Genomic DNA, 144,179 nt, shown 5'->3' on the forward strand with positions numbered 1-144,179 from the left:
TTACAGATGATTTCTGCTATGCAATTGAAGCGAAGTTTTCAGAAGGGATGTCAGATATTTGTTGTTATGGTAAATGATCTTGATGAAGACGATCCCATGAGGGAGACTTTAGATCACCTGATTTTGCAAGAGTATGCAGATGTTTTTCCAAGTGAGATTCCAGGCATGCCTCCAAAGAGGGACATTGACTTTAGTATTGATCTAATTTTTGGAGTCGAGCCTATCTCTAAAGCTCCTTATCGCATGATGACACATGAATTGGGTGAGCTACATCTTTAGCTAGAGGAACTTCTTGCCAAAGGGAGCATTCGACCTAGTGTATCACCATGGGGAGCTCCAGTGCTCTTTGTGAAAAAGAAAGATGGTTCTTTGTGCCTTTGTATTGACTATAGACAGTTGAATAAGGTGACTATTAAGAACAGGTATCCTTTACCTAGGATTGATGACTTATTTGATCAGATCAAGGGAGCTACATATTCTCCAAGATTGATCTTAAGTCAGGATACCGCCAGCTTTGCATTAAAGAAGCAGATATTCACAAGACTACTTTGCAAACTTGTTACGGGCATTATGAGTTCATAGTGGTACCTTTTGGATTGACTAATGCTCCATCGATTTTTATGAGTTTGATGAATGGTGTATTTCGATCTTATCTGGATAGGTTTGTACTCGTGTTTCTTGATGACATATTGATATATTCTAAGACTCAGAAGGAGTATGAGGAACACCTACGGTTGGTTTTGCAGTGTTTAAGGGACAATAAACTTTATGCCAATGCAGCTAAGTGTGAATTCTTCAAAATGGAGATTTAGTATATAGGGCATGTTATTTCAAGTGATGGTATTTTAGTGGATCCTGCAAAGATTTAGGCGATAACAGATTGGCCAACACTGACTAATGTGTCAGAGATTCGTAGTTTCATGGGGTTAGCTGGTTATTATCGTAGATTTTTCCAAAAATTCTCTCGAATAACACATCCTATCACTTCTCTTCAAAGGAAAGGAAAGAAGTTCGTATGGATAGAGAAATGTGAGGAAGCTTTCCAGAAGCTCAAGGAGCTTTTGACTAGTGCATTGATTCTAGTTGTACCTGATCCAAAAGGTGATTTCATGGTATGTATAGATGCTTCTCTTGAAGGGATTGGAGCAGTGTTGATGCAGAGTGGATGGGTCATTGTGTATGAATCACGCAAGCTCAAGGATCATGAGTTAAATTATTCTACACATGATCTTGAGTTAGCGGTAGTAGTTCATGCTCTAACAAGGTGGAGACATTTCTTGTTGGGGTACAAATTTGAGCAACATAGCAATCATCGTAGTCTTCAATACATTTTTACTTAGCCTAATTTGAATGCTTGCCAGAGGCGATGGATGGAGTTTCTATGCGAATATGATTTTGAGGTTAAGTACATTCAAGGTAAGGAGAATGTGGTGGCATATGCTTTGAGTCGCAGGAGACATGTGTTATCATCGATGACTCTTAGTGTGGATTTGAGGAGTCGGATTCTTCAGGCACTTCCTATGGATTCATGGTATCAAGAAGTGTGTAGAGAGATTGATTCAGGAAGATCTTTGGAAGGTAAATTTGCAGGTTACGTTCAAGAATCAGATGGTCTTTTAAGACATTTGGGGAGGATTTATGTGCCATTTTCGGATGAGCTTCGCACCTTGATTCTGGTAGAAGCCCATCGTACACCTTACTCAACACATCTAGGTGTCAAGAAGATGCATGCTAATTTGAGATATTTGTTCTTTTGGTCTGGGATGAAGCGAGATATTGCTGATTTTGTGGCTAGGTGCCTTGAGTGTCAGAGAGTTAAGGCAGAACATCAGCACCCGACTGGACTTTTGCAGCCTAACATTATTCCTTGTTGGAAGTGGAATATCATCTCCATGGATTTCATAGTAGGACTACCTATGACAGTTCCACGTCATGATGCTATCATGGTCATCGTTGATCGGTTGACTAAGGTGGCACATTTTTCACCGATTAGGTCTTCCAACACAGCAACTTCTGTAGCTAATATCTTTATGTGTGATATTGTGAGATTACATGGTATTGCTAGAAAGATCATTTCTAATAGGGATCCTCTATTCACATCCGCATTTTGGACATCACTGCAGCATGAGCTTGGAGCACAATTAAACTTTAGTTTGACATATCATCCAGAGACTGATGGTCAGACAGAGAGGGTGAATCAGATTTTGAAGGATATGTTACGGATGTATGTGATGGATAGGCAAACACATTGGGAGGATTACCTCTACTTAGTGGAGTTTTCTTACAACAACGGATATCATAGTTCTATTGGTATGGCACCATTTTAGGCATTATATGGGCATCCTTGTCGTACACCATTGAGTTGGGACAGTCTTGAGGATCGCATCCTGTTGGGACCTGAGATGCTTCGTGATATGGAGCAATAGGTAGTGCGTATCCATGAGCATTTGACTACGGCACAAGATAGGCAGAAGAAGTATGCCGATGCTCATAGGATTGATAAGAAATTTGCTGTGGGTGATAAGGTTTTTTTGAGAGTGTGATCGCGAAAGAGTTCGATCCAATATGGAAAGGGTTCTAAGCTAGCACCTCGCTTTGTGGGACTGTTTGAGATTTTGGAGAGGATTGGCCCAGTTGCTTACCACCTTGCTCTACTGCCCAACCTAGCTCGCATTCATGATGTTTTCCATGTTTTAGTGCTTTGGTAGTATATACCTGATATTGTACATGTTCTTGATTGGAATGCATTGCAGGTAGAGGATGGGCAGCTAGCTTTGGAGCCGGTTCATATTCTGGAGCAGCGGAGGTTGACCCTTAGGGGTCGAACCATCGAGCAGGTAAGGTTCCAATGGGACCCTACTGATGATTCTTCAGCTACTTGGGAGGATGCAGCTAGATTGAGGGAGTTATATCCCTACTTGTTTGTAGGCTTCCAGGAGTAAGCCTAACCCAAGGGGGGGTGGATGTAGTGCCTACCCTCGTTCAAATCTTTTCTGGACATAGTTAATATTATCAAACTATGATAGACTAGTTTTATGTTGATAGATTAGTGGTATTGTTTTGACATTATCAGACATTATGTTATGGATTCAGTGGTTATAAGATGAGATCATTTGGACTTTACATTTCATGCATACATGATGATCATTATATTGTTTTCAGTTATTATTGATGATTAGATGGATGGTTTATTATCTTATGTGTTTTATTATGGATACTTACCCCATACTTGCATGTGTATGGTGTGCGTGTTTTCTCATTGTATGGCATTTTTGATGTAGTTAAGGAAGGGAGTCGTAGTCACCTGCTTAGTCGAGATCTACATGATGCACCACTTCTTGCCATTGTCTGTTTAGCTTAGCATTATATATATTATATGTACATGCATGGTTTTCTTGTAGGTTGCAGGTACCGGGTATCGACTTCCTTGAATTGCCAGGATGAGCGTACCCTATTATACTATCTCAATGATAAGAGAAGGGAGATAAATTCTCAAGTCCAAATCTCAAACTCTTAAACCAATTGTCCTAGTGAGGTAGGACAAGTATCTGGATATTTTACCCACCGAATGTGTTGGATGACATAATTTGTGATTTTTAACCCTTTAGACTGATTTTGAGTGATTTGCTCTATGATGGGTTTTAATATTCTATCTTGGAGGTCTATGGTGAATTATCTATTAATTAAGTCTTAATAAATAGATTTAATTAATAAATTAATGATTTGAGAAAATTAATATAAAATATCATGTTATTTGATATTGTGATTATAATTAATTAAATGTGAATTATTGAGGAAAAATGAATTAAATAGAAGAAAATTAGAAATTAAAATTAATAATAATTATAAAATAATAATAAAGTAACAAATAAATAATAATAATAAAGTTATAAAGTTAAAATGAAAGTTATAAATATTTAAATAGAAATTATATAAAAAGTAAATTGGAGTTATAAGCTTGCATGGGAATTAATGCACTTCTCTATTTCTCATGTGTCAACAACACGGGAGTTAGTGCATCAGTTAAGCACATAGTGTCTACAACCCTATGGCTCATCTTAAAGGTTGGAAAAAACCCATGCTTAGTTGGTGACACCTTCTAGTTGTTTTTAGAAGCATTCTAGATGTTTCCTGAAAGCTCCTTATATTCAGGCATTCATAGAAGCTTAGACACAGTGTTGGGAGAGCAATTGGAGCATTGGAGGACTCGAGAATTTTGAAGAAGGGAGGAGTTTGCTCTGCGGGTTTTGTGAGGAAGAGTGATTTAGCATCAGAATTATGAGAGCATATCTCATTTTATTAAATTAAATATCTCAACAAAATCTCTCTTCAGTTCAAAAAGGGAAATTTCCAGTTCACTATTGATAAAAAATGAGTTAAATCAGTTAACTCCTTTTTCTACTCAAATTGAATCAGTTAACTCCTTATTTTACTCAAATTAAATCTCTTAACTTCCTTTAATTTGGAAATCTCCCTTTATGACTGAACTTCACCTTTAATCCTGACCGTTGATTGAAATCGATCTCAACCGTTGATGAATTCCAGGAAAGTCTATTTAAGAGACTCTCGTCTCTTCATTTTGAAAGGTTGAATGAGAATTTGCATCGAATTGTTGCTGGAATTCATACTCACATTTGCTCATACTCACATATGCAAAGATCAGGTTTGACCAAAAGTTGATTAGATTTAGCCACGATTGACTTGAGTTAACTACTTTCGAAAAGAATTTTGAAATAATTAAATGAAATTATTTAATTAAATGGAGTACTTCTAATTGATTAAACAAAGTTATTTAATTAAATGAGAAGCCATGCCTAATTAATTAAATGAAGTTATTTAATTAAATAAGAAAAGTGTCTCTAATTAATTAAAGATTATTTAATTAAATAGAAAAAATAATTATGAGAGCATATCTCATTCTATTAAATTAAATATCTCAACAAAATCTATATTCAGTTCAAAAAGGGAAATTTCCAGTTCACTATTGATCAAAAATGAGTTAAATCAGTTGACTCCTTTTTTTACTCAAATTGAAATAGTTAACTCCTTATTTTACTCAAATTAAATCTGTTAACTCCCTTTAATTTGGAAATCTCTCTTTATGACTGAACTTCACCTTTAATCGTGACCGTTGATTGAAATCGATCTCAACCGTTGATAAATTCTAGGAAAGTCTATTTAAGAGACCCTCATCTCTTCATTTTGAAAGGTTGAATGAGAATTTGCATCGAATTGTTGCTGAAATTCATACTCACATATGCAAAGATCAAGTTTGACAAAAAGTTGATAAAATTTAACCACAGTTGACTTGAGTTGACTAGTTTTGAAAAAAAAATTAAAGTAATTAAACGAAATTATTTAATTAAATGGAGTACTTACTTCTAATTAATTAAACAAAGTTATTTAATTAAATGAGAAGCCATTCCTAATTAATTAAATGAAGTTATTTAATTAAATAAGAAAAGTGTCTCTAATTAATTAAAGATTATTTAATTAAATAGAAAAAGTAATTATGAGGGAATATCTGATTTTATTAAATTAAATAATTCAACAAAATCTCTCTTTAGTTCAAAAAGGGAAATTTTCAGTTCACTATTGATCAAAAATGATTTAAATCAGTTAACTTTTTTTTCTACTCAAATTGAATTAGTTAACTCCTTATTTCACTCAAATTAAATCTGTTAACTCCCTTTAATTTGGAAATCTCCCTTTATGACTGAACTTCACCTTTAATCCTGACCGTTGATTGAAATCGATCTCAACCGTTGATGAATTCTAAGAAAGTCTATTTAAGAGACCCTCATCTTTTTATTTTGAAAGGTTGAATGAGAATTTGCATCGAATTATTTTTGGAACTCATACTCACATTTTCTCATATTCACATACGCAATGATCAAGTTTGACCAAAAGTTGACCAGATTTAACCATGGTTTATTTGAGTTGACTAGTTTTGAAAAGAATTTTGAAATAATTAAATAAAATTATTTAATTAAATGGAGTACTTACTTCTAATTAATTAAACAAAGTTATTTAATTAAATGAGAAGCCATTCCTAATTAATTAAATGAAGTTATTTAATTAAATAAGAAGAGTGTCTCTAATTAATTAAAGATTATTTAATTAAATAGGAAAAGTAATTATAAGAGCATATCTCATTTTATTAAATTAAATATCTCAACAAAATCTCTCTTCAATTCAAAAAGAGATATTTCCAGTTCACTATTGATAAAAATTGAGTTAAATTAGTTAACTCCTTTTTCTACTCAAATTCAATCATTTAACTCTTTATTTTGCTAAAATTAAATCTGTTAACTCCCTTTAATTTGGAAATCTCCCTTTATGACTAAACTTCACCTTTAATCCTGACCGTTGATTGAAATCAATCTCAACAGTTGATGAATTCCAAGAAAGTCTATTTAAGAGACCCTCATCTCTTCATTTTGAAAGGTTGAATGAGAATTTGCATCGAATTGTTGCTAAAATTCATACTGACATTTCCTCATATTCACATACGCAAAGATCAAGTTTGACCAAAACTTGACCAGATTTAATCACGGTTGACCTGAGTTGAATGGTTTCGAAAAGAATTTTAAAATAATTAAACAAAATTATTTAATTAAATGGAGTACTTACTTCTAATTAATTAAACAAAGTTATTTAATTAAATGAGAAGCAATTCATAATTAATTAAATGAAGTTATTTAATTGAACAAGAAAAGTGTCTCTAATTAATGAAAGATTATTTAATTAAATAAAAAAAGTAATTATGAGAGCATATCTCATTTTATTAAATTAAATATCTCAACAAAACCTCTCTTTAGTTCAAAAAGGGAAATTCCCAGTTCAGTATTGATCAAAAATGAGTTAAATGAGTTAACTCTTTTTTCTGCTCAAATTGAATCAGTTACCTCCTTATTTTACTCAAATTAAATCTATTAACTCGCTTTAATTTGGAAATCTCCCTTTATGACTGAATTTCACCTTTAATCCTGACTGTTGATTGAAATCGATCTCAACCATTGATGAATTTTAGAAAAGTCTATTTAAGAGACCCTCATCTCTTCATTTTGAAAGGTTGAATGAGAATTTGCATCAAATTGTTGCTAGAATTCATACTCACATTTGCTCATATTCACATATGCAAAGATCAAGTTTAACCAAATGTTGACCAAATTTAACCATGGTTGACTTGAGTTGACTAGTTTTGAAAATAATTTTGAAATAATTAAATGAAATTATTTAATTAAATGGAGTAGTTACTTCTAATTAATTAAACAAAGTTATTTAATTAAATGACAAGCCATTCCTAATTAATTAATTGAAGTTATTTAACTAAATAAGAAAAGTGTCTCTAATAAATTAAAGATTATTTAATTAAATAAAAAAATATTTATGAGAGCATATCTCATTTTATTAAATTAAATATCTCAACAAAATCTCTCTTCAGTTTAAAAAGAGAAATTTCCAGTTCACTATTGATTAAAAATGAGTTAAATGAGTTAACTCCTTTTTCTACTCAAATTGAATCAGTTAACTCTTTATTTTTCTCAAATTAAATCTGTTAACTCCCTTTAATTTGGAAATCTCCCTTTATGACTGAACTTCACCTTTAATCCTGACTTTTGATTGAAATCGATCTCAACCATTGATGAATTCCAAGAAAGTCTATTTAAGAGACCCTCATATCTTCATTTTGAAAGGTTGAATGAGAATTTGCATCGAATTGTTGCTAGAATTCATACTCACATTTGCTCATATTCACATATGCAAAGATCAAGTTTGACCAAAAGTTGACCATATTTAACTATGGTTGACTTGATGTCATGCCCAAACTATGAGGGCAAAAACACACAATTTTTTTTTGTTTTAAATTATAATTATTAATTAAAGTGCTCTATGTTGAAATGAGTGATATAACATTTCAAGTACAGGTTCTCTACATTATGTCTTAAGCTCAATATCCTGAGGAAGAAAATATATAAAAATTTGCTAAGCATTTTAAATTTATAATCATTACTAACTAAAATTTAAGGAAAGACATATAAACTTAATTACTCATCCAAACACTTAACTAAATTTTTTTTTAAAACTAAATACACTTAATCAAATAAATAACCACTAGCTAAATATAAATCAATAATACATTTAAACTAGTTTAAAATCATATTTGTATAGAACTAAAGTTACACAAATTTAAATGATGATAGAACCTATGAATTTATATTAATTTAACATGATACTAAATTCATAACAAATCTAAACTTATTGTTATAATTATATTACAATCACAAATCAAATACCAAATTTAATTAACACTAAATTTGAACTATATTCGCAACTAAATTATATTACCATTAATATTTAAAAATACTAACAAATTCAAAATTTGAACTATAATACATTTAATTTTAATTTAACACTAAACTAACTTAATTTATAACTAACTTTAAAACAAAAACTTTAAAGTAACACAAATATTCTAACATACTTTTAATACTGCTAATATTATCAAATAAATTTTTAAAAAAACATTAAACTAAAATCTTATTAATCTAAAGCTAAAATAAAACCTTATTACAATCTAATTGAAACTACCACAAATTCTAATGCTAACCCTACATAAAATATACTCACAACTTAAATATTAAATTAACTTAATCCCTATACTAAACTAAAACTAATCCTAACACTAATACTAATACAAAATTTAAATCTATAAATAACAATTTAAACAAAAAAACTATCATTACTAACACCTAAACTAACCTAAACCTACCACTAACCCTTAACACTGCTAACTTAACTCTTAACCCCCCCCCCTTAACAACTATTTCCCATCCCTAACCCAACGTGCCCCACCCCACTTCCCAAGACCTGCACACTGCTCAAGGTCTACGCGATGCAGGCCTTGTCTCCCCCTTCACGTCCCCCTGCGTGAGTGAAGGTAGCGAAACCCCAAGTGGAAACATGGGGAAAGGGAAAAAGGTGGGTGGCGAGCAATGAAGGAAAGATTAGATTTTTTTTTTAAAAATAACTATACTTGCTCTCCCAAGACATGAAGTGCCTTATGTGGCATGCTGACCATAGTACCTTGCCCATGCCTAGCCCTTAGGGTTAGAGGAAAAATGTAAGAGAAAAGTTAATTAAGTGGGTAGAGTTTGAATTTCATAATGGTTTAGAATTTGAAAATAACATAAGGTCCCAGGCTAGCTTTGCCTCCTAGCTTCTAAGGATTAATTCAAAAGTTTTGTGGTTGAAGATTAACAACAACCATGTATTGAATTACTTTCAATTTTTAAAGGTAATTGATTTATATTCTTTTTATATGAATTAATATTATATTTCAATTGCAAGTCAAAGGAATAATACAGAGAATATTCTCTTTGGTCCAAGAAGGAATTTAATTTTTCTCCATGTATTTTCCAAAGAGGTTTTTCACTCCTGGAGATGCAATTTTTTTTGAAGCCCATTTTAGACTAAGTGTTGGCATATTACTTTGCTATATTTATATTATCTTAAGAGTACACTCTTCCCTAAGGATTACATGAATCCTAACAAACATACTAACAAGGATGAAAACAAGGTTTATAATTTCTCCTTCTCTCCAATAATCTAAGTTTTATCAATCATACTATATTCAAGGTGTGTGTTCATGCTTTAAAAATTCAAGGAGATCCATAATCTCTTAGTCCAAATGATTTTTTCATAGGGAAATTTAACAAAGAAGAGATAATTTGAGTTCCCAAATTAGGAATCCTAATTCATCCAATACTTATACATCAACTTGGAAGTTTCATTATATCAAATTTCTCTTCATTAACAAATTAAAAACTTGAAATATCACAGTTCAAGACATTATCTATGATTCTAATTTCTCACCTATATATACAAATTTTTTTTTTTTTAAATCACATGAAAACAATACAAGGAGATTCCCATAATCTTTTCCTTTATCTATTATTCATCCTATTTTGATGAGCATCCATACAACTGAACATTATTAAATCTTATGAGAAGAAAATATACTCAACCATTATTTTATTGGCTAACCTGATTCAAAGGCTCAACCGGGAAAGAATCAGGAAGAAAACTCGGCTTTGTTGCCAATCCAACAAAGTTTTGAGATACAATTTACATAGGATTTCAATCATGAATTACAACACTTAAATGAAATTTCCTTCATGACCTTCAAAAAGGGTTCTATATCTAATTTTGCAACACATTTCTACAAATTGAGGAGGAAACAAAATCTGATCAGGTGATAACAAGCATGACCAAAAAAAAAATTAAACATGCATAATCGTACAAGGTTTACACAATGGGATTCACAATGAATCAAAACTATGGAAAGGTAGAATCTTTCAACTAGGAGAAGTCAAGCACAACACCAAACAGATGCCCAATCGAGGCTATATACCAAGAACTTCCATTCTTCCATTTCAACATACCATAATCATACAAAGTTTGTGCTGATAGGTAGGGGCCCATAACACCCTACCCTTTCTCCCTCTTCTCATCCTGAGAAGAGACTCTACACTGGTTGGAGTCCAACTAAAGAGACATTTCCGAAAATTGGTCACTTTTGCCCTCTCCAAGGGTGAGTAATACCAAAACACCCATGTAAGAAAAAAATCTCAAAATTGCAACAAAATCATGAAAAGAAATCATCCAAAATAACATGGTTTTCAAATCTTCCCAACATACCCACAAACATACAAACATTGAAACAACAACTAGGTAGCATAAGCATGAAACTAGAAAGAAATCTAAACAAGGGAGTTGAGAATTCCAACCTTCACAAAGAGGTAATGGCAATGAACAAGTTTGAGTAGATTTTCTCTTTCCTTGCTTCAATCTTCAAGAACTCCTCTCTAAATGTAGAGATTGGGTAACAACCTCCACAAGTACAAGAAGGACCTCTAAATAGGCCTCCAACTCAACCACCCAAGGGCTCAATAATTACCCCCAACCACTAGCAATTCTAGAAACTCCTAACTCAACCTACACTATGGTTAAACCCTAAGTGGAGATGAGGTGAGGTAACTCAAGATAACCATGGTCAATTTTCGCACAAAGGATAAAAGAGACTTTTTGAGTGACCTCAAAACTAAATAAAAGGGGCTTAGAGGTTGGAAAAGACCCCTAACCCATACCCATACCCTTTGGGTATAATTATATCAAGTTTTAAGCCTTAGAAAAGAGGTTTAGAGACACACAAAATCTAGGAATAAAATAGGACCATCTAACTACTCTAACATTGCAGATTAAACACTAATTCGGATTAAGGGATGACTAACCTCGATTAAGAATCCAATTAGCAAACTGACACCAACTAAACCAACTTGGGTTCAAAGGTTAAACAACTAACCCTAAACAACACACTGAAGCACATAAACAGTTTACAAGTGTCCAGCGACACTAACAGAACATAATTACGAACATTAACATTCACTAAACAATGAAGATACATACATACATCTCACAGTACAATATGTGAATTATGAACAACAAAGTTTGAAAAATTAGCACATAGAGATCAGTTCTGTTCCTCCATCGGTTTCCTCGACTAAAATATCTGCACACTCATTGCACACATCAGTAGTCCCAAAAATCACATGTACATATATACGTATTAGAAATTCACATAAATTGAAACATACGTCAATCAGGGTTTCTTTCATCTTACTTAATTCTCAACCATTAAAAAAAAATCTCTTAAATCAAAGTATCAATCATACATTTACCGATTTCATCAACATACATATACATAAAACATTAGATGACAAACATCAATATATCTGAAAGTAACATCACATAACATGAAATAATATAATATGTTCTAAGTATCAAATAATGTCTCGACATCTCGAGTCGTGAGTGTCAAAATAATAAAATAAAAACTAAGGCTATGAAGGGTCAGGGTGAGGCCTCACACTTGAGTTGACTAGTTTCGAAAAGAATTTTGAAATAATTAAATGAAATTATTTAATTAAATGAAGTACTTACTTCTAATTAATTAAACAAAGTTATTTAATTAAATGAGAAGCCATTCCTAATTAATTAAATGAAGTTATTTAATTAAATAAGAAAAGTGTCTCTAATTAATTAAAGATTATTTAATTAAATAGAAAAAATAATTATAAGAGCATATCTCATTTTATTAAATTAAATAACTCAAAAAAATCTCTCTTCAGTTCAAAAAGGAAAATTTTCAGTTCACTATTGATCAAAAATGAGTTAAATGAGTTAACTCTTTTTTCTACTCAAATTGAATCAGTTAACTCCTTATTTTACTCAAATTAAATATGTTAACTCCCTTTAATTTGGAAATCTCCCTTTATGACTGAACTTCACCTATAATCTTGACCATTGATTGAAATCGATCTCGACCGTTGATGAATTCCAAGAAAGTCTATTTAAGAGACCCTCATCTGTTCATTTTGGAAGGTTGAATGAGAATTTGCATCGAATTGTTGTTGGAATTCATACTCATATTTGCTCATATTCACATACGCAAAGATCAAGTTTGACCAAAAGTTGACCAGATTTAACCACGGTTCACTTAAGTTGACTAGTTTCGAAAAGAATTTTGAAATAATTAAACGAAATTATTTACTTCTAATTAATTAAACAAAGTTATTTAATTAACTGAGAAGCCATTCCTAATTAATTAAATGAAGTTATTTAATTAAATAAGAAAAGTGTCTCTAATTAATTAAAGATTATTTAATTAAATAGAAAAAGTAATTATCACAGCATATCTCATTTTATTAAATTAAATATGGCAACAAAATCTCTCTTCAGTTCAAAAAGGGAAATTTCCAGTTCACTATTGATAAAAAATAAGTTAAATTATTTAACTCGTTTTTCTACTCAAATTGAATCAGTTAACTCCTTGTTCTACTCAAATTAAATCTGTTAACTCCCTTTAATTTGAAAATCTCCCTTTATGACTGAACTTCACCTTTAATCCTGACCGTTGATTGAAATCGATCTCAACCGTTGATGAATTCTAGGAAAGTCTATTTAAGAGACCCTCATCTCTTCATTTTGAAAGGTTGAACGAGAATTTGCATCGAATTGTTGCTAGAATTCATACTCACATTTGCTCATATTTGCATACGCATAGATCAAGTTTGACCAAATGTTGACTAGATTTAAGCACGTTCGACTTGAGTTGACTATTTTTGAAAAGAATTTTGAAATAATTAGACAAAATTATTTAATTAAATGGAGTACTTACTTCTAATTATTTAATCAATGTTATTTAATTAAATTAGAAGCCATTCCTAATTAATTAAATGAAGTTATTTAATTAAATAAGAAAAGTGTCTCTAATTAATTAAAGATTATTTAATTAAGTAGAAAAAGTAATTATGAGAGCATATCTCATTTTATTAAATTAAATATCTCAACAAAATCTCTCTTCAGTTCAAAAAGGGAAATTTTCAGTTCACTATTGATAAAAAATGAGTTAAATCAGTTAACTCCTTTTTCTACTCAAATTGAATTAGTTAACTCCTTATTTTACTCAAATTAAATCTGTTAACTCCTTTTAATTTGGACATCTCCCTTTATGACTGAAATTCACCTTTAATCCTGACCGTTGATTGAAATTGATCTCAACCGTTGATGAATTCCAGGAATGTCTATTTAAGAGACCCTCATCTCTTCATTTTGAAAGGTTGAATGAGAATTTGCATCGAATTGTTGTTGGAATTCATACTCACATTTGCTCATATTCACATACGCAAAGAGCAAGTGTGACCAAAAGTTGACCAGATTTAACCACGTTTGACTTGAGTTGACTAGTTTCGAAAACAATTTTAAAATAATTAAATGAAATTATTTAATTAAATGGAGTAAGTACTTCTAATTAATTAAATAAAGTTATTTAATTAAGTGAGAAGTCATTCCAAATTAATTAAATGAAGTTATTTAATTAAATAAGAAAAGTGTCTCTAATTAATTAAAGATTATTTAATTAAATAGAAAAAGTAATTATGAGAGCATATCTCATTTTATTAAATTAAATATCTCAACAAAATCTTTCTTAAGTTCAAAAAGGGAAATTTTCAGTTCACTATTGATAAAAAATGAGTTAAATCAGTTAACTCCTTTTTCTACTCAAATTGAATCAGTTAACTCCTTATTTTACTCAAATTAAATCTGTTAACTCACTTTAATTTAGAAATCTCCCTTTATGACTGAACTTCACCTTTAATCCTGATCGTTGATTGAAATTGATCTCAATCGTTGATGAATTCCAAGAAAGTCTTTTTAAGAGACCCTCATCTCTTCAATTTGAAAAGTTGAATGAGAATTTGCATCAAATTAATGCTGGAATTGATACTCACATTTGCTCATATTCACATCGGCAAAGATCAAGATTGACCAAATGTTGACCAGATTTAAGCACGTTTGACTTGAGTTGACTATTTTTGAAAAGAATCTTGAAATAATTAAAAGAAATTATTTAATTAAATGGAGTACTTACTTCTAATTATTTAACCAATGTTATTTAATTAAATAAGAAGCCATTCCTAATTAATTAAATGAAGTTATTTAATTAAATAAGAAAAGTGTCTCGAGGTAATTAAAGATTATTTAATTAAATAGAAAAAGTAATTATGACAGCATATCTCATTTTATTAAATTAAATATCTCAACAAAATCTCTCTTCAGTTCAAAAAGAGAAATTTCCAGTTCACTATTGATAAAAAATGAGTTAAATCAGTTAACTCCTTTTTCTACTCAAATTGAATCAGTTAACTCCTTATTTTACTCAAATTAAATCCGTTAACTCCCTTTAATTTGGACATCTCCCTTTATGACTGAACTTCACCTTTAATCCTGACCGTTGATTGAAATTGATCTCAACCATTGATGAATTCCAAGAATGTCTATTTAAGAGACCCTCATCTCTTGATTTTGAAAGGTTGAATGAGAATTCGCATCAAATTGTTGCTGAAATTTATACTCACATTTGCTCATATTCACATATGTAATGATCAAGTTTGACCAAAAGTGGACCAGATTTAACCACGTTTGACTTGAGTTGACTAGTTTCGTAAAGAATTTTGAAATAATTAAATGAAATTATTTAATTAAATGGAATACGTACTTCTAATTAATTAAATAAAGTTATTTAATTAAATGAGAAGTCATTCCAAATTAATTAAATGAAGTTATTTAATTAAATAAGAAAAGTGTCTTTAATTAATTAAAGATTATTTAATTAAATAGAAAAAGTAATTATGAGAGCATATCTCATTTTATTAAATTAAATATCTCAACAAAATCTCTCTTCAGTTCAAAAAGGGAAATTTCCACTTCACTATTGATAAAAAATGAGTTAAATTAGTTAACTCCTTTTTCTACTCAAATTGAATCAGTTAACTCTTTATTTTACTCAAATTAAATCCATTAACTCCCTTTAATTTGGAAATCTCCCTTTATGACTGAACTTCACCTTTAATCCTGACCGTTGATTGAAATTAATCTCAACCGTTGATGAATTCCAAGAAAGTCTATTTAAGAGACCCTCATGTCTTCATTTTGAAAAGTTAAATGAGAATTTGCATCGAATTGTTGCTAGAATTGATACTCACATTTGCTCATATTCACATACGCAAAGATCAAGTTTGACCAAATGTTGATCAGATTTAAGCACGTTTGACTTGAGTTAACTATTTTTGAAAAGAATTTTAAAATAATTAAACGAAATTATTTAATTAAATGGAGTACTTACTTCTAATTAATTAAAAAAAGTTATTTATTTAAATGAGAAGCCATTCCTAATTAATTAAATGAAGTTATTTAATTAAATAAGAAAAGTGTCTATAAATAATTAAAGATTATTTAATTAAATAGAAAAAACTAATTATGAGAGCATATCTCATTTTATTAAATTAAATATCTCAACAAAATCTCTGTTCGGATCAAAAAGGGAAATTTCCAGTTCAGTAATTATAAAAAATGAGTTAAATCAGTTGACTCCTTTTTCTACTCAAATTGAATCAGTTAACTCCTTATTTTACTCAAATTAAATATGTTAACTCCCTTTAATTTGGAAATCTCCCTTTATGACTGAACTTCACCTTTAATCCTGACCGTTGATTGAAATCGATCTCGACCATTGATGAATTCTAGGAAAGTCTATTTAAGAGACTCTCATCTCTTCATTTTGAAAGGTTCAATGAGAATTTGCATCGAATTGTTGTTAGAATTCATACTCACATTTGCTCATATTCACATACACAAAGATCAAGTTTGATCAAAAGTTGACCAGATTTAACCACAGTTGGCTTGAGTTCACTAGTTTTGAAAAGAATTTTGAAATAATTAAACAAAATTATTTAATTAAATGGAGTACTTACTTCTAATTAATTAAACAAAGCTATTTAATTAAATGAGAAACCATTCCTAATTAATTAAATAAAGTTATTTAATTAAATAAAAAAAGTGCCTCTAATTAATTAAAGATTATTAAATTAAATAGAAAAAGTAATTATGAGAGCATATCTCATTTTAGTAACATAAATATCTCAACAAAATCTCTCTTCAGTTCAAAAAGGGAAATTTTCAATTCACTATTGATAAAAAATGAGTTAAATGAGTTAACTCTTTTTTCTACTCAAATTGAATTAGTTAACTCCTTATTTTACTCAAATTAAATCTGTTAACTCCCTTTAATTTGAAAATCTCCTTTTATGACTGAACTTCACATTTAATCCTGACCGTTGATTGAAATCGATCTCAACCCTTGATGAATTCCAGGAAAGTCTATTTAAGAGACCCTCATCTCTTCATTTTGAAAGGTTGAATAATGATTTGCATCGAATTGTTGCTGGAATTCATACTCATATTTACTCATCTTCACATACGCAAAGATCAAGTTTGACCAAAAGTTGACTCGGATTTAACCACGGTTGACTTGAGTTAACTAGTTTTGAAAAGGATTTTGAATTACACAAAATTATTTAATTTAATGGAGTACTTAGTTCTAATTAATTAAACAAAGTCATTTAATTAAATGAGAAGCCATTCCTAATTAATTAAATGAAGTTATTTAATTAAATAAGAAAAGTGTCTATAATTAATTAAAGATTATTTAATTAAATAGAAAAAGTAATTATGAGAGCATATCACATTTTATTAAATTAAATATCTCAACAACATTTGCTCATATTCATACTTACATTTGCTCATATTCACATACACAAAGATCAAGTTTGACCAAAAGTTGACCAGATCTAACCATGGTTGACTTGAGTTGACTAGTTTCAAAAAGAATTTTGAAATAATTAAATAAAATTATTGAATTAAATGGAGTACATACTTCTAATTAATTAAACAATGTTATTTAATTAAATGAGAAGCCATTCCTAATTAATTAAATGAAGTGATTTAATTAAATAAAAAAAGTGTCTCTAATTAATTAAAGATTATTCAATTAAATAGAAAAAGTAATTATGAAAGCATATCTCATTTTATTAATTTAAACATCTCAACAAAATCTCTCTTCATTTTATTAATTAGAGGCACTTTTCTTATTTAATTAAATAACTTCATTTAATTAATTAGGAATCGCTTCTCATTTAATTAAATAACTTTGTTGAATTAATTAGAAGTAAGTACTGCATTTAATTAAATAATTTCATTTAATTATTTCAAAATTCTTTTCGAAACTAGTCAACTCAAGTAAATCATGGTCAAATCTGGTCAACTTTTGGTTAAACTTGATCTTTACGTATGCGAATATGAGCAAATGTGAATATGAATTCCAGCAACAATTCGATGCAAATTCTCAGTCAACCTTTCAAAATGAAGAGATGAGGGTCTCTTAAATAGACTTTTCTAGAATTCATGAACGGTTGAAATCGATTTCAATCAATGGTCAGGACTAAAGGTGAAGTTCAATCATAAAGGGAGATTTCCAAATTAAAGGGAGTTAATAGATTTAATTTGAGTAAAATAAGAAGATAACTGATTTAATTTGAGTAGAAAAAGAAGTTAACTGATTCTACTCATTTTTTATCAATAGTGAACTGGAAATTTCCCTTTTTGAACTTGTAGTGCCTGCCCCTAGTTCACATTTTTTTTAAAATGCCAAACACTTTTAGGCCAGTTTTATTTTTGATGTTTAGTAGCATTACTTTTAGATTATCAGATGTTTTTTTACACTCAATTTATTATATGATGAGATTACTTGGTACTCTATATTTCATGCATGTATGATGATTATTCAATGTTTTCAATTATTGATGATGATTAGTTAGATGATTTATTATCACATGTGCTTTCCTATGGATACTTACCCCATACTGCATGTGTATGGTGTGCATGCTTGTTTTCTTTATGTATGGTGTTTTTGATGTGGTTAAGCAGGGAGTTGTAGTTTCCTGCTAGTCGGGATCTACACGATGCACCACTTCCTGCCATTGTCTGTTTAGCTTAGAATATTGTGTCTATACATGCATGAATTTTATGCAGGTTGCAGGTATCGGGTATCGACTTCCCTGAATTGCCAGGATGATCATACCCTATCGCATTATCTCAATGGTAAGAAAGGAGAGATAAAATCTTAAGTCCAATTCTTAAACCCTTTAGCCAATTGTCCTAATTGATAATTAGGACAAGTATCTGAGTTAAGTACCCTCTGAATGCATCAAATGATGTTATTTCGTGATTATAACCCTTTTGTTGGATTTAGTATGTGTTCTTTTATGATGAGTTTTCATATGTTGTCTTTATGAGTCTTTGGCGTATTTTTCTATTAATTAAGTTTAATTTAAAAGATTAATTAATATGAGTTTTCATATGTTGTCTTTATGAGTCTTAGGCATATTTTTCTATTAATTAAGTTTAATTAAAAAGATTAATTAATGATTTAATTTAATAGAAGATTATTATGATATTTTAATATTTGATTATATTTAATTAATTGAAAAATTAATTAAATAAAAAGAATTAAATTTGGAGATAAAAGTTTAAAGATAATTTTAGAATGTGATAATATTTATTTAATTTAATAATAATATATTTAAAGTTCATTTTTAAATAAATGCTAAATATTATTATTAATTGAATTAATAAATATTTTATCAATTAAAGTTTCTTAAATAAATTAAAAGTTGAAAGAAATTAAATTATTAAAAGTTTTAAGATTGCATAATACGTGCATGAGATTAAATTAAATAAATTAACTTAAAAGAGGTCAAGTAAAGATTAAATAAATTAATCTTAATGGATTATTGTATGTGCATGGAAAAGATAAAAGAAAGATAAATGAAAGTTAACAAAGAGTTAAAAAGGTGTGAGCAAAGATTTCTCTGAGGGGAATTTTGAAGAAAGGAAGGAAAATTTCAGAGAAGAAAAGGTTCTGAAAAGGGGAATTGTTTTCTACAAATTTTTGGAGCGTAGTAGATTAGCATCAGTGTCTAGGTAGACACTTGTGAAGATTTGCATAATTCAATTACATTCTTTTAATTCCTGTCTTCTTCGTGTTTGCTAAATAATTGTCTGGATAATTCTGGTAAAGAATCCATGTCATGCTTGTGAATTCTGGATATTGGAAAATTATTCTGTATTTGGGATATTTTTTATCTATATAATTTATTTCCAATTGAGGGTAAATTGTGAAAACGTATCAGAAAGGGTAGAAATCTTATTGGAAAATCTTCTTTAAGTATTGTTAAGAAAATAAGAAATGGGGATCTAGATTTTTGTCTATCAAATTTAATTTTGAATTATCGGTAAATGAATACATATATATTTACACAGTAAATATATATACATATTCATTTAAAAATAAGTTTTTTTACAATCGAATTCATTATGTACGAAATTCTATTGTTAAAACATTTTTTTATTAAAAACGCATTTTCTTTATAAAAAACGTCATTTTTCAGGAAGTTTGTATCATATATATTAAAAAAAATTATATAAAAAAAATTTGAAATGGCTTTGGGAGGGGAGGTCTTACCCTACCCCATCCCCACTTGTTGCCTACGACAACTACCGCCGCTGCCCGTAGTACAGACTGCGGTAGCAACAACAATACGTAGTACTGTTGTTGCGGCCGATAGCTTTGTTTATAGGAAGCCGTGCGAGCTATAAACATTTTCAATGTTTAAAAAACATTGTTTTATATTTTTTTATATCATTTTTTAAATTATTAAAATTTATTAATAGTTTTTATGATATGTATAGCTTTTAATTATTAAATTTATTAATAATAATTATTAATTTTATTAATAATTGTTATTAATAAGATTAGTATTAATAATACAATTATTATATATATATACAAAATATTACTTATTAATATTTTGTTTATAATATATATATTGTGTACAATTAATTAAAAATATTAATTAATTATTTTAAATTAGGCATTTAGTTAATTTAAGTCTAGATTAATGAAAATCAATAAAAAATTTATCATCATCATCTTAGAGTCAATATAATAATATTTATCTTAGTAAAATTAAGAAATTGATCGTGGGGTAAATATTTGTTTTATACTTAAGCTATTATTTAAATTTTACTATAAGGAAAACGATGAAAATATTCTATCACTTATTAGTAAAATTTGAAATGGAAACTAAAACCCCACATTCAACTTAAAATTGAAAACATGTGCTTGTACCTTATTTTTCCTTATACTTTATATGTTTGGAGTTTTGGGTGGTCCTAGAGTGCTGACCAGTTTTAGGTTGTTACCAGAGGCTCAGGGGTTTTGTGAATGTGATGATATGATGATTTGATCTTGATTTTTTTTACCCAACCATGATAATGTGATTGTATGCTCTATGATACAGATGTTTTACTGTTGGTTGTTGCTTTCTAGTTCCTGGTATGAAGATGAGGTGTATGTATTGAGATACCTGACTTAACCATTTTTGAGTCATCGATCAGTTATATTTGATAACCATTTTTGAGTCATCGATCAGTTATATTTGATAACCATTTTTGAGTCTCGATCATTTATACTTGGATTACCTTCTAGTCGCTTTGAGAGGACTGAAGTGTTTGTTTTGCTCTTGATGATGTCATGTTGTGACATGTGTGACTTGACCATTTTGGAGTTTTCGATCAGTTTTGTGTTCTATTATTGAGATTCTTTCTGGTTACTTGTTGGAGAACCATTGGATATTGTGATTTATCATTGATGCCTTCATGTGCTGATAGAGATTTGTTGTGATTATTATGATTATTATTTGATGCTTTCTAGTTGCTCATGGAGAACTGATGTGATTATTGTGAATTATATTTATGATGTTTTTCAGTTGCTTGTACAGGATTGAGGTGATTTTATTATGATTCTTTGATTTCATGAGCCTAGGGTAGGTTATCTATGTGTAGTGTCGGGAAGTGGCTTGCAATGGGGATCGGGGCCCTAAGAGGCTGCCTAGAGTAACCCATTGTAAGTTTTTTTAACAAGTGAAAATATCTCACCTAAATATTGACTTAAATAAACCTAGTAAGATAATTGTATGTTCTCTCCCATGCCTTGAGTGCTAGTACAGGCTAGGATGGGGTAGAGAGAATGCTTGGTTACGACCTTGCATTTCGTAGTATGCCTCATTAATATGAGAGGATACTAGTGGCCGCAGGGATCACTAGGAACCCAAGATTCCTAAGGGATTTCTCAAGTAACTTCCACGTGACTTTTGCGATGACATTTTCTCGCTTGCATAGCAAGTTTCCTACGTGTCTTTGTGATGCCTCTGGGTCTAGATGTCTATCTATGTTGGAACCTTTGAGTTAGTGTACTTTTAGGATTTCCTAGATTTAGAGAGTACTTGTGTTTTGTGTTTGATACCTTGTTAGGGACTTGAGACTATCTCCTCAGCGTGGTGGGAGTGAACCATTTAGGTTCCACGTGGTCGGGTGGTAGTGCTTTTACTCTTACCATTTGAGATCCGACTGGTGGTACCATGGCTGGAGCTTCTTGGGATGCTTGTTCATAATGTTTAAGTGATGTGTTCTACTTTGGAGGATCATCTTATGCTTTATTCTTGCATGTTAAAATTCTTTATGCATATGTGGTAGCATGTTAGATTTCTTTATGCATATAATGTTGTATGTTTTAGGAGTAATGTCCCTATTACTATACTACCGATGATCTCTTTGGTGACTTGGGATGTTATGCGTGGGGGATGACTAGAGCCCATGATGGTCTAATGATGTTATTGATGGTTGGGAGGAACCACGCACTTAGATTAGTTGTGTTTTATGATGGATGGATAGTTGTATTTCATGTTGGATGTTTATATCTTTTATGATGGATGGATGTATCAAGTATGGTATATAATTTCATTTATTTTACTGTACTTTGCATCATGGATTTGAGGATGATGTATTTCTATTTTTACATATGTATATTCTTTTAGGCATTTCATACCTTGTGACATGTACAGTGGATGATTGAGCATTCTGAATTAATTTGTCAAGAGGCATTCGGAGCAAATGTATATTATGGACATAGGAATTCCTGATTATTCTTTCATATGTATTTGGTAGTCGTTAGACTTAGAATTAATTAAATTTAAATGTGACTCAAGGTCTTGGGATCTTTAAGGAATGTAACTTGTGATGTATGTTTGTTGATGATTACATGTTATTGATTCTGCTACTATGTGTTTGATGTGTATGTTATACATTCTTACATTAAAAAAAAATGTTTAGCAAACTTAGTAAAACTTTAGGTTAATTCTTTTGGATCTCTTGGCGGGGTGTTATAGAACTGAAGAGAGATTTTGTTGAGATATTTAATTTAATAAAATGAGATATGCTCTCATAATTAATTTTTCTATTTAAGTAAATAATCTTAAATTAATTAGAGACACTTTTCTTATTTAATTAAATAACTTTATTTAATTAATAATGAATGCTTGCTCATTTAATTAAATAACCTTGTTTAATTAATTAGAAGTAAGTACTCCATTTAAGTAAATAATTTTGTTTAATTATTTCAAAATTCTTTTCAAAACTAGTCAACTCAAGTCAACCGTAGTTAAATCTGGTCAACTTTTGGTCAAACTTGATCTTTGCGTATGTGAATATGAGCAAATGTGAGTATGAATTCCAGCAACAATTCGATGCAAATTCTCATTCAACCTTTCAAAATGAAGAGATGAGGGTCTCTTAAATAGACTTTCCGGAAATTCATCAGCGGTTGAGATCGATTTCAATCAGTGGTCAGGATTAAAGGTGAAGTTCAGTCATAAAGGGAGATTTTGAAATTAAAGGGAATTAACAGATTTAATTTGAGTAAAATAAGGTGTTAACTGATTCAATTTGAGTAGAAAAAGGAGTTAAATGATTTAACTCATTTTTGATCAATAGTGAACTGGAAATTTTCCTTTTTGAAATGAAGAGAGATTTTGTTGAGATATTCAATTTACTAAAATGAGATATGCTCTCATAATTACTTTTTCTATTTAATTAAATAATCTTTAATCAATTAGAGACACTTTTCTTATTTAATTAAATAACTTCATTTAATTAATTAGGAATGGCATCTCGTTTAATTAAATAACTTTGTCTAATTAATTAAAAGTAAGTACTCCATTTAATTAAATAATTTTGTTTAATTATTTCAAAAAAAAATTTGAAAAGAGTCAACTCAAGTCAATCGTGGTTAAATTTGGTCAACTTTTGGTCATAATTGATCTTTGCATAAGTGAATATGAGCAAATGTGAGTATGAATTTCAGCAACAATTCGATGCAAATTCTCATTCAACCTTTCAAAATGAAGAGATGAGGGTCTCTTAAATAGACTTTCCAGGAATTCATCAACGGTTGAGATCAATTTCAATCAACGGTCAAGATTAAAGGTGAAGTTCAGTCATAAAGGGAGATTTCCAAATTAAAGGCAGTTAACCAATTTATTTTGAGTAAAATAAAGAGTTAACTGATTCAATTTGAGTAGAAAAAAGAGTTAACTAATTTAACTCATTTTTTATCAATAGTGAATTGGAAATTTCCCTTTTTGAATTGAAGAGAGATTTTGTTGAGATATTTAATTTAATAAAATGAGATATGATCTCATAATTACTTTTTCTATTTAATTAAATAATCTTTAATTAATTAGAGACACATTTCTTATTAAATTAAATAACTTCATTTAATTAATTAGGAATGGCTTCTTATTTAATTAAATAACTTTGTTTAACTAATTAGAAGTAACTACTCCATTTAATTAAATAATTTCGTTGAATTATTTAGAAATTCTTTTTGAAACTAGTCAACTCAAGTCAATCGTGGTTAAATCTGGTCAACTTTTGTTCAAACTTGATCTTTGAGAATGTGAATATGAGCAAATGTGAGTATGAATTCTGGCAACAATTCGATGCAAATTCTCATTCAAACTTTCAAAATGAAGAGATTAGGGTCTCTTAAATAGACTTTCCTGGAATTCATCAATAGTTGAGATCGATTTCAATCAACGATCAGGATTAAAGGTGAAGTTCAGTCATAAAGGGAGATTTCCAAATTAAAAGGAGTTAACAAATTTAATTTGAGTAATATAAGGAGTTAACTGATTCAATTTGAGTAGAAAAAGGAGTCAACTGATTTAACTCATTTTTCATCAATAGTGAACTGAAAATTTCCCTTTTTGAACTGAAGAGAGATTTTGTTGAGATATTTAATTTAGTAAAATGAGATATGCTCTCATAATTACTTTTTCTATTTAATTAAATAATTTTGTTTAATTATTTCAAAAAAAAATTTGAAACTAGTCAACTCAAGTCAACCATGGTTAAATCTGGTCAACTTTTGGTCAAACTTGATGTTTGCGTATGTGAATATGAGCAAATGTGAGTATGAATTCCAGCAACAATTCGATGCAAATTCTCATTCAACCTTTCAAAATGAAGAGATGAGGGTCTCTTAAATAGAGTTTCTTAGAATTCATCAACGGTTGAGATCTATTTCAATCAACGGTCAGGATTAAAGGTGAAGTTCAGTCATAAAGGGAGATTTCCAAATTAAATGGAGTTAACAGATTTAATTTGAGTAAAATAAGGACTTAACTAATTCAATTTGAGTAGAAAAAAGAGTCAACTGATTCAACTCATTTTTTATCAATAGTGAATTGGAAATTTCCCTTCTTGAACTGAAGAGATATTTTGTTGAAATATTTAATTTAATAAAATGAGATATGCTCTCATAATTACTTCTTCTATTTAGTTAAATAATCTTTAATTAATTTGTGTCACTTTTCTTATTTAATTAAATAACTTCATTTAATTAATTAGGAATGGCTTCTCACTTAATTAAATAACTTTGTTTAATTAATTAGAAGTAAGTACTTTATTTAATTAAATAATTTTATTTAATTATTTAAAAATTCTTTTCGAAACTAGTCAACTCAAGTCAACCATGGTTAAATCTGGTCAACTTTTGGTCAAACTTGATCTTTGCGTATGTGAATATGAGCAAATGTGAGTATCAATTCCAGCAACAATTCGATGCAAATTCTCATTCAACCTTTCAAAATGAAGAGATGAGGGTCTCTTAAATAGACTTTCTTAGAATTCATCAACAGTTGAGGTTTATTTCAATCAACAGTGAGGATTAAAGGTGAAGTTCAGTCATCAAGAAGATTTCCAAATTAAAGGGAGTAAATATATTTAATTTGAGTAAAATAAGGAGTTGACTAGCTCAATTTTAGTAGAAAAAGGAGTTAACTCATTTAACTCATTTTTGAGGAATGGTGAACTGGAAATTTCCCTTTTTGAACTTAAGAGAGATTTTGTTGAGATATTTAATTTAATAAAATGAGATATGCTCTCATAATTACTTTTTCTATTTAATTAAATAATCTTTAATTAATCAGAGTCACTTTTCTTATTTAATTAAATAACTTCATTTAATTAATTAGGAATGGCTTCTCATTTAATTAAATAACTTTGTTTAATTAATTAAAAGTAAGTACTCCATTTAATTAAATAATTTCGTGTAATTATTTCAAAATTCTTTTCGAAACTAGTCAACTCAAGTCAACCGTGGTTAAATCTGGTCAACTTTTGGTCAAACTTGATCTTTGCATATGTGAATATGAGCAAATGTGAGTATGAATTCTAGCAACAATTCGATGCAAATTCTCATTCAACCTTTCAAAATGAAGAGATGAGGGTCTCTTAAAAATACTTTCCTGAAATTCATCAACGGTTGAGATCAATTTCAATCAACGGTCAGGATTAAAGGTGAAGTTCAGTCATAAAGGGAGATTTCCAAATTAAATGGAGTTAACAGATTTAATTTGAGTAAAATAAGGACTTAACTAATTCAATTTGAGTAGAAAAAAGAGTCAACTGATTTAACTCATTTTTGATCAATAGTGAACTGAAAATTTCCGTTTTTGAACTGAAGAGAGATTTTGTTGAGATATTTAATTTAATAAAATGAGATATGCTCTGATAATTACTTTTTCTATTTAATTAAATAATATTTAATTAATTAGAGGCACTTTTCTTATTTAATTAAATAACTTAATTTAATTAATTAGGAATGGCTTCTTATTTAATTAAATAACTTTGTTGAAATAATTAGAATTAAGTACTCCATTTAATTAAATAATTTCATTTAATTATTTTAAAATTCTTTTCGAAACTAGTCAACTCAAGTCAACTGTGGTTAAATCTGGTCAACTTTTGGTCAAACTCGATGTTTGCGTATGTGAATATGAGCAAATGTGAGTATGAATTCCAGCAACAATTTGATGCAAATTCTATTTCAATCTTTCAAAATGAAGAGATGAGGGTCTCTTTAATAGACTTTCTTGGAAGTCATCAATAGTTGAGATCAATTTCAATCAACGGTCAGGATTAAAAGTGAAGTTCAGTCATAAAGGGAGATTTTCAAATTAAAGCGAGTTAATAGATTTAATTTGAGTAAAATAAAGAGTTAACTGATTCAATTTGAGTAGAAAAAGGAGTCAACTGATTTAACTCATTTTTTCTCAATAGTGAACTAGAAATTTCCGTTGTTTAATTGAAGAGAGATTTTGTTGAGACATTTAATTTAATAAAATAAGATATGCTCTCATAATTACTTTTTCTATTTAATTAAATAATCTTTAATTAATTAGAGACACTTTTCTTATTTAATTAAATAACTTCATTTAATTAATTAGAAATGGCTTCTCATTTAATTAAATAACTTTGTTTAATTAATTATAAGTAAGTACACCATTTAATTAAATAATTTCATTTAATTATTTCAAATTTTTTTCGAAACTAGTCAACTCAAGTCAACCGTGGTTATATCTAGTCAACTTTTGGGCAATCTTGAACTTTGCGTATGTGAATATGAGGAAATGTGAGTATGAATTCCAGCAACAATTTGATGCAAATTCTCATTCAACCCTTCAAAATGAAGAGATGAGGGTCTCTTAAATAGACTTTCCTGAAAATCATCAACGGTTGAGATAGATTTCAATCAACGATCAGGATTAAAGGTGAAGTTCAGTCAAAAAGCGAGATTTCCAAATTCAATGGAGTTAACAGATTTAGTTTGTGTAAAATAAGAAGTTAACTGATTTAATTTGAGTAGAAAAAGGAGTCAACTGATTTAACTCATTTTTTATCAATAGTGAACTGGAAATTTCCCTTTTTTAACTGAAGAGAGAGTTTTTGCAGATATTTAAGTTAATAAAATGAGATATGCTCTCATAATTAATTTTTCTATTTAATTAAATAATTTTTAATTAATTAGAGACACTTTTCTTATTTAATTAAATAACTTCATTTAATTAATTAGGAATGTCTTCTCATTTAATTAAATATCTTTGTTTAATTAATTAGAAGTAAGTACTATATTTAATTAAATAATTTCATTTAATTATTTCAATTTTTTTTTTGAAACTAGTCAACTCTAGTCAACCTTGGTTAAATCTCGTGAACTTTTGGTCAAACTTGATCTTTGCATATGTGAATTTGAGCAAATGTGAGTTTGAATTTTAGCAACAATTTGATGCAAATTTTCATTCATCGTTTCAAAATGAAAAGATGAGTGTCTCTTAAATAGACTTTCCTGGAATTTATCAACGGTTGAGATCGATTTCAATCAACGATCAGGATTAAAGGTGAAGTTCAGTCATAAAGGGAGATTTCTAACTTAAAGGGAGTTAACAGATTTAATTTGAGTAAAAAAAGGAGTTAATTGATTCAATTTGAGTAGGAAAAGGAGTCACTTGATTTAACTCATTTTTGATCAATAGTGAACTGAAAATTTCGCTTTTTGAACTGAAGAGAGTTTTTGTTGAGATATTTAATTTAATAAAATGAGATATGCTCTCATAATTATTTTTTCTATTTAATTAAATAATCTTTAATCAATTAGAGACACTTTTCTTATTTAATTAAATAACTTCATTTAATTAATTAAGAATGGCTTCTCGTTTAATTAAATAACTTTGTTTAATTAATTAGAAGTAAGTACTCCATTTAATTAAATAATTTCGTTTAATTATTTCAAAATTCTTTTCAAAACTAATCAACTTAAGTAAACCGTGGTTAAATCTGGTCAACTTTTGGTCAAACTTGATCTTTGCGTAAGTGAATATGAGCAAATGTGAGTATGAATTCCAGCAACAATTCGATGCAAATTCTCATTCAACCTTTCAAAATGAAGAGATAAGGGTCTCTTAAATAGACATTCCTAAAATTCATCAACGGTTGAAATCGATTTCAATGGACGGTCAGGATTAAAGGTGAAGTTCAGTCATAAAGGGAGATTTTCAAATTAAAGGGAGTTAACATATTTAATTTTAGTAAAATAAGGAGTTAACTGATTCACTTTGAGTAGATACAGGAGTCAACTGATTTAACTCATTTTTCATCAATAGTAAACTGAAAATTTCTCTTTTTGAACTGAAGAGAGATTTTGTTGAGATATTTAATTTTTAAAAATGAGATATGCTCTCATAATTAATTTTTTTATTTAACTAAATAATATTTAATTAATTAGAGGCACTTTTCTCATTCAATTAAATAACTTCATTTAATTAATTAGGAATGGCTTCTCATTTAATTAAATAACTTTTTTTAATTAATTACAAGTAAGTACTCTATTTAATTAAATAATTTCTTTTAATTATTTCAAAATTCTTTTCGAAACTAGTCAACTAAAGTCAACCGTGGTTAAATCTGGTCAGCTTTTGGTCAAACTTGATGTTTGCATATGTGAATATGAGCAAATGTGAGTATGAATTCCAGCAATAATTCGATGCAAATTCTATTTCAATCTTTCAAAATGAAGAGATGAGGGTCTCTTAAATAGACTTTCTTGGAAGTCATCAACAGTTGAGATCAATTTCAATCAACGGTCAGGATTAAAGGTGAAGTTCAGTCATAAAGGGAGATTTCTAAATTAAAGTGACTTAATAGATTTAATTTGGGTAAGATAAAGAGTTGACTGATTCAATTTGAGAAGAAGAAGGAGTCAACTAATTTAACTCATTTTTTCTCAATAGTGAACTGGAAATTTCCGTTTTTCAACTGAAGAGAGATTTTGTTAAGACATTTAATTTAATAAAATAAGATATGCTCTCATAATTACTTTTTCTATTTAATTAAATAATCTTTAATTAATTAGAGAGACTTTTCTTATTTAATTAAATAATTTCATTTAATTAATTAGGAATGGCTTCTCATTTAATTAAATAACTTTGTTTAATTAATTAGAAGTAAGTACACCATTTAATTAAATAATTTCATTTAATTATTTCAAAATTCTTTTCGAAACTAGTCAACTCAAGTCAACTGTCGTTAAATCAGGATTAAAGGTGAAGTTCAGTCAAAAAAGGAGATTTCCAAATTCAAGGGAGTCAACAGATTTAGTTTGAGTAAAATAAGGAGTTAATTGATTTAATTTGAGTAGAAAAAGGAGTCAACTAATTTAACTATTTTTTTATCAATAGTGAATTGAAATTAATTAGGAATGGCTTCTTGTTTAATTAAATAACTCTGTTTAATTAATTAGAAGTAAGTACTCCATTTAATTAAATAATTTCGTTTAATTATTTCAAAATTCTTTTCAAAACAAGTCAACTGAAGTCAACCATGGTTAAATCTGGTCAACTTTGGGTCAAACTTGATCTTTGCGTAAGTGAATATGAGCAAATGTGAGTATGAATTCCAGCAACAATTCGATACAAATTCTTATTCAACTTTTCAAAATGAAGAGATGAGGGTCTCTTAAATAGACATTCCTAAAATTCATCAATGGTTGAAATCGATTTCAATCAACGGTCAGGATTAAACGTGAAGTTCAGTCATAAAGGGAGATTTTCAAATTAAAGGGAGTTAACAGATTTAATTTGAGTAAAATAAGGAGTTAACTGATTCAATTTGAGTAGAAACATGAGTCAACTGATTTAACTCATTTTTCATTAATAGTGAACTGGAAATTTCCCTTTTTGATCTGAAGAGAGATTTTGTTGAGATATTTAATTTAATAAAATGAGATATGCTCTCATAATTACTTTTTATATTTAACTAAATAATTTTTAATTAATTAAAGACACTTTTCTCATTTAATTAATTAGGAATGGCTTCTCATTTAATTAAATAACTTTTTTTAATTAATTACATGTAAGTACTACATTTAATTAAATAATTTCATTTAATTATTTCAAAATTCTTTTCGAAACTAGTCAACTAAAGTCAACCGTGGTTAAATCTGGTCAACTTTTGGTCAAACTTGATGTTTGCGTATGTGACTATGAGCAAATGTGAGTATGAATTTCAGCAACAATTCGATGCAAATTCTCATTCAACCTTTCAAAATAAAGAGATGAGGGTCTCTTAAATAGACTTTCCTACAATTCATCAATGGTTGAGATCGATTTGAATCAACGGTCAGGATTAAAGGTGAAGTTCAATAATCAAGGAAGATTTCCAAATTAAAGAGAGTTAACAGATTTAATTTGAGTAAAATAAGGAGTTAACTGATTCAATTTGAGTAGAAAAAAGAGTTAACTAATTTAACTCATTTTTGATCAATAGTGAACTGGAAATTTCCCTTTTTGAACTGAAGAGAGATTTTGTTGAGATATTTAATTTAATAAAATGAGACATACTCTCATAATTACTTTTTCTATTTAATTAAATAATCTTTAATTAATTAGAGACACTTTTTTAATTTAATTAAATAACTTCATTTAATTAATTAGGAATGACTTCTCATTTAATTAAATAACTTTGTTTAACTAATTAGAAGTAAGTTCTCCATTTAATTAAATAATTTCGTTTAATTATTTCAAAATTCTTTTTGAAACTAGTCAACTCAAGTCAACCGTGGTTAAATTTGGTCAACTTTTGGTCAAAATTGATCTTTGCGTATGTGAATATGAGAAAATATGAGTATTAATTCCAGCAACAATTTGATGCAAATTCTCATTCAACCTTTCAAAATGAAGAGACGAGGGTCTCTTAAATAGACTTTCCTGAAATTCATCAACGGTTGAGATCGATTTCAATCAACGATCAGGATTTAAGGTGAAGTTCACTCATAAAGGGAGATTTTCAAATTAAAGGGAGTTAACAGATTTAATTTGAGTAAAATAAGGAGTTAACTGATTCAATTTGAGTAGAAAAAAGAGTTAACTGATTTAACTCATTTTTGATCAATAGTGAACTAGAAATTTACCGTTTTCAACTAAAGAGAGATTTTGTTGAGATATTTAATTTAATAAAATGAGATATGCTCTCATAATTACATTTTCTATTTAATTAAATAATCTTTAATTAATTATAGGCACTTTTCTTATTTAATTAAATAACTTCATTAAATTAATTAAGAATGGCTTCTCATTTAATTAAATAACTTTGTTTAATTAATAATAAGTAAGTACTCCATTTAATTAAATAATTTCATTTAATTATTGCAAAAAAAATTTTTGAAACTAGTCAACTCAAGTAAATCTTGGTCAAATCTAGTCAACTTTTGGTCAAACTTGATTTTTACGTATGTGGATATGAGCAAATGTGAGTATGAATTTTAGCAACAATTCAATGCAAATTTTCATTCAACCTTTCAAAATGAAGAGATGAGGGTCTCTTAAATAGACTTTCCTAAAATTCATCAACGGTTGAAATCGATTCTAATCAATGGTCAGGATTAAAGGTGAAGTTGAGTCTTAAAGGGAGATTTTCAAATTAAAGATTGTTAACGGATTTTATTTGAGTAAAATAGGGAGTTAATTGATTCAATTTCAGTAGAAAATGGAGTCAACTGATTTAACTCATTTTTTATCAATAGTGAACAGGAAATTTCCCTTTTTGAACTGAAGAGAGATTTTGTTGAGATATTAAATTTAATAAAGTGAGATGTGCTCTCATAATTACCTTTTCTATTTAATTTAATAATCTTTAATTAATTAGAGGCACTTTTCTTATTTAATTAAATAACTTCATTTAATTAATTAGGAATGGCTTCTCATTTAATTAAATAACTTTGTTTAATTAAACAGAAGTAAGTACTCCATTTAATTAAATAATTTCGTTTAATTATTTAAAAATTCTTTTCAAAACTAGTCAACTCAAGTCATCCATGGTTAAATTTGGTCAACTTTTTGTCAAACTTGATCTTTGCATATGTGAATATGAGCAAATGTGAGTATAAATTTCAGCAATAATTCTATGCAAATTCTCATTCAATCTTTCAAAATGAAGAGATGAGGGTCTCTTAAATAGACTTTCTTGGAATTTATCAACGGTTGAGATCGATTTCAATTAATGGTCAGGATTAATGGTGAAGTTCAGTCATAAAGGGAGATTTCTAAATTAAAGGTAGTTAACAGATTTAATTTGAGTAAAATAAGGAGTTAACTGATTCAATTTTATTAGAAAAAAGGAGTCAACTGATTTAACTCATTTTTGATCAATAGTGAACTGGAAATTTCCCTTTTTTGAATTGAAGAGAGATTTTTTTGAGATATTTAATTTACTAAAATGAGATATGCTCTCATAATTACTTTTTCTATTGAATTAAATAATCTTTAATTAATTAGAGAAACTTTTCTTATTTAATTAAATAACTTCATTTAATTAATTAGGAATGACTTCTCTTTTAATTAAATAACTTTTTTTAATTAATTAGAAGTAAGTACTCTATTTAATTAAATAATTTCATTTAATTATTTCAAAATTCTTTTCGAAACTAGTCAACTCAAGTCACCCGTGGTTAAATTTGGTCAACTTTTGGTCAAACTTGATATTTCTGTATGTGGATATGAGCAAATGTGAGTATGAATTCCAAAAAAAATTTGATGCAAATTCTCATTCAACTTTTCTAAACGAAGAGATGAGGGTCTCTTAAATAGACTTTCCTGAAATTCATCAACAGTTGAGATCAATTTCAATCAACGGTCAGGATTAAAGGTGAAGTTTAGTCATAAAGGGAGATTTCTAAATTAAAGGGAGTTAACATATTTAATTTGAGTAAAATAAAGAGTTAACTGATTCAATTTTAGTAGAAAAAGGAGTTACCTAATTTAGCTCATTTTTTATCAATAGTGAACTAGAAATTTCCCTTTTTGAACTGAAGAGAGATGTTGTTAAGATGTTGAATTAAATAACTTCATTTAATTAATTAAGAATGGCTTCTCATTTAATTAAATAACTTTGATTAATTAATTAGAGTTAACTACTCTATTTAATTAAATAATTTTGTTGAATTATTTCAAAATTCTTTTCAAAACTAGTCAACTCAAGTCAATCATGGTTAAATTTGGTCAACTTTTGGTCAAACTTGATCTTTGCGAATGTGAATATGAGCAAATGTGAGTATAAATTTCAGCAACAATTCGATGCAAATTCTCATTCAAACTTTCAAAATGAAGAGATGAGGGTCTCTTAAATAGACTTTCTTGAAATTCATCAAATGTTGAGATCGATTTCAATCAAAGGTCAGGATTAAAGGTGAAGTTCAGTCATAAAGGGAGCTTTCCAAATTACAAGGAGTTAACAGATTTAATTTGAGTAAAATAAGGAGTTAACTGATTCAATTTGAGTAGAAAAAGGAGTTAACTCATTTAACTCATTTTTTATCAATAGTGAATTGAAAATTTCCCTTTTTGAACTGAAGAGAGATTTTGTTGAGATATTTAATTTAATAAAATGAGATATGCTATCATAATTAATTTTTCTATTTAATTAAATAATCTTTAATTAATTAGAAGTAAGTACTCCATTTAATTAAATAATTAAGTTTAATTATTTCAAAATTCTTTTCAAAACTAGTCAACTCAAGTCAATCGTGATTAAATCTAGTCAACTTTTGGTCAAAATTGATATTTGCGTATTTGAATATGAGTAAATGTGAGGATGAATTCCAGCAACAGTTCGATGCAAATTCTCATTCAAACTTTCAAAATGAAGAGATGAGGGTTTCTTAAATAGACTTTCCTAAAATTCATCAACGGTTGAGATTGATTTCAATCAACGGTTAGGATTAAACGTGAAGTTCAGTCATAAAGGAAGATTTTGAAATTAAAGGTAGTTAATAGATGTAATTTGAGTAAAATAAAGAGTTAACTGATTTATGATGGGGACACAACCCAATAACAGAATAGACACAATAGAAAGGGGGAATTATATTAACTGAGAAAATATGCTAGTACAAACAGTGCAGAGAAAATAAACTTCAAAACATGCCCTACGGGCTTACAATAGCATAAATCTGGAGAATATTTCTCCTTTTAGCACCTCCTCTCAAGCTCCAATCCTAACTGCCTTTTACAATGCCAGAAATCTCCTTAAATAGATCCCGGAGGGTTAAGGACTAGGAGTACATTCTAGAAAGTGCTAGTAGGCATCCACCGACAAAATGGAAGGTTCCAGAAGCTGCGTTAGAAGTTGGTGCAAATTTGGAAGAATCCAAAAATGGTAGCCGAACTTCTGGGAGGCATAACTTTTGAACCATAGCTCTGATTGACGAACCGTTTACATTTTCGAAAAGCTCTTGAAGCGCTCTATAGCCCTATGGACCAGCTTTGCTCGTCCCCCATTTTTGACCCTTTTTGAGGTCATTTAATGCCCCAAACCTGACTTTGAAGCATTCTTAGGGGGTCTCCAAAACTCGAAAAACTTCAATAACTTTCAAACCGTGGGGCCTTTTGACCTGATTCTTTTTCTGGAATGCTGTAAATCTCAATTACATTCATCTGGCCAAGTCGCACCTTCTAGGTCACCAAAATGATGGTCAAATTGCATGCTCCTATTTTTTTGAGATTTTCAAATGCACTGATAGTTGAACTATGGGAGTTGGAACCTTTATTTGAGCCAAATGGGTATCCAAAAATGTAAAGACATAAAACAGAAACTAAGTCTAAGTACATTTTTTGGGTGACACAAGATTGCCCTTATACCTCTGGATGCTCCTGCATCAGACACCCAGGGTAGATTGAAAAGTGACCCTGTCACTTTATGGATGGTAGAGGAAATCCCAAATGGAAAACCTCAGCTGCTGAAATCCAAGTTGAGTTCTCGATCGGTCGTTCTTTCCATTTTACCAAATACTCTTCATACTGCCTATTTCTGGTACTCCTACCCACACGATGATCTAGAATGTCTTCTATCTCCTCCTTCTTAGAAGTAGGAATTGGACATGGCTCTAAAATCAGCTCCTCATCTGCACCATCATCATGATACTCCATTAAATCTGCAATGTTGAAAATGGGAGAAATGTGAATACCATCTGGCAGCTCCACCTCATATGCATTTCCTGAGTTATGTTTCTTCAAAATTTTGCAGGGGCCAAATTTCTTCATTTTTAGCTTGTTGTAAGTACCAACTGGAAATCTTTCTTTTCGTAAATGCACCATGACAAGATCCCCTACTTGGAATTCCTTATGTCTCCTCCTTGCATCAGCCCTAGCTTTATACTCTTGATTCATCTTGATAATGTGTTTTGTGCCATGGAATGAAATGTGCCATTTTGAAGAACCTATCAACCACCACGAATACTGAGTCATTACCCCTTTGTGTCCTTGGCAATCCAAGAACAAAATCCATACTTATGTCCTCCCATGGCCTTGATGGAACAGGCAATGGCTGATATAGGCCAGTATTTTGACTAAACCCCTTGGCAACTTGACAAACCTGGAAACTCTGTACAAACTTCTTCACATCCTGTGTAATTTGAGGCCAAAAATAATGTTCTCTAAGAATGGAAATGGTCTTATCCTGACCAAAATGTCCTGCCATCCCTCCACCGTGTTTCTCCTTAATCAGATTTTCCCTCATGGAACTCTTTGGAATGCACAATTGACTACCTTTGAACAACATGCCATCCTGAATCAAATAGTCTAACCACTTGGTTCTATCTATAGCCATAGGTTCTTTACAAGCTTTCCATGCTTCAGCAAAATCAGGATCCTCGGGGTACAAATTCTTGAGTTCATCAAACCCAACTACTTCAACCTGCATTGTTGTAAGCAACAACTGTCTCCTACTTAATGCATCTACAACCCTGTTAGATTTTCCACTTCTATGCTTCAACACAAATGTATAACTCTGCAAGAATTCTACCCACTTCATATGCCTCTGATTCAATTTACCTTGGCTATTTAGGTACTGTAATGCCTGATGATCAGTATACAAAAAAAATTCCTTTGGTAATAAATAATGCCTCCATTTCTTTAAGGCCTGAACTATTGCATAGAACTCTTGATCATAAACAAAATACTTTTTCTTTGCATCATTCAATTTTTCACTAAAATATGCAATAGGCTTACCTTCTTGGCTTAATACAACCCCAATAGCACTAGCACTAGCATCACAATCCACCTGGAATACTTTTCTAAAATTTGGAAGTGCCAACACAGGTTGTTCAGTCACCTTCTTCTTCAGCAATTCAAAACTTCTCGTAGCTACTGCAATCCATTTGAACTCTTTTCTGTCCCCTCTTATTGTATCAGTTAGAGGTGCACATATGCCACTGAAATTCTTAATAAACTTCTTGTAAAAACTAACCAGACCATGAAATGATCTTACCTCAGTAGCAGACCTTGGAGTAGGCCATTCCAAGATGGCTTTTACCTTCTCTGGATCCATTTTGAGACCTTCAGGTGATATAACAAATCCCAAATAGACTAACTCCCTTTTTGCAAAGACACACTTCTTTAGATTAATTAACAGTTTCTCTTCCCTTAGCCTTTCAAGGACACTACGAATATGCAGTAAATGTTCTTCCAAAGTCTTGCTGAAAATTAAAATATCATCCAAATAGACAATAACAAATTTTCCCAAGAACTTCTTAAGTACCTCATTCATGAGCCGCATGAAGGTGCTTGGGGCGTTCGTCAATCCAAAGGGCATGACTAACCACTCATAAAGACCCTCCTTGGTCTTGAAGGCTATTTTCCACTCATCTCCTTCTCAAATCCGTATCTGATGATAGCCACTCTTCAGATCTATCTTTGTGAAGTACTGAGCTCCACTCAAGCAGTCCATAAGATCATTCATCTTTGGTAAAGGAAACCGGTACTTGATGGTTATCCTATTTATAGCTCGAGAATCTGTACACACCCTCCACTCTCCATCCTTCTTTGGTGCAAGTACTGCAGGTACTGCACATGGACTCAGGCTCTCTCGAATCAAGCCCTTCCTCAACAGCTCCTGAACCTGTCTATTTAGCTCCTTTGTTTCAGTAGGAGTCATCCTGTGAGCAGCCTTGTTAGGCAAACTAGCTCCTGGAATCAGATCTATTTGATGACTGATTTGCCTTACTGGTGGTAATCCATCTAGAACATTATCAGAGATAATATCTCCAAATTCTCCTAGTAAATTTGAAACTTCAAATGGTATTTCACTACTACCTTCTTTATCTTTCCTAGGAATCAAAGCATAGCACATACGCTGATGTTTCATGCCATCTAAAAACTTCCTCCCATCAACAAGACAAATCCTAGCACTGCTACATACCTTTTCACCTTCTTTTTTCATGGGCTTCAATTTGTGGTGAACTCCATCCTTTGTCAGAGAGTATGTGTTTGCATGTCTATCAAACTACCATGGTCTACCCAACAATAGATGGCAAACATCCATTGAAATAACATCACAGAGAACTTCATCATGGTAACTCCCAATTTTGAATTTTACTAAACATTGTTCACTTACCAGGACCTTATGATCATCTTTTACCCAAGAAATTCAATAGGGCTGGGGATGTTTCTCCCTCTTAAGCTTCAGCTTAGAGACCATCTCTTCGGATACCAAGTTATCAGTACTACCACCATCAATGATCACATCACAACATTTATCCTCACACTTGCATCTGGTACGAAACAAACTCCTCCGTTGTCCTGGTTCATTTTCACCACTTAGTAGGACTCTTTCATTTACCAAGGTCTCTCCTCTTTCTGCATCCTCTAAATGTGATAATTGTGCATCCTCATCCACATGAGCAACCCTAGCTTGGCCCTCAGCTCTCCTATCTGTCCTTCCTTGTCGTTGAGGGCATTCAAAGGCACGATGACCTTCTTCATTGCAATGGAAACAGGTACCACGGAAGCCTCCTCTTCCTTGTCCACGTCCTCTACCTCTTCCTCTTTGATTTCCAAAGTCTTGATCATGGGAGCGGTTGAAACCCTCATTCCTCTGGTTCCTGCTAGTACCCTCATCTTCATTTTTCTTTTGAGTTTTATTGCGGCCTCCAGATGATCTACCGCTTCCCCTTCCTCCTTGACCGCGCCCTCTTTGTCTTCCTTCAAACCTTTTACTCATCTTCTCTTCAACTCGTAGGGCAAACTGGTATGCTTCTTCAACACTGGTCATTCTTACCAGACTTAGTTCCTCCTGGATGCTAGGTCGTAACCCACTGATATTACGAGCAACCTTCTCCTTATTTGCTTCTGCATGCCCCGCTCTAATCAGGATTCGGTATAACTCCTCTGTATATTCTTGGACTGACCTTCCTGCTTGCTTTAACCCATGCATCTTTTTAAACAGATCAAGCTCGTAGTCCACAGGAATAAACTGCTTCTTCAATTTGTCCACCATGTGATCCCATCTTGTGATCTTCTCCTTTCCTCTTCTAAGTCTTTCCAGTTGAATCTCTTGCCACCAGATTTTGGCATGGCCTTTTAGTTTGGCCTTCGCAAACTTAACCCTATCTGGGTCCCTTATATCCTCATACTCAAAGTATTCATCCAGTTCATTGATCCAATCGATCAACTCATCTGGTTTCAAATTTCTCGAAAATATACCCACTTCAATTGTAGGTCTTTTCCCAAACCTAGAAATGGCCCTAAAAAGCCTTTCCTCTACAGGATTCAGAACTTCCTTGTCAACTTCCATTACTTCCTCTTCATTGTCATCCTCACTATTGTCATCTGCGGCAATATTTGCTCCTCTATGAAGCTCCTCTTGCAATGCTTGTACCTATCTCTAGAGGGCTCTAACCTACTCTGGATCAATAGCTCTAGCCCTTCTACCACGCTCTCTTCGTGGAGGCATCTTCTAACTCAAACCCACAACCACACAGTCCTGGTGCAAATTGCCTCGCAGTCGGCGCTCTGTCTACGCACTCAGGAAAACCTGCTCTGATACCACTTGATGGGGACACAACCCAACAACAGAATAGACACAATAGAAAGAGGGAATTATATTAACTAAGAAAATATGCTAGTACAAACAGTGCAGAGAAAATAAACTTCAAAACATGCCCTACGGGCTTACAATAGCATAAATCTGGAGAATATTTCTCCTTTTAGCACTTCCTCTCAAGCTCCAATCCTAACTGCCTTTTACAATGCCAGAAATCTCCTTAAATAGATCCCGGAGGGTTAAGGACTAGGAGTACATTCTAGAAAGTGCTAGTAGGCATCCACCGACAAAATGGAAGGTTCCAGAAGCTGCGTTAGAAGTCGGTGCAAATCTAGAAGAATGCAAAAACAGTAGCCGAACTTCTGGGAGGCATAACTTTTGAACCGTAGCTCCGATTGACGAACCGTTTAAATTTTTGAAAAGCTCTCGAAGCGCTCTATAGCCCTATGGACTAGCTTCACTCATCCCCCATTTTTCGACCCTTTTTGAGGTCATTTAATGCCCCAAACCTGACTTTGAAGCATTCTTAGGGGGTCTCCAAAACCCGAAAAACTGCAATAACTTTCAAACCGTGGGGCCTTTTGACCTGATTCTTTTTCTGGAATGCTGTAAATCTCAATTACATTCATCTGGCCAAGTCGCACCTTCTAGGTCACCAAAATGATGGTCAAATTGCATGCTCCTTTTTTTTTGAGATTTTCAAATGCACTGATAGTTGAACTATGAGAGTTGGAACCTTTATTTGAGCCAAATGGGTATCCAAAAATGTAAAGACATAAAACAGAAACTAAGTCTAAGTACATTTTTTGGGTGACAAAGGATTGCCCTTACACCTCTGGATGCTCCTGCATCAATTTAATTTAATAAAATGAGATATTCTCTCATAATTACTTTTTTTATTTAATTAAATAATCTTTAATTAATTAGAGTCACTTTTCTTATTTAATTAAATAACTTCATTTCACTAAATAGGAATGGCTTCTCATTTAATTAAATAACTTTGTTGAATTAATTAGAAGTAAGTACTCCATTTAATTAAATAATTTCATTTAATTATATCAAAATTCTTTTCAAAACTAGTCAACTCAAGTCAATCGTATTTAAATTTGGTCAACTTTTGGTCAAACTTGATATTTGCGTATGTGAATATGAACAAATGTGAGTATGAATTCTACCAACAATTCGATGCAAATTCTCATTCAACCTTTCAAAATGAAGAGATGAGGGTCTCTAAAATAGACTTTCTTAGAATTCATCAATGGTTGAGATCTATTTCAATCAACGGTCAGGATTAAAGGTGAAGTTTAGTCATAAAGGGAGATTTCCAAATTAAAGGGAGTTAACAGATTTAATTTGAGTAAAATAAGGAGTTAACTGATTCAATTTGAGTAGAAAGAGGAGTTAACTGATTTAACTCATTTTTTATCAATAGTGAACAGGAAATTTCCCTTTTTGAACTGAAGGGAGATTTTGTTGAGATATTTAATTTAATAAAATGAGATATGCTCTCATGATTACTTTTTCTATTTAATTAAATAATTTTTAATTAATTAGAGACACTTTTCTTATTTAATTAAATAACTTCATTTAATTAATTAGGAATGGCTTCTCATTTAATTAAATAACTTTGTTTAATTAATTAGAAGTAAGTACTCGATTTAATTAAATAATTTCATTTAATTATTTCAAAAAAAAAAATCGAAACTAGTCAAATCAAGTCAACCGTGGTTAAATCTGGTCAACTTTTCATCAAACTTGCTCTTTTCGTATGTGAATATGAGCAAATATGAGTATGAATTCCAGCAACAATTCGATGCAAATTCTCATTCAACCTTTCAAAATGAAGGTATGAGGGTCTCTTAAATAGTCCTTCCTGGAATTCATGAACGGTTGACATCGATTTCAATCAACGGTCAGGATTAAATGTGAAGTTCAGTCATAAAGGGAGGTTTCCAAATTAAAGGGAGTTAACAAATTTAATTTGAGTAAAATAAAGAGTAAACTGATTCAATTTGAGTAGAAAAAAGAGTCAACTAATTTAACTCATTTTTTATCAATAGTGAACTGAAATTTTCCCTTTTTGAACTGAAGAGAGATTTTATTGAGATATTTAACTTAATAAAATGAGATATTCTCTCATAATTACTTTTTCTATTTAATTAAATAATCTTTAATTATTTAGAGGCACTTTTCTTATTTAATTAAATAACTCCATTTTATTAATTAGGAATGGCTTCTCATTTAATTAAATAACTTTGTTTAATTATTTAGAAGTAAGTACTCCATTGAATTAAATAATTCTGTTTAATTATTTCAAAATTATTTTCGAAACTAGTCAACTCAATTAAACTATGGTTAAATCTAGTCAACTTTTGGTCAAATGTGATCTTTGTGTATGTGAATATGAGCAAATGTGAGTATGAATTCCAGCAACAATTCGATGCAAATTCTCATTCAACGTTTCAAAATGAAAAGATGAGGGTGCCTTAAATAAACTTTCTTGGAATTCATCAATGGTTGAGATCAATTTAAATAAACAGTCAGGATTAAATGTGAAGTTTAGTCATAAAGGGAGATTTCCAAATTATATGGAATTAACAGATTTAATTTGAGTAAATTAAAGAGTTAACTGATTCAATTTGAGTATAAAAAAGAGTTAATTGATTTAACTCATTTTTTATCAATAGTGAACAGGAAATTTCTGTTTTTGAACTGAAGAGAGATTTTGTTGAGATATTTAATTTAATAAAATGATATATGCTCTCATACTTACTTTTTTTATTTAATTAAATAATCTTTAATTAATTAGAGGCACTTTTATTATTTAATTAATTAACTTCATTTAATTAATTAGGAATGGCTTCTCATTTAATTAAATAACTTTGTTTAATTAATTAGAAGTAAGTACTTCATTTAATTAAATAATTCCGTTTAATTATTTCAAAATTATTTTCGAAACTAGTCAACTCAATTAAACTATGGTTAAATCTAGTCAACTTTTGGTCAAACGTGATCTTTGTGTATGTGAATATGAGCAAATGTGAGTATGAATTCCAGCAACAATTCGATGCAAATTCTCATTCAACGTTTCAAAATGAAAAGATGAGGGTGCCTTAAATAAACTTTCTTGGAATTCATCAACGGTTGAGATCAATTTCAATAAACAGTCAGGATTAAATGTGAAGTTTAGTCATAAAGGGAGATTTCCAAATTATATGGAATTAACAGATTTAATTTGAGTAAAATAAGGATTTAACTGATTCAATTTGAGTAGAAAAAGGACTTAACTGATTTAACTCATTTTTGATCAATAGTGAACTAAAAATTTTCCTTTTTGAACTAAAGAGAGATTTTGTTGAGAAATTTAATTTAATAAAATGGAATATGCTCTCGTAATTACTTTTTCTATTTAATTAAATAATCTTTAATTAATTAGAGGAACTTTACTTATTTAATTACATAATTTAATTTAATTAATTATGAATGGCTTCTCATTTGATTAAATAACTTTGTTTAATTAATTAGAAGTAAGTACTCCATTTAATTAAATAATTTCAATTAATTATTTCAAAATTATTTTTGAAACTAGTCAACTCAAGTGAACCGTAGTTAAATCTGGTCAACTTTTGGTCAAAATTGATCTTTGCGTATGTGAATATGAGCAAATGTGAGTATGAATTCTAGCAACAATTCGATGCAAATTGTCATTCAACCTTTCAAAATGAAGAGATCAGGGTCTCTTAAATTTACATTCTTAGAATTCATCAATGATTGAGATCTATTTCAATCAACGGTCACGATTAAAGGTGAAGTTCAGTCATAAAGGGAGATTTTCAAATTATAGGGAGTTATCAGATTTAATTTGAGTAAAATAAGGAGTTAGCTGATTCAATTTGAGTAGAAAAAAGAGTGAACTGATTTAACTCATTTTTGATCAATAGTGAACTGAAAATTTCCCTTTTTGAACTGAAGAAAGATTTTGTTGAGATATTTAATATAATAAAATGAGATATGCTCTCATATTTACTTTTTCTGTTTAATTAAATAAACTTTAATTAATTAGATACACTTTTCTTATTTTATTAAATAATTTCATTTAATTAATTAGGAATGGCTTCTCATTTAATTAAATAACATTGTTTAATTAATTAGAAGTAAGTACTCCATTTAATTAAATAATTTCAATTAATTATTTCAAAATTCCTTTCGAAACTAGTCAACTAAAGTCAACCGCAGTTAAATATGGTCAACTTTTGGCCAAACTTGATCTTTGCATATGTGAATATGAGCAAATGTGAGTATGGATTCTAGTAACAATTCAATACAAATTCTCATTCAACCTTTCAAAATAAAGAGATGAGTGTCTCTTAAATAGACTTTTTTAGAATTCATCAACTGTTGAGATCTATTTCAATCAACGGTCGGGATTAAAAGTGAAGTTCAGTCATAAAGGGAGATTTTCAAATTGAAGGGAGTTAACAAATTTAATTTGAGTAAAATAAGGAGTTAACTGATTCGATTTGAGTAGAAAAAGGAGTTAACTGATTTAACTCATTTTTGATCAATAGTGAACTAAAAATTTCCACTGAAGAGAGATTTTGTTGAGATATTTAATTTAATAAAATGATATATGCTCTCATACTTACTTTTTCTATTTAATTAAATAATCTTTAATTAATTAGAGGCACTTTTCTTATTTAATTAATTAACTTCATTTAATTAATTAGGAATGGCTTCTCATTTAATTAAATAACTTTGTTTAATTAATTAGAAGTAAGTACTTCATTTAATTAAATAATTTCGTTTAATTATTTCAAAATTATTTTCGAAACTAGTCAACTCAATTAAACTGTGGTTAAATCTAGTCAACTTTTGGTCAAACGTGATCTTTGTGTATGTGAATATGAGTAAATGTGAGTATGAATTCCAGCAACAATTCGATGCAAATTCTCATTCAACGTTTCAAACTGAAAAGATGAGGGTGCCTTAAATAAACTTTCTTGGAATTCATCAACGGTTGAGATCAATTTCAATAAACAGTCAGGATTAAATGGGAAGTTTAGTCATAAAGGGAGATTTCCAAATTATAGGGAATTAACAGATTTAATTTGAGTAAAATAAGGAGTTAACTGATTCAATTTGAGTAGAAAAAGGACTTAACTTATTTAACTCATTTTAGATCAATAGTGAACTAAAAATTTCCCTTTTTGAACTAAAGAGAGATTTTGTTGAGAAATTTAATTTAATAAAATGGAATATGCTCTCGTAATTACTTTTTCTATTTAATTAAATAATCTTTAATTAATTAGAGGAACTTTACTTATTTAATTACATAATTTAATTTAATTAATTATGAATGGCTTCTCATTTGATTAAATAACTTTGTTCAATTAATTAGAAGTAAGTACTCCATTTAATTAAATAATTCCATTTAATTATTTCAAAATTATTTTCGAAACTAGTCAACTAAAGTGAACCGTAGTTAAATCTGGTCAACTTTTGGTCAAAATTGATCTTTGCGTATGTGAATATGAGCAAATGTGAGTATGAATTCTAGCAACAATTCGATGCAAATTGTCATTCAATCTTTCAAAATGAAGAGATCAAGGTCTCTTAAATTTACTTTCTTAGAATTCATCAATGATTGAGATCTATTTCAATCAACGGTCACGATTAAAGGTGAAGTTCATTCATAAAAGGAGATTTTCAAATTATAGGAAGTTATCAGATTTAATTTGAGTAAAATAAGGAGTTAGCTGATTCAATTTGAGTAGAAAAAAGAGTGAACTGATTTAACTCATTTTTGATCAATAGTGAACTGAAAATTTCCCTTTTTGAACTGAAGAAAGATTTTGTTGAGATATTTAATATAATAAAATGAGATATGCTCTCATATTTACTTTTTCTGTTTAATTAAATAAACTTTAATTAATTAGATACACTTTTCTTATTTTATTAAATAATTTCATTTAATTAATTAGGAATGGCTTCTCATTTAATTAAATAACATTGTTTAATTAATTAGAAGTAAGTACTCCATTTAATTAAATAATTTCAATTAATTATTTCAAAATTCCTTTTGAAACTAGTCAACTAAAGTCAACCACAGTTAAATATGGTCAACTTTTGGCCAAACTTGATCTTTGCATATGTGAATATGAGCAAATGTGAGTATGGATTCTAGTAACAATTCAATACAAATTCTCATTCAACCTTTCAAAATAAAGAGATGAGTGTCTCTTAAATAGACTTTTTTAGAATTCATCAACTGTTGAGATCTATTTCAATCAACGGTCGGGATTAAAAGTGAAGTTCAGTCATAAAGGGAGATTTTCAAATTGAAGGGAGTTAACAAATTTAATTTGAGTAAAATAAGGAGTTAACTGATTCGATTTGAGTAGAAAAAGGAGTTAACTGATTTAACTCATTTTTGATCAATAGTGAACTGAAAATTTCCCTTACTGAACTGAAGAGAGATTTTGTTGAGATATTTAATTTAATAAAATGAGATATGCTCTCATAATTACTTTTTCTATTTAATTAAATAATATTTAATTAATTAGAGGCACTTTTCTTATTTAATTAATTAACTTCATTTAATTAATTAGGAATGGCTTCTCATTTAATTAAATAACTTTGTTTAATTAATTAGAAGTAAGTACTTCATTTAATTAAATAATTTCGTTTAATTATTTCAAAATTATTTTCGAAACTAGTCAACTCAATTAAACTGTGGTTAAATCTAGTCAACTTTTGGTCAAACGTGATCTTTGTGTATGTGAATATGAGCAAATGTGAGTATGAATTCCAGCAACAATTCGATGCAAATTCTCATTCAACGTTTCAAAATGAAAAGATGAGGGTGCCTTAAATAAACTTTTTTGGAATTCATCAACGGTTGAGATAAATTTCAATCAACAATCAGGATTAAATGTGAAGTTTAGTCATAAAGGGAGATTTCCAAATTATAGAAAATTAACAGATTTAATTTGAGTAAAATAAGGAGTTAACTGATTCAATTTGAGTAGAAAAAGGACTTAACTGATTTAACTCATTTTTGATCAATAGTGAACTAAAAATTTCCCTTTTTGATTTAAAGAGAGATTTTGTTGAGAAATTTAATTTAATAAAATGGAATATGCTATCGTAATTACTTTTTCTATTTAATTAAATAATCTTTAATTAATTAGAGGAACTTTGCTTATTTAATTACATAATTTAATTTAATTAATTATGAATGGCTTCTCATTTGATTAAATAACTTTGTTCAATTAATTAGAAGTAAGTACTCCATTTAATTAAATAATTCCATTTAATTATTTCAAAATTATTTTCGAAACTAGTCAACTAAAGTGAACCGTAGTTAAATCTGGTCAACTTTTGGTCAAAATTGATCTTTGCGTATGTGAATATGAGCAAATGTGAGTATGAATTCTAACAACAATTCGATGCAAATTGTCATTCAAGCTTTCAAAATGAAGAGATCAGGGTCTCTTAAATTTACTTTCTTAGAATTCATCAATGATTGAGATCTATTTCAATCAACGGTCACGATTAAAGGTGAAGTTCAGTCATAAAAGGAGATTTTCAAATTATAGGGAGTTATCAGATTTAATTTGAGTAAAATAAGGAGTTAGCTGATTCAATTTGAGTAGAAAAAAGAGTGAACTGATTTAACTCATTTTTGATCAATAGTGAACTGAAAATTTCCCTTTTTGAACTGAAGAAAGATTTTGTTGAGATATTTAATATAATAAAATGAGATATGCTCTCATATTTACTTTTTCTGTTTAATTAAATAAACTTTAATTAATTAGATACACTTTTCTTATTTTATTAAATAATTTCATTTAATTAATTAGGAATGGCTTCTCATTTAATTAAATAACATTGTTTAATTAATTAGAAGTACGTACTCCATTTAATTAAATAATTTTAATTAATTATTTCAAAATTCCTTTCGAAACTAGTCAACTAAAGTCAACCACAGTTAAATATGGTCAACTTTTGGCCAAACTTGATCTTTGCATATGTGAATATGAGCAAATATGAGTATGGATTCTAGTAACAATTCAATACAAATTCTCATTCAACCTTTCAAAATAAAGAGATGAGTGTCTCTTAAATAGACTTTTTTAGAATTCATCAACTGTTGAGATCTATTTCAATCAACGGTTAGGATTAAAAGTGAAGTTCAGTCATAAAGGGAGATTTTCAAATTGAAGGGAGTTAACAAATTTAATTTGAGTAAAATAAGGAGTTAACTGATTCGATTTGAGTAGAAAAAGGAGTTAACTGGTTTAACTCATTTTTTATCAATAGTGAACTGAAAATTTCCCTTACTGAACTGAAAAGAGATTTTGTTGAGATATTTAATTTAATAAAATGAGATATGCTCTCATAATTACTTTTTCTATTTAATTAAATAATCTTTAATTAATTAGAGACACTTTTCTTATTTAATTAAATAACTTCATTTACTTAATTAGGAATGGCTTCTCATTTAATTAAATAACTTTGTTTAACTAATTAGAAGTATGTACTCCATTTAATTAAATAATTTCATTTAATTATTTCAAAATTCTTTTCGAAACTAGTCAACTCAAGTCAACCGTGGTTAAATATGATCAACTTTTTGCCAAACTTGATCTTTGCGTATGTGAATATAGCAAATGTGAGTATGAATTCCAGCAATAATTCGATGCAAATTCTCATTCAACCTTTCAAAATGAATAGATAAGGGTCTCTTAAATAGACTTTTCTGGAATTCATCAATAGTTGAGATCGATTTCAATCACCAGTCAGGATTAAAGGTGAAGTTTATTCATAAAGAGAGATTTCCAAATTAAAGGGAGTTAACTTATTTAATTTGAGTAAAATAATGAGTTAACTGATTCAATTTGAGTAGAAAAAGGAGTTAACTAATTTAACTCATATCTGATCAATAGTAAACAAGAAATTTCCCTTTTTGAACTGAAGAGAGATTTTGTTGAGATATTTAATTTAATAAAATGAGATATGCTCTGATAATTACTTTTTCTATTTAATTAAATAATGTTTAATTAATTAAAGACACTTTTCTTATTTAATTAAATAACTTCATTTAATTAATTAGGAATGGCTTCTCATTTAATTAAATAAATTTGTTTAATTAATTAGAAGTAAGTACTGCATTTAATTAAATAATTTCGTTTAATTATTTCAAAATTCCTTTCGAAACTAGTCAACTTAAGTCAACCGAGGTTAAATCTGGTCAACTTTTGGTCAAACTTGATCTTTGCGTATGTGAATATGAGCAAATGTGAGTATGAATTCCAGCAACAATTCGATGCAAATTCTTATTCAACCTTTCAAAATGAAGAGATGAGGGTCTCTTAAATAGACTTTCTTGGAATTCATCAATGGTTGAGATTGATTTCAATCAACGGTCAGGATTAAAGGTGAGGTTCAGCCATAAAAGGAGATTTCCAAATTAAAGGGAGTTAACAGATTTAATTTGAGTAAAATAAATAGTTAACTGATTCAATTTGAGTAGAAAAAGGAGTTAATTGATTTAACTCATTTTTGATCAATATTGAAATGAAAATTTCCCTTTTTGAAATGAAGAGAGATTTTATTGAGATATTTAATTTAATACAATAAGATATGCTCTCATAATTACTTTTTCTATTTAATTAAATAATCTTTAATTAATTAGAGACACTTTTCTTATTTAATTAAATAACTTCATTTAATTAATTAGACATGTCTTCTCATTTAATTAAATAACTTTGTTTAACTAATTAGAAGTAAGTACTCCATTTAATTAAATAATTTCATTTAATTATTTCAAAATTCTTTTCTAAACTAATCAACTCAAGTCAACCGTGGTTAAATATGATCAACTTTTGGCCAAACTTGATCTTTGCGTATGTGAAAATGAGCAAATGTGAGTATGAATTCTAGCAATAATTCGATGCAAATTCTCATTCAACCTTTCAAAATGAACAAATAAGGGTCTCTTAAATAGACTTTCCTGGAATTCATCAACGGTTGACATTGATTTCAATCACCAGTCAGGATTAAAGGTGAAGTTTATTCATAAAGAGAGATTTCCAAATTAAATAAAGTTAACTTATTTAATTTGAGTAAAATAATGAGTTAACTGATTCAATTTGAGTAGAAAAAGGAGTTAACTAATTTAACTCATATTTGATCAATAGTAAACAAGAAATTTTCCTTTTTGAACTGAAGAGACATTTTGCTGAGATATTTAATTTAGTAAAATGAGATATGCTCTGATAATTACATTTTCTATTTAATTAAATAATCTTTAATTAATAAGATAAACTTTTCTTATTTAATTAAATAACTTCATTTAATTAATTAGGAATGGCTTCTCATTTAATTAAATAGCTTTGTTTAATTAATTAGAAGTAAGTACTCCATTTAATTAAATAATTTCATTTAATTATTTCAAAAAAAATTTCAAAACTAGTCAACTCAAGTCAACCGTGGTTAAATCTGGTCAACTTTTGATCAAATTTGATCTTTGCATATGTCCATATGAGCAAATGTTGAGTATGAATTCCAGCAACAATTCGATGCAAATTATCATTCAACCTTTCAAAATGAAGAGATGAGGGTCTCTTAAATAGACTCTCTTGGAATTCATCAACAGTTGACATTGATTTCAATCAACGGTCAGGATTAAATGTGAAGTTCAATCATAAAGGAAGATTTTCAAATTAAAGGGAGTTAACAGATTTAATTTGAGTCAAATAAGGAGTTAACTGATTCAATTTGAGTAGAAAACGGAGTCAACCGATTTAACTCATTTTTGATGAATAGTCAACTGGAAATTTCCCTTTTTGAACTAAAGAGAGATTTTGTTGAGATATTTAATTTAATAAAATGAGATATGCTCTCATAATTACTCTTTCTATTTAATTAAAAAATCTTTAATTAATTAGAGAAACTTTTCTTATTTAATTAAATATCTTCATTTAATTAATTAGGAATGGCTTGTCATTTAATTAAATAACTTTGTTTAATTAATTAGAAGTAAGTACTTCATTTACTTAAATAATTTTGTTTAATTATTTAAAAATTCTTTTCAAAACTAGTCAACTGAAGTCAACCGTGCTTAAATATGGTAACTTTTGGTCAAACTTGATCTTTGCGTATGTGAATATGAGCAAATGTGAGTATGAATTCTAGCAAGAATTCAATGCAAATTCTCATTCAACCTTTCAAAATGAAGAGATGAGGGTCTCTTAAATAGACTTTCCTATAATTCATCAACGGTTGAGATCGATTTCAATCAATGGTCAGGATTAAAGGTGAAGTTCAGTCATAAAGGGAGATTTCCAAATTAAAAAGAGTTAACAGATTTAATTTGGGTAAAATAAGGAGTTAACTGATTCAATTTGAGTAGAAAAAGGAGTCCATTGATTTAACTCATTTTTTATCAGTAGTGAACAGAAAATTTCCCTTTTTGAACTGAAGAGAGATTTTTTTGAGATATTTAATTTAATAAAATAAGATATGCTCTCATAATTACTTTTTCTATTTAATTAGATAATCTTAAATTAATTAGAGACACTTTTCTTATTTAATTAAATAACTTCATTTAATTAATTAGGAATGACTTCTCATTTAATTAAATAACATTGTTTAATTAATTAGAAGTAAGTACTCCATTTAATTAAATAATTTTGTTTAATTATTTTGAAATTCTTTTCAAAACTAGTCAACTCAAGTCAACCATTGTTAAATTTGGTCAACATTTGGACAAACTTGATCTTTGCGTATGTGAATATGAGCAAATGTGAGTATGAATTTCAGCAACAATTCGACGCAAATTTTCATTCAACCTTTCAAAATGAAGAGATGAGGGTCTCTTAAATAGACTTTCCTAGAATTCATCAATAGTTGAGATCGATTTCAATCAACAGTCAGGATTAAAGGTGAAGTTCAGTCATAAATGAAGATTTCTAAATTAAAGGGAGTTGACAGATTTAATTTGAGTAAAATAAAGAGTTAACTGATTTAATTTGAATAGAAAATGGAGTTAACTGATTGAACTCATTTTTGACCAATAGTGAACAAGAAATTTCCCTTTTTGAACTGAAGAGAGATTTTGCTGAGATATTTAAAATAGAAAAATGAGATATGCTCTGATAATTAATTTTTCTATTTAATTAAATAATTTTTAATTAATTAGAGACACTTTTCTTATTTAATTAAATAACTTCATTTAATTAATTACGAATGGCTTCCCATTTGATTAAATAACTTTGTTTAATTAATTAGAAGTAAGTAATCTATTTAGTTAAATAATTTCTATTAATTATTTCAAAATTCTTTTCGAAACTAGTCAAGTCAAGTCAATCATGATTAAATATCATCAACTTTTGGTCAAATTTGATCTTTGTGTATGTGAATATGAGCAACAATTCGATGCAAATTGTCATTCAACTTTTTAAAATGAAGAGATGAGGGTTTCTTAAATAGACTTTCTTGGAATTCATCAATAGTTGAGATCGATTTCAATCAACGGTCAGGATTAAAGGTGAAGTTCATTCATAAAGGGAGATTTCAAAATTAAAAGGAGTTAACAGATTTAATTTGAGTAAAATAAGGAGTTAACTGATTCAATTTGTGTAGAAAACGGAGTCAACTGATTTAACTCATTTTTTATCAATAGTGGACTAAAAATTTCCCTTTTTGAACTGAAGAGAGATTTTGTTGAGATATTTAATCTAATAAAATGAGATATGCTCTTATAATTACTTTTTCTATTTAATTAAATAACTTCATTTAATTAATTTGTAATGGTTTCTCATTTAATTAAATAACTTTGTTTAATTAATTAGAAGTAAGTATTGGATTTAATTAAATAATTTCGTTTAATTATTTGAAAATTCTTTTCGAAACTAGTCAAGTCAACCATAGTTAAATCTTGTCAACTTTCGATCAAACTTGATCTTTGCATATGTGAATACGAGCAAATGTGAGTATGAATTCCAGCAACAATTCGATTTGAATTCTCATTAAACCTTTCAAAATAAAGAGATGAGGGTCTCTTAAATAGACTTTCCTGGAATTCATCAACGGTTGAGATCGATTTCAATCAACAGTCAGGGTTAAAGGTAAAGCTCAGTCATAAAGGGAGATTTCCAAATTAAAGAGACTTAACAGATTTAATTTGAGTAAAATAAGGAGATAACTGATTCAATTTGAGTAGAAAAAGTAGTCAACTGATTTAACTCATTTTTGATCAATAGTGAACTAAAAATTTCCTTTTTTGAACTGAAGAGAGATTTTGTTGAGATATTTAATTTAATAAACTGAGATATGCTCTCATAATTACTTTTTCTATTTAATTAAATAATCTTTAATTAATTAGAGGCACTTTTGTTGTTGAATTAAATAACGTCATTTAATTAATTAGGAATGGCTTCTCATTTAATTAATTAGAAGTAAGTATTCCATTTAATTAAATAATTTCATTTAATTATGTCAAAATTCTTTTCAAAACTAGTCAACTCAAGTCAACCGTGGTTAAATCTGATCAACTTTTGGTCAAACTTGATCTTTGCGTATGTGAATATGAGCAAATGTGAGTATGAATTCCAACAACAATTCAATGCAAATTCTCATTCAACCTTTCAAAATGAAGAGATGAGGGTCTCTTAAATAGACTTTCCTAGAATTCATCAATGGTTGAGATCGATTTCAATCAATGGTCCGGATTAAAGTTGAAGTTCATTCATAAAGGAAGATTTCCAAATTAAACGGAGTTAACAGATTTAATTTGAGTAAAATAAGGAGTTAACTGATTCAATTTGAGTAGAAAACGGAATCAACTGATTTAACACATTTTTGATCAATAGTGAACTGAAATTTTTCCTTTTTGAACTGAAGAGAGATTTTGTTGAGATATTTAATTTAATAAAATGAGATATGCTCTCATAATTACTCTTTCCATTTAATTAAATAATATTTACTTAATTAGAGACACTTTTCTTATTTAATTAAATAATTTCATTTAATTAATTAGGAATGGCTTCTCATTTAATTAAATAACTTTGTTTAATTAATGAGAAGTAAGTACTGCATTTAATTAAATAATTTTGTTTGATTATTTCAATAAAAAATTTGAAACTAGTCCACTCAAGTCAACCATGGTTAAATCTGGTCAACTTTTGGTCAAGCTTGATCTTTGCATATATGAATATGAGCAAATGTGAGTATGAATTCCAGCAAAAATTCGATGCAAATTCTCATTCAACTTTTCAGAATGAAAAGATGAGGGTCTCTTAAATAGACATTCTTGGAATTCATCAACGGTTGAGATCAATTTCAATCAACGGTCAGGATTAAATGTGAAGTTCAGTCATAAAGGGAGATTTCCAAATTAAAGGGAGTTAACAGATTTAATTTGAGTAAAATAAGGAGTTAACTGATTCAATTTGAGTAGAAAAAGGAGTCAAATGATTTAACTCATTTTTTATCGATAGTGAACTGGAAATTTTTGTTTTTGAACTAAAGAGAGATTTTGTAGAAAACTTTAATTTAATAAAATAAGATATGCTCTCATAATTACTTTTTCTATTTAATTAAATAATCTTTAATTAATTAGAGACTCTTTTCTTATTTAATTAAATATCTTCATTTAATTAATTACGAATGGCTACTCATTTAATTAAATAGCTTTGTTTAATTAATTAGAAGCAAGTACTCCATTTAATTAAATAATTTTGTTTAATTATTTCAAAATTCTTTTCAAAACTAGTCAACTCAACTCAACCATAGTTAAATCTGGTCAACTTTTGGTCAAACTTGATCTTTGGGTATGTAAATATGAGCAAATGTGAGTATGAATTCTACCAACAATTCGATGCAAATTCTCATTCAACCTTTCAAAATGAAGAGATGAGGGTCTCTTAAATAGACTTTCCTAGAATTCATCAATGACTGAGATCGATTTCAATGAATGGTCAGGATTAAAGGTGAATTTCAGTCATAAAGGGAGATTTCCAAATTAAAGGGAGTTAACAGATTTAATTTGAGTAAAATAAGGAGTTAACTGATTCAATTTGAGTAAAAAAAGGAGTTAACTGATTTAACTCATTTTTGATCAATAGTGAACTGGAAATTTCCCTTTTTGAAATGAAGAGAGATTTTGTTGAGATATTTAATTTAATAAAATGAGATATGCTCTTATAATTACTTTTTTTATTTGATTAAATAATCTTTAATTAATTAGAGGCACTTTTTTTATTTAATTAGATAACTTCATTTAATTAATTAGGAATGGCTTCTCGTTTAATTAAATAATTTTGTTTAATTAATTAGAAGTAAGTACTCCATTTAATTAAATAATTTTGTTTACTTATTTCAAAAAATGTTTCAAAACTAGTTAGCTCAAGTCAACTGTGGTTAAATCTGGTCAACTTTTGGTCAAACTTGATCTTTGCGTATGTGAATATGAGCAGATGTGAGTATGAATTCCATCAACAATTCGATGCCAATTCTCATTCAACCTTTCAAAATGAAGAGATCAGGGTTTCTTAAATAGACTTTCTTGGAATTCATCAACGGTTTAGATCAATTTCAATCAACAGTCAAGATTAAAGGTGCAGTTTAGTCATAAAGGGAGATTTCCAAATTAAAGGGAGTTAACAGATTTAATTTGAGTAAAATAATGAGTTAACTAATTCAATTTGAGTAGAAAAAGGAGTTAACTGATTTAACTCATTTTTTATCAATAGTGAACTGGAAATTTCTCTTTTTGAACTGAAGAGAGATTTTGTTGAGATATTTAATTTAATAAAATGAGATATGCTCTCATAATTACTTTTTCTATTTAATTAAATAATCTTTAATTAATTAAAGGCACTTTTGTTATTTAATTAAATGTCATGCCCAAACTACGAGAGCAAAAAATACACACACAATTTTTTTTTTTAATAATAATCAAATTGCTCTATGTTTGAAATGATTGAGATAGAAGTTTTAGTAAAGGTTCTCTCCATTATGTCTTAAAATTATAAACATGAGTACGATTACATCGTTAAGATATTGAAGCTTTTGTTATAAGATTGATATCGATCAAATGGTACGTTATATAATTAACTTACAACGATATGAAACCATTATTTAGATGATAATGTAAATGTATTCGAGTTTAGATTAATTGAAAGTATCTAATCAACAACAACTATAAATCTCTTGGACAATTATCGATTGATAATCTTAATCGATATAGGAAAGTCACTCTAAGAAAACAATTAACTAAAATTAAAACTGAATATATATATATATATATATATATATATATATATATATATATCTAAAATTTATTAACTTAAACATTTTGACTATTTTAACATAAAGATTAGCTATCATAAACTTGTGATGTGAATATCAGGATTTAACTGTGTGATTTTGAGTCAAACTCGATGACCCATGTCATCGAGTTTGACTCAAAATCACACAGTTAAATCCTGAAATTCACATCACAATTTGACTAGCTATGGAAATCATCTCCTACTTATCTATCATAAACTTACTAATTTTAAATTTAATCCACTAACAACTAAATAAATTCTAACTAATTATGAAATTTAAAGCTTCCTAAAAAAATTAACCAATTAAAACAAATCTAAAAACCTAAACTATCTAAATCTAATATCTATACTTAAATAAATTAAAACTGACTTCTCTTAAATTCATTCGAATTATCAAAACAAGAACTGATTAAGAGACATATCGCATCTACCCATACACCTATATAAACTATACTTAATTTTATTCCAATCGTAATTTTATAAAAAATCAAATAAAACATTTCTAATATAATGACCATATGAATTTAAATTAAGATAATAAAAATATTTCATGAAACATTATCTACAATTTTTAACAATACTTTATCAAAACTAAAACATTATTAGTTCTAATTTTAAAGCAATCATTCTGATTATCATTTTAATAAAGTCTATTAATTAACCAATCATTAATTTAAAACTTTCTAAAATAGTAAAACAACTAAATTGCTTTAAAACTAAACTAACTCCAATTGAATTTTATCTTAATTTTTGATAAAAAACTAAGCTAAACTATATTTAACTAATATATCATCAATATAAAAACTAACATTACTAAGAAAATTATATATTAAAATTTTGAATAATGGATTACACCAATAACACAAGTAATAACTAACTAAAACTTACTTAATTTACGTTTACAACTTAACTAATTAAAATAAATAACAATTAGCAAAAACATAAATAAAGTAACTATAAAATTGAATATATGCTACTAACTAAAAACAAAAATAATTTAAATTAACAAAACAAACAACTAACTTAATCTTTAAATAGTTAACTATCTACTAATATCAACTAACACATTAATTTACATTTAAAATTTGCTTAATTAAAAAATATATGAAAAGACAATAATAAAAATAAATACTTACTAAAACATATTTTACACTAATCTAATATTAAACAAAATAACTAACAAAAAAACAAAACTTAATACTAACTTACACCTAACCATCTAACCTAACCCTCACCCCCCCCTACACCCCCTACCAACATACTTGGGTGGATACCAAAGCCGCCCCATGTAGCCCAAGGTCTGCAAGGCGCAGTCCAACCTTGGGTCAAGTACGTGGGCAGTACGATGGCAGGCCCCAGCAAAGGAAACAGTGCCCAAGCAAACTTTAAACATAGCAACAACAACTTTCATAAATGAGAAGGCAATTGAGTGCTCAGATAGAGGGGATGGGACATGGGAAAAAGAATAAGGATTTAAATATATGTTGCCACTTCATCCCAAGGCCTCACATTTCCTCATGAGCTAAGACAAGCACAAAGTCAAGGTGGGGTGCAGAATAGGGGTGACGTCATCATTATGATGATACAAAGAGTAAGTAAATAAAACATTTTTATATAAATATTTTGAAACCTTCTTCCAACTGATGTCCAAGTAGAGGTGAGGAAACATTAATGACAATAAAGTTTATATGGTAGGAAAGGATATAAGAAGCTAGGATATTTAGATGTTTATAAAGTATTTTTTTTAAATCATTGAGGGACTATTATTATATTAAACTGTAATAGTATGAACTTCTTTTTTTTTTTGCCATACAATTTCCAGAATGATATATGTGCTCCTATAGGCCTTTTTTTTTTTTACATGCATTTGCAAACTTACTTGTAGGTTTAAGTCTTACTATGGAGTTTTATAGGATTGGTGTTTTAATTCATAATGATATTAACTTATCACCTTATTATGTTTCATGCTCAACAAAATCAACTATATATTCATTTAACTATCTACTATAACTGATGGAGCAAAATTTGAATAACATAGAGATTAACTAATCTTAGGGCAATTGAGAAAATAAAGAGATCAAAAAAAGATAATGCTCTATTCATGTGAAGGGAGTATCAAAACACACTGAGTTCTTTCCTCTATCGTGTTTCAAATTTAAGTTTGGATATCTTGACATAATTCTTTCCTACATGTTCTTGCAAATTTACTTTCAACACAAACAACCATGAACTAAATCATATCAAACTCAAAAGAGATACCATACATTTACAAATTGAATCTTGTATAATTGAACATCATTGATTCATCTCATCTTTAATATACATTCAAGTGATGAAATAAAACCAAGGATTACTCAATCACTTATTTTATTAACAACTTGATTCAAGGGCTCAGCCGAGAAAGAATCGGGAAGAAAACCCAGCTTCGTTGCCATTACAACATAGTTTTGAGATACAAATTACATAGGATTTCAATTCTGAATACAACACTTAAATGAAATTTCCTTCATGACCCTCAACAAGGGTTCCATATCCAATTCTGCAACACATTTCTACGAACTGTGGAGGAAACAAAATCTGAACAGGTGATAACAAGCATGACCAAGAAACAAGACAAACATGCATATTCATACAAGGTTTTCACTATAAGATTCATAATGAATCAACACTAGGAAAAGGTGGATTCTTCCAACTAGGAGAAGTCAAGCACAACGCCAACAGATGCCCAATCAAGGCTATATACCAAGAACTTTCGTTCTTCCATTTCAACATACCATAATCATACAAGATTTTTGCTGACAGGTAGGGGCCCATAACACCCTACCCTTTCTCCCTCTTCTCATCCTGAGAAGAGACTCTACACTGATTGGATTTCGACTAAACAGACCTTTCCCAAAATTGGTCACTTCTGCCCTCTCCAAGGGTGAGTAATACCAAAACACCCATGCAAGAAAAATCTCAAAATTACAAACATGAACATGAAAGGAAATCATCCAAAAATAACATGATTTTCAAAGCTTCCCAACATACCCACAAAACATACAAACATTGAAACAACCTTCCTTCCTTCAATCTTCAAAACTCCTCTCTAAATGTAGAGATTTGGTAACCACCTCCACAAGTCCAAGAAGGGCCTCTAAATAAGTCTCAAACTCAACCACCCAAAAGGACCAATAACTTCACCCACCCACTTACAATTCTAGAAACTCCTAACTCAACCCATACCATGGTTAAACACTAAGTGGAGGTGGGGTGAGACAACTCATGGTAACCACTTGAAATTTTCGCACATAGGCAAAAAGAGACTTTTTGAGTGGCCTCAAAAGTCAATAAAGGGGGCTTAGGGGTTGGAAAAGACCCCTACCCCATACCTATACCCCTGGGGTATAAATATTCCATTTTTTGAAGTCTTAGGAATAGGTTTAGAGAGAAACAAATACTAAGAAATAATTAGGATCAAACTAACAACTCTAAAATGTAGATTAAACACTAATCCGAATTAAGGGAAGACTAACCTCGATTAAGAACTCAAAAGAAAACTGACACCAACTAAACCAACCTGGGTCCAAAGTTTAAACAACTAACCCTAAATAGCACACTGAAGCACATAAAAAATTTACAAGTGTCAAGCGACACTAAAAGAACATAATTACAACATTAACATTCACTGAACACAGAAATAGAATACATACATCTCATAGTACAATACTTGAATTACGAACAACAAGGTTTCCAAAATTAGCACATAGAGATCAGTTCTGTTCCTCCATCGGTTTCCTCGACTAAAATATCTGCACACTCATTGCATACATCAGTAGTCTCAAAAATCACATGTATACGTATCAAAAATTCACATAAATTGAACCATACATCAATCAGGGTTTCTTTCATCCTACTTAATTCTTAACCATAAAAAAAAACTCTTAAATCAAAGTATCAATCGTACATTTACTGATTTCATCAACATAAATATACATAAAACATTAAATGACAAACATCAATATATCTGAAAACATCACATAACATGAAATAATATAATATGTTCTAAGTATCAGATAATGTCTCGACATCTCGAGTCGTGAGTAACAAAAAGATAAAGCAACAACTAAGGCTATGAAGGGTCGGGGTGAGGCCTAACATTAAATAACTTCATTTAATTAATCAGGAATGGCTTCTCATTTAATTAAATAACTTTCTTTAATTAATTAGAAGTAAGTACTCCATTTAATTAAATAATTTTGTTTAATTATTTCAAAATTCTTTTTGAAACTAGTTAACTCAAGTCAACCGTGGTTAAATCTGGTCAACTTTTAGTTAAATTTGATCTTTGTGTATGTGAATATGAGCAAATGTAAGTACGAATTCTAGAAACAATTCGATGCAAATTCTATTTCAACTTTTCAAAATGAAGAGATGAGGGTCTCTTCAATAGATTTTTCTGAAATTCATCAACGGTTGAGATCGATTTCAATCAACGATCAGAATTAAAGGTGAAGTTCAGTCATAAATGGAGATTTCTAAATTAAAGGGAGTTAACAGATTTAATTTGAGTAAAATAAGGAGTTAACTAATTCAATTTGAGTAGAAAAAGGAGTTAACTCATTTAACTCATTTTTGATCAATAGTGAACTAAAAATTTCCCTTTTTGAACTGAAGAGAGATTTTATTGAGATATTTCATTTAATAAAATGAGATATGCTCTGATAATTAATTTTTCTATTTAATTAAATAATCTTTAATTAATTAGAAGCACTATTCTTATTTAATTAAATAACTTTGTTTAATTAATTAGAAGTAAATAATCCATTTAATTAAATAATTTCGTTTAATTATTTCAAAATTCTTTTCGAAACTAGTAAACTTAAGTCAACCATGGTTAAATCTAGTCAACTTTTGGTCAAACTTGATCTTTGCATATGTGAATATGAGCAAATGTGAGTATGAATTCCAGCAATAATTCGATGCAAATTCTCATTCAACCTGTCAAAATGAAGAGATGAGGGTTTCTTAAATAGACTTTTGTGAAATTCATCAACGGTTGAGATCAATTTCAATCAACGGTCAGGATTAAATGTGAAGTTCAATCATAAAGGGAGATTTCCAAATTAAAGGGAGTTAACAAATTTAATTTGAGTAAAATAAGGAGTTAACTAATTCAATTTGAGTAGAAAAAGGAGTTAATTGATTTAACTCATTTTTTATCAATAGTGACCTGGAAATTTCCATTTTTTAATTGAAGAGAGAATTTGTTGAGATATTTAATTTAATAAAATGAGATATGCTCTCATAATTACTTTTTCTATTTAATTATACAATCTTTAACTAAATAGAGGCACTTTTCTTATTTAATTAAATAACTTCATTTAATTAATTAGGAATGGCTTCTCATTTAATTAAATAACTTTGTTTAATTAATTAGAAGTAAGTACTCCATTTAATTAAATACTTTCATTTAATCATTTCAAAATTCTTTTCAAAATTAGTCAACTCAAATCAACCATAGTTAAATCTGGTTAACTTTTGATCAAACTTGATCTTTGCGTATGTGAATATGAGCAAATGTGAGTATGAATTCCAACAACATTTTGATTCAAATTCTCATTCAACCTTTCAAAATGAAGAGATGAGGGTCTCTTAAATAGACTTTCCTTGAATTCATCAACGGTTGAGATCGATTTCAATCAACAGTCAGGATTAAAGCTGAAGCTCAATCATAAAGGGAGATTTCTAAATTAAAGGGAGTTAACAGATTTAATTTGAGTAAAATAAGGAGTTGACTGATTCAATTTGAGTAGAAAAAGGAGTCAACTAATTTAACTCATTTTTTATCAATAGTGAACTAGAAATTTCTCTTTTTGAACTGAAGAGAGATTTTGTTGAGATATTTAATTTAATAAAATGATATATGCTCTCATAATTACTTTTTCTATTTAATTAAATAATCTTTAATTAACTAGACGTACTTTTCTTATTTAATTAAATAACTTCATTTAATTAATTACGAATGGCTACTCATTTAATTAAATAGCTTTGTTTAATTAATTAGAAGCAAGTACTCCATTTAATTAAATAATTTTGTTTAATTATTTCAAAATTCTTTTCAAAACTAGTCAACTCAACTCAACCATAGTTAAATCTGGTCAACTTTTGGTCAAACTTGATCTTTGGGTATGTAAATATGAGCAAATGTGAGTATGAATTCTACCAACAATTCGATGCAAATTCTCATTCAACCTTTCAAAATGAAGAGATGAGGGTCTCTTAAATAGACTTTCCTGGAATTCATTAACGGTTGAGATCGATTTCAATCAACGATCAGGATTAAAGGTGAAGTTCAGTCATAAAGGGACATTTCAAAATTAAAGGGAGTTAACAAATTTAATTAGAGTAAAATAAGGAGTTAACTGATTGAATTTGAGTAGAAAACAGAGTCAACTGATTTAACTAATTTTTTATCAGTAGTGAACTGGAAAATTCCCTTTTTGAACTGAAGAGAGATTTTTTTGAGATATTTAATTTAATAAAATGAGATAAGCTCTCATAATTACTCTTCCTATTTAATTAAATAATCTTTAATTAATTAGACAAACTTTTCTTATTTAATTAAATAACTTCATTTATTTAATTAGGAATGGCTTCTCATTTAATTAAATAACATTGTTTAATTAATTAGAAGTAAGTACTCCATTTAATTTAAATATTTTGTTTAATTATTTCAAAATTCTTTTAGAAAATAGTCAACTCAAGTCAACCTTGGTTAAATCTGGTCAACTTTTGGTCAAACTTGGTCTTTGCATATATGAATATGAGCAAATGTGAGTATGAATTTCAGCAACAATTCGATGCAAATTCTCATTCAACCTTTCAAAATGAAGAGATGAGGGTCTCTTAAATAGACTTTCCTGGAATTCATTAACGATTGAGATCGATTTCAATCCACGGTCACGATTAAAGATGAAGTTAAGTCATAAAGAGAGATTTCTAAATTAAAGGGAGTTAGCAGACTTTATTTGAGTAAAATAAGGAGTTAACTAATTCAATTTGAGTAGAAAAAGGAGTCAACTGATTTAACTCATTTTTTATCAATAGTGAACTAGAAATTTCCCTTTTTGAACTGAAGAGAGATTTTGTTGAGATATTTAATTTAATAAAATAAGATATTCTCTCATAATTACTTTTTCTATTTAATTAAGTAATCTTTAATTAATTAAAGGCACTTTTCTTATTTAATTAAATAACTTCATTTAATTAATTAGGAATGGCTTCTCATTTAATTAAATAACTTTGTTTAATTAATTAGAAGTAAGTACTTCATTTAATTAAATAATTTCGTTTAATCATTTCAAAATTCTTTTCGAAATTAGTCAACTCAAGTCAACCATAGTTAAATTTGGTCAACTTTAGGTCAAATTTGAAAATTGCGTATGTGAATATGAGCAAATGTGAGTATGAATTCCAACAACAATTCGATGCAAATTCTCATTCAATCTTTCAAAATGAAGAGATGAGGGTCTCTTAAATAGACTTTCTTGAAATTCATCAACGGTTGAGCTCAATTTACATCAACGGTCAGAATTAAACGTGAAGTTCAGTCATAAAGAGAGATTTTCAAATTAAATAGAGTTAACAGATCTAATTTGAGTAAAATAAAGAGTTAACTGATTCAATTTGTGTAGAAAAAGGAGTCAACTAATATAACTCATTTTTTATCAATAGTGAACTGGAAATTTCCCTTTTTGAAGTGAAGAGAGATTTTGTTGAGATATTTAATTTAATAAAATGAGATATGCTCTCATAATTACTTTTTCCATTTAATTAAATAATCTTTAATTAATTAGAGGCACTTTTCTTATTTAATTAAATAACTCCATTTAATTAATTAGGAATGGCTTTTCATTTAATTAAATAACCTTGTTTAATTAATTAGTAGTAAGTACTCCATTTAAATAAATAATTTCGTTTACTTATTTCAAAATTCTTTTCGAAACTAGTCAACTAAAGTCAACTGTGGTTAAATCTTATCAACTTTTGGTCAAACTTAATTTTTGCGTATGTGAATATCAGCAAATTTGAGTATGAATTCCAGCAACAATTCGATGCAAATTCTAATTCAACCTTTCAAAATGAATAGATGAGGGTCTCTTAAATAGACTTTCGTAAAATTCATCAACGGTTGAGATCGATTTCAATCAACGGTCAGGATTAAAGGTGAAGTTCAGTCATAAAGGGAGATTTCTAAATTAAAGAGAGTTAAGAGATTTAATTTGAGTAAAATAAAGAGTTAACTGATTCAATTTGAGTAGAAAAAATTGTCAACTCATTTAACTGATTTTTGATCAATAGTCAACTGAAAAATTTTCCTTTTTGAACTGAAGAGAGATTTTGTTGAATTATTTAATTTAATAAAGCGAGATATGCTCTGATAATTACTCTTTCTATTTAATTAAGTAATCTTTAAGTAATTAGAGAAACTTTTTTTACTTAATTAAATAACTTCAACTAATTAATTAGGAATGGCTTCTCATTTAATTAAATAACGTTGTTTAATTAATTAAAAGTAAGTACTCCATTTAATTAAAATATTTCGTTTAACTATTTCAAAATTCTTTTCGACTAGTCAACTCAAGTCAACTGTGGTTAAATCTGATCAACTTTTGGTCAAACTTAATTTTTGCGTATGTGAATATGAGAAAATGTGAGTATGAATTCCAACAACAATATGATGCAAATTCTCATTCAACCTTTGAAAATGAAGAGATGAGGGTCTCTTAAATAGACTTTCGTGAAATTCATCAACGGTTGAGATCAATTTCAATCAACGATCAAGATTAAAGGTGAAGTTCAGTTATAAAGGGAGATTTCCAAATTAAAGAGAGTTAACATATTTAATTTGAGTAAAATAAAGAGTTAACTGATTCAATTTGAGTAGAAAAAGGAGTCAACTGATTTAACTCATTTTTTATCAATAGTGAACAGGAAATTTCTCTTTTTGAACTGAAGGGAAATTTTGTTGAGATATTTAATTTAATAAAATGAGATATGCTCTGATTATTACTTTTTCTATTTAATTAAACAATCTTTAATTAATTAGAGACACTTTTCTTATTTAATTAAATAACTTCATTTAACTAATTAGGAATGGCTTCTTATTTAATTAAATAACTTTGTTTAATTAATTAGAAGTAGGTACTGCATTTAATTAAATAATTTCTTTTAATTATTTCAATATTCTTTTCAAAACTAGTCAACTCAAATCAACCGTGGTTAAATCTGATCAATTTTTTGTCAAACTTAATTTTTGCATATGTGAATATGAGCAAATGTGAGTATGAATTCCAACAACAATTCGATGCAAATTCTTATTCAACTTTTCAAAATGAAGAGATGAGGGTCTCCTAAATAGACTTTCTTAGAATTTATCAACGGTTGAGATCGATTTCAATCAACGGTCAGGATTAAAGGTGAAGTTCAGTCATAAAGGAAGATTTCCAAATTAAAAGGAGTTAACAGATTTAATTTGAGTAAAATAAGGAGTTAACTGATTCAATTTGAGTAGAAAAAGGAGTTAACTCATTTAACTCATTTTTGATCAATAGTGAACTGAAAATTTCTCTTTTTGAAATGAAGAGAGATTTTGTTGAGATATTTAATTTAATAAAATGAGATATGCTCTCATAATTACTTTTTCTATGTAAATAAATAATTTTTAATTAATTAGAGACACTTTTCTTATTTAATTAAATAACTTCATTTAATTAATTAGGAATGGCTTCTCATTTAATTAAATAACCTTGTTTAATTAATTAGAAGTAAGTACTCCATTTAATTAAATAATTTTGTTTAATTATTTCAAAATTACTTTCGAAACTATTCAACTTATGTCAACCGTGGTTAAATCTGGTCAACTTTTGGTCAAACTTCATCTTTGGGTATGTGAATATGAGCAAATATGAGTATGAATTTCAGCAACAATTCGATGCAAATTCTCATTCAACCTTTCAAAATGAAGAGATGAGTCTCTTAAATAGACTTTTCTAAAATTCATCAACGGTTGAGATCGATTTCAATCAACGGTCAAGATTAAAGGTGAAGTTTATTCATAAAGGGAGATTTCAAAATTAAAGGGAGTTAACAGATTTAATTTGAGTAAAATAAAGAGTTAACTAATTCAATTCGAATAGAAAAAGGAGTCAACTAATTTAACTCATTTTTGATCAATAGTGAATTGGAAATTTTCCTTTTTGAACTGAAGAGACATTTTGCTGAGATATTTAATTTAAACAAATGAGATATGCTCTCATAATTACTTTTTCTATTTAATTAAATAATCTTTAATTAATTAGAGACACTTTTCTTATTTAATTAAATAACTTCATTTAATTAATTAGGAATGGCTTCTCACTTAATTGAATAACCTTTTTTAATTAATTAGAAGTAAGTATTCTATTTCATTAAATAGTTTCATTTAATTATTTCAAAATTTATTTCGAAACTAGTCAGCTGAAGTCAACCGTGGTTAAATCTGGTCAACTTTTGGTCAAACTTGATATTTGCATATGTGAATATGAGCAAATGTGAGTATGAATTCCAACAACAATTCGATGCAAATTCTCATTCAACCTTTCAAAATGAAGAGATGAGAGTCTCTTAAATAAACTTTCTTGGAATTCATCAACGGTTGAGATCACTTTCAATCAACGGTCAAGATTAAAGGTGAAGTTCAGTCATAGAAGGAGATTTTCAAAAAAGGGAGTTAACATATATAATTTGATTAAAATAAAGAGTTAACTGATTGAATTTGAGTAGAAAAAGGAGTCAACTGATTTAACTCATTTTTTATCAATAGTGAACTGGAAATTTCCCTTTTTGAAGTGAAGAGAGATTTTGTTGAGATATTTAATTTAATAAAATGAGATATGCTCTCACAATTACTTTTTCCATTTAATTAAATAATTTTTAATTAATAAGAGACACTTTTTTTATTTAATTAAATAACTCCATTTAATTAATTAGGAATGGCTTCTCATTTAATTAAATAAACTTGTTTAATTAATTAGAAGTATGTACTCCATTTAATTAAATAATTTCGTTTAATTATTTCAAAATTCTTTTCGAAACTGGTCAACTAAAATCAACCGTGGTTAAATTTGGTCAACTTTTGGTCAAACTTAATTTTTGCATATGTGAATATGAGAAAATGTGAGTATGAATTTCATCAACAATACAATGCAAATTCTCATTCAACCTTTCAAAATGAAGAGATGAGGGTCTCTTAAATAGACTTTTGTGAAATTCATCAACGGTTGGGATCGATTTCAATCAACGGTCAGGATTAAAGGTGAAATTCAGTTATAAAGGGAGATTTCCAAATTAAAGAGAGTTAACAGATTTAATTTGAGTAAAATAAAGAGTTAACTGATTCAATTTGAATAGAAAAAGGAGTCAACTGATTTAACTCATTTTTTATCAATAGTGAATAGGAAATTTCCCTTTTTGAACTGAAGGGAGATTTTGTTGAGATATTTAATTTAATAAAATGAGATATGCTCTCATAATTACTTTTTCTATTTAATTAAACAATCTTTAATTAATTAGAGACACTTTTCTTATTTAATTAAATAACTTTATTTAATTAATAAAGAATGGCTTCTCATTTAATTAAATAACTTTGTTTTATTAATTAGAAGTAAGTACTGCATTTAATTAAATAATTTCATTTAATTATTTCAAAATTCTTTTCGAAACTAGTCAACTCAAGTCAACCGTGGTTAAATCTGATCAATTTTTTGTCAAACTTAATTTTTGCATATGTGAATATGAGCAAATGTGAGTATGAATTCCAACAACAATTCGATGCAAATTCTCATTCAACTTTTCAAAATGAAGAGATGAGGGTCTCCTAAATAGACTTTCTTAGAATTTATCAACGGTTGAGATCGATTTCAATTAACGATCAGGATTAAAGGTGAAGTTCAGTCATAAAGGGAGATTTCCCTTTTTGAAATGAAGAGAGATTTTGTTGAGATATTTAATTTCATAAAATGAGATATGCTCTCATAATTACTTTTTCTATTTAAATAAATAATTTTTAATTAATTAGAGACACTTTTTTTATTTAATTAAATAACTTCATTTAATTAATTAGGAATGGCTTCTCGTTTAATTAAATAACCTTGTTTAATTAATTAGAAGTAAGTACTCCATTTAATTAAATCACTTCGTTTATTTATTTCAAAATTCCTTTCGAAACTATTCAACTCAAGTCAACCATGGTTAAATCTAGACAACTTTTGATCAAACTTGATCTTTGGGTATGTGAATATGAGCAAATGTGAGTATGAATTCCAGCAACAATTCGATGCAAATTCTCATTCAACCTTTCAAAATGAAGAGATGAGAGTCTCTTAAATAGACTTTCCAAAAATTAATCAACGGTTGAGATCGATTTCAATCAACAGTCAAGATTAAAGGTGAAGTTTAGTCATAAAAGGAGATTTTGAAATTAAAGGGAGTTAACAGATTTAATTTGAGTAAAATAAGGAGTTAACTAATTAAATTTGAATAGAAAAAAGAGTCAACTAATTTAACTCATTTTTTATCAATAGTGAACTGGAAATTTTCGTTTTTGAACTGAAGAGAGATTTTGTTGAGATATTTAATTTAAACAAATGTGATATGCTCTCATAATTACTTTTTCTATTTAATTAAATAATCTTTAATTAATTAGAGACACTTTTTTTATTTAATTAAATAACTTCATTTAATTAATTAGGAATGGCTTCTCATTTAATTAAATAACTTTGTTTAATAAATTAGAAGTAAGTATTCCATTTCATTAAATAATTTCATTTAATTTTTTTAAAATTCTTTTCGAAATTAGTCAACTCATGTCAACCGTGGTTAAATCTTGTCAACTTTTGGTCAAACTTGATATTTGCATATGTGAATATGAGCAAATGTGAGTATGAATTTCAACAACAATTCAATGCAAATTCTCATTCAACCTTTCAAAATGAAGAGATGAGGGTCTCTTAAATAAACTTTCGTGGAATTCATCAACGGTCAAGATTAAAGGTGAAGTTTAGTCATAAAAGGAGATTTCCAAAAAAGAGAGTTAACAGATATAATTTGAGTAAAATAAGGAGTTAAATGATTCAATTAGAGTAGAAAAAGGAGTTAACTGATTTAACTCATTTTTTATCAATAATGAACTGAAAATTTCCCTTTTTCAACTGAAGAGAGATTTTATTGAGATATTTTATTTAATAAAATGAGATATGCTCTCATAATTAATTTTTCTATTTAATTAAATAATCTTTAATTAATTAGAGACAATTTTCTTATTTAATTAAATAACTTCATTTAATTAATTAAGAATGGCTTGTCATTTAGTTAAATAACTTTGTTTAATTAAATAGAAGTAAGTACTCCATTTAATTAAATAATTTTGTTTAATTATTTGAAAAAAAAATTTGAAACTAGTCAACTCAAGTCAACCGTGGTTAAATTTGGTCAACTCTTGGTCAAACTTGATCTTTGCATATGTGAATATGAGCAAATGTGAGTATGAATTCCAGCAACAACTCGATGCAAATTTTCATTCAACCTTTCAAAATGAATAGATGAGAGTCTCTTAAATAGACTTTCTTGAAATTCATCAATGGTTGAGATCGATTTAAATCAATGGTCAGGATTAAACGTGAAGTTCAGTCATAAAGGGAGATTTCCAAATTAAAGGGAGTTAACAGATTTAATTTGAGTAAAATAAAGAGTTAACTGATTCAATATGATTAAAAAAAAGAGTTAACTGATTTAACTCAATTTTTATCAATAGAGAAATGAAAATTTCCCATTTTGAACTGAAGAGAGATTTTTGTGAGATATTTAATTTAATAAAATGAGATATGGTCTCATAATTACTTTTTCTATTTAATTAAAAAATCTTTAATTAATTAGAGACACTTTTCTTATTTAATTAAATAACTTCATTTAATTAATTAAGAATGGCTTCTCATTTAATTAAATAACTTTTTTTAATTAATTAGAAGTAAGTACTGCATTTAATTAAATAATTTCATTTAATTATTTCAAAATTCTTTTTGAAACTAGTCAACTCAAGTCAACTGTGGTTAAATCTGATCAATTTTTTGTCAAACTTAATTTTTGCATATGTGAATATGAGCAAATGTGAGTATGAATTCCAACAACAATTCGATGCAAATTCTCATTCAACTTTTCAAAATGAAGAGATGAGTGTCTCCAAAATAGACTTTCTTAGAATTTATCAACGGTTGAGATCAATTTCAATCAACGGTCAGGATTAAAGGTGAAGTTCAGTTATAAAAGGGAGATTTCCAAATTAAAGGGAGTTAACAGATTTAATTTGAGTAAAATAAGGAGTTAACTGATTCAATTTGAGTAAAAATAAAAATTAACTGATTTAACTCAATTTTTATCAATAGTGAAATGAAAATTTTCGATTTTGAACTGAAGAGAGATTTTTTTGAGATATTTAATTTAATAAAATGAGATATGCTCTCATTATTACTTTTTCTATTTAATTAAACAATCTTCATTTAATTAATTAGGAATGGCTTCTCATTTAATTAAATAACTTTGTTTAATTAATTAGAAGTAAGTACTACATTTAATTAAATAATTTCAATTAATTATTTAAAAATTCTTTTCAAAACTAGTCAACTCAAGTCAACCATGGTTAAATTTGGTCAACTTTTGGTCAAATTTGATCTTTGCATATGTAAATATGAGCAAATGTGAGTATGAATTCCAACAACAATTCGATGTAAATTCTCATTCGACGTTTCAAAATGAAGAGATGAGGGTCTCTTAAGTAGAGTTTCTTGAAATTTATCAACGGTTGAGATCGATTTCAATCAACGGTCAGGATTAAGGGTTAAGTTCAGTCATAAAGGAAGATTTCCAAATTAAAGTGAGTTAACAGATTTAATTTGAGTAAAATAAGGAGTCAACTGATTCAATTTGATTAAAAAAAGGAGTTAACTGATTTAACTCATTTTTTATCAATAGTGAACTAGACATTTCCCTTTTTGAACTGAAGAGAGATTTTGTTGAGATATTTAATTTAATAAAATGAGATATGCTTTCATAATTACTTTTTCTATTTAATTAAATAATCTTTAATTAATTAGAGACACTTTTCTTATTTAATTAAATAACTTCATTTAATTAATTAGGAATGGATTCTCATTTAATTAAATAACTTTTGTTTAATTAATTAGAAGTAAGTACTCCATTTAATTAAATAATTTTGTTTAATTATTTCAAAATTCTTTTCAAAACTAGTCAACTCAAGTTAACTGTGGTTAAATCTGGTCAACTTTTGGTCAAACTTGATCTTTACGAATGTGAATATGAGAAAATGTGAGTATGAATTCTAGCAACAACTTGATGTAAATTCTCATTCAACCTTTCAAAATGAAAAGATGATGATCTCTTAAATAGACTTTCCTAGAATTTATCAATGGTTGAGATCAATTTCAATCAACGGCCAAATTAAAGGTGAAGTTCAGTCATAAATGGAGATTTCTAAATTAAAGGGAGTTTAATAGATTTAGTTTGAGTAAAATAAGGAGTTAACCGACTCAATTTGAGTAGAAAAAGGAATTAACTAATTTAACTCATTTTTGATCAATTGTGAACTGAAAATTTCTCTTTTTGAACTGAAGAGAGATTTTGTTGATATATTTAATTAAATAAAATGACATATGCTCTCATAATTACTTTTTGTATTTAATTAAATAATCTTTAATTAATTTGAGACACTTTTCTTATTTAATTAAATAACTTCATTTAATTAATTAGGAATGGCTTCTCATTTAATTAAATAACTTTATTTAATTAATTACAAGTAAGTACTCCATTTAAATAAATAATTTTTTTTTTAATTTAAAAATTCTTTTTGAAATTAGTCAACTCAAGTCAACCGTGGTTAAATCTGGTCAAATTTTGGTCAAACTTGATCTTTGCGTATGTTAATATGAGTAAATGTGAGTATGAATTCCAGCAACAATTTGATGCAAATTCTCATTCAAGCTTTCAAAATGAAGAGATGAGGGTCTCTTAAATAGACTTTTCTGGAATTCATCAACGGTTGAGATCGATTTCAATCAACGGTCAGGATTAAAGGTGAAGTTCATTCATAAATGGTGATTTGCAAATTAAAGAGAGTTAACAGATTTAATTTTAGTAAAATATAGAATTAAATGATTCAATTTGAGTAGAAAAATGACTTAACTGATTTAACTCATTTTTTATCAATAGTGAATTGGAAATTTCCCTTTTTGAATTGAAGAGAGATTTTTTTGAGACATTTAATTTAATAAAATGAGATATGCTCTCATAATTACTTTTTCTATTTAATTAAATAATCTTTAATTAATTAGAGACACTATTTTTATTTAATTTTAATTTCTAATTTATTTTTTTAATTCATTTTTCCTCAATAATTCACATTTAATTAATTATAATCAGAATATCAAATAACATGATATTTTATATTAATTTTCTCAAGTCATTAATTTATTAATTAAATCTATTTATTAAGACTTAATTAATAGATAATTCACTATAGACCTCCAAGATAGAATATGAAAATCCATCATAGAGAAAATCACTCAAAATCAGTCTAAAGGGTTAAAAATCATGAATTATGTCATCCGACACATTCGGTGGGTAAAATATCTAGATACTTGTCCTGCCTCACTAGGACAATTGGTTTAAGGGTTTGGGATTTGAACTTGAGAATTTATCTCCCTTCTCTAATCATTCAGATAGTATAATAGGGTACACTCATCCTGACAATTCAAGGAAGTCAATATCCGGTACCTGCAACCTGCAGAAAACTATGCATGTACATATAATATATATAATGCTAAGATAAAAAGACAATGGCAGGAAGTGGTGCATCATGTAGATCTTGATTAAGCAAGTGACTATGACTCCCTTCCTTAACCACATCAGAAATGCCATACAATAAGAAAACACGCACACCATACATATGCAAGTATGGGGTAAGCATCCATAATAAAACACATAAGATAATAAACCATCCATCTAATCATCAATAATAATTGAAAATAATATAATGATCATCATGTATGCACGAAATGTAAAGTCTAAATGATCTCATCTTATAAGAACTGAATCCATAACATAATGTCTAATAATTTCAAAACAATACCACTAATCTATCAACATAAAACTAGTCTATCATAGTCTGATAATATTAACAATGTCCAGAAAAGATGTGAACAAGGGTAGGCACTACAAGAGAGATTTTGTTGAGATATTTAATTTAATAAAATGAGATATGCTCTCATAATTACTTTTTCTATTTAATTAAATAATCTTTAATTAATTAGAGACACTTTTCTTATTTAATTAAATAACTTCATTTAATTAATTAGGAATGGCTTCTCATTTAATTAAATAACTTTGTTTAATTAATTAGAAGTAAGTACTCCATTTATTAAATAATTTCATTTAATTATTTCAAAAAAAAATTTGAAACTAGTCAACTCAAGTCAAGCGTGGTTAAATTTGGTCAACTTTTGGTCAAACCTGATCTTTGCATATGTGAATATGAGCAAATGTGACTATGAATTCCAGTAACAATTCAATACAAATTCTCATTCAACCTTTCAAAATGAAGAGATGAGGGTCTCTTAAATAGACTTTCTTGGAATTCATCAACGGTTGAGATCGATTTCAACCAACAGTCAGGATTAAAGGTGAAGTTCAGTTATAAAGGGAGATTTCAAAATTCAAGGGAGTTAACAGATTTAATTTGACTAAAATAAGGAGTTAACTGATTCAATTTGAGTATAAAAAGGAGTTAACTGATTTAACTCATTTTTGATCAGTTCAAAAAGGGAAATTTCCAGTTCACTATTGATAAAAAATGAGTTAAATGAGTTATCTAATTTTTTTACTCAAATTGAATTAGTTAACTCTTTATTTTACTCAAATTAAATCTGTTATCTCCCTTTAATTTGTAAATCTCCCTTTATGACTGAACTTCACCTTTAATCCTGACTGTTGATTGAAATCGATCTCAACCAGTGATGAATTCCAAGAAAGACTATTTAAGAGACCCTCATCTCTTCATTTTGAAAGGTTGAATGAGAATTTGTATCAAATTGTTACTGGAATTCATACTCACATTTGCTCATATTCACATACGCAAAGATCAAGTTTGACCAAAAGTTGACCAAATTTAACCACGCTTGACTTGAGTTGACTAGTTTTGAAAAGAATTTTTAAATAATTAAATGAAATTATTTAATAAATGGAGTACTTAATTCTAATTAATTAAACAAAGTTATTTAATTAAATGAGAAGCCATTCTTAATTAATTAAATGAAGTTATTTAACTCTATAAGAAAAGTGTCTCTAATTAATTAAAGATTATTTAATTAAATAGAAAAAGTAATTATGAGAGCATATCTCATTTTATTAAATTAAATATCTCAACAAAAGTGTCAAACTAAAGTCAACCGTGGTTAAATCTAGTCAACTTTTTGTCAAACTTGATCTTTGTGTATGTGAATATGAGAAAATGTGAGTATGAATTCCAACAATAATTCGATACAAATTCTCATTCAACCTTTCAAAATGAAGAGATGAGGGTCTCTTAAATAGACTTTCCTAGAATTCATCAACGGTTGAGATCGATTTCAATCAATGGTCAGGATTAAAGGTGAAGTTCAGTCAAAAAGGAAGATTTCCAAATTAAAAAGAGTTAACAGATTTAATTTGAGTAAAATAAGGAGTTAACTGATTCAATTTGAGTAGAAAAAGGTGTTAACTGATTTAACTCATTTTTTATCAATAGTGAACTAGAAATTTCCCTTTTTGAACTGAAGAGAGATATTGTTGAGATATTTAATTTAATAAAATAAGATATGCTCTCATAATTACTTTTTCTATTTAATTAAATAATCTTTAATTAATTAGAGACACTTTTCTTATTTAATTAAATAACTTCATTTAATTAACTAGGAATGGCTTCTCATTTAATTAAATAATTTTGTTTAATTAATTAGAAGTAAGTACTCCATTTAATTAAATAATTTCATTTTATTATTTCCAAATTCTTTTTGAAACTAGTCAACTCAAGTCAACTATGGTTAAATCTGGTCAACTTTTGGTCAAACTTGATCTTTGCGTATGTGAATATGAGCAAATGTGAATATGAATTCCATAAACAATTCGATGCAAATTCTCATTCAACCTTTCAAAATGAAGAGATGAGGTCTCTTAAATTGACTTTCCTAGAATTCATCAACGGTTGAGATCGATTTCAATCAATAGTTAGGATTAAAGGTGAAGTTCAGTCATAAAGGGAGATTTACAAATTAAAGGGAGTTAACAGATTTAATTTGAGTAAAATAATGAGTTAACTAATTCAATGAGTTAAATGAGTTAAATGAGTTATCTAATTTTTTTACTCAAATTGAATTAGTTAACTCTTTATTTTACTCAAATTAAATCTGTTATCTCCCTTTAATTTGTAAATCTCCCTTTATGACTGAACTTCACCTTTAATCCTGACTGTTGGTTGAAACCAATCTCAACCGTTGATGAATTCCAAGAAAGTCTATTTAAGAGACCCTAATCTCTTCATTTTGAAATGTTGAATGAGAATTTGCATCGAATTGTTACTGGAATTCATACTCACATTTGCTCATATTCAGATATGCAAAGATCAGGTTTGACCAAAAGTTGACCAAATTTAACCACGGTTGACTTGAGTTGACTATTTTCAAAAAGAATTTTGTAATAATTAAACGAAATTATTTAATTAAATGGAGTACTTACTTCTAATTAATTAAACAAAGCTATTTAATTAAATGAGAAGTCATTCCTAATTAAGTAAATGAAGTTATTTAAATAAATAAGAAAAGTGTCTCTAATTAATTAAAGATTATTTAATTAAATAGAAAAAGTAATTATGAGAGCATATCTCATTTTATTAAATTAAATATCTCAACAAAATCTCTCTTCAGTTCAAAAAGGGAAATTTTCAGTTCAGTATTGATAAAAAATAAGTTAAATCAGTTAACTCCTTTTTCTACTCAAATTGAATCAATTAACTCCTTATTTTACTCAAATTAAATCTGTTAACTCCCTTTAATTTGGAAATCTCCCTTTATGACTGAACTTTACCTTTAATCCAGACCGTTGATTGAAATCGATCTCAATCGTTGATGAATTCCAGGAAAGTCTATTTAGGAGACCCTCATCTCTTCATTTTGAAAGGTTGAATGAGAATTTGCATCGAATTGTTGTTGGAATTCATACTCACATTTGCTCATATTCACATACACAAAGATCAAGTTTGACCAAAAGTTGACCAAATTTAACCACGGTTGACTTGAGTTGACTAGTTTTGAGAAGAGTTTTTAAATAATTAAACAAAATTAATTATTAAATGGAGTATTTACTTCTAATTAATTAAACAAAGTTATTTAATTAAATCAGAAGCCACTCCTGATTAATTAAATTAAATTATTTAATTAAAAAAGAAAATTGTCTCCAATTAATTAAAGATTATTTAATTAAATAGAAAAAGTAATTATGAGAGCATATCTCATTTTATTAAATTAAATATCTCAACAAAATCTCTCTTCAGTTCAAAAATTGAAATTTCCAGTTCACTATTGATCAAAAATGAGTTAAAACAGTTAACTCCTTTTTCTACTCAAATTGAATCAGTTAACTCCTTATTTTACTCAAATTAAATCTGTTAACTCCCTTTAATTTGGAAATCTCCCTTTATGACTGAACTTCACTTTTAATCCTAACCGTTGATTAAAATCGATCTCAACCATTGATGAATTCCAAGAAAGTCTATTTAAGAGACCCTCATCTCTTCATTTTGAAAGGTTGAATGAGAATTTGCATCGAATTGTTGCTAGAATTCATACTCACATTTGCTTATATTGACATACGCAAAGATCAAGTTTGACCAAAAGTTGACCAAATTTAACCACGGTTGACTTGAGTTGACTAGTTTCGAAATGGATTTTAAAATAATTAAACGAAATTATTTAATTAAATGGAGTAATTACTTATAATTAATTAAACAAAGTTATTTAATTAAATAAGAAAAGTGTCTCTAATTAATTAAAGATTATTTAATTAAATAGAAAAAGTAATTATGAGAGCATATCTCATTTTATTAAATTAAATATCTCAACAAAATCTCTCTTCAGTTCAAAAGGGGAAATTTCTAGTTTACTATTGATAAAAAATGAGTTAAATCAGTTAACTCCTTTTTCTACTCAAATTGAATTAGTTAACTCCTTATTTTACTCAAATTAAATCTGTTAACTGTCTTTAATTTGGAAATCTCCCTTTATGACTGAACTTCACCTTTAATCCTGATCGTTGATTGAAATCGATCTCAACCGTTGATGAATTCCAAGAAAGTCTATTTAGGAGACCCTCATCTCTTCATTTTGAAAGGTTGAATGAGAATTTGCATCAAATTGTTGCTGAAATTGATACTCACATTTTCTCATATTCACATATGCAAAGATCAAGTTTGATCAAAAGTTGACTAGATTTAACCATGGTTGACTTGAGTTGACTAGTGTCGAAAAGAATTTTGAAATAATTAAACGAAATTATTTAATTAAATGGAGTACTTACTTCTAATTAATTAAAAAAAGTTATTTAATTAAATGAGAAGCCATTCCTAATTAATTAAATGAAGTTATTTAATTTGTGAGGCTTCACCCGATTCGTCATAGTACCAATGAGATAATTTCATTACGGTGATTTTAATCCTATGTTTGATACACTTGTAAGGCTGTAGGGTTATGTCATTTTTATATTTGCATTTTGATGATCCGCAATTACCTCTGCATATTATGACCTAATTTATGCATTTAATGATTCTATTTCATGTTGTAAGCTATTGACGTTTCTTTAATAGAAATTGAATGGTAGAAATGCTTGTAATATAAGAAGGTAATGTTGAAGTGGAAATTAGAGTTGAAAGATAAATTTTTTTATGCATTGAGACCTAACCTGCATACCTAGGGATTCAATAGTTATGGATTCAGCATCTTGTTCTAGAATATGAAGTTATTCAGAATATTAAATTGACCATGTTATGTTGATAAGTAAAGTTTAGTTTTATAGTATTTTGAACATTTTACATGGAAATTGTTAGAAGAAGTAATGTAATTATAAGGAATGAAGTATGGAACTCAAATGTTGAATGTGATATGTAAGTTTTGATATTTTAATATTTTGAAGGTTATATTTGAAATGATTAAGAAAGGGAAAATGAATTTGAGATGATGAAATATATGCAAGTCTAATTTTGAATGAGATAATGATTTATTTTACATATGCTTATATGATTTTCTTGGACTACTGACGCTCGAGATTAGTGTGCAGGAATTTGACCATGGGTTAAAGGGGAATTAAGGCTCAAACTACTACAAACATGACATAACCAAGGTTGAATCAGTGGAAAAGATTCAAGACTAATTGTAATGTGTTTTATTTCATATATGTGAATTGTATGTGTGCGTAGTAGCCTAGTTCATGTATTATTGTAAAATAAGTCATTTTTTTAATATAATGTGATATTTTGTGTGTGTCACTTGACACTTGTGCTTGTTATGTGATATGACATGTTATTCGTCAATGGATCATGTGGCCACCTTATTCTATGATAAATGCCTCAATTGAGGAATTTGATTATTACCTTAGTCAGTAAAAGGACAAGGTCATCACCTTGGGAAATTTGAAATTTGAGTCACCTAGCTTTGGGAGGGTCATAAAGTAACTTTAAGGTAAGTTGGGATTAAAATTAACCCCACCCATGTTAGTACTATAGGCTAGGGAGCTATTAATGACCTCTAGGGTGTCTAGTGGACCTAGGAGACCCCATGAAAATGACATTCTTTATAGAATCCGAAAATGAGAAGGATATATATATATATATATATAGAGGTATGGCTAAATGAGAAACCACTTGGCCACTCTCTAATTTTAGAGACAGTTAGGTTTTGGAGGGAGAGGAGGGGAGCTCTAATACAACTATCATTACCCTAGCTTGGACCAAGGTTGGTATCTCAAGCTTGCTTCCTTTCCTTTTTCTTTCTTTTAGCATAGTTAAGCCAATCTGCAAGTGTGGAGTTTATCAATGGAGCATGCATTGCATTACATTGTGGAGTAGCATTCATGTGAGTGTTTGAATGGTGTTCATTCCATGTAGATTAGTGTGACACCATTGTGCATCTTGTTGTATTGTGTGGAGTATTGTGAGTATGAGGTTTGGATTTCCTCTATTTCCTTGTTGCATTATGGGTGTTGATATTGTGTTGTGATAATGTGATGTGCTCTTAAAAATTTGTTGTTTTATTGCTACTTGGTTTAGTTTTCTTGTTGTGCTTGAGTGTTCTTATGGGTGTGGGACTTACACTCACCCTTGTGGGAAGGGAAGAGAAGTCTAGGGTGAACGGGCAGCAATTGGATTGCATAGTTGAGGACGTTAGAGTATGATGCATGATGCTTGTGGAAGATTTGTATGTTGGTTTTCTTGTCCCTATTGAGGTGGAAGCTTGTGGTGAAGATGAATATGGTTCTATATCTCTCTTTTGATATCAAAGTGTGGGACACACTTTTCTATCTACCAAGAGAGTCTGATGCAGGAGCATCTTGAATGAGAAAATTAAATTATTAGAAAAAAAAAAAAAAAGAGAAAAAAAAAATTGTGGAGGAGAGAGAAAGTGACGAAAATGGAAGGAAAATAATAAAAAATAGAAAAATAGGAAAAAAGGAGAAAAGAGGAATTTCTATTTTCAAGGTGCATGGGTGGCATAAATAGAAAATAATAAAAATAGTTTTCATTCCATTAATCGAGGTGTGTAGGTGGCATCTTAGAAGTTTGTGGAAATATCCTTAAATCATGCATTTAATATTTGTTGGCTGCTTAGTTGTATTTGGGTGGGAATTTAATATTTATTTAAAAGTAGTTGTATTTACCTTTTATCCTACATTTGTTGTGTTTGTAATGTCTTGGGTTAGAAGTGCCTATTTAAGCAAGGCTTATTATCATTTGTAATCAAGTTCAAGAAATGGAAGCTCTTCTAATGGAAGTTCGAGGAATAGAAGTTCTTGCATTGTAAGCTCTTCAAATGTAATCTCTTCTAATGAATTTCAAGTATTAATGGATGATGCTTTATGAAGCATTTTTGTCATCTCTTTTTCTCCATCTTGTTGCATTTTTTTGGTTGTGAGTTGGTACAGGTGGTGTGGCCCTTCATCAGTGGTATAAGAATATACATTTGTCAGTGGTAGCATAGCAGTACTACGCTAAAGTATGGGCTCCATTGTATGCCATTGTCATATTCATATTTTGCCTTGGGGGAGGATAAGAAAAAAAAAAAAAACAATGGTGAGGAAGGAAGTAATTGAAGTATGGGTTTGTAGGAAGCTAAAGCTGTTGGTTGTGTGTGGTGGAGGATGTTGTGTTGGTAGTGTGTGTGGTGGAAGATGTTTATGAAGCCCCAAAAGGGCATGATAATATGAAGCCCCGAAAGGGCCTTGTATTTTGTTGATTTAGCCCCAAAAGGGCATGAGTTTTATGGAAAATATGATATGAAATGGTAAACCTCCTTGTGTTTCCACCTTCACCCTATGTTCAAGGTTCCAATGGTGAGCCTTTGTGAAAAATCCTTGGGATGGGATTTGTTGCAATTTTATTATGTGGTGTATATGTTTCTTACAAGTGTGTATGTGGATTTTGTTTGAGCCTTGTTCCCCTAGCGTGGGGGTGGTCTCTTTGAGGCCTATGGTTGGGTGGAAAGCACCCATGGTCCTTGTTGTTTTGTTGTGATGCATTTGAAAGTTCTTAGAGAAAAATCTTGGAAACTTGGAGTCCTTATTATCTTCCATGTGCATAGGAGGAGAAGACAATATTGCATTGAGATGAGATAGAGAGAAAAACTCCATTTTGTTATGTGAGCCTAAATGTATTGTAAGAGAAAGCTACTGTCTTGGTTTGATTGTCAATCGAAAGGTTGTGAGTGCTCATGTGTAGTAAAAGTATTTTCCATTGTGTATATTATGATATGTTGACTTCACCACCTTTTTGTGTATCATGAGGGTATCACTGAAGATAATTCATTGTAATAATATTGTTGTTTTATTGGATGGTAACACCAATCAGAGATCCAAATTACTTGATGCTCTTGAGTGGAATGCAAAAGAAATTTGATATCATAGAAGAGATAATATTCGTAGGAAGGATTATCCTGGTAGATTGCTATTATCATTTTAGTTCCATTGTTTACCAATTGTGAATGTACATTCAAATCTAGATCTGCATAAGAAGATAATGTTGAGAAAATGGTTTCTAAATTTCATAATTCATAGATAGGGATAATCCAAATAACTTCATATAAAGTCTTGTCGTGAAATGTTGAGTTATTGGATTAAGTTAATGTTTTGAATGCTAAATGAATCACAATTTTAAAACTATACTTAGTTTATAATTATCCTTGCAATAACTTACCTTGAATATCATAGATTACAGAAGAAGAAAATCAAGTGATGATATAAAATATACAAGACTTAAGACATAAGCTTGTTGTAGGTGCACATTTTATCCTCTAGAAAATGTATGAGAAAGTAAAATAAATCTCTTCTCTTAATACAAACATTAAAATATTCAAGAGTATTCCTTAGACTCCTAGGACCCTATAACCTATAAAGCATATTTTAACATAATAAACTAACCATCATATTAATTGCATTAGAAGGGACCTCATATGAGACACATAACTTGAGTCAACACCCTATCAAATCAAAAGAATCTTTTTTAAAAAAAGATATACAATGCTCATGTTAAACAAACCTAAACTAGCACCAAGTAATATTTTAAACAAGACATAGCGTGACAAACAACCTACTATATTATCTACCCTAGGCTAGCATGGGTTGGTGAATGAGAAAACAATTTAATATGCTATGGAGACCAAGGTATTTAATTTCTTTGACATGACCAAGACTTATTTCATCCACCTATTCCCTAGGCGCTTTGTGCCTTCAAATATTATATTGGAATACCGTGCAAGTTTATGACATAATTCTGACAAGAGGGAATGGCTTCCATTTTGTCCTTGATGCCTTGATTTGCCTTGGAAGAAGTTATGGCATTTTATATGTCTTTCTTCACCCACCTAATTAAGACTAGGATAAACTCCATGCTGCCAACAATATGGGAGCAAGTAGCAAGTCGATTTAACATGGGAATTCGAAATGCATATCTTCTAGCTCAAAATTAATAGGATTTGACTCATGGAAAAGGTGCCTATGCTTGTCTTGGCCAAAAATTTGGTAAGTGAGTCCACCATGGAGAGAAACCCAAGGAATTCGATTGGTCTATGGGTAAGTGAAGAAGATTATGGGGTAGTAGCACGTGGGTAGTAGGGTGATTTGGAACTTTGCTAGAGAAAAAGTATTTCATCTTCTTAAAAGAAATGTGAGTGGGGTCAAGTTAATGGACTATGACTAATAGGGTATTTTAGATAGATGGATAATTAATATGTTCATATACATTCATTTTGTTGTACCTTAGTATTAGTAAGGATAGATTATCTTTTAAAATCATTCTTTTCACTACAATTTCAATTGTAGTAGGTATTGACCCTAATATTAAAATGTGATGTCACTTGCATTAGAGATATGAATAATAAATAGATAATTCAATCTTAATAACTATGTCAATGAAAGATGTAAGTTGGGATATGAAAAAATAAAAATATACACCCATTAATTTTGGGAACATTTTAAATACTCTAGAAAAGTGTTAATTATGTATATATTGTTATTTTAATCGATTGCCTAGAGTAGCATAGTTGGCATCAAAGTTGATGATAGTTCTAATGGATGGTTAATCGAGGGTTACATGCATTGAAGAAATGTTAACTCATATGACAAATTAGTAAAGATGACATTGAAATGTGGAGTACAGATTGAAGTAGTAGGTATGAGTATTCTCTTTCCAAACCCTGGGTCAGTAGATGTCAGAGGGATGTTGCGAGGCCTTGCCCCGACCCATCCTAGCACCGATGATACATTGTTATTTTGATACTCATGCTGTTATGTCAAAACATTATTGGATACATTGAACATTGTTAAGCTATTTTTACGATGTGTGATGCTTACTTCAGTTATTTGATTTGGTCATTTAATGCTTATAAATATGTATAACGATGAAGGAAATGTATGCAACACTAATACATTTGGTTATGCAAGTCGAAAGGTTAGAAATATGAGTAGAATTAGATAAATAATTATTTAATTGAGAAATGGATGCTTTAATTTATATAATTCCTCTAATATGTAATTCACATTATGCATGTGGTTTTGGACCTACTGATGTGTGCAATGAGTGTGCAAGAAAATTAGCCGAGACAACTCAATAGAAAAGCAGAGCTAAACTACTTGTTAATTTTGTGCTAACCTTATATTGTAATCCTTTAAAAATTGTAATTTGATCTTAATATCCTCCTAACTTTTAATTGTTCCTAATAAGCCTTTAAAGGCTTAGAGACATTAAATTTAGGTACCCCTATGGGTAAGGGTATGGGTGGGGGTACTTTCCAACCCTTTAGCCTCCTAGGTTGACTCTTAGGGTCTCTTAAAAACCCTATTATAGGCTGATTTCGAAAATGGGTTGTTCTTTACTTTGGGTTAGTAAAACCAAACCTCCATCTTGAGTTACTTGAAGCTTAGTGGAGTCAAGGACCATACTTAGAGGCATTTTGGGGTAGTTTAGTTTTTGTCACCCAATCCTCTAGTTTTGGAGGAAGCCTTGAAGATTGAAGGAAGGAAGGGAAGCTCTTCTCAAACCACCATTGCCATAACTCTTTTAAGAAGGTAGGAGTTCTTCACTCCATGAATGGTTCTTTATGTGTGTTCATGTTTTGAATCTTGCTTGAATCATGTTGGAGACATTGTGTAGTTATGCATTTCTTGCTTGTATGTTGGGGGTGGATTTGGGAGGGATTTTTATCTTGCTTTCTTTTGATGTTATACATATGCCTTCTTGGTGTGTTGATTATTTTTGAGAGATTTTCATGGGGATGTTTTTGGCAACACTCACCCTTGGATAGGGAAGAAGTGGCCATGCTTGGGGAAAGGGGATTATTTGGACCTCAATAGTGTAGAGTCTCCACTTATGGAGAGAGGAGGGAGAAAGGGTAGGGTGTATGGGCCCCTACTTGTCATTCTATACCTTGTTGTTATTGAGAACTCTCGAATGTGGAAAAGAATGAAAATCCTTAAGGATATAGTCCCAAAAGGGCCTTGTGAAAGAATGGAAATTCTTGAAGGTTTAGCCCCGAAAGGGCTAAGTGAAGGTATGGTGATTGACTTCTCCTATTGAGAAAATCCACCTTTCCCCTATATTGGTTCATTGTTGGACCTATTGTGCAACCGGGTGGGAATGCATGTTTAATTTTCTTATCTCCTTGTGTTGTTTATCTCCATGTTGGTTCTTGTCTCTTCCATGTTTACCCTTGATGCAATGAAGACATTTGATAAAAGTTCTTTTGTGGAATCCTTGAAGAAAATTCAATGAATTGTAATATTATGTAAGTTGTAATTGAATTTGATGTAGTGGCAAAGACATCGGGTTTTCTTAATGGTTCTTTCCCGATGGAACCTTGAACTAGGATGAATAATAGAGGAAAGAAAAGATTACAAAATTTATCTTGCAATGCTCTCATGTGGTTCCAAATTTTGGCATATGTATGTGAGAAATTAGAATGATAGTTAATGTCTTAAATTGGGAAATTCTGAGTTTCAAATATGATAATGAAAGGCAAATGGATGTGTTGAAGTTTCATTTCAATGTTTTGAACAATAACATGTTATAATAATAATCCTACATTGTGATCACAAGGTTAACTTCCTCAATGTTAAATTTCATAATTGACTCAATCAGATTTGATTAAGAAATATGCATCACTTGAATTCTGAATAAATGGGACACACACCTTGTTTATGATGAGTGATAAAATTTGAATTGTAGGATGAAAGACAAAAGAAAATATCACCTTATGCACTTCCTTGGACTAGTATGCTTGTTAATGGAAATGAATGTTGTCATTGGGTTAAAAAATCACTCTTTATATAAATATGCATATAGCAATGAGAAGCATGCCCACACTTAGACAAATGGCTTCAAAAAAAAAAAAACATAATGTGCATCTTCAGGATTAAAAAGGCTCATTGGAAAATGTATGAGAAGAAATTTTAATTCCCCTAGTGATAGAGAATATGCCCTAAATTATTCTATTAGAATTTTAATTAAAATTATTGCTAATTCTATAAATAATATAAATTAAATGAAATAATGAAAATAAGAATTATTATACATATATCCTATCTATCCTACCTAATTATCTTTATGCAATTACTACCCCCGCCTTCTATCCTGAATACCCTATAGTCTACCTATAAAATTTTAAACCTTAATCTTCTTTCCCCTTGGTGCAAGCTTATTGACAACAACAATTACATGTTGCATTGATGGAGTATGGGACTAATTCCCTACGTGCCCATGTACTGGTCTGCCATGGTAATGACATTGTGTGTGGCAGAGAGTGAGCTTACATTGCTTAAAAGTTAGCAAGCAAGTCAATTTAACTTAACCTTTTTACCCACCCCCCTTTCCACCTAGCACTCTCATTGGATGGAATACCATGCTCAGTGAGGTGTAATCATACTTCCCAACTGCTTCTGTACATGTCGTACAAGGCTAGTCAAATTGAAGCAGAAACTTAGGCCTTTTTCCATGAGAAACCTGGGCATTGGAATATCTTCTCACCTGCCATTGGTTGTACATTTACTTGTACCGAGCTCTGAACCTTGTCGTATCAAAAGAGGGGGACAAGAGAGTTTTGAAGTAAATCTGCCCTTGCTAAGACTTTATTCCCCATGTATATCTAAACCCATGTGTATACTTTCTTGCTAGGCACTACTCACGCAAGGGGGAGAGTGCAGGTCTACGCTGACAGACCTTGGTCAGCGTGAAAGACCATGGGGCAGCATGGTCTTAATGTAGGGAAGCCAAGTGGTGACTAGGCCACTTGGCTAGGGAGTAGGGTTAGTTAATGAAGCTAGGGGTTAAGAGGGTTGGGGTTGAGCCTTTAGTTGTTTAGGCTAGTGCAGTAGTAGTTAGTTTAGTATAGGCTAGTTTAGATTTTATTAAAATTAGTTTTATGTCATGCATTAATGTTTTAAAATTGTGTAGTTGTTATTATTTTAAGTTTTAATTAGGTTAGTAGCAATTTAAGGGTAGTTTTCAGTTATCAATTGGTATTAGTTACAAGTGGTTAGATTGTAGATTTATTTAGAAATAAGCTTTCATTAGTAGTAACTTTATTAATATCTTTAAAATGTTAGTAAAATTTGTGTGAGCGATAATCTTATCGATTATGATTAGTATATGTTAGACTAATTGTTACTATTAATTTGTTTTGCTTTATCATTTAGTTCCTCTTTCAGTTAGTAATGGTTAATTTTAGAGATTAATATTAACTAAAGTGTTATTTAGTATTAGTTTAAATTTTAATATTAGGTTAGTTTAGATCAATTAGATGGTTAGTAATAAAGTTAGATTAGGATTATGTTAGTTGGTATGCATGCTGTTTAGTTAGTTTAATTCTAAATATTTTCATGTTAGTAAAACTAAGCTAGCTTAGTTTAAAGGATAGTGTGGTTGAAATTTAGAAACGTTAAATTTATCTAGAAATGAGTTCTGATTAAGTAAAAAATTTAATTAGTATATCGAAAGGTGTTTCAAGTACATTGTGTAGTTACATATTATCTTATAAAATTAGTACTAGTTGTGTAGTTGTTTGCAGATTGATTAATTTAGATTCAAATTAAGTAAAGTTTTAACCAATAGCTATGCTCTATTTTAAACAAGGTCATGTTAGACTAATGAATTGATGAAACAAATGCTAATATCAATCTTATAGAAAAAGTTCTATTTAACGATTTATTACTCCTCAAGTTTATATTCTTTGATGCAATGTAGAGAACCTATACCTTAATTACGAAAAAAAATAAAAATAAAATTGTGTGTGTCTTTTGCCCTAGATTTTGGGCATGACAGATGTTCAACACAGTGATGATATAGTTGTAACACACATATGTCTTTTGGAGGTTATTTAGGATTATGAAATTAATTAATTAAGAATAATAATAATAATAATTTAAAAAAAAAACAAATCGTGCTTAATGTACATTTAGGGTAAATTTAGGGCATGACATAATTAAATAAGAAAAGTGTCTCTAATTAATTAAAGATTATTTAATTAAATAGAAAAATTAATTATGAGAGCATACCTCATTTTATTAAATTAAATATCTCAACAAAATCTCTCTTCAGTTCAAAAAGGGAAATTTCCAGTTCACTATTGATCAAAAATAAGTTAAATCAATTAACTCCTTTTTCTACTCAAATTGAAACAGTTAACTCCTTATTTTACTCAAATTAAATCTGTTAACTCCCTTTAATTTGGAAATCTCCCTTTATGATTGAACTTCACCTTTAATCCCGATCGTTGATTGAAATCAATCTCAACCGTTGATGAATTCTACGAAAGTCTATTTAAGAGACCCTCATCTCTTGATTTTGAAAGGTTGAATGAGAATTTGCATCGAATTGTTGCTGGAATTCATACTCACATTTGCTCATATTCACATACGCAAAGATCAAGTTTGACCAAAAGTTGACCAGATTTAACCACGGTTGACTTGAGTTGACTAGTTTCAAAAAAAATTTGAAATAATTAAACGAAATTATTTAATTAAATGGAGTACTTACTTCTAATTAATTAAACAAAGCTATTTAATTAAATGAGAAGCCATTCCTAATTAATTAAATAAAGTTATTTAATTAAATAAGAAAAGTGTCTCTAATTAATTAAATATTATTTAATTAAATAGAAAAAGTAATTATGAGAGCACATCTCATTTTATTAAATTAAATATCTCAACAAAATCTCTCTTCAATTCAAAAAGGGAAATTTCTAGTTCACTATTGATCAAAAATGAGTTAAATCAGTTAACTCGTTTTTCTACTAAAATTGAATCAGTTAACTCCTTATTTTACTCAAATTAAATCTGTTAACTCTCTTTAATTTGGAAATCTCCCTTTATGACTGAACTTCATCTTTAATCCTGATCGTTGATTGAAATCGATCTCAACTGTTGATGAATTCGAGGAAAGTCTATTTAAGAGACCCTCATCTCTTCATTTTGAAAGGTTGAATGAGAATTTTCATCGAATTGTTGCTGAAATTCATACTCACATTTGCTCATGTTGGAATATTCAAATGTGGAAAGAGTACTTATGAGAGGGGGGGGGCGCGTGTGAATCAGAAGTACTAAAATTTGTCCTATAAAACTTTTATGTGGAAATAAATTGCATGCATGTAAATACATTAAGTAAACATGAAACTAACACATGCATCAATAACACATAACACCTAAAATTGGTAACCCAGAAACCCTCTAGGAATAAGAAGGTAAAACTGGGGTGGGGATGATACCCACAAAAATTACTGCAGCAATACTGTTTAACCACTTCTGATGGTTTGCCCTGTTAAAGGCCTGCCCTGTTAAAGGCTTTACATTGTGTCAATAGTGACCTGGTTAGAGGATTTACAAACACTTAACATGAAGTGTCACCCTGTTAAAGGATTTAATCACCTATCTCTAGGATCAATGAAATTGCTGTTAAGCTAACCTATCACCATAGGATTTCCATGCTAATACAATGGCTAGAAATTATTAGGTAAAATGAACCTGATAGTTTACAATCCTTGATTGCTGAATGCTGGCTCTGTTCTGCTTCATTTGATCTTGATCCTTTGTGATCTGATATCTTTCGCTTCTAAAAATAGTATATCAACCACTCCATATCTTCTCCTCTATATCATCATCTGCATCATCTCCTTCTCTATCATATCTTCTCTATGAGATATCGTCTTCCTTATAAAGACATTCGAGGATTTAGGGTTAGGTCTAGATCTACAATCCATATTCAATCTTCATTTCCGCTTAATACTTATCTTTTTCTGATTGGTTGCATGCCTTTATCATTTTTCTTATTGGCTACATGAAAATTACATAGGAAATATAAAAGATTCGATCTGATCATTAAATCCTTCGAGATTTCCTTATGTCGGCTATAAAGATTATTTTCATCATAGTTTGTGCGATTCCAAACTCTTATGCTAATATCCTTGATTAGTCGGCTCCTAAAATATTTCTGTTGCTCAGCACATGTTGTTCTACTGAGTTACTTGGCACTTACACAAAACTGTGTTACTCGGCATCTAAACTTTACTCGACACCTGATCTTCACTCGGCATTTACACTTTACTCAGCATTTACACTTTGCTCGGCACCTGAAGATTACTCAGCATCTATTGCACTCGGCACCTTTTCTTGATCTTGGTTAAGTGTATTGACACTCAGTTGTCAAATTTATTCTTTAAGCTAACAATCTCCCCCTTTGACATGAGTGGCAAAAACACTTAACCCATGTGACTCAGTAATTAATCCTTCATTCAAACTTTGCTTCCCAAAATTTGCTTTCTCCCCCAAAATTCCAAAATTTTCTTATCTCTGCTATCTCCCTATCAAAATTTCAAAATTAGCTATCTCTGCTATCTCCCCCTTTTATTATACTTATCATTTCATTCCTGTACTCAACTTCTTTCTTTAATTACTTATTCTCCCCCTTTTTTGATACTTATGTCAAGGGTCTTTACAATTAAATGCCATATTTTGCCAAAAATGTGCTATTTACTTCAAGGAGTATCTTCAGAGATGCATCCCAATTTGCTAATGCGACATCTAATGTCTTATGGTGGATGGCAATCTCTGCTGCTAGGTGTACAAGTCCATCAAATGAAGAAAGATTGGGGTCTTTCCTGAGGACTGTCTCTGCATTTATTTTCTTCTTATGAAGTAATCCCAAATGAGGAGTAATTGATGATTGCATTTGTAGCAATTTGGCTTTTGTAGTCACCTCCTCTGCTGCCAAAATGGCTAGCTCTCTTTGTGTGTGAAGTGATTGGACAAAATGCTTCTCACTCTGAGTTGGATCTGTAGGGAGTTGCATACTAGAAGTTTTCAGATTGCTTTCCAAACTCAGTATTTTTTGGCTAGTGTCTTGTGTGAATGTTGAAAAATCACACAACTTGTTGTATAGGGAAAAGATGTTTCCTAGTATAATTTTAACTGTTGTAACTTTCTTTGCCAGTTCTTCTTGTGCTAGTGCTATATCACTGGATATTTTACTGTTTACTTTTCCTTGGAACTTCTTTTCTGACCATTCAAGTAATTTTACATTTGTTTCCTGGTCTTCATTAGTCACCTAGTCAACTATATCAGAAAGTTGTTCCATGATTGGTCTTGACTCATCTGGAGATTGTAAGCAAAAAGCTTCTGTGAATATGTCCTTAATTTCATTCAATGTACGCTTATGCTTGTATTCCTTTCTTAGTGCTTCTTATCTCCTTCTTTTGTCTAGTGCACTCTGAATTTCATTAATCTTTTCTTCTATAAGAGTGCTACATTCATAATATGAGATTTTAATTTCTTCATCAAGCTCAGGAACTCCATAGTGAAGTCTCCTGACTGCTTTTGATGAACTCGAGCATGGTGTTCTGATTTTCAGCTGTAATCCATCTGTGCTCGGCTGCTGAAGAGTTTGTGTTGGAGTCCCAAATTTGGGTAATGCAACCAGTGTTTATATTGTAGTCTCCTCCTTTTTCTGTGTCTCTTTTTCTTCAGCTTGAGTATCCCTTTTCTGAATGCTAGATGGGGTTGAACTTGGTGGCTGTTCAGATTTTTCTTTTGGAGTGTATCAGTACTTATACTTGGTGGAGGTGGTGGTGGAAGGAATAGAATACCAGTAGTTTGTGTGATCAAAGGTGGCATTTGTGCTTTTACCCTTGCTTTTGCTTTGAATTCTGGATTCTGTAATTCATCAACATTGACCAATATAGGATTTGAACTTAATTTTTCTACTAAAGATGATTGGTCAAGGATTTCCAAATCCTCTGCAGTTAATGGATTGATGTTTTGAACTGAAATTTCTGTAACATCCTTTATTTTTATGAAATCTGCAGGTGTGATGGTGGCATGAGGAGGACTAGGAGGAGATACCTGTATGTCTTGCATACTTTGATCTTGTGGCTCAGCTGTATCTTTCTCTTCCTCTTTCTCCTCATTGAGTGCCTCTCCTTCCTTTTCTCCCTTACTCTCCTTCTCCACTAGTTTCTTCTCTTTTATTTCTGATGCTCCCTTTTCTTTTATCTTGGCAATTGCTTCTGCCTTATATTCTTCATTATATACATCTTCAATTTTCTTGTAAACTATTTTCCACAATCTTGTGGATTTGGTAACTACCTCTTCAATTTTATTCTGTAGAATACTGAATGCTCTATACTTGGGAGTGAATCTGTTATTATGCCTTTTTATGGCATTTATTATTTGATCTCTAGTCAAATCAGGCAACAATCTTGCCAATGTTGACTCCCTTATTTCTTTTTCCATTTGTAAACAAAAATGCCATTTATCCTCTATGATTGTATACAAATCTCTCGGCATAGAGTCATCTAATTCTAGAGGTGTGTGCTTATATTCAGCCATCATAGCATACACAGACTCCTCTAATTTATTTTTCTCTCCTTTGGTGAGCTTAGAAAAATTTAGATTCTTTAATCCTTTCAAATCATTATTTCTAATTTCTGTACATAATTTATCAACATCAATCTGGGGTATTTGTCTTACCTCTTGAGATTGACTGTTGTCTTCTAACTTTGTTTCCTCCTCATCAGTTTCAGGCTGGGGAATGACCTTCCTCTTCTTTGACTTAGCAGCAGTCTTCTTTGAGTCTTTCTTCTTCCCTTTAGCCTCTTCTTTTGCTTTTTGAGTTGTGGCCCTTGTGGTTGGTCTTTTTGGTGCTAGGGCAGCTACTTTCCTCCCCTTGGATTTAGGAGCAGATGGAGTTGTGGTCTTTTTCTTGACTGGTGCTTCCTTGGCTACTTCAACCTCAACACTTTCCTCTTTGTCTCCTTCTGACCCTTGAGTCTAATCCTAAAGTTTGTCTTCTTCTTCTTCAATGACTTCTTCTTCTTTTTCAATGTCATCTCCTTCTTCTTCTACTGTCCCTTCTTCTTCTACACCAAACTTTATTTTGATTTGTCTTACCATTTTCTCTTTCTTCTTTACTACTGAAGTAGTCTTCAACTTTGTTATTATATTTGATTTGACAACATCATAAGTTCCAAAGATTCTTGCATTTTTGTCTACTTCTTTTGCAAGTAAGGTTGTTATTGCTGCAGAGGCTTGATCAACATCAAGTTCATATCCTAGTGGCGTAAGCCATCTTATTCTAGGTATAACTGCTTGCACATAAGTATAATCTATATCTACAAGAAAGCAAATATCTTTTTCATATTTCTCAGTCATTGAAACTGGAATTCTCATTCTTTGTTTCATGGACTTTTTGAAGTCCTCAAAATAACCAATCATTTGGGAATCAAAATTTTCACCCATCTGTTCAATGTATCCATTAATTTGTTCAACAATTGTTTTGTCTGGATTCCATTTAACTTTCCCTATAGAAGGAAATTCTTTCATCAGATAGAAAAACATACATATCAAAACTGATCCAAATTTACATTGAGCTCCTTTGCTCTTCCTTATAGCTCCCAGATTTTCACTAATCTGTTGAAACATGAGCTCTGCCAGATCATAAGTGTGATCCCTTTTTATTATCGTGTATGCAACATCAACTGTTATACAAGGTACACTATTTAATCTGCTTGATTGATAGAATTTGTGTGAAATAATTCTTACAGCAAAGTCTAGTAGAGGATCAGTGACTGTGTCGATAGTCATCCCTCTATTGTTCCATTTTGCACCTGTATTTCTCTCAATTACTTCCCTTTTGTTACTTCGTAGGGTCTTTGGCCGATCTAGGGTTGGAATACCAGTAACCCTATGAAAAATTTTTTTGGTGAATTTTATTGGCCCTGACTCTAACCAAAAAGCTCCGTTATGTATTCGGCTCAAAACTATCCGTACCCATTCTGTTTTGAAGACAGTCAGAAATGCTAGGGTTTTGGTTAATCCTTTTCTTTCTACAATGGAAAACTCATTTTTTAGTACTTTGTTTTCACATAATTTATCGTATGCATTATAAATTTCTAAGTCTCCTATGGCACCAATTTTACAATTGTAGCATCTGCGAACATCTTCTACCATAACAACTTTATCCGAAATAATTGATAATGCACCTGCAGGATCATTCTTGTATGCTACTTCAGGTATGGGCTTAAATTCAGGTTGTTTTACTTCGTTGCTGACCAACTGAAATTCATAGCTTTCTAAACCCTTGGTGGTTCCTGACCCGGATGCCATTGTTTTCCAAACTAGGGTTTTATAATTCAAACAAGTTTGTGAGACCTACGTAGCTCGACACTTAAGAGAAATACCTTGAATCGACGAGATTGTTGTTGGAATCTTTCACGAATCGCTTCTGAACTTTTCTTGATCTTCTCCACTCCTTTTTCGGCTTTGCTTCTTGATCATGATGCGAAAAACTAATTGAAATCATGATAATATACCCTAATTTCATCACATTAAATGCTCAACTGCTAACTCGGCTTCTGAAGAAATTTCAACTTAACTCGGCGTCTACTAAATTTCCTTTCTACTAGGCTTCCATTGGAGTTTTTTTTTTTTTTTTAACTCGGCATCGGTTATCAGCTCGGTCACTGTTGGGAGCTCGGCATCTGTTTTGAGTTTTGACTCGATATTCAAAGGTAGCTCGGCATCAACATTTAGTTTTCATCTTGACATCTTGTTTCATGTAGATTTATACTTTGAATTGCTCCTTTGTCTTGGGACTGATGTCTGATATAACTTTGTATATCAGTCCCATACACTTCTCATGCTTACTTTGATGAAGTGTGATCACTTGACCTATTGGGTGAAGTGATCCCTTCACTTGATGTATTGCACTCATCTCTCTTTTTCCAAGTCTTGTTCATTTGCCCCCTTATCTTTTCAATATCAATCTTTTCTTTGCCTTTATTCTCTTCAGACTTGGGTGCCTTTGATCTTGTAGGACAGTTTTTGCTGATATGACCAGTTTTTAGACAACTAAAACATGTGGTTTGGTTCAACCATCTTTTGTAGTTCCCTCTGAAATGTGTTCTTATGCAGTTCTGTGGTGTATGTCCATATTCTTGACAATAATGACAACTGTACCTAGTATTGTAATCCCAATGATGATGACTTTCTTTTCCTTTTATTTTTGCTGGTTGATTTGATGTCCACATAGGTTTTGATCTGCATTCAAATGCCCTATGTCCATACTTATTGCAATTATAACAATGTCCATCAAATCTCTAAGTCCTTGCGAAATTGGATCTGCAATCTTGTGTCACATGTCCTTGCATGTTGCACTTGTGATAGAAACTCTTACTCTTGGGTGTGTTTGGTTGATTGAATCTTCTGCTCCTACACACATTAGCAATATCTCCCTTCTTATTACAATAATGACAAGTGGGTTTAGTATTCTTACCTTTGTCACTTCTTTGTTCAGCACTTTTTGATGATTCTCCAACTTCAGTGCTATTGTAACCAAGTCCTGATGTATCATGGGCAGATCTTGGAGTTTTCAGCAACTGTTCAAAATACTGATGGCTTCACTTGACTTGTTGAGATTTTCTACTACCTCTTTTTCTCTGTTCAATTCATTCTGCATTTGTTCATTCTGCATCCTCAGAGTAGAGATCTCAATGTCCTTCACATTGAGTTCATGATGAAGGTTCATCATTTGAGCAAGTGTATCCATCTGCATGTTTGAGATCCTTGTCAGTTTAGTACATTTTTCTTCAAGTCTGTTTGCAAGATTCCTTTTGTCATTTTCCATCATGACCTTATCATCAACTGCTCTTTTCTTGTGTTCTGTAATTTCACATATCATTATGGCCCGTGATTCATGTTCCATCTTGAGAGATCTAATCTCTTCTACTTGAATTTTGTTTTTCTCCATCAGTTCATGCTATTGCTGCATCAAACTCTTTGGTATCTTTGTTGGAAAATATGTTGGTGGTATCAATTTCCTTGCAGTGTATATCATTCTCAGCTATGGCCAGATCTTTCTTTCTTTTTAATGAGTTTCTCAAATTAATTCTAAATTCCTCCAAGCTATGCAGAGCAAGTTGCACATCTATCACCTAATTTTCAATGATCTTTCCAAGTTTGAAAGTTTCCATCTCTAGATCTTTTCCTCCAAGTTGTTAAACTTTTCCTCATGAGAACCTGGTAACACTCTGATACCAATTGTTGGAATATTCAAATGTGGAAAGAGTACTTATGAGAGGGGGGGGGGGGGGGGGTGTGAATTAGAAGTACTAAAATTTGTCCTATAAAAATTTTATGTGGAAATAAATTGTATGCATGTAAATACATTAAGTAAACATGAAACTAACACATGCATCAATAACACATAACACCTGAAATTGGTAACCCAGAAACCCTCCAGGAATAAGAAGGTAAAACTGGGGTGGGGATGATACCCACAAAAATTACTGCAGCAATATTGTTTAACCACTTCTGATGGTTTGCCCTGTTAAAGGCCTGCCCTGTTAAAGGCTTTACACTATGTCAATAGTGACCTAGTTAGAGGATTTATAAACACTTAACATGAAGTGTCACCTTGTTAAAGGATTTCATCACCTATCTCTAGGATCAATAAAATAGCTGTTAAGCTAACCTATCACCATAGGATTTCCATGCTAATACAATGGATAGAAAGTATTAGGTAAAATGAACCTAATAGTTTACAATCCTTGATTGCTGAATGCTGGCTCTGTTCTGCTTCGTCTGATCTTGATCCTTTGTGATCTGATATCTTTCACTTCTAAAAATAGTATATCAACCACTCTATATCTTCTCCTCTATATCATCATCTTCATCATCTCCTTCTCTATCATATCTTCTCTATGAGATATCGTCTTCCTTATAAAGACATTCGAAGATTTAGGGTTAGGTCTGGATCTATGATCCATATTCAATCTTCATTTTCGCTTAATACTTATCTTTTGCTGATTGGTTGCATGCCTTTATAATTTTTCTTATTGGCTGCATGCAAATTACATAGAAAATATAAAAGATTCGATTTGATCATTAAATCCTTCGAGATTTCCTTATGTCAGCTGTAAAGACTGTTTTCATCATAGTTTGTGCGATTCCAAACTCTTATGCTGATATCCTAGATTAGTCAGCTCCTAAAATATTTCTGTTGCTCGGCACATGTTGTTCTACTAAGTTACTCAACACTTACACAAAACTGTGTTACTCGGTATCTAAACTTTACTCGGCACCTGATCTTCACTCGGCATTTACACTTTACTCGGCATTTACACTTTACTCAACATTTACACTTTACTCGGCACCTACACTTTACTCGGCACCTAACGATTACTCGACATCTATTGCACTCGGCACCTATTCTTGATCTTGCTTAAGTGTATTGACATTCAGTTGTCAAATTTATTCTTAGAGCTAACAATATTGACATATGAAAAGATCAAGTTTGACCAAAAGTTGACCAGATTTAACCACGGTTGACTTGAGTTGACTAGTTTTGAAAAGAATTTTGAAATAATTAAATGAAATTATTTAATTAAATGGAGTACTTACTTCTAATTAATTAAACAAAGTTATTTAATTAAATGAGAAGCCATTCCTAATTAATTAAATGAAGTTATTTAATTAAATAAGAAAAGGGTCTCTAATTAATTAAAGATTATTTAATTAAATAGAAAAAGTAATTATAAGAGCATACCTCAATTTATTACATTAAATATCTCAACAAAATCTCTCTTTAGTTCAAAAAGGGAAATTTCCAGTTCACTATTGATGAAAAATGAGTTAAATTAGTTAACTCCTTTTTCTACTCAAATTGAATCAGTTAACTCCTTATTTTACTCAAATTAAATCTGTTAACTCCCTTTAATTTGGAAATCTCCCTTTATGACTGAACTTCACCTTTAATCCTGACGGTTGATTGAAATCGATCTCCACCATTGATGAATTCTAGGAAAGTCTATTTAAGAGACCATCATCTCTTCATTTTGAAAGGTTGAATGAGAATTTGCATCGAATTGTTGTTGGAATTCATACTCACATTTGCTCATATTCACATACACAAAGATCAAGTTTGACCAAAAGTTGACCAGATTTAACCATGGTTGACTTGAGTTGACTAGTTTCGAAAAGAATTTTGAAATAATTAAATGGAGTACTTACTTCTAATTAATTAATCAAAGTTATTTAATTAAATGAGAAGCCATTCCTAATTAATTAAATGAAGTTATTTAATTAAATAAAAAAATTGTCTCTAATTTATGAAAGATTATTTAATTAAATAGAAAATGTAATTATGAGAGAATATCTCATTTTATTCAATTAAATATCTCAACAAAATCTCTCTTCAGTTCAAAAAGGGAAATTTCCAGTTCACTATTGATGAAAAATGAGTTAAATTAGTTAATTCCTTTTTCTACTCAAATTGAATTAATTAACTCCTTATTTTATTCAAATTAAATCTGTTAACTCCCTTTAATTTGGAAATCTCCCTTTATGACTGAACTTCACCTTTAATCCTGACCGTTGATTGAAATCGATCTCAATAGTTGATAAATTTTAGGAAAGTCTATTTAAGAGTCCCTCATCTCTTCATTTTGAAAGGTTGAATGAGAATTTGCATCGAATTGTTGCTTGAATACATACTCACATTTGCTAATATTGACATATGCAAAGATCAAGTTTCACCAAATGTTGATTAAATTGAACCACGGTTGACTTGAGTTGACTAGTTTCGAAAAGAATTTTGAAATAATTAAATGAGATTATTTAATTAAATGGAGTCGTTACTTCTAATTAGTTAAACAAAGTTATTTAATTAAATGAGAAGCCGTTCCTAATTAGTTAAATGAAGTTATTTAATTAAAAAGGAAAATTGTCTCTAATTAATTAAAGATTATTTAATGAAATAGAAAAAGTAATTATGAGAGCATATCTCATTTTGTTAAATTAAATATCTCAACAAAATCTCTGTTTAGTTTAAAAAGGGAAATTTCCATTTCAGTATTGATAAAAAATGAGTTAAATTAGCGAACTCCTTTTTCTACTCAAATTGAATCAGCTAACTCCTTATTTTACTCAAATTAAATCTTTTAACTTCCTTTAATTTGGAAATCTCCCTTTGTGATTGAACTTCACCTTTAAATCTTGACCATTGATTGAAATCGATCTCAACCGTTGATGAATTCCAGGAAAGTCTATTTAAGAGACCCTCATCTCTTCATTTTGAAAGGTTGAATGAGAATTTGCATCGAATTGTTGCTGGAATTCATACTCACATTTGCTCATATTCACATACGCAAAAGTTAAGTTTCACCAAAAGTTGACCAGATTTAACCATGGTTGACTTGAGTTGACTACTCTCGAAAAGAATTTTGTAATAATTAAACAAAATTATTTAATTAAATGGAGTACTTACTTTTAATTAATTAAACAAAGTTATTTAATTAAATGAGAAGCCATTCCTAATTAATTAAATGAAGTTATTTAATTAAATAAGAAAAGTGTCTCTAATTAATTAAAGATTATTTAATTAAATAGAAAAAGTAATTATGAGAGCATATCTCATTTTATTAAATTAAATATCTCAACAAAATCTCTCTGCAGTTCAAAAAGGGAAATTTCCAGTTCATTATTGATAAAAAATGAGTTAAATCAGTTAACTCCTTTTTCTACTCAAATTGAATTAGTTAACTCCTTATTTTACTCAAATTAAATCTGTTAACTCCCTTTAATTTGAAAATCTCAATTTATGACTGAATTTCACCTTTATTCCTGACCGTTGATTGAAATCGATTTCAAGCGTTGATGAATTCCAGGAAAGTTTATTTAAGAGACTCTCATCTCTTCATTTTGAAAGGTTGAATCAGAATTTGCATCGAATTATTGCTGGAATTCATAATCACATTTGCTCTTATTGACGTACGCAAAGATTAAGTTTGATCAAAAGTTGACCAAATTTAACAACAGTTGACTTGAGTTGATTAGTTTCGAAATTTTTTTTGAAATAATTAAATGAAATTATTTAATTAAATGGAGTACTTACTTCTAATTAATTAAACAAATTTATTTAATTAAATGAGAAGACATTCATAATTAATTAAATGAAGTTATTTAATTTAATAAGAAAAGTGTCTCTAATTAATTAAAGATTATTTAATTAAATAGAAAAAGTAATTAGAAGAGCATATCTCATTTGATTAAACTAAATATCTCAACAAAATCTCTCTTTAGTTCAAAAAGGGAAATTTCCAGTTCACTATTGATCAAAAATGAGTTAAATTAGTTAACTCCTTTTTCTTATCAAATTGAATCAGTTAACTCCTTATTTTACTCAAATTAAATATGTTAACTCCCTTTAATTTGGAAATCTCCCTTTATGACTGAACTTCACCTTTAATCCTGACCGTTGATTGAAATCGATCTCAATAGTTGATGAATTTTAGGAAAGTCTATTTAAGAGACCCTCATCTCTTCATTTTGAAAGGTTGAATGAGAATTTGCATCAATTGTTGCTGGAATTCATACTCACATTTGCTAATATTCACATACGCAAAGATCAAGTTTGACCAAAAGTTGATAAGATTTAACCACAGTTGACTTGAGTTGACTAATTTTGAAAAGAATTTTGAAATAATTAAATGAAATTATTTAATTAAATGGAGCACTTACTTCTAATTAGTTAAACAAAGTTATTTAATTAAATGAGAAGCCATTCCTAATTAATTAAATGAAGTTATTTAATTAAAAAATAAAATTGTCTCTAATTAATTAAAGATTATTTAATTAAATAGAAAAAGTAATTATGAGAGCATATCTCATTTTATTAAATTAAATATCTCAACAAATTCTCTCTTCAGTTCAAAAAGAAAAATTTTCAATTCATTATTGATAAAAAATGAGTTAAATCAGTTAACTCCCTTTTCTACTCAAATTGAATCAATTAACACCTTATTTTACTTAAATTAAATCTATTAACTCCCTTTAATTTAGAAATCTCCCTTTGTGATTGAACTTCACCTTTAAATCTTGACCATTGATTGAAATCGATCTCAACCGTTGATGAATTCAAGGAAAATTTATTTAAGAGACCCTCATCTCTTCATTTTGAAAGATTGAATGAGAATTTGCATCGAATTGTTGCTGGAATTCATACTCACATTTGCTCATATTCACATACGCAAAAATCAAGTTTGACCAAAACTTGATCAGATTTAACCACAATTGACTTGAGTTGACTAATCTCGAAAAGAATTTTGAAATAATTAAACAAAATTATTTAATTAAATGGAGTACTTACTTCTAATTAATTAAACAAAGTTATTTAATTAAATTAAAAGCCATTCCTAATTAATTAAATGAAGTTATTTATTTAAATAAGAAAAGTGTCTCTAATTAAATAAAAATTATTTAATTAAATAGGAAAAGTAATTATGAGAGTGTATCTCATTTTATTAATTTAAATATCTCAACAAAATCTCTCTTTAATTCAAAAAGGAAAATTTCCAATTCACTATTGATAAAAAATGAGTTAAATGAGTTAACTCCTTTTTCTCCTCAAATTGAATCAGCTAACTCCTTATTTTACTCAAACTAAATCTGTTAACTCACTTTAATTTGGAAATGTCCCTTTATGACTGAACTTAACCTTTGATCCTGACCGTTGATTGAAATCGATCTCAACCATTGATGAATTCCAAGAAAGTCTATTTAAGAGACCCTCATCTCTTCATTTTGAAAGGTTGCATAAAAATTTGCATCGAATTGTTGCTAGAATTCATACTCACATTTGCTCATATTCACATACGCAAAGATCAAGTTTCACCAAAAGTTGATCAGATTTAACCACGGTTTATTTGAGTTGACTAGATTCGAAATTTTTTTTGAAATAATTAAACGAAATTATTTAATTAAATGCAGTCCTTACTTCTAATTAGTTAAAAAAAGTTATTTAGTTAAATGAGAAGCCATTCCTAATTAATTAAATGAAGTTATTTAATTAAAAAAGAAAATTGTCTCTAATTAATTAAAGATTATTTAATTAAATAGAAATAGTAAGTATGAGAGCATATCTCATTTTATTAAATTAAATATCTCAACAAAATCTCTCTTCAGTTCAAAAAAAGGAATTTCCAGTTCACTATTGATAAAAAATGAGTTAAATGAGTTAACTCCTTTTTCTACTCAAATTGAATCAATTAACACCTTATTTTAATCAAATTAAATCTGTTAACTCCCTTTAATTTGGAAATCTCTCTTTATGACTGAACTTAACCTTTAATCCTGACCGTTGATTGAAATCGATCTCAACCGTTGATGAATTCTAAGAAAGTCTATTTAAGAGACCCTCATCTCTTCATTTTGAAAGGTTCAATGAAAATTTGCGTAGAATTGTTGCTAGAATTCATACTCACATTTTCTCATATTCACATACACAAAGATCAAGTTTGACCAAAAGTTGACTAGATTTAACCACGGTTGACTTGAGTTGACTAGTTTCAATTTTTTTTTGAAATAATTAAACAAAATTATTTAATTAAATGGAGTACTTACATCTAATTAATTAAAAAAATTTATTTAATTAAATGAGAATCCATTCCTAATTAATTAAATGAAGTTATTTAATTAAATAAGAAAAGTGTCTCTAATTAATTAAAGATTATTGAATTAAATAGAAAAAGGAATTATGAGAGCATATCTCATTTTATTAAATTAAATATCTCAACAAAATTTCTCTTCAGTTCAAAAAGGAAATTTTCCAGTTCACTATTGATAAAAAATGAGTTAAATCAGTTAACTCCTTTTTCTACTCAAATTGAATCAGTTAACCCCTTATTTTACTCAAATTAAGTCTGTTAAATCCCTTTAATTTGGATATCTCCCTTTATGACTGAACTTCACCTTTAATCCTGACCATTGATTAAAATCGATCTCAACCGTTGATGAATTCTTGGAAAGTCTATTTAAGAGACCCTCATCTCTTCATTTTGAAAAGTTGAATGAGAATTTGCACCGAATTGTTGCTGGAATTCATACTCACATTTGCTCATATTCACATAGGCAAAGATCAAGTTTGACCAAATGTTGACCAAATTTAACGACGGTTGACTTGAGTTGACTAGTTTCGAAAAGAATTTTGAAATAATTAAATAAAATTATTTAATTAAATGGAGTACTTACTTCTAATTAATTAAACAAAGTTAATTAAATGAGAAGCCATTCCTAATTAATTAAATGAAGGTATTTAATTAAATAAGAAAAGTGTCTGTAATTAATTAAAGATTATTTAATTAAATAGAAAAAGTAATTATGAGAGCATATCTCATTTTATTAAATTAAATATCTCAACAAAATCTCTCTTCAGTTCAAAAAGGAAAAATTTCAGTTCACTATTGATCAAAAATGAGTTAAATGAGTTAACTCTTTTTTCTACTCAAATTGAATCAGTTAACTACTTATTTTACTAAAAATAAATCTGTTAACTCCTTTTAATTTGGAAATCTCCCTTTATGGTTGAACTTCACCTTTAATCCTGACCGTTGATTGAAATCGATCTCAACCGTTGATGAAATCCAAGAAAGTCTATTTAAGAGACCCTCATCTCTTTATTTTGAAAGGTTGAATGAGAATTTGCATCAAATTGTTGCTAGAATTCATACTCACATTTGCTCATATTCACATACGCAAAGACCAAGTTAGACCAAAAGTTGACCATATTTAACCATGGTTGACTGAAGTTGACTAGTTTTGATTTTTTTTTTCAAATATTAAAGGAAATTATTTAATTAAATGGAGTACTTACTTTTATTTCATTAAATAAAGTTATTTGATTAAATGAGAAGCCATTCCTAATTAATTAAATGAAGTTATTTAATTAAATAAGAAAAGTGTCTCTACTTAATTAAAGATTATTTAATTAAATAGAAAAAGTAATTATGAGAGCATATCTAATTTTATTAAATTAAATATCTCAACAAAATCTCTATTCAATTCAAAAAGGAAAATTTCTAGTTCACTATTGATAAAAAATGAGTTAAATGAGTTAACTCTTTTTTCTACTCAAAATGAATTAGTTAACTCTTTATTTTACTCAAATTAAATCTGTTAACTCCCATTAATTTGGAAATCTCCTTTTATGACTAAACTTCACCTTTTATCCTGACCGTTGATTGAAATCGATCTCAACTGTTGATGAATTTCAGAAAAGTCTATTTAAGAGACCCTAATCTCTTCATTTTCATAGGTTGAATTAGATTTTGCATCAAATTGTTGTTGGAATTCATACTCACATTTCCTCATATTCACATACGCCAAGATAAAGTTTGACCAAAAGTAGACCATATTTAACCACGGTTGACTTGAGTTGACTAGTTTCAAATTTTTTTTTGAAATAATTAAACAAAATTGTTTAATTAAATGGAATACTTACTTTTAATTAATTAAACAAAGTTATTTAATTAAATGAGAAGCCATTCCCAATTAATTAAATGAAGTTATTTAATTAAATAAGAAAAGTGTCTCTAATTAATTAAAGATTATTTAATTAAATAGAATAAGTAATTATTAGAGCATATCTTATTTTATTAAATTAAATATCTCAACAAAATCTCTCTTCGGTTCAAAAAGGGAAATTTCCAGTTCACTATTGATAAAAAATGAGTTAAATCAGTTAACTCCTTATTTTACTCAAATTAAATCTGTTAATTCCCATTAATTTGGATATCTCCATTTATGACTGAACTTCACCTTTAATCCTGACCATTGATTGAAATCAATCTCAACCGTTGATGAATTCCAAGAAAGTCTATTTAAGAGATACTCATCTCTTCATTTTGAAAGGTGAAATGAAAATTTGCATCGAATTGTTGCTATAATTCATACTCTCATTTGCTCATATTCACATACAAGGAGATTATTTAATTATATAGAAAAAGTAATTATGTGAGCATATCTCATTTTATTAAATTAAATATCTCAACAAAATCTCTCTTCAGTTCAAAAAGAGAAATTTTCAGTAACCTATTGATCAAAAATGAGTTAAATCAGTTAACTCCTTTTTCTACTCAAATTGAATCAGTTAACTCCTTATTTTACTCAAATTAAATCTGTTAACTCCCTTTAATTTGGAAATCTACCTTTATGACTGAACTTCACCTTTAATCCTGACCGTTGATTGAAATCGATCTCAACCGTTGATGAATTCTTGAAAAGTCTATTTAAGAGACCCTCATCTCTTCATTTTGAACGTTTGAATGAGAATTTGCATCGAATTGTTGTTAGAATTCATACTCACATTTGCTCATATTCACATACGCAAAGATCAAGTTTGATCAAAACTTGACCAAATTTAACCACGGTTGACTTGAGTTGACTAGTTTTGAAAAGAATTTTTAAATAATAAAACAAAATTATTTAATTAAATGGAATAATTACTTCTGATTAATTAAACAAAGTTATTTAATTAAATGAGAAGCCATTTCTAATTAATTAAATAAAATTATTTAATTAAATAAGAAAAGTGTCTCTAATTAATTAAAAAATATTCAATTAAATAAAAAAAGTAATTAGGAGAGCATATCTCATTTTATTAAATTAAATATCTCAAAAAAATCTATCTTCAGTTCAAAAAGTGAAATTTTCAGGTCACTATTGATAAAAAATGAGTTAAATCAGTTAGTTCATTTTTCTACTCAAATTAAATAATTTAACTCCTTATTTTACTCAAATTAAATCTGTTAACTCCCTTTAATTTGGAAATCTCCCTTTTTGATCGAACTTCACCTTTAATCCTGACCGTTGGTTGAAATCTATCTCAATCATTGATAAATTCTAGAAAAGTCTATTTAAGAGACCCTCATTTCTTTATTTTGAAAGGTTGAATGAGAATTTGCATTGAATTGTTGCTAGAATTCATACTCACATTTGCTCATATTCACATACGTAGAGATCAAATTTGACCAAAAGTTGACCAGATTTAACCACGGTTGATTTCAGTTGACTAGTTTCGAAAAGAATTTTGAAATAATTAAACAAAATGATTTAATTAAATGGAGTACTTACTTCTAATTAATTAAACAAAGTTATTTAATTAAATAAGAAGCCATTCCTAATTAATTAAATAAAATTATTTAATTAAATAAGAAAAGTGTCTCTAATTAATTAAAGATTATTTGCTTAAATAGAAAAAGTAATTATGAGAGCATAACTCATTTTATTAAATTAAATTTCTCAAGAAAATCTCTCTTCAATTCAAAAAGGAAAATTTACAGTTCACTATTGATAAAAAATGAGCTAAATCAATTAACTCCTTTTTCTATTCAAATTGAATCAGTTAAATACTTATTTGACTCAAATTAAATCTGTTAACTCCCTTTAATTTGTAAATCTTCCTTTATGTTTGAACTTAACCTTTAATCCTGACTGTTAATTGAAATCGATCACAACCATTGATGAATTCCACGAAAGTCTATTTAAAAGACTGCCATCTCTTCATTTTGAAAGGTTGAATGAGAATTTGCATTGAATTTTTGCTGAAATTCATACTCACATTTGCTTATATTCACATATACAGAGATCAAGTTTCACCAAAAGTTGACCAGATTTAACCATGGTTGACTTCAGTTGACTAATTTCAAATTTTTTTTTGAAATAATTAAATGAAATTATTTAATTAAATGGAGTACTTACTTCTAATTAATTAAACAAAGTTATTTAATTAAATGAGAAGCCATTCCTAATGAATTGAACGAAGTTATTTAATTAAATAAGAAATGTGTCTCTAATTAACTAAAGTTTATTTAATTAAATAGAAAAAGCAATTATGAGAGCATATCTCATTTTATTAAATTAAATATCTTAACAAAATCTCTCTTCAATTCAAAAAGAAAAATTTTCAGTTCACTATTGATCAAAAAAAAGATGAATAAGTTAACTGCTTTTTTTACTCAAATTTAATCAGTTAACTCCTTATTTTACACAAATTAAATCCGCTAGCTCACTTCAATTTGAAAATGTCCCTCTATGACTGAACTTGACCTTTAATCCTGACTGTTGGTTGAAATCGATCTCAACCGTTGATGAATTTCAGGAAAGTCTATTTAAGAGACCCTAATCTATTCATTTTGAAAGGTTGAATGAGAAGTTGCATCAAATTGTTGCTGGAATTCATACTCACATTTGTTCATTATCACATACGCAAAGATCAAGTTTGACAAAAAGTTGACTAGATTTAACCACAGTTGACTTGAGTTGACTAGTTTCGAAAAGAATTTTAAAATAATTAAACGAAATTATTTAATTAAATGGAGTACTTACTTCTAATTAATTAAACAAAGTTATTTAATTAAATGAGAAGCCATTCCTAATTAATTAAATGAAGTTATTTAATTAAATAAGAAAAGTATCTCTAATTAATTAAAGATTATTTAATTAAATAAAAAAAGTAATTATGAGAGCATATCTCATTTTATTAAATTAAATATCTCAACGAAATCTCTCTTCAGTTCAAAAAGGGAAATTTCCAGAACACTATTGATAAAAAATGAGTTAAATCAGTTAACTCCTTATCTTAATCAAATTAAATCTATTAACTCCCTTTACGTTGGAAATCTCCATTTATGACTGAACTTCACCTTCAATCATAACCATTGATTGAAATCGATCTCAACCGTTGATGAATTCAAGGAAAGTCTATTTAAGATACCCTCATCTCTTCATTTTGAAAGGTTAAATGAGAATTTGAATTGAATTGTTGCTGGAATTCATACTCACATTTCCTCATATTCACGTACGCAGAGATTATTTAATTAAATAGAAAAAGTAATTATGAGAGCATATCTCATTTTATTAAATTAAATACTTCAACAAAATCTCTCTTCAGTTCAAAAAGAGAAATTTCCAGTTCACTATTGATCAAAAATGAGTTAAATCAGTTAACTCCTTTTTCTACTCAAATTGAATCAGTTAACTCCTTATTTTACTCAAATTAAATCCCTTAACTCCCTTTAATTTGGAAATCTTCCTTTATGACTGAACTTCACCTCTAATCCTGACCGTTGATTGAAATCGATCTCAACCATTCATGAATTCTAGAAAAGTCTATTTAAGAGACCCGCTTCTCTTCATTTTGAAAGGTTGAATGAGAATTTGCATCCAATTGTTGCTAGAATTCATACTCACATTTGCTTATATTCACATATGCAAAGATCAAGTTTGACCAAAAGTTGGCCAGATTTAACCATGCTTGACTTGAGTTGACTAGTTTCAAAAAGAATTTTGAAATAGTTAAACGAAATTATTTAATTAAATGAAGTACTTACTTCTAATTAATTACACAAAGTTATTTAATTAAATGAGAAGCCATTCCTAATTAATTAAATAAAGTTATTTAATTAAATAAGAAAAGTGTCTCTAATTAATTAAAGATTATTTAATTAAATAAAAAAACTAATTATGAGAGTATATCTAATTTTATTAAATTAAATAACTCAACAAAATCTCTCTTCAATTCAAAAAGGGAAATTTCTAGTTCAGTATTGATAAAAAATGAGTTAAATCAGTTAACCCCTTTTTCTACTCAAATTGAATCAGTTAACTCCTTATTTTACTCAAATTAAATTTGTTAACTCCTTTTAATTTGGAAATATCCCTTTATGACTGAACTTCACCTTTAGTCCTCACCGTTGATTGAAATCGATCTCAACGGTTGATGAATTCCAAGAAAGTCTATTTAAGAGACCCTCATCTCTTCATTTTGAAAGGTTGAATGAGAATTTGCATTGAATTGTTGCTGGAATTCATACTCACATTTGCTCTAATTCACAAACGCATAGATCAAGTTTGACCTAAAGTTGACTAGATTTAACCACGGTTGACTTGAGTTGACTAATTTCGTAAAGAATTTTGAAATAATTAAATGAAATTATTTAATTAAAAAGAGTACTTACTTCTAATTAATTAAACCAAGTTATTTAATTAAATGAGAAGCCATTCCTAATTAATTAAATGAAGATATTTAATTAAATAAGAAAAGTGCCTCTAATTAATTGAAAATTATTTAATTAAATAGAAAAAGTAATTATGAGAGCATATCTCATTTTATTAAATTAAATATCACAACAAAATCTCTCTTCAGTTCAAAAATGGAAATTTCCAGTACACTATTGATAAAAAATGAGTTGAATTAGTTAACTCCTTTTTCTACTCAAATTGAATCAGTTAACTCCTTATTTTACTCAAATTAAAATCTGTTAACTCCCTTTAATTTAGAAATCTCCCTTTATAAATGAAATTCAACTTTAGTCCTGATCATTGATTGAAATCGAACTCAACCGTTGATGAATTCCAAGAAAGTCTATTTAAGAGACCCTGATCTCTTCATTTTGAAAAGTTGAATAAAAATTTGCATCGAATTGTTGCTGGAATTCATACTCACATTTGCTCATATGCACATACGCAAAGATCAAGTTTGACCAAAAGTTAACCAGATTTAACCATGGTTGACTTGAGTTGACTGGTTTCGAATTTTTTTTTGAAATTATTAAACAAAATTATTTAATTAAATGGAGTACTTACTTCTAATTAATTAAACAAAGGTATTTAATTAAATGAGAAGCCATTGCTAATTAACTAAATGAAGTTATTTAATTAAATAAGAAAAGTGTCTCTAATTAATTAAAGATTTTTTAATTAAATAGAAAAAGTAATTATGAGAGCATATCTCATTTTATTAAATTAAATATCTCAACAAAATCTCTCTTCAGTTCAAAAAAGAAAATTTCCAATTCACTATTGATCAAAAATGAGTTAAACCAGTTAACTCCTTTTTCTAATCAAATTGAATCAATTAACTCCTTATTTTACTCAAATTAAATTTGTTAGATCCTTTTAATTTGGAAATCTCTCTTGATGACTGAACTTCACCTTTAATCCTGACCGTTGATTGAAATCGATCTCAACCGTTGATGAATTTCAGGAAAGTCTATTTAAGAGACCCTCATTTCTTAATTTTCAAAGGTTGAATGAGAATTTGCATCAAATTGTTGTTGGAATACATACTCACATTTGCTCATATTCACATACGCAAAGATCAAGTTTGACCAATGGTTGACCAAATTTAACCACGGTTGACTTGAGTTAACTAGTTTCGAAAAGAATTTTAAAATAATTAAACGAAATTATTTAATTAAATGGAGTACTTACTTCTAATTAATTAAACAAAGTTATTTAATTAAATGAGAAGTCATTCCTCATTAATTATATGAAGTTATTTAATTTAATAAAAAACGTGCCTCTAATTAATTAAAGATTATTTAATTAAATAGAAAAAGTAATTATGAGAGCATATCTCATTTTATTAAATTAAATATCTCAACAAAATCTCTCTTTAGTTTAAAAAGTGAAATTTTAAGTTCACTATTGATCAAAACTGAGTTGAATCAGTTAACTCCTTTTTCTACTCAAATTGAATTAGTGAACTCTTTATTTTACTCAAATTAAATATGTTAACTCTCTTTAATTTGGAAAACTCCTTTTATTACTGAACTTCACATTTAATCCTGATCGTTGATTGAAATTGATCTCAACCATTGATGAATTTCAGGAAAGTCTATTTAAGAGACCCTCATCTCTTTATTTTGAAAAGTTGAATGAGAATTTGCTTCGAATTTTTGCTAAAATTCATATTCACATTTGCTCATATTCATATACACAAAGATCAAGTTTGACTAAAAGTTGACCAAATTTAACAATGGTTGACTTGAGTTGACTATTTTCAAAAATAAGTTGAAAATAATTAAATGAAATAATTTAATTAAATGGAGTGTAATGCCCGACCAAGGGATCCAAAGAATATTACTAAGTTTTTCAAACAATTTTTTTTTAAAACATGAAAGATAAAACCATTCATAACATTTGTCGAAGCAATAGCAAAAATTCAAATGAAAATAAACATAACATATATACATAACAGGCTACATTCTTTAAAGATCCCTTAACGTTGTATCACATCTAAATTAACTATTCATCTAACATCCTATCCTTATGAAATAACAGTGAGTTACCTTACAATGAGTTACCCTGGCAGCCACTTAGGGCCCCAGCCCCCATTGCAAGCCACTTCCTAACACTACAAGTAGATTACCTACCCTAAGCTCATGGAATCATAAATCTCAAAATCATAAAAAGATAATCCATAATAAAATCATCAAATATGCATAAAAGCATCAAATATCCATAATAAAAATCATCAAATCTCCAAGATAAGAATCATTAAATCTCCATGAGCATCTGAAAAAGCATCCATAGAAAATCATGACCACAACAGTTCTCTATTGGCAACTGAAGGCATCACTGATAATCATAAGTATCAATTGGTTCTCAATAACCAAAATATATCTCAAGATAAATGGTTCTCAACAAGCAACCAAGAATATCTCAAAATCATACTGATCGAAGACTCCAAAATGGTTGAGTCAAACATGTCACAACATTACATCATCAAGAACTAAATTCTAATTCAGTCCCATCATGGTGACTAGAAAGTAATCCAAGAATAACTGATCGATGACTCAAAAATGATTAGCTCAAGCATCTCAGATATATATACATCTCAGCTTCACACATGAAGGCTGAAGAACAAATACAAATATTTCATAGAGCATACAATCACATAACCATGGTTGGGCTTATAAAGATCAAGACTAAACAAGATCAACATGCCATCACATCTCATAACCCCCGAGCCTCTGGTAACATCCTAGGACTGGTCAACACTAGTCAACCCAAAACCCAAAACAAGAAGCATATATAATACATGATGCAAACACATGTTTTGGTTTACTAAATTCACATAGTTGAATAATGTGTAGGGGTTTCCTATTTTTTGTTTGTAAGTATACTTCAAGTCTTTAAAGTTATCAATATTTGACCTACAAGTCAACCCATTTGTTCCCCGATAGCATTATCTTTTCATTATTAAGAATTACATTCTAAGAATAACTTAAGGATAAGTATTTACTTATTAGCCTTTAATTAAATAATTCGCTTTATTTGCTAAGATCAAAGTTACTAATTGAATAACTCTTCCTTATCATTAATTCAACTTTTCAACATAATCAAAGGATCATTATTCATTTATAAAAGAACCAATTATCAATCTTCGAATAGAAAGATTATAACTTTATTAATTAAACAAAGTTATTTAATTAAATGAGAAGCCATTCTTAATTAATTAAATGAAATTATTTAATTAAATAAGAAAAGTGCTTCTAATTAATTAAAGATTATTTAATTAAATAGAAAAAGTAATTATGAGAGCATATCTCATTTTATTAAATTAAATATCTCAACAAAATCTCTCTTTAGTTCAAAAAGGAAATTTACCCTGAGTTACCCTTACAATGAGTTACCCTGGCAGCCACTTAGGGCCCCGACCCCCATTGCAAGCCACTTCCTGACATTACAAGTAGATTACCTACCCTAAGCTCATGAAATCATAAATTTCAAAATCGTAAAAAGATAATCCATAATAAAATCATAAATATGCATAAAAGCAATAAATATACATAATAAGAAGCATCAAATCTCCAAGATAAGAATCATCAAATCTCCATGAGCATCTGAAAAAGCATCCATAGAAAATCATGACCACAACAGTTCTCTATTGGCAACTGAAGGCATCACTAATAATCATAAGTATCAATTGGTTCTCAATAACTAAAATATATCTCAAGATAAATGGTTCTCAACAAGCAACCAAGAATATCTCAAAATCATACTAATCGAAGACTCCAAAATGGTTGAATCAAATATGTCACAACATGAAATCATCAAGAACTAAATCCACATTTCAATCCCATCTTGGTGACTAGAAAGTAATCCAAGGATAACTGATCGATGACTCAAAAATGATTAGCTCAAGCATCTCAGATATATATACATCTCAGCTTCACACATGAAGGCTGAAGAACAAATACAAATATTTCATAGAGCATACGATCACATAACCATGGTTGGGCTTATAAAGATCAAGACCAAATAAGATCAACATGCTATCACATCTCATAACCCCCGAGCCTCTGGTAATATCCTAAGTCTGGTCAACACTAGTCAACCCAAAACCCAAAACAAGAAGCATATAGAATACACGATGCAAACACATGTTTTGGTTTACTAAATTCACATAGTTGAATAATGTGTAGGGGTTTCCTATTTTCTGTTTGCAAGTATACTTCAAGTGTTTAAAGTTATCATTATTTGACCTACAAGTCAACCCATTTGTTCCCTGATAGCATTATCCTTTCATTATTAAGAATTACATTCTAAGAATAACTTAAGGATAAGTATTTAATTATTGGCCTTTAATTAAATCATTCGCTTTATTTGCTAAGATGAAAGTTACTAATTGAATAACTCTTCCTTATCATTAATTCAACTTTTCAACATAATCAAAGGATCATTATTCATTTATAAAAGAACCAATTATCAATCTTCGAATAGAAAGATTATAACTTTATTAATTAAACAAAGTTATTTAATTAAATGAGAAGCCATTCCTAATTAATTAAGATACCGTCATCTCTTCATTCTGAAAGGTTGAATGAGAATTTGCATCGAATTGTTGCTGGAATTCATATTCACATTTGCTCATATTCACATATGCAAAGATCAAGTTTGACCAAAAGTTGACCAAATTTAACCACAGTTGACTTGAGTTGAATAGTTTCAAAAATTTTTTAAAAATAATTAAACAAAATTATTTAATTAAATGGAGTACTTACTTCTAATTAATTAAACAAAGTTATTTAATTAAATGAGAAGCCATTCCTAATTAATTAAATGAAGTTATTTAATTAAATAAGAAAAGTGTCTCTAATTAATTAAAGATTACTTAATTAAATAAAAAAAGTAATTATGAGAGCATATCTCATTTTATTAAATTAAATATCTCAACAAAATCTCTCTTCAGTTCAAAATGGTAAATTTTCAGTTCATTATTGATCAAAAATGACTTAACTCAGTTAACTCATTTTTCTACTAAAATTGAATTAGTTAACTCCTTATTTCACTCAAATTAAATCTATTAACTCCTGTTAATTTGGAAATCTCCCTTTATGATTGAGCTTCACCTTTAATTCTAACCGTTGATTGAAATCGATCTCAATCGTTGATGAATTATACGAAAGTCTATTTAAAGGACCTTCATCTCTTCATTTTGAAAGGTTGAATGAGAATTTGAATTGAATTCTTGTTGGAATTCATACTCACATTTGCTCATATTCACATATGCAAAGATCAAGTTTGACCAAAAGTTGACCAGATTTAACTACAATTCACTTGAGTTGACTAGTTTGGAAAAGAATTTTAAAATAATTAAACGAAATTATTTAATTAAATGGAGTACTTACTTTTCATTAATTAAAAAAATTTATTTAATTAAATGAGAAGCCATTCCTAATTAATTAAATGAAGTTATTTAATTAAATAAGAAAAGTGTCTTTAATTAATTAAAGATTATTTAATTAAATAGAAAATGTAATTACGAGAGCAAATCTCATTTTATTAAATTAAATATCTCAACAAAATCTATCTTCAGTTCAAAAAGGGAAATTTTCAGTTCACTATTGATCAAAAATGAGTTAAATGAGTTAACTCCTTTTTTTACTCAAATTGAATCAGTTAACTCCTTATTTTACTCAAATTAAATCTGTTAATTCCATTTAATTTGGAAATCTCCCTTTATGACTGAACTTCACCTTTAATCCTGACCGTTGATTGAAATCGATCTCAACCATTGATGAATTCTAGGAAAGTCTATTTAAAGGACCCTCATCTCTTCATTTTGAAAGGTTGAATGAGAATTTGCATAGAATTGTTGATGGAATTCATACTCACATTTGCTCATATTCACATATGCAAAGATCAAGTTTGATCAAAAGTTAACTAGATTTAACCACGGTTGACTTGAGTTGACTAGTTTTGAAAAGAATTTTAAAATAATTAAACAAAATTATTTAATTAAATGGACTACTTACTTCTAATTAATTAAACAATGTTATTTAATTAAATGAGAAACCAGTCCTAATTAACTAAATGAAGTTATTTAATTAAATAAGAAAAGTGTCTCTAATTAATTAATGATATTTAATTAAATAGATAAAGTAATTACGAGAGCATATCTCATTTTATTAAATTAAATATCTCGACAAAATCTCTCTTTAGTTCAAAAAGGAAAATTTCTAGTTCACTATTGATAAAAAAATGAGTTAAATTAGTTAACTCCTTTTTGTACTCAAATTGAATCAGTTAACTCCTTATTTTACTCAAATTAAATATGTTATCTCCATTTAATTTTTAAATCTTTCTTTATGACAGAACTTCACCTTTAATCCTCACCGTTGATTGAAATCGATCTCAACCGTTGTTGAATTCTAGGAAAGTCTATTTAAGAGACCCTCATCTCTTCATTTTGAAAGGTTGAATGAGAATTTGCATTGAATTGTTGCTAGAATTCATACTCACATTTGTTCATATTCACATACGCAAAGATCAAGCATGACCAAAAGTTGACCAAATTTAACGATGGTTGACTTGAGTTAACTAGTTTCGAAAAGAATTTTGAAATAATTAAGCGAAATTATATAATTAAATGGAGTACTTACTTCTAATTAATTAAACAATGTTATTTAATTGAATGAGAAGGCATTCCTAATTAATTAAATGAAGTTATTTAATTAAATAAGAAAAGTGTCTCTAATTAATTAAAGATTATTTAATTAAATAGAAAAACTAATTATGAGAGCATATCTCATTTTATTAACTCCATATTTTACTCAAATTAAATCTGTTAACTCCTTTTAATTTGGAAATCTCCCTTTATGACTAAACTTCACCTTTAATCTTGACCGTTGATTGAAATCGATCTCCACCGTTGATGAATTCCAGGAAAGTCTATTTAAGAGACCCTCATCTCTTCATTTTGAAAGGTTGAATGAGAATTTGCATCTAATTGTTTCTGAAATTCATACTCACATTTGCTCATATTCACATACGCAAAGATTAAGTTTGGCCAAAAGTTGACCAGATTTAACCACGGTTGACTTGAGTTGTCTAGTTTCGAATAGAATTTTGAAATAATTAAACGAAATTATTTAATTAAATGGAGTACTTAATTCTAATTAATTAAACAAAGTTTCCTTCCATGTCCAGGAAACTTCACCATCAGAGAAAGGGTCAGGTTAACCAGAATGGGCACTAGACTCCTCCTCCCTGTGGAGTTCTGAAAATTAACACTGATGGTTCTTCCCGTAGGAATCCTGGTCTGGCTGGTATTGGCGGAGTGGCTCGTTGTAGTTCTGGAGATGTTAAATTTTTCTTCTCAGTTCATAAGGGTGATTATACTAACAATCTCATGGAAACTCAAGCTATTTTATATGTTGTGGAATAGTATTACTTGCGGGGATGGAGTAAGATTATCTGTGAGTCATATTCAAAAATGGTGGTGAACATGCTTTCTTCGCAAGAGCTTGAGGATGTTAGTTGGCAGCTGGCTACTGTTGTTAAGCAGATTCTTTTCTTCTCTTTCTTTTTTCAGTTCATTAGGTTCACCTATATTCTTCGTGAATGGAATAGAACTGCTGATTGTTTAGCCAAATGGGCTTCTAGTCATGATCCGAGTTGGAATATTAGGGATAGGAGGTAGCTATCCTTTGAGATGGTGCAAGAATTTGATGATCTTGTTGGTCAGGATCGAGCTCCTTCTTGTATTCCTTTTTGTCTTAATAAATTTTTACCCCTCTTTTTGCAAAAAAAATTAAATGAAAGTTATTTAATTAAATGGAGTACTTACTTCTAATTAATTAAACAAAGTTTCCTTCTATGTCTAGGAAACTTCACCATCAGAGGAAGGGTCAGGTTAACCGGGATGGGCACTGGGCTCCTCCTCCCTGTGGAGTTCTAAAAATTAACACTGATGGTTCTTCCCGTGGGAATCCTGGTCTGGCTGGTATTGGCAGAGTGCCTCGTTGTAGTTTTGGGGATGTTCAATTTTTCTTCTCAGTTTATAAGGGTGATTATACTAACAATCTCATGGAAACTCAAACTATTTTATATGTTTTGGAACAGTGTTGCTTGCGGGGATGGAGTAAGATTATCTGTGATTCTGATTCACCAGTGGTGGTGAACATGTTTTCTTCCCAAGAGCTTGAGGATGTTAGTTGGCAGCTGGCCACTGTTGTTAAGAAAATTCTTTTCTTCTCTTCCTCTTTTTAGTTCATTAGGTTCACGTATATTCCTCGTGAATGGAATAGAACTGCTGATTGTTTAGCCAAATGAGCTTCTAGTCATGATCCGAGTTGGAATATTAGGGATAGGAGGCAGCTATCCTTTGAGATGGTGCAAGAATTTGATGATCTTGTTGCTCAGGATCGAGCTCCTTCTTGTATTCCTTTCTGTCTTAATAAATTTTTACCCCTCTTTCTGCAAAAAAAATTAAACAAAGTTATTTAATTAAATGAGAAGTCATTCCTAATTAATTAAATGAAGTTATTTAATTAAATAAGAAAAGTGTCTCTAATTAATTAAAGATTATTTAATTAAATAGAAAAAGTAATTATGAGAGCATATCTTATTTTATTAAATTAAATATCTCAACAAAATCTCTCTTCAGTTCAAAAAGGAAAATTTCTAGTTCACTATTGATAAAAAATGAGTTAAATCAGTTAACTCCTTTTTCTACTCAAATTGAATCAATTAACTCTTTGTTTTACTCAAATTAAATCTATTAACTCCCTTTAATCGATCTCAACCGTTGATAAATTCCAGGAAAGTCTATTTAAGAGACCCTCATCTCTTCATTTTGAAAGGTTGAATGAGAATTTGCATCAATTTTTTTTTGAAATTCATACTCACATTTGCTCATATTCACATACGCAAAGATTAAGTTTGGCCAAAAGTTAACCCGATTTAACCACGGTTGACTTGAGTTCTCTAGTTTCGAATAGAATTTTGAAATAATTAAACGAAATTATTTAATTAAATGGAGAACTTACTTCTAATTAATTAAACAAAGTTATTTAATTAAATGAGAAGTCATTTCTAATTAATTAAATGAAGTTATTTAATTAAATAAGAAAAGTGTCTCTAATTAATTAAAGATTACTTAATTAAATAAAAAAAGTAATTATGAGAGCATATCTCATTTTATTAAATTAAATATCTCAACAAAATCTCTCTCCAGTTCAAAAAGGGAAATTTCCTGTTCACTATTGATCAAAAATGAGTTGAATCAGTTAACTCCTTTTTCTACTCAAATTGAATCAGTTAACTTTTTATTTTACTCAAATTAAATCTGTTAACTCCCTTTAATTTGAAAATCTCCCTTTATGACTAAACTCCACCTTTAATTCTGACCATTGATTGAAATCAATCTCAACCGTTGATAAATTTTAGGAAAGTCTATTTAAGAGACCCTCATCTCTTCATTTTGAAAGGTTGAATGAGAATTTGCATCGAATTGTTGCTGGAATTCATACTCACATTTGCTCATATTCACATACGCAAAAATTAAGTTTGGTCAAAAGTTGACTAGGTTTAACCAAGGTTGACTTGAGTTGTCTAGTTTTGAATAGAATTTTGAAATAATTAAACGAAATTATTTAATTAAATGGAGTACTTCCTTCTAATTAATTAAACAAAGTTATTTAATTAAATGTGAAGCCATTTCTAATTAATTAAATGAAGTTATTTAATTAAATAAGAAAAATGTCTCTAATTAATTAAAGATTACTGAATTAAATAGAAAAAGTAATTATGAGAGCATATCTCATTTTATTAAATTAAATATCTCAACAAAATCTCTCTTCAGTTCAAAAAGGGAAATTTCCAGTTCACTATTGATAAAAAATGAGTTAAATTAGTTAACTCCTTTTTCTACTCAAATTGAATCAATTAACTCCTTGTTTTACTCAAATTAAATATGTGAACTCCCTTTAATTTGGAAATCTCCCTTTATGACTGAACTTCACTTTTCGTCTTGATCGTTGATTGAAATCGATCTCAACCGTTGATGAATTCCAGGAAAGTCTATTTAAGAGACCCTCATCTCTTCATTTTGAAAGGTTGAATGAGAATTTGCATTGAATTGTTGCTGGAATTCATACTCACATTTTCTCATATTCACATACGCAAAGATCAAGTTTGACCAAAAGTTGACTAGATTTAACCACGGTTGACTTGAGTTGACTAGTTTCAAAAAGAATTTTTAAATAATTAAATGAAATTATTTAATTAAATGGAGTACTTACTTCTAATTAATTAAACAAAGTTTCCTTCTATGTCTAGGAAACTTCACCATCAGAGGACGGGTCAGGTTAACCAGGATGGGCACTGGACTCCTCCTCCCTGTGGAGTTCTGAAAATTAACACTGATGGTTCTTCTCGTGAGAATCTTGGTCTGGGTGGTATTGGCGGAGTGGCTCGTTGTAGTTTTGGGGATGTTAAATTTTTCTTCTCAGTTCATAAGGGTGATTATACTAACAATCTCATGGAAACTCAAGCTATTTTATATGTTGTGGAACAGTGTTGCTTGCGGGGATGGAGTAAGATTATCTGTGAGTCTGATTCACAGGTGGTGGTGAACATGCTTTCTTTGCAAGAGCTTGAGGATATTAGTTGGCAGCTGGCCGTTGTTGTTAAGCAGATTCTTTTCTTCTCTTCCTCTTTTTAGTTCATTAGGTTCATGTATATTCCTCGTGAATGGAATAGAACTACTGATTGTTTAGTCAAATGGGCTTCTAGTCATGATCCGAGTTGGAATATTAGGGATAGGAGGCAGCTGTCCTTTGAAATGGTGCAAGAATTTGATGATCTTGTTGCTCAAGATCGAGCTCCTTCTTGTATTCCTTTCTGTCTTAATAAATTTTTACCCCTCTTTTTGCAAAAAAAATTAAACAAAGTTATTTAATTAAATGAGAAGTCATTCCTAATTAATTAAATGAAGTTATTTAATTAAATAAGAAAAGTTTCTCTAATTAATTAAAGATTATTTAATTAAATAGAAAAAGTAATTATGAGAGCATATCTTATTTTATTAAATTAAATATCTCAACAAAATCTCTCTTCAGTTCAAAAAGGAAAATTTCTAGTTCACTATTGATAAAAAATGAGTTAAATCAGTTAACTCCTTTTTCTACTCAAATTGAATCAGTTAACTCCCTATTTTACTCAAATTAAATCTGTTAACTCCCTTTAATTCAGAAATCTCCCTTTATGACTAAACTTCACCTTTAATCCTGATCGCTGATTGAAATCGATCTCAACCATTGATGAATTCTAGGAATGTCTATTTAAGAGACCCTCATCTCTTCATTTTGAAAGATTGAATGAGAATTTGCATAGAATTGTTGCTAGAATTCATACTCACATTTTCTTATATTCACATATGAATTAATTAAAGATTATTTAATTAAATAGAAAAAGTAATTATGAGAGCATATCTCATTTTATTAAATTAAATCTGTTATCTCCCTTTAATTTGAAAATCTCCCTTTATGACTAAACTCCACCTTTAATTCTGACCATTGATTGAAATCAATCTCAATCGTTGATAAATTTTAGGAAAGTCTATTTAAGAGACCCTCATCTCTTCATTCTGAAAGGTTGAATGAGAATTTGCATCGAATTGTTGCTGGAATTCACACTCACATTTGCTCATATTCACATACGCAAAGATTAAGTTTGGTCAAAAGTTGACTAGGTTTAACCAAGGTTGACTTGAGTTGTCTAGTTTTGAATAGAATTTTGAAATAATTAAACAAAATTATTTAATTAAATGGAGTACTTCCTTCTAATTAATTAAACAAAGTTATTTAATTAAATGTGAAGCCATTTCTAATTAATTAAATGAAGTTATTTAATTAAATAAGAAAAATGTCTCTAATTAATTAAAGATTACTGAATTAAATAGAAAAAGTAATTATGAGAGCATATCTCATTTTATTAAATTAAATATCTCAACAAAATCTCTCTTCAGTTCAAAAAGGGAAATTTTCAGTTCACTATTGATAAAAAATGAGTTAAATTAGTTAACTCCTTTTTCTACTCAAATTGAATCAATTAACTCCTTGTTTTACTCAAATTAAATATGTGAACTCCCTTTAATTTGGAAATCTCCCTTTATGACTGAACTTCACTTTTCGTCTTGATCGTTGATTAAAATCGATCTCAACCGTTGATGAATTCCAGGAAAGACTATTTAACAGACCCTCATCTCTTCATTTTGAAAGGTTGAATGAGAATTTGCATTGAATTGTTGCTGGAATTCATACTCACATTTGCTCATATTCACATACGCAAAGATCAAGTTTGACCAAAAGTTGACTAGATTTAACCACGGTTGACTTGAGTTGACTAGTTTCAAAAAGAATTTTTAAATAATTAAACGAAATTATTTAATTAAATGGAGTACTTACTTCTAATTAATTAAACAAAGTTTCCTTCTATGTCTAGGAAACTTCACCATCAGAGGACGGGTCAGGTTAACCAGGATGGGCACTGGACTCCTCCTCCCTGTGGAGTTCTGAAAATTAACACTGATGGTTCTTCCCGTGAGAATCCTGGTCTGGGTGGTATTGGCGGAGTGGCTCGTTGTAGTTTTGGGGATGTAAAATTTTTTTTCTCAGTTCATAAGGGTGATTATACTAACAATCTCATGGAAACTCAAGCTATTTTATAAGTTGTGGAACAGTGTTGCTTGCAGGGATGGAGTAAGATTATCTGTGACTCTGATTCACAGGTGGTGGTGAACATGCTTTCTTTGCAAGAGCTTGAGGATGTTAGTTGGCAGCTGGCCGTTGTTGTTAAGCAGATTCTTTTCTTCTCTTCTTCTTTTTAGTTCATTAGGTTCACGTATATTCCTCGTGAATGGAATAGAACTGCTGATTGTTTAGTCAAATGGGCTTCTAGTCATGATCCGAGTTGGAATATTAGGGATAGGAGGCAGCTATCCTTTGAGATGGTGCAAGAATTTGATGATCTTGTTGCTCAGAATCGAGCTCCTTCTTGTATTCCTTTCTGTCTTAATAAATTTTTACCCCTCTTTTTGCAAAAAAAATTAAACAAAGTTATTTAATTAAATGAGAAGTCATTCCTAATTAATTAAATGAAGTTATTTAATTAAATAAGAAAAGTGTCTCTAATTAATTAAAGATTATTTAATTAAATAGAAAAAGTAATTATGAGAGCATATCTTATTTTATTAAATTAAATATCTCAACAAAATCTCTCTTCAGTTCAAAAAGGAAAATTTCTAGTTCACTATTGATAAAAAATGAGTTAAATCAATTAACTCCTTTTTCTACTCAAATTGAATCAGTTAACTCCCTATTTTACTCAAATTAAATCTGTTAACTCCCTTTAATTCAAAAATCTCCCTTTATGACTGAACTTCACCTTTAATCCTGACCGCTGATTGAAATCGATCTCAACCATTGATGAATTCTAGAAAAGTCTATTTAAGAGACCCTCATCTCTTCATTTTGAAAGGTTGAATGAGAATTTGCATAGAATTGTTGCTGGAATTCATACTCACATTTTCTTATATTCACATATGGATAGATCAAGTTTGACCAAAAGTTGACCAGATTTAACCACTGTTGACTTGAGTTGACTAGTTTCAAATTTTTTTAAAAAATAATTAAACGAAATTATTTAATTAAATGGAGTACTTACTTCTAATTAATTAAACAAAGTTATTTAATTAAATGAGAAGTCATTCCTAATTAATTAAATGAAGTTATTTAATTAAATAAGAAAAGTGTCTCTAATTAATGAAAGATTATTTAATTAAATAGAAAAAGTATTTATGAGAGCATATCTCATTTTATTAAATTAAATATCTCAACAAAATCTGTCTTCAGTTCAAAAAGGGAAATTTTCAGTTCACTATTGGTAAAAAATGAGTTAAATCAGTTAACTCCTTTTTCTACTCAAATTGAATCAGTTAACTCATTATTTTACTCAAATTAAATCTATTAACTCCCTTTAATTTGGAAATCTCCCTTTATGACTGAACTTCACCTTTAATCTTGACCATTGATTGAAATCAATCTCAATTGTTGATGAATTTCAGGAAAGTCTATTTAAGAGACCCTCATCTCTTCATTTTGAAAAGTTGAATGAGAATTTGCATCGAATTGTTGCTGTAATTCATACTCATATTTGCTCATATTCACATATGCAGAGATCAAATTTGACCAAAATTTGACTAGATTTATCCACGGTTGACTTGAGTTGACTAGTTTCGAAAAGAATTTTGAAATAATTAAATGAAATTATTTAATTAAATGGAGTATTTACTTCTAATTAATTAAACAAAGTTATTTAATTAAATGAGAAGCCATTCCTAATTAATTAAATAAAATTATTTAATTAAATAAAAAAAGTTTGTCTAATTAATTAAAGATTATTTAATTAAATAGAAAAAGTAATTATGAGAGCATATCTCATTTTATTAAATTAAATATCTTAACAAAATCTTTCTTCAGTTCAAAAAGGGAAGTTTACAGTTCACTATTGATCAAAAATGAGTTAAATCAGTTAACTCCTTTTTCTACTCAAATTGAATCAGTTAACTCCTTATTTTACTCAAATTAAATCTGTTAACTCCCTTTAATTTGGAAATCTCCCTTTATGACTGAACTTCACTTTTAATCCTGACCGCTGATTGAAATCGATCTCAACCATTGATGAATTCTAGGAAAGTCTATTTAAGAGTCCCTCATCTCTTCATTTTGAAAGGTTGAATGAGAATTTGCATCGAATTGTTGCTGCAATTCCTACTCACATTTTCTCATATTCACATACGCAGAGATCAAGTTTGACCAAAAGTTGACCAGATTTAACCACGGTTGACTTGACTTGACTAGTTTCAAATTTTTTTTTGAAATAATTAAACGAAATTATTTAATTAAATGGAGTACTTACTACTAATTAATTAAACAAAGTTAGTTAATTAAATGAGAAGCCATTCCTAATTAATTAAATGAAGTTATTTAATTAAATAAGAAAAGTGTCTCTAATTAATTAAAGATTACTTAATTAAATAGAAGAAGTAATTATGAGAGCATATCTCATTTTATTAAATTAAATATCTCAACAAAATCTCTCTTCAGTTCAAAAAGGAAAATTTCCAATTCATTATTGATAAAAAATGAGTTAAATCAGTTAACTCCTTTTCCTAATCAAATTGAATCAGTTAACTCCTTATTTGACTCAAATTAAATCTGTTAACTCTCTTTAATTTGAAAATCTCCCTTTATGACTGAACTTTACCTTTAATCCTGACCGTTGATTGAAATCGATCTCAACTGTTGATGAATTCCAGGAAAGTCTATTCAAGAGATCCTCATCTCTTCATTTTTAAAGGTTGAATGAAAATTTGCATCAAATTGTTTCTGGAATTCATACTCACATTTTCTCATATTCACATACGCAAAGATCAAGTTTGATCAAAAGTTGACCAAATTTAACCACGGTTGACTTGAGTTGGCTAGTTTTGAAAAGAATTTTGAAATAATTAAACGAAATTATTTAATTAAATGGAGTACTTACTTCTAATTAATTAAATAAATTTATTTAATTAAATGAGAAGCCATTCCTAATTAATTAAATGAAGTTGTTAAATTAAATAAGAAAAGTGTCTCTAATTAATTAAAGATTATTTAATTAAATAGAAAAAATAATTATGAGAGCATATCTCATTTTATTAAATTAAATATCTCAACAAAATGTAATGCCCTGCCAAGGGATCCAAAGAATTTCACTAAGTTTACCAAACAATTTTTTGTTTTTAAACATGAAATATAAACGATTCATAATATTCGCGGAAGCAACAGCAACAATTTGAATAAAAGTAAACATAACATAACATAATATATTACATTTTTAAAGATCCTTTAACGTTGTATTACATCTAACATAACTAATCATTTAACATCACATTTTTATGAAATAACAATGATATATCCAATGTTCTTAAACAATAGACAAGTATCCTTCTCTAATTACATTCTAATTTGGCTCAACCATCCACTGTACATGTTACAAGGTATGAAAGGCTTGAAGAATAAACATCTACGTAAATAAAGAACATCATCATCCAATACTAATCCATGATGCAATAACATAATGAAACCACATATCATACATGATACATCATCACAAAAGATATAAACATCCATCATAAGAGAACCATAAATCACAAACATAATTAACTAAGTGCACGGTTCATCCCAACCGTAAATAGCATCATTAGACCATCGTGGATCCTAGCCATCCCTCCATGCGTAACATTCCAAAGCATCGAAGAGATCATCGGTAATATCATAGTAGGAATGTCACTCCTAAAACATCTTACTAACATGCAAAGTAAAGCATAGGATACCATTATTTAACATATGCAAATCATCAATATAAGAAACATACCAGTAAATACATCCATCATAAGGTATATCATCTATCACAATGATCATGAATATAATGAAGATAAATACCAACCAAGAATGTTCCAGCCATGGTGTCTCGGACGGATCTCAAATGATAAGAGTGGAAATACACTACCACCCGACCACCTAGAACCTAAGTGGTCCACTCCCACCATGCTAAGGAGATAATCTCAAGTCCCAAATAGGCTATCAAAATCACAAAGCATAAATCTCTATAGTCTAGAAATCCTAAAAGTATACTAACTCAAAGGTTCCATCACACAAAATCAACATCTAATTCCCAGAGGCACACAATGACATGTAGGAAACCTACTCTGCGAGCAGGAAAGTGTCATCGCATTTATCACATACAAGTTACCCTGACAGTTAGCTAAACTCCATAGCTCCATATTGATCTCATGCAGCCACTAGTATCCTCTCATACTGATGAGACATACTACGAAATGCACGGTCGCAACCATGTGTTCTCACTACTCCCATCCTAGCCTATACAAGCGCTCAAGTTATGGGCAAGAACATCAACAATTATCTTTTTAGGTTCATTTAATCCTTATTTAGTGTGTAAATGTTATCACTTATTAACAAAACTTACAATGAGTTACCCTGGCAGCCACTTAGGGCCCCGACCCCCATTGCAAGCCACTTTCTGACACTACAAGTAGATTACCTACCCTAAGCTCATGGAATCATAAAATCACCACAGTCCTGTACAAGCGACTGTAAAGAAAATCCAAACGATAATCCATAAAAAGAATCATCAAATATTCATGATAAAAGCATCAAATATCCAGAATAAGAATCATCAAATCACTAAGATAAGAATCATCAAATCTCCATGAGCATCTGAAAAAGCATCCATAGAAAATCATGACCACAACAGTTCTCTGTTGGCAACTGAAGGCATCACTGACCATCATGGTGACTAGAAAATAATCCAAAAATAACTGATTGATGACTCAAAACTGATTAGTTCAAGTGTCTTATACACATACCTCTCAGCTTCACGCATGAAGACTGATGAATAATAACAATCAGTAAATACAAACATTTCATAGAGCATACGATCACATTACCATGGTTGGGCTTATAAAGATCGAGACCAAATAAGATCAACAAGCCATCATATCTCATAACCCCCGAGCCTCTGGAAACAACCTAGAATTGGTCAACACTAGTCAACCCAAAATTCAAAACAAGAAGCATAGAGAATACATGATGCAAACACATGTTTTGGTTTTGCTAAAATCTCATAGTTGAATCAAGTGTAGAGGTTTCCAGTTTTCATTTCAAGTATACTTCAAGTGTCTTAAGTTTCATCATTTGACCTACAAGTCAACCCAATTGTTCCTCGATAGCATTATCCTTCCATTATTAAGAATTACATTCTATGAATAACTTAAGGATAAATATTCACTAAACTGATCATTATTGACCTTTAATTAAATTGTTCTCTTTATTTTGCTAAGATCAATGTTACTAATTGAATGACTCTTCTTTAATGTTACTTCAACTTTTCGAGATAATAAAAGGATCATTATTCATTTATAAGAGAACCAATTATCAATCTTCGAATAAGAAGATTGTAGCTTTATTAAAATGATCAATTTAATCAATCAATTAACATAGGTACACCATCCATGACCTATTACATTCTAATAGTTTTCAATTAGAAACTTAATTAAGTATTACTAAAGTTTGAGCCTTTTAATTAATTCGTTATTATCATTGACAACCATATAACATTTAAAGTCATAATTCAAGTCATAAGATTTATCAACTTCGATATAGATAATCTACAATCTTGTTAGAAAAATTATATCAATTAAATCTCTTTTACATAATTATTAATTAATTCTAATTAACTCTAGTTAATTGATTTAATTAATAATTACACAACCTTACCATCAATCTAATGAATATCAGTTGGCTAATAACTAATTATAATTTGTACGTTAAAAGTCATCCATAATCCAATGCACAAATATTCATATTCATAGTTCAATAATAATAACTTGTTAATATTTAATAACAAGCTATATTAGGAATCTATAATGACCACATTCATCACTCTGCAACAATGTTCCCATTTATATTTTAATAATAACAAGTTATACTAAATCTCCAACACCAAGTATTATTATCTCAAATAAGTTTCCCCTATGTACGTTGATTCAGTTAATTGATACTCCTCCAAATTATTAACCAATTTAATTTGATTAATATCTTTTACAATACTTCAATCATTAACTAATTTCTTCTAGATTAACTCTGATCGTATTAATTGATAACTATTTAAACTATTTAAACTATTATTTATTAATAGTTTGTTAGACTCAACAAGCATTAATAAACAATAAACTTATCACAACTATACATAATCGATCTAGAGAACCTTTACATAAAACTTCATTGGCTAACTCTAATCACCATTAAGGTATATCAACAAGTTATCTAATAATATTACCATCTCTAATCCTCATTTAAAAACGTAATATAAAATTACCATCTCTAAATTATTTAATATATATTAAATAGTATTTAATATACATTATTAAAAGTCTACTATATAAACTATATTAAAAAAAAATTTCTTTTAATTTTCTGTTAATTACACTTCTTTTACTATTAACTAATGTTAATTAAATTTGATTTAATTAGATTAGATAATAAACCATATAAAACTAATGCATATTAATAAGATTCTAATAAGAAAAGATTACAATAATATGTTTAATTCATTCCATACTTTGATATATTATTTTTGTGAAGTTTAAGCATAAAGAACTCTTGGTTATGGGAAATGGAAAAATATCTGTCTTTGAATAAAATAGTCTCAGTACAACAACCATATCTCCCTAATGAACGGTTAGATCAGGCTGAAATTGAAATATGTTGGAGAGGGCCAAGTTGCACCAATTCTGATTAGAGTGATCGAATAAATTTGATCTCGATAAAAAGTTATGAATGATTGAGTTCGGGTCTATCCAAGGGGCAGCGACAGAACATTTTGTAATGAATTAAGAATTTCTCCTAAAAGGTAATTGTTCTCTAAATTTACCCATTCATCCATCTAATAGGTTTGTCCATACGCATTTGAAAATATAATTTGATAGAAAGGTTACATCTAACCATTCAAATTTTCAACTTAGAATTATATTTTAATTTCAAATCTTGTCTCTAATTTCACAATATAAATTCGAACCCAACCCCGATTAAGATCTAATTTCCTCCTTAATAAGATCTAGGGTTTTCTATTATTTTCTTCTCAACCAAATAGCATATCTAGATTCCAATTTCAAATTTTAGATTCAATCATAGAGAGTATTCAGACACATATAACAAACACGATGAAGACAAGGAGAGAAATAGTGCAAAGAGAATATGCGAATATCACGAGTGCACCTAGACACTGATGCTAAACCGCCATGCCTCGGAAGTCCATAGAAAATCTCTTCCTTCTCCATCATTCGCAATTCCTCCAAGATCCAAGCCAACCAAATCCTCCAACTGACTAGAAGAGCTGGAAGGAACATAGAAGCATGTAGAAAATATATGAGCATATGAGCTTCTCCAATGCATGTGAGCTTTGAAGCTTCCATTTTAGCTTGTAGCTTGTAGCTTCTATTAAGCTTATAGCTTGTAGCTTTCATTCAACTTTTCAAACACACTAGGAGAGCTTCTATTTAAAGGCCTCTAAGATGCATCTAGAATGTGTCTAGAAACAACTAGAAGATAAGCATGACAACCAAGCATGAGTCTTCTCTAACTTTCTAGATGAGTCTTAAGGTTGTAGACACCATGTGCTCAAATAAAATGCTAACTTCCAAGTGTAGACAACTAGTGCAATCTTAGAGTGCAAACTTCTGTCTTGTCTACATGACAACTCCCGAGAATTTGCCAACTCCTATGTGAGCAAATATTAATATAATATTTAATTTACTTTTTTCAATTTAATTTATTTATTTATTAAATCTCATGCACTAACTTTAATAACTCCACTTTTCAATCTTAATATATTTATATTTTAATCACATGAGATTTAGAGTTTTTTAATAATTTTAATATATTTTCCACTTTTAAATTTTATTTTTCAAAACTTTATTGCTAAAATATTTATTAGCTTTAATAATAATATTATTTAGCCATTTATTCAAAAATGAGCTCCAAATATATTATTGTTAAAATAAATATTGTCATATTCCAAATTTAAACTTTAAACTTTTATCTTTAAATTTAATTATTTTATTTAATTAATTTAAATAAAATAAATATTAAAATATCATATCAATTTTTCATTAAATTAAACTATTAATTAAATCTTTTAATTAGTCTTAATTAATAAAAAATACATCAAAGACTCACAAGGGTAAAAATATGAAAACCCATCACAACCAAAATACATACAAAATCAAACTAAGGGTTTATATCACGAATTATGTCATCCAACATATTCGGAGGGTACTCAAATTAGATACTTGTCCTAATTCTCAACTAGGACAAATGGCTTAAAAGGTAAGGATTTGGATTTGAGAATTTATCTCCCCTCTGTTATCATTGAGATAATGTGATAGGGTACGCTCATCCTGGCAATTCAGGGAAGTCGATACCCAATTTCTACAATCTACATAAAAACTATGCATGTAGAAACATAATATATATACTAAACTAAACAAGCAATGGCATGAAGTGGTCCATCATGTAGATCTCGACTAGCAGGTGACTACACATGCAAGTATGGGGTAAGTATCCCTAAGAAAACACATATGATGATAAATCATAATACTAATCATCATTAATAACTACAAACACTAAAAATAATCATCATACATACATGAAATGTAGAGTCTAAGTAATCTCATCACATAATAAACTGAATCACATAATAATTGCGAACTAGGGGCAGACACTACACAAAATCTCTCTTCAGTTCAAAAAGAGAAATTTCCAATTCACTATTGATGAAAAATGAGTTAAATCAGTTAACTCCTTTTTCTACTCAAATTGAATCAGTTAACTCCTTATTTTACTCAAATTAAATCTGTTAACTCCCTTTAATTTGGAAATCTCCCTTTATGACTGAACTTCACCTTTAATCCTAACCGCTGATTGAAATCGATCTCAACAGTTGATGAATTCCAAGAAAGTCTATTTAAGACACCCTCATCTCTTCATTTTGAAAGGTTCAATGAGAATTTGCATCGAATTGTTGCTGGAATTCATACTCACATTTGCTCATATTCACATACGCAGAGATCAAGTTTGACCAAAAGTTGACCAGATTTAACCATGGTTGATTTGAGTTGACTACTTTCAAATTTTTTTTGAAATAATTTAATGAAATTACTTAATTAAACGGAGTACTTACTTCTAATTAATTAAACAAAGTTATTTAATTAAATGAGAAGCCATTCCTAATTAATTAAATAAAAAAAGTTTCTCTAATTAATTAAAGATTACTTAATTAAATAGAAAAAGTAATTATGAGAGCATATCTCATTTTATTAAATTAAATATCTTAACAAAATCTCTCTTCAGTTCAAAAAGGAAAATTTCCAGTTCACTATTGATAAAAAATGAGTTAAATCAGTTAACTCCTTTTTCTTCTCAAATTGAATCAGTTAAACTCCTTATTTTACTCAAATTAAATCTGTTAACTCCCTTCAATTTGAAAATCTCCCTTTATGACTAAACTTCACCTTTAATCCTAACCGCTGATTGAAATTGATCTCAACCATTGATGAATTTAAGGAAAGTCTATTTAAAAGACCCTCATCTCTTCATTTTGAAAGGTTGAATGAGAATTTGTATCGAATTGTTGCTGGAATTATTACTCACATTTTCTCATATTCACATACCAAAAGATCAAGTTTGACCAAAAGTTGACCAGATTTAACCACGGTTGACTTGAGTTGACTAGTTTCAAAATTTTTTTTGAAATAATTAAACAAAATTATTTAATTAAATGGAGCACTTACTTCTAATTAATTAAACAATGTTATTTAATTAAATGAGAAGCCATTCCTAATTAATTAAATGAAGTTATTTAATTAAATAAAAAAAGTGTCTCTAATTAATTAAAGATTATTTAATTAAATAGAAAAAGTAATTATCAGAGCATATCTCATTTTATTAAATTAAGTATCTCAACAAAACCTCCCTTCAGTTCAAAAACTGAAATTTTCAGTTCACTATTGATCAAAAATGAGTTAAATCAGTTAACTCCTTTTCTACTCAAATTGAATCAGTTAACTCCTTATTTTACTCAAATTAAATTTGTTAACTCCCTTCAAATTGGAAATCTCTCTTTATGACTGAGCTTCACCTTTAATCCTGAGCATTGATTGAAATCGATCTCAACCGTTGATGAATTCCAAAAAAGTCTATTTAAGAGACCCTCATCTCTTCATTTTGAAAAGTTGAATGAGAATTTGCATCGAATTGTTGAAGGAATTCATACTCACGTTTGCTAATTTTCACATACGCAAAGATCAAGTTTGACCAAAAGCTAACCAGATTTAACCATGGTTGACTTGAGTTGACAACTTTCAAATTTTTTTTTGAAATAATTAAATAAAATTATTTAATTAAATGTAGTACTTACTTCTAATTAATTAAACAAAGTTATTTAATTAAATGAGAAGCCATTCTTAATTAATTAAATGAAGTTATTAAATTAAATAAAAAAAGTGTCCCTAATTAATTAAAGATTACTTAATTAAATAGAAAACATAATTTTGAGAGCATATCTCATTTTATTAAATTAAATATCTCAACAAAATCTCTCTTCAGTTCAAAAAGAGAAATTTGCAGTTCACTATTGATAAAAAATGAGTTAAATTAGTTAACTCCTTTTTCTACTTAAATTGAATTAGTTAACTCCTTATTTTACTCAAATTAAATCTATTAACTCTCTTTAATTTGGAAATCTCCCTTTATGACTGAACTTCACCTTTAATCCTGACCGCCGATTGAAATCGATCTCAACCGTTGATGAATTCTAAGAAAGTCTATTTAAGACAAGCTCATCTCTTCATTTTGAAAGGTTGAATGAGAATTTGCATCGAATTGTTGCTAAAATTCAACCTCATATTTGCTCATATTCACATATGCAGAGATCAAGTTTGACCAAAAGTTGACCAGATTTAACCACGGTTGACTTGAGTTGACTAGTTTCGAAAAGAATTTTAAAATAATTAAATGAAATTACTTAATCAAATGGAGTACTTACTTCTAATTAATTAAACAAAGTTATTTAATTAAATGAGAAGCCATTCCTAATTAATTAAATAAAGTTATTTAATTAAATAAGAAAACTGTTTCTAATTAATTAATGATTACTTAATTAAATACAAAAAGTAATTATGAGAGCATATCTCATTTTACTAAATTAAATATCTTAACAAATCTCTCTTCAGTTCAAAAAGGGAAATTTCCAGTTCACTATTGATAAAAAATGAGTTAAATCAGTTAACCCCTTATTTTTTACTAAAACTAAATCTGTTAACTCCCTTCAATTTGGAAATCTCCCTTTATGACTGAACTTCACCTTTAATCCTGACTGCTGATTAAAATTGATCTCAACCGTTGATGAATTTAAGGAAAGTCTATTTAAAAGACCCTCATCTCTTCATTTTGAAAGGTTGAATGAGAATTTGTATCGAATTGTTGCTGGAATTAATACTCACATTTGCTCATATTCACATACCAAAAGATCAAGTTTGACCAAAAGTTGACCAGATTTAATCACGGTTGATTTGAGTTGACTAGTTTTGAAAACAATTTTGAAATAATTAAACAAAATTATTTAATTAAATGGAGCACTTACTTCTAATTAATTAAACAATGTTATTTAATTAAATGAGAAGCCATTCCTAATTAATTAAATGAAGTTATTTAATTAAATAAAAAAAGTGTCTCTAATTAATTAAAGATTATTTAATTAAATAGAAAAAGTAATTATGAGAGCATATCTCATTTTATTAAATTAAATATCTCAACAAAACGTCCCTTTAGTTCAAAAACTGAAATTTTTAGTTCACTATTGATCAGAAATGAGTTAAATCAGTTAACTCCTTTTCTACTCAAATTGAATAAGTTAACTCCTTATTTTACTCAAATTAAATTTGTTAACTCCCTTTAAATTAGAAATCTCCCTTTATGACTGAGCTTCACCTTTAATCCTGAGCGTTGATTGAAATCGATCTCAACCATTGATGAATTCCAGGAAAGTCTATTTAAGAGACCCTCATCTCTTCATTTTGAAAGGTTGAATGAGAATTTGCATCGAATTGTTGCTGGAATTCATACTCACATTTGCTCATATTCACATACGCAAAGATCAAGTTTGACCAAAAGCTGACCAGATTTAACCACGGTTGACTTGAGTTGACAACTTTCGAAAAGAATTTTGAAATAATTAAATAAAATTATTTAATTGAATGGAGTACTTACTTTTAATTAATTAAACAAAGTTATTTAATTAAATGAAAAGTCATTCTTAATTAATTAAATGAAGTTATTTAATTAAATAAGAAAAGTGTCTCTAATTAATTAAAGATTACTTAATTAAATAGAAAACGCAATTTTTAGAGCATATCTTATTTTATTAAATTAAATATCTCAACAAAATCTCTCTTTAGTTCAAAAAGAGAAATTTGCAGTTCACTATTGATAAAAAATGAGTTAAATCAGTTAACGCATTTTTCTACTTAAATTGAATCAGTTAGCTCCTCATTTTACTCAAATTAATTCTATTAACTCCTTTTTATTTGGATATCTCCCTTTATGACTGAACTTCACCTTTAATCCTGAATGTTGATTGAAATCGATCTCAACCGTTGATGAATTCTAAGAAAGTCTATTTAAGAGACCCTCATCTCTTCATTTTGAAATGTTGAATAAAAATTTGTATTGAATTGTTGCTGGAATTCATACTCACATTTGCTCATATTCACATATGCAAAGATCAAGTTTGACCAAAAGTTGACCACATTTAACCACGGTTGACTAGTTCTGAATTTTTTTAAAAAATAATTAAATGAAATTATTTAATTAAATGGAGTACTTACTTCTAATTAATTAAACAAAGTTATTTAATTAAATGAGAAGCCATTCCTAATTAATTAAATGAAGTTATTTAATTAAATAAGAAAAGTGTCTCTAATTAATTAAAGATTATTTAATTAAATAAAAAAAGTAATCATGAGAGCATATCTCATTTTATTAAATTAAATATATCAACAAAATCTCTCTTTAGTTCAAAAAGGGAAATTTTCAGTTCACTATTGTTCAAAAATGAGTTAAATCAGTTAACTCCTTTTTTTACTCAAATTGAATCAATTAACTCCTTATTTTACTCAAATTAAATATGTTAACTACCTTTAATTTGAAAATCTCCCTTTATTACTGAACTTCACCTTAAATCCTGACTGCTGATTAAAATCAATCTCAACCATTGATGAATTCCAAGAAGGTCTATTTAAGAGACCCTCATCTCTTCATTTTGAAAGGTTGAATGAGAAGTTGCATCGAATTGTTGCTGGAATTCATATTCACATTTGCTCATATTCACATATGCAAAGATCAAGTTTGACCAAAAGTTGACCAGATTTAACCACGGTTGACTTGAGTTCACTAGTTTTGAAAAGAATTTTGAAATAATTAAATAAAATTATTTAATTAAATCGATTACTTACTTCTAATTAATTAAAAATATTTATTTAATTAAATAAGAAGTCATTCCTAATTAATTAAATGAAGTTATTTAATTAAATAAGAAAAGTGTCTCTAATTAATTAAACATTATTTGATGAAATATAAAAAGCAATTATGAGAGCATATCACATTTTATTAAATTAAATATCTCAACAAAATCTCTCTTCAGTTAAAAAAGGGAAATTTTCATTTCACTATTGATCAAAAACAAGTTAAATCAGTTAACTCCTTTTCTACTCAAATTGAATCAGTTAACTCCTAATTTTACTCAAATTAAATCTGTTAACTCCTTTTAATTTGAAAATTTCCCTTTATGACTGAGCTTCACCTTTATTCCTGACCGTTGATTGAAATCAATCTCAACTTTTGATGGATTCCAAGAAAGTCTATTTAAGAGACCCTCATCTCTTCATTTTGAAAGGTTGAATGAGAATTTGTTTTGAATTGTTGCTAAAATTCATACTCACATTTGCTCGTATTTACATACGCAAATATCAAATTTGACCAAAAGTTGACCAGATTTAACCACCGTTGACTTGAGTTGACTAGTTTCGAAAAGAATTTTAAAATAATTAAACGAAATTATTTAATTAAATGGAGTACTTACTTCTAATTAATTAAACAAAGTTATTTAATTAAATGAGAAGCCATTCCTAATTAATTAAATGAAGTTATTTAATTAAATAAGAAAAGTGTCTCTAATTAATTAAAGATTATTTAATTAAATAGAAAAAGTAATTATTAGAGCATATCTCATTTTATTAAATTAAATATCTTAAAAAATCTCTCTTCAGTTCAAAAAGGGAAATTTCCAGTTCATTATTGATAAAAAATGAGTTAAATCAGTTAACTCTTTTTTCTACTCAAATTGAATCAGTTAACTCTTTAGTTTATTCAAATTAAATCTATTAACTCCCTTTAATTTGGAAATCTTCCTTTATGACTGAACTCCACCTTTAATCCTGACCGCTGATTGAAATCTACCTAAACTGTTGATGAATTTTAGGAAAGTCTTTTTAAGAGACCCTCATCTCTTCATTTTGAAAGGTTGAATGAGAATTTGCATCGAATTGTTGCTGAAATTCATACTGACATTTGCTCATATTCACATACGCAAAGATGAAGTTTTACCAAAAGTTGATCAGATTTAACCACGTTTGACTTGATTTGACTAGTTTCAAATTTTTTTTTGAAATAATTAAATGAAATTATTTAATTAAATGGAGTACTTACTTCTAATTATTTAAACAAAGCTATTTAATTAAATGAGAAGTCATTCCTAATTAATTAAATGAAGTTATTTAATTAAATAAGAAAAATGTCTCTAAATAATTAAAGATTATTTAATTAAATAGAAAAATTAATTATGAGAGCATATCTCATTTTATTAAATTAAATATCTCAACAAAATCTCTCTTCAGTTCAAAAAGGGAAATTTTCAGTTCACTATTGATCAAAAATGAGTTAAATCAGTTAACTCCTTCTTCTACTCAAATTGAATCAGTTAACTCCTTATTTTACTCAAATCAAATCTTTTAACTCCCTTTAATTTGGAAATCTCCCTTTAACTCTCTTCATTTTGAAAGGTTGAATGAGATTTTCTATAGAATTGTTTCTGGAATTCATACTCACATTTGCTCATATTCACATACGCAAAGATCAAGTTTGACCAAAAGTTGACCAGATTTAACCATGGTTGACTTGAGTTGACTAGTTTCGAAAACAATTTTAAAATTATCTAATGAAATTATTTAATTAAATAGAGTACTTACTTCCAATTAATTAATCAAAGTTATTTAATGAAATGAGAAGCCATTCCTAATTAATTAAATGAAGATATTTAATTAAATAAGAAGTGTCTCTAATTAATTAAAGATTATTTAATTAAATAGAAAAAGTAATTATGAGAGCATATCTTATTTTATTAAATTAAATATCTCAACAAAATCTCTGTTTAGTTCAAAAAGGGAAATTTTCAGTTCACTATTGATAAAAAATGAGTTAAATCAGTTAACTTCTTTTTCTAATCAAATTGCATCAATTAACTCCCTATTTTACTCAAATTAAATCTGTTAACTCCCTTTAATTTGAAAATCTCCCTTTATGAATGAACTTCACCTTTAATCCCAACTGCTGAGTAAAATCGATCTCAACCATTGATGAATTCCAAGAAAGTCTATTTAAGAGACCCTCATCTCTACATTTTGAAAGATTGAATGAGAATTTGCATCGAATTGTTGCTGGAATTCATACTCACATTTGCTCATATTCACATACGCAGAGATCAAGTTTGACCAAAAGTTGACTAGATTTCAGCACAGTTGACTTGAGTTGACTAGTTTCGAAAAAAAATTTGAAATAGTTAAATGAAATTATTTAATTAAATGGAGTACTTACTTCTAAGTAATTAAACAAAGTTATTTAACTAAATGAGAAGCTATTCCTAATTAATTAAATAAGAAAAGTGTCTCTAATTAATTAAAGATTATTTAATTAGATAGAAAAAGTAATTACAAGAGAATATCTCATTTTATTAAATTAAATATCTCAACAAAATCTCTCTTCAATTCAAAAAGGGAAATTTCTAGTTCACTATTGATCAAAAATGAGTCAAATCAGTTAACTCCTTTTTCTACTCAAATTGAATCAGTTAGCTCCTTATTTTACTCAAATTAAATATGTTAACTCCCTTTAATTTGAAAATCTCCCTTTATGACTGAATTTCACCTTTAATCTTGTTTGCTGATTGAAATCGATCTCAACCATTGATGAATTCCAAGAAAGTCTGTTTAAGAGACCCTCATCTCTTCATTTTGAAAGGGTGAATGAGAATTTGCATCGAATTCTTGCTGGAATTCATACTCACATTTGCTCATATTCACATACGTAGAGATCAGGTTTGACCAAAAGTTGATCAGATTTAACTACGACTTGCTTGAGTTGACTAGTTTCAAAAAGAATTTTGAAATATTTAAACGAAATTATTTAATTAAATGGAGTACTAACTTCTAATTAATTAAACAAATTTATTTAATTAAATGAGAAACCATTCCTAATTAATTAAATGAAGTTATTTATTTAAGTAAGAAAAGTGCCTCTAATTAATTAAATATTATTTAATTAAATAGAAAAAGTAATTATGAGAGAATATCTCATTTTATTAAATTAAATATTTCAACAAAATCTCTCTTTAGTTCAAAAAGGGAAATTTCCAGTTCACTATTGATCAAAAATGAGTTAAATCAGTTAACTCCTTTGCTACTCAAATTGAATTAGTTAACTCTTTACTTTACTCAAATTAAATCATTTAACTCCCTTTAATTCAGAAATCTCCGTTTATGACTGAGCTTCACCTTTAATCCTAACCATTGATTGAAATCGATCTCAACTGTTGATGAATTCAAGGAAAGTCTATTTAAGAGACCCTCATCTCTTCATTTTGAAAGGTTGAATGAGAATTTGCATCAAATTGTTGTTGAAATTCATAGTCACATTTGCTCATATTCACATACGCAAATATGAAGTTTGACCAAAAGCTGAACAAATTTAACCACGGTTGACTTGAGTTGACTAATTTTGAAAAGAATTTTGAAATAATTAAATGAAATTATTTAATTAAATGAAGTACTTACTTCTAATTAATTAAACAAAGATATTTAATTAAATGAGAAGCCATTCCTAATTAATTAAATGAACTTATTTAATTAAATAAAAAAATTGTCTCTAATTAATTAAAGATTATTTAATTAAATAGAAAAAGTAATTATGAGAGCATATCTCATTTTATTAAATTAAATATCTCAACAAAATCTCTCTTCAATTCAAAAAGGGAAATTTCCAGTTCACTATTGATCAAAAATGAGTTAAATCAGTTAACTCCATTTTGTACTCAAATTGAATCAGTTAACTCCTTATTTGACTCAAATTAAATCTATTAACTCCCTTTAATTTGGAAATCTCCCTTTATGTCTAAACTTTATGATTAATCCTGACCGTTGATTGAAATCGATCTCAACCGTTGATGAATTCCAGAAAAGTATATTTAAGAGACCCTCATCTCTTCATTTTGAAAGATTGAATGAGAATTTGCATCGAATTGTTGCTGAAATTCATACTCACATTTGCTCATATTCACATACGCAAAGACCAAGTTTGACCAAAAGTTGACCAGATTTAACCACGGTTGACTTGAGTTGACTAGTTTCGAAAATAATTTTGAAATAATTAAAAGAAATTATTTAATTAAATGGAGTACTTACTTCTAATTAATTAAACAAAATTATTTAGTTAAATGAGAAGCCATTCCTAATTAATTAAATGAAGTTATTTAATTAAATAAGAAAAGTGTCTCTAATTAATTAAAGTTTATTTAATTATATAGAAAAATTAATTATGAGAGCACATCTCGTTTTATTAAATTAAATATGTCAACAAAATCTCTCTTCAGTACAAAACGGGAAATTTCTAGTTCACTATTGATAAAAATTGAGTTAAATCAGTTAACTCCTTTTTCTACTCAAATTGAATCAGTTAACTCCTTATTTTACTCAAATTTAATCTGTTAACTCCCTTTAATTTAAAAATCTTCCTTTATGACTTAACTTCACATTTAATCCTGATTGTTGATTGAAATCAATCTCAACCGTCGATGAATTCTAGGAAAGTCTATTTAAGAGACCCTCATCTCTTCATTTTGAAAGGTTGAATGAGAATTTGCATCGAATTGTTGCTGTAATTCATACACACATTTGCTCATTTCACATACGCAAAGATCAAGTTTGACCAAAATTTGACAAGATTTAACGACGGTTGACTTGATTTGACTAGTTTCGAAAAGAATTTCAAAATAATTAAATGAAATTATTTAATTAAATGGAGTACTTACTTCTAATTAATTAAACAAAGTTATATAATTAAATGAGAAGCCATTCCTAATTAATTAAATGAAATTATTTAATTAAATAAGAAAAGTGTCTCTAATTAATTAAAGATTATTTAATTAAATAGAAAAAGTAATTATGAGAGCATATCTTATTTTATTAAATTAAATATCTCAACAAAATCTCTCTTCAGTTCAAAAAGGGAAATTTCCATTTCACTATTGATAAAAAATGAGTTAAATGAGTTAACTCCCTTTTCTACTCAAATTGAATCAGTTAACTCCTTATTTTCCTCAAATTAAATCTGTTAACTCTTTTTAATTTGGAAATCTCCCTTTATGACTGAACTTCACGTTTAATCCTTACTGTTCATTGAAATCGATCTCAACCATTGATGAATTTTAGGAAAGTCTATTTAAGAGACCCTCATCTCTACATTTTGAAAAGTTGAATGAGAATTTGCATCGAATTGTTGCTGGAATTCATACACACATTTTTATCATATTTACGTACGCAAAGATCAAGTTTGACAAAAATTTGACCAGATTTAATGACGTTTGAGTTGAGTTGATTTGTTTTGAAAAGCATATTGAAATAATTAAACGAAATTATTTAATTAAATAAAGTACTTACTTCTAATTAATTAAATAAAGTTATTTATTTAAATGAAAAGCCATTCCTAATTAGTTAAATGAAGGTATTTAATTAAATAAGAAAAGTGTCTCTGATTAATTAAAGACTATTTAATTAAATAGAAAAAGTAATTATGAAAGCATATCTCATTTTATTAAATTAAATATCTCAATAAAATCTCTCTTCATTTCAAAAAGGGAAATTTCCAGTTCACTATTGATAAAAAATGAGTTACATCAGTTAACTCTTTTTTCTACTCAAATTGAATCAATTAACTCCTTATTTTACTCAAATTAAATCTGTTAACTCCCTTTAATTTAGAAATCTCCCTTTATGACTGAACTTCACCTTTAATCCTAACCATTGATTGAAATTGATCTCAACCGTTGATGAATTCCATGAAAGTCTATTTAAGAGACCCTCATCTCTTCATTTTGAAAGGTTGAATGAGAATTTGCATCGAATTGTTGCTGAAACTCATAATCACATTTGCTCATATTCACATACGCAAAGATCAAGTTAACCTCTTATTTTACTCAAATTAAATCTGTTAACTCCCTTTAATTTGGAAATCTCCCTTTATGATTGAACTTCACCTTTAATCCTGACCGTTGATTGAAATCGATCTCAACTGTTGATGAATTCCAGAAAAGTCTATTTAAGATACCATCATCTATTCATTTTGAAAGTTTGAATGAGAATTTACATCGAATTATTGCTGGAATTCATACTCACATTTGGTCATATTCACATATGCAAAGATCAAGTTTGACCAAAAGTTGACCAGATTTAACCACGATTGACTTTAGTTGACTAGTTTCGAAAAGAATTTTGTAATAATTGAACGAAATTATTTAATTAAATGGAGTACTTACTTCTAATTAATTAAACAAAGTTATTTAATTAAATGAGAAGCCATTCTTAATTAATTAAATGAAGTTATTTAATTAAATGAAGTTATTTAATTAAATAAGAAATGTGTCTCTAATTAATTAAAGATTATTTAATTAAATAGAAAAAGTAATTATGAGAGCATATCTCATTTTATTAAATTAAATATCTCAACAAAATCTATCTTCAGCTCAAAAGGGGAAATTTCTAGTTCACTATTGATAAAAAATGAGTTAAATGAGTTAACTCCTTTTTCTGCTCAAATTGAAGCAGTTAACTCTTTATTTTACACAAATTAAATCTGTTAACTCCCTTTAATTTAGAAATCTCCCTTTATGACTGAATTTCACATTTAATCCTGACCATTGATTGAAATCTATCTCAACCATTGATGAATTCCAGGAAAGTCTATTTAAGAGTCCCTCATCTCTTCATTTTGAAAGGTTGAATGAGAATTTGCATCAAATTGTTGCTGGAATTCATTATCACATTTGCTCATATTCACATAAGCAAAGATCAAGTTTGACCAAAAGTTAACCAAATTTAACCACGGTTGACTTGAGTTGGTTAGTTTCAATTTTTTTTTTGAAATAATTAACTAAAATTATTTAATTAAATGGATTACTTCCTTCTAATTAATTAAGTAAAGTTATTTAATTAAATGAGAAGCCATTCCTAATTAATTAAATGAAGTTATTTAATTAAATAAGAAAAATGTCTGTAATTAATTAAAGATTATTTAATTAAATAGAAAAAGTAATTATGAGAGCATATCTCATTTTATTAAATTAAACATCTCAACAAAATTTTTCTTTAGTTCAAAAAGGGAAATTTCTAGTTCAGTATTGATGAAAAATGAGTTAAATCAGTTAACTCCTTTTTCTACTCGAATTGAATTAGTTAACCTTTTATTTTACTCAAATTGAATCTGTTAACTCCGTTTAATTTGGAAATATCCCTTTATGACTGAACTTCACCTTTAATCCTGACCGTTGATTGAAATCGATCTCAACTGTTGATGAATTCTAGAAAAGTCTATTTAAGAGACCCTCATCTCTTCATTTTGAAAGGTTGAATAAGAATTTGCATCGAATTGTTGCTGGAATTCATACTCACATTTGCTCATATTCACATACGCGAAGATCAAGTTTGACCAAAAGTTGATCAGATTTAACCATAGTTGACTTGAGTTGACTAGTTTCGAAAAGAATTTTTAAATAATTAAACAAAATTATTTAATTAAATGGAGTGCTTACTTCTAATTAATTAAACAATGTTATTTAATTAAATGAGAAGCCATTCCTAATTAATTAAATGAAGTTATTTAATTAAATAAGAAAAGTGTCTCTAATTAATTAAAGATTATTTAATTAAATAGAAAAATTAATTATGAGAGCATATCTAATTTTATTAAATTAAATATCTCAACAAAATCTCTCTTCAGTTCAAAAAGAGAAATTTCCAGTGCACTATTGATAAAAAATGAGTTAAATAAGTTAACTCCTTTTTCTACTCGAATTGAATTAGTTGACTCCTTATTTTACTCAAATTAAATCTGTTAACTCTCTATAATTTGTGATGCAGGAGCATCTAGAGGTATAAGGGTAATCTTGTGTCACCCAAAAAAATGTACTTAGACTTAGTTTCTGTTTCAGGTGTTTTCATTTTTGGACACCCATTTGGGTCAGATAAAGGTTCCAATTCTCACAGTTCAACTATCAGTGTGTTAGAAAATCTTGAAAAAATAGGAGCATGCAATTTGGCCATCATTTTGGTGACCTAGAAGTTGTGAATTGGCCAGATGAATGTAATTGTAATTTAGAGCATTCCAGAAAAAGAATCAGGTCAAAAGGCCCCACGGTTTGAAAGTTAGTGCAATTTTTTGAGTTTTTGAGACCTCCTAAGAATGGTTCAAAGTCAGGTTAGAAACATTAAATGACCTCAAAAAGGGTCAAAAAAGGGGGGAGGAGCAAAGCTCATCCATAAGGCTATAGAGATCTTCTAGTTCTCTTCGAAAATATAAACAGTTCGTCAATTGGAGCTATGGTTCAAAAGTTATGCCTCCCGAAAGTTCGGTTACCATTTCTGGATTCTTCTAGATTTGCACCGACTTCTAACGCAGCTTCTAGAACCTTCTATTTGGTCGGTGGATGCCTACTAGCACTTTCTAGGATGTACTCCTAGTCCTTAACCCTTTAGAGTCTATTTAAGGAGATTTATAGCATTGTAAAAGACAGTTTGGAGTGGAGTTTGAGGGTAAAAGCACAGATTTGTGTCACCATTTGTGATATAAAAACTTGTTTTGGTCAAATATCATTTCTCTATCAAAACTCAATTTTAAAAAAAAACTAAAAATACCCTTTTGTAGATCTCAGATTTAATATCATCATTATATAAATTTTTGAGTGTTTTGATTAGTTATAATATGTTATAATCTCAAAATATTATAAGTCTATATTTCATCATTTCAGAAGATGCTCTCTCAAAAAATGAAAAAAAAATAGCAAATCATATCAAAAAAATAAAAAAAGTATATTTATCACTAGAGGAGAGAATCCTCTTCACGAATATCTAATTTTTTTTCAAGAAGGTATAGATTTGATAGGGAATTTTTGACGGGAGGAAAAAATTGTAGGATTCTGACAAGGTCGAACTTGAGTACTTATAACAAAGAAAATATACATCAAAAATAATTATTTCTTTTTTTGTTCACTAGCTATACATGTCATCTATAAAATATTTTCAAGTCAAAACAAAACAAGATGATTTACACATACTTGTTTGATGGGAACTACATCCTATATTATTTATAGTTAAAAAAGTGACTTCAAAATAAAATAAAATGAATAAATTGTTAGTCAAAAAAATTATAAAAATTATAGGCATAAAATTCATACAATTCTACACATTTCATTAGTTTACATCATCTTCATATTTTAAACACAAATACCATTTTTTTTGTCATTAATGTTGAACTGTCACATTCTGATATCACGTTTCTTTATAAAAGGTGACACAGGTTTGTGCTTTTACTCTTGAGAGGAGGCACTGAAAGGAGAAATTATCTCCAGATTTATGCTATTGTAAGCCCTTAGGGCATGTTTCAAAGTTTATTTTCCTATATTGTTTGTACTAGCTTATTTTCTCAGTTAATATAATTTTCCCTTTTTGTTGTGTCCATTTTGGTTCTTAGGTTGTGTTCCCATCAAGTGGTATCAGAGCTGGTTTTCCTGAGTGTGTAGATAGAACATCGAATGTGAGCCAGTTTGCACCAGGACTGTGTGGTTGTGAGTTTGAGTTAAGAAGATGCCTCCATGAAGAGAGCGTGGTGGAAGGGCTAGAGCTATTAATCCTGAGGAGGTTAGAGCCCTCCAAAGGCAGGTACAAGC

Source organism: Cupressus sempervirens, chromosome 8 (assembly GCF_028749045.1).
Source record: "Cupressus sempervirens isolate cs-2001-9-10 chromosome 8, ASM2874904v1, whole genome shotgun sequence".
Classification (NCBI taxonomy): domain Eukaryota; kingdom Viridiplantae; phylum Streptophyta; class Pinopsida; order Cupressales; family Cupressaceae; genus Cupressus; species Cupressus sempervirens.